At 31.9% G+C, this 127,625-nt stretch overlaps 13 protein-coding genes, 3 long non-coding RNA genes and 1 other non-coding gene across 27 annotated transcripts in view; 8 read left to right on the top strand and 9 right to left on the bottom strand.

The window, feature by feature from the left end:
- Window positions 1-5,326, bottom strand: part of LOC109343058 (mitogen-activated protein kinase 9-like) — an 8,452-nt gene extending 3,126 nt beyond the window's left edge. The window contains exons 1-11 of one of the 2 annotated variants that reach the window (XM_019581177.1): window positions 5,251-5,326; window positions 4,227-4,635; window positions 3,955-4,082; window positions 3,792-3,851; window positions 2,946-3,095; window positions 2,587-2,742; window positions 2,316-2,453; window positions 2,145-2,221; window positions 1,322-1,423; window positions 786-957; window positions 179-465 (exon numbers count right to left, since the gene is read on the bottom strand). In XM_019581177.1, coding sequence (XP_019436722.1) covers window positions 376-465; window positions 786-957; window positions 1,322-1,423; window positions 2,145-2,221; window positions 2,316-2,453; window positions 2,587-2,742; window positions 2,946-3,095; window positions 3,792-3,851; window positions 3,955-4,082; window positions 4,227-4,635; window positions 5,251-5,268 — 1,500 coding nt within the window. In that variant the 5' untranslated portion in view covers window positions 5,269-5,326 and the 3' untranslated portion in view covers window positions 179-375. Of the gene's footprint in view, window positions 1-178; window positions 466-785; window positions 958-1,321; window positions 1,424-2,144; window positions 2,222-2,315; window positions 2,454-2,586; window positions 2,743-2,945; window positions 3,096-3,791; window positions 3,852-3,954; window positions 4,083-4,226; window positions 4,636-5,250 lie in introns of those variants that run through there. The other variant, XM_019581176.1, reaches the window with a different exon arrangement.
- On the top strand, window positions 8,643-12,181 carry LOC109343059. 2 transcript variants are annotated; one of them, XM_019581181.1, is made up of 5 exons: window positions 8,643-8,818; window positions 8,915-9,754; window positions 11,517-11,591; window positions 11,687-11,830; window positions 11,882-12,181. In XM_019581181.1, exons 1-5 carry the CDS (start codon window positions 8,708-8,710, stop codon window positions 12,077-12,079), a joined length of 1,368 nt encoding a protein of 455 aa, XP_019436726.1. In that variant the 5' UTR covers window positions 8,643-8,707; the 3' UTR covers window positions 12,080-12,181. The 2 variants fall into 2 exon arrangements, with proteins under 2 accessions (XP_019436726.1, XP_019436723.1); XM_019581178.1 differs by having other exon boundaries at window positions 11,687-12,181.
- Window positions 15,378-24,005, top strand: LOC109343056 (serine/threonine-protein kinase EDR1-like). Of its 4 annotated transcripts, none has more exons than XM_019581173.1 (13): window positions 15,379-16,717; window positions 18,003-18,440; window positions 18,768-18,871; window positions 19,204-20,432; window positions 20,552-20,592; window positions 20,897-20,965; window positions 21,375-21,475; window positions 21,678-21,753; window positions 21,831-21,929; window positions 22,022-22,090; window positions 22,708-22,757; window positions 22,859-23,035; window positions 23,709-24,005. In XM_019581173.1, exons 1-13 carry the CDS (start codon window positions 16,286-16,288, stop codon window positions 23,872-23,874), a joined length of 3,051 nt encoding a protein of 1,016 aa, XP_019436718.1. In that variant the 5' UTR covers window positions 15,379-16,285; the 3' UTR covers window positions 23,875-24,005. The 4 variants fall into 4 exon arrangements, with proteins under 4 accessions (XP_019436720.1, XP_019436718.1, XP_019436717.1 ...); XM_019581172.1 differs by having other exon boundaries at window positions 15,380-16,717; window positions 21,678-21,756; XM_019581174.1 differs by having other exon boundaries at window positions 15,381-16,717; window positions 21,678-21,756; window positions 23,730-24,005.
- Window positions 24,128-24,200, bottom strand: TRNAK-CUU. Its single transcript has one exon. It is a non-coding gene; the product is annotated as a tRNA-Lys (tRNA).
- On the top strand, window positions 29,164-35,408 carry LOC109343055. 2 transcript variants are annotated; one of them, XM_019581171.1, is made up of 10 exons: window positions 29,164-29,834; window positions 30,193-30,683; window positions 31,180-31,379; window positions 31,478-31,645; window positions 32,760-33,074; window positions 33,553-33,702; window positions 33,791-33,940; window positions 34,032-34,241; window positions 34,433-34,723; window positions 34,802-35,408. In XM_019581171.1, the coding sequence occupies exons 1-10, from the start codon at window positions 29,330-29,332 to the stop codon at window positions 35,319-35,321; spliced, it is 3,000 nt and encodes a 999-aa protein (XP_019436716.1). In that variant the 5' UTR covers window positions 29,164-29,329; the 3' UTR covers window positions 35,322-35,408. The 2 variants fall into 2 exon arrangements, with proteins under 2 accessions (XP_019436716.1, XP_019436715.1); XM_019581170.1 differs by having other exon boundaries at window positions 34,433-35,408.
- Window positions 39,579-46,050, top strand: LOC109343054. Of its 2 annotated transcripts, XM_019581169.1 has the most exons (10): window positions 39,579-40,247; window positions 40,606-41,096; window positions 41,593-41,792; window positions 41,891-42,058; window positions 43,173-43,487; window positions 43,966-44,115; window positions 44,204-44,353; window positions 44,445-44,654; window positions 44,846-45,136; window positions 45,215-46,050. In XM_019581169.1, exons 1-10 carry the CDS (start codon window positions 39,743-39,745, stop codon window positions 45,732-45,734), a joined length of 3,000 nt encoding a protein of 999 aa, XP_019436714.1. In that variant the 5' UTR covers window positions 39,579-39,742; the 3' UTR covers window positions 45,735-46,050. The 2 variants fall into 2 exon arrangements, with proteins under 2 accessions (XP_019436714.1, XP_019436713.1); XM_019581168.1 differs by having other exon boundaries at window positions 44,846-46,050.
- Window positions 49,875-52,549, top strand: LOC109343053 (guanine nucleotide-binding protein subunit beta-like protein). The gene is made up of 3 exons (XM_019581167.1): window positions 49,875-50,439; window positions 51,421-51,772; window positions 52,260-52,549. The coding sequence occupies exons 1-3, from the start codon at window positions 49,919-49,921 to the stop codon at window positions 52,362-52,364; spliced, it is 978 nt and encodes a 325-aa protein (XP_019436712.1). The 5' UTR covers window positions 49,875-49,918; the 3' UTR covers window positions 52,365-52,549.
- Window positions 54,310-58,301, top strand: LOC109343052 (cyclin-dependent kinase D-3-like). 2 transcript variants are annotated; one of them, XM_019581165.1, is made up of 8 exons: window positions 54,310-54,712; window positions 55,167-55,465; window positions 55,550-55,658; window positions 56,102-56,227; window positions 56,664-56,899; window positions 56,984-57,135; window positions 57,166-57,298; window positions 57,807-58,301. In XM_019581165.1, the coding sequence occupies exons 1-8, from the start codon at window positions 54,608-54,610 to the stop codon at window positions 57,862-57,864; spliced, it is 1,218 nt and encodes a 405-aa protein (XP_019436710.1). In that variant the 5' UTR covers window positions 54,310-54,607; the 3' UTR covers window positions 57,865-58,301. The 2 variants fall into 2 exon arrangements, with proteins under 2 accessions (XP_019436710.1, XP_019436709.1); XM_019581164.1 differs by having other exon boundaries at window positions 54,311-54,712; window positions 56,984-57,298.
- LOC109342525 (WAT1-related protein At3g18200-like) lies at window positions 59,835-62,092 on the bottom strand. Its single transcript, XM_019580499.1, has 7 exons — window positions 61,872-62,092; window positions 61,682-61,744; window positions 61,470-61,586; window positions 61,138-61,384; window positions 60,560-60,718; window positions 60,284-60,435; window positions 59,835-60,177 (listed from the first exon to the last, which is right to left on the bottom strand). The coding sequence occupies exons 1-7, from the start codon at window positions 62,057-62,059 to the stop codon at window positions 60,021-60,023; spliced, it is 1,083 nt and encodes a 360-aa protein (XP_019436044.1). The 5' UTR covers window positions 62,060-62,092; the 3' UTR covers window positions 59,835-60,020.
- On the top strand, window positions 65,719-71,513 carry LOC109343051 (uncharacterized PKHD-type hydroxylase At1g22950-like). The gene is made up of 10 exons (XM_019581163.1): window positions 65,719-65,732; window positions 65,763-66,167; window positions 67,336-67,383; window positions 68,145-68,321; window positions 68,449-68,599; window positions 68,742-68,828; window positions 69,176-69,300; window positions 70,035-70,153; window positions 70,496-70,604; window positions 71,129-71,513. Exons 2-10 carry the CDS (start codon window positions 65,868-65,870, stop codon window positions 71,162-71,164), a joined length of 1,152 nt encoding a protein of 383 aa, XP_019436708.1. The 5' UTR covers window positions 65,719-65,732; window positions 65,763-65,867; the 3' UTR covers window positions 71,165-71,513.
- LOC109343050 lies at window positions 72,573-75,064 on the top strand. Its single transcript, XM_019581162.1, has 3 exons — window positions 72,573-73,150; window positions 73,695-73,880; window positions 74,478-75,064. Exons 1-3 carry the CDS (start codon window positions 72,746-72,748, stop codon window positions 74,760-74,762), a joined length of 876 nt encoding a protein of 291 aa, XP_019436707.1. The 5' UTR covers window positions 72,573-72,745; the 3' UTR covers window positions 74,763-75,064.
- LOC109342524 lies at window positions 79,806-80,118 on the bottom strand. Its single transcript, XR_002107064.1, has 2 exons — window positions 80,038-80,118; window positions 79,806-79,958 (listed from the first exon to the last, which is right to left on the bottom strand). It is a non-coding gene; the product is annotated as an uncharacterized LOC109342524 (long non-coding RNA).
- On the bottom strand, window positions 94,619-106,738 carry LOC109343045 (keratin-associated protein 5-4-like). 3 transcript variants are annotated; one of them, XM_019581160.1, is made up of 4 exons: window positions 97,098-97,220; window positions 96,922-97,000; window positions 94,884-95,401; window positions 94,620-94,850 (listed from the first exon to the last, which is right to left on the bottom strand). In XM_019581160.1, the coding sequence occupies exons 1-4, from the start codon at window positions 97,101-97,103 to the stop codon at window positions 94,719-94,721; spliced, it is 735 nt and encodes a 244-aa protein (XP_019436705.1). In that variant the 5' UTR covers window positions 97,104-97,220; the 3' UTR covers window positions 94,620-94,718. The 3 variants fall into 3 exon arrangements, with proteins under 3 accessions (XP_019436704.1, XP_019436705.1, XP_019436703.1); XM_019581159.1 differs by lacking the exon at window positions 97,098-97,220 and adding an exon at window positions 106,637-106,738 and having other exon boundaries at window positions 94,619-95,401; XM_019581158.1 differs by having other exon boundaries at window positions 94,621-95,401.
- On the bottom strand, window positions 104,507-104,696 carry LOC109343047. The gene is made up of 2 exons (XR_002107157.1): window positions 104,647-104,696; window positions 104,507-104,537 (listed from the first exon to the last, which is right to left on the bottom strand). It is a non-coding gene; the product is annotated as an uncharacterized LOC109343047 (long non-coding RNA).
- On the bottom strand, window positions 113,095-113,270 carry LOC109343048. The gene is made up of 2 exons (XR_002107158.1): window positions 113,235-113,270; window positions 113,095-113,125 (listed from the first exon to the last, which is right to left on the bottom strand). It is a non-coding gene; the product is annotated as an uncharacterized LOC109343048 (long non-coding RNA).
- Window positions 113,838-115,367, bottom strand: LOC109343046 (heavy metal-associated isoprenylated plant protein 4-like). The gene is made up of 3 exons (XM_019581161.1): window positions 115,225-115,367; window positions 115,052-115,130; window positions 113,838-114,235 (listed from the first exon to the last, which is right to left on the bottom strand). Exons 1-3 carry the CDS (start codon window positions 115,228-115,230, stop codon window positions 113,865-113,867), a joined length of 456 nt encoding a protein of 151 aa, XP_019436706.1. The 5' UTR covers window positions 115,231-115,367; the 3' UTR covers window positions 113,838-113,864.
- Window positions 121,098-127,625, bottom strand: part of LOC109343041 (uncharacterized protein At4g26485-like) — a 23,735-nt gene continuing 17,207 nt past the window's right edge. Inside the window, exon 4 of the mRNA XM_019581157.1 lies at window positions 121,098-121,277. Within this exon, the coding sequence (XP_019436702.1) occupies window positions 121,191-121,277 (87 nt within the window). The 3' untranslated portion in view covers window positions 121,098-121,190. The remainder of the gene's footprint in view (window positions 121,278-127,625) is intronic.

Genomic DNA, 127,625 nt, shown 5'->3' with positions numbered 1-127,625 from the left:
ATATATATATATATATATATATATATATATTGTATGTCCATGCATAATAGAAACTTAACTTAACTTAGAACAAAAATTGATTTATTGTAACATGACTTTATGCTTATAAACTTCTAAAGATATAATTTTGATGCTGATAGAAGGAATATTCCTCCCATCATTACATTACTTGCAGCAATAATACAACATGGTAGTTCATAACAATTGAGTCACCCTATATTTAGCTTCTACCTAAGAAGAAAAAAAGAATGTAGGATTTCTATGCAGTCTTTCCATGCCAGCAGCAAGCACAATTTCATGCTGTCTTTATAGAAAGGGGCATAGCATTGAATTAAAGCTTCAAAATCTTTATGATATTTTGATCAAAATTATGAATTAACCATGGTTGAAATAAGCATTGAGGGCAACAACTTTTTGTGTTAACTCATCCACTGTCTCATCACTGATCTCAGTAATTGGCTCTTCCTATAGAAAAAGGAATACCATCAACATGGTTAGTAGAGAAATGTAATCAAATTTTCAAAGAGTGTAAATATGAATATAAACACAACATGCTGTTAATTGTGTGTACTTATATACAAAGAAAATAAGGTAGACAAATGAAAATTTTGAATGAAAAAACTGCAGCATATGGAAAGGACTAATTTATAAGGTTTCTCACAAGTAGAACACAGAAATAATAATAAATATTGCATGTTCTAAAGATGCCAAAATCTCCATTTTATTCAACCCAAGGATAGCATACATATTCCAAGTACCATGCACTTGAAAGGAGAGTTAGCTACCTCTGATTCTTTACTTTGTTTCATGCCTATACATCTTGAAGTAATGCTGGCACTCTTCGCTAGATTACGTGGATCTGTGTTTCCAGAATTGTTCACATCAGATCCTGGAGGATTCTGAAGATTTGATCCATTGCTTTGATTATTTCCATCCTTGGGAGTAGCAACTCGCTCTCTGAAAAATGTGAAATTGAAATAGTACATGCATTAGTCTTCGAAGGTGCCAGAGACAAGGTTCGCAGGCATAACTGTCATACTCATTACAACAACAACCAAACCTTAATAATGATGTAGATTAAAATTTAAAACCTATGTCATAGAGGCTTCGTTGTTGTTAAGTTGTTGTAAGATTTAAAACCTATGATTGTAGTAAAAGTAGACAAAATAAGCCGCCAAAAGAACACGGTGGAAACGTTGTAGTTCAGTGTGCAAGTCAGGTAATCTGGTATTTGAACAGGTTCACAAGTTTGGATCTATAAAATACCACTAATTGGAGCCTAGACATTGCCAAGAAACCCAGATTCTTCAACAAAACTTACCTAGGTAAGGAGACATGTTGTCTCAGTAATGGAGTATTTCGTTCACCTTTGGCATTATGCTCCTCAAGATGTGCAAATTGTCGCTTGAACCGATCAACCCCACTGCGCAACAAGATAACATAGTTACTTAGTGATAACCCAAGGATGCAACACTATTAAAGAACACATATTCCATTGTTTTTAGAAGACATCCATAACACAAACATTTAGGAGTTAAAACTTTAACTTGCACAAGAATCACAAACAATAACTTATATTTAGCAGGAATTGAAATTTTAGTAGTACGGCAAAAGAAACACGCACGCCAGTGTTTTGCTAATTGAATCTCTAGATCTGTATGGGAAATTGCATGAAAAGATTCAACAGAACCTTGGTACAACAATAATAAGTATATAGAAGGAATGCTGACAAGTATTATAAAATTGGCATCTAAAAAGCATATAAAAAAGCTAACTGAAGATCTTGTTTTATTTATGACCTAACATGCCTAGAGGCAAGGCAAACATTTCACCCATGAACATCTGCATTCATATATGCATCAAGCCATCAACTTTCAAATGCATAGGCTATTTAGGGAGCAAAAACTACAGCCGAAAACAAATTTATGATTCTAGGTTTGTAGGCTCATGGTACCATGTTAAGAGAGAAAGGACCATAAAGTCTGTTAATGAATCAGTGGATTACACTATATATCTTCTAGTATTGTATCTTTAGTGGTGAGAAATATGATAAGACAGAGACTGGACCTACAACAACGAATATACATAAAAAGGGAATAAAGAAAGAAAGAAATAAACTGGATTTCTCCGAGCTACAGCTTTACCTCGGATACATGAAGCTTGTTGTTAGATCTCCCCCGCGAAGATATTCCTCGAGCATTTGGGGATGATACTCTAAAATCTGTTTAGATCGAAACAAATGTAGAACTGAATATTAACAAGGCACAGAGAAGGCAGAATAACAAAGCAAGAATCATTGAAACATAAGGCCATACCTCTCGATAAATCAACTCTCTAACATCATCTTTGGTCAATTTCCTTTTCTCAAACTCAAACTCCAGTTTGGAAATGGGTTGAGTGGATGGTTCACGTTCCACATTCGACAAACCATGGAAGTAAGGATCAGCTAATGCCTGCAATCTCAAGCATAACAAACAAATAAGGAACATAGGAAATTGTAACTTCACAAATATCTTAAAACATGTTTCATTCAGTACATTAAACGAAATTGCCCTTTGGAAATTATCTAGGTAACTGAAGATCAACCTCTTCAGCTGTTGGACGGTCTTTAGGATCAAATGCAATTAAACGCTGCAGCAAAATAAGAGCCGACGGATCTGCATTAGGAAATTTTTTGGAGAATGGAACTGGTTGCTTTTTTCGCATGCTACTAAGATACCTTCTAGCTTTCTCATTCCGAATCTGTGAAATCAAGGTTAAAAATTATTTACAACAAGACAGGGGACAGTGAGTGAATTAATACTGAAAGATTACAACAAAACATAAGACATGAAGAAGTTTAAAATAGGAAAACTACAAGTTTAGGATTAAGATCATGTTATTGTGGCATGTCACAAGCTTGCCTAGGATGTTAAAATCTGCAAGCTAGATTTGGATAAACTAACCCTCGAAATGGACTCGGCAGGAGGAGTACCGAGCAAATCAGTCATGAGATCCAGTTGATGCACCACATTTTTTCCAGGAAACAATGGCTTCCCGGTTAGCATTTCTGCAAATATGCATCCAATGCTCCAAATATCAATTCCGGGGGTATACTGCAAAAGACAAGTATTTAAATTACACAGATAATTCAATACTTCAAGTATATTTAACTTCTTACATCCTACACAGCCCAGGTAGGGGATCTTGAACTTGAAGAGGTAACTGTGGTAGTACATAGAAGGTGTTAAAAACATAATGAAAGTCGTTGCCTTCACCCCAAAACTCGAGCTTTTGGGATAGTTGATTTATGACATGGTATCGAAGCATCTATGACCATGTGATCTAGAGCTCAATGACTTCTATCCTCGCTGCTCCCAGTCCTCTAAATAAAAGTTGGATTTCGACACTCGGTAAAGGTGGGTCTGTAAACTATACACATTTCGAGCCCAGAGGGTCTTTGCATGAGGGTACATGTTAAAACATAATAAAAGCCATTGCCTTTTCCCAATAGATTACAGATTTTGACAAATCTGGTTCATGACAAAAAGGATTTTTCAGAAACGGATAGTGAAGAAGCAACTAAATCTCAGAAGCATTTCCATGTAGAAAGCATTATATCAAGATTTTGTTCAGAACATTTATCAACAAAAAAAGAAGAAAAAACTTCACAATTCAAAAGAATAACGAGAAAATTTAATTTATCACACTATAATTGGATTTGGTGCAAAACAAGTATAGGCATAAATCATGTACATGGCACAAACTATACAAAAAGGAGATGTGTACTGCAGAGAAGAAAAGAAGCTTACTTTTGAGAAAAAAGATCCACATAGTTCAGGTGCACGATACCACCGAGTTGCAACATAGTCCTAAAATAGAATAGGAAGAGAATATGTGTGACTACCATGTTGGGGATTTCAAATGTAACATTTTGCACACATAGCAGGTAGCATATGGAAATAGAATACTTACTGTCCAGAATATAGCTGATGGAGCATCATTAAATGAAACTCGAGCAAGCCCGAAATCACATATCTTCAATTTGCAATCAGCATTAGCAAGAATATTTTTTGGCTTCAAATCACGATGAAACACATTCGCTGCGAAAAACAAATATCATTTAGTTTAATATCAAACTATCTGCAAAGTGGGTTCAAATCCTAGGAAACAGCCTCGTGCATTGGATTGCCCTTTTTTTTTTATCAAACTATCTGCAAAAGCCGAGGACTTAGCTATAAGGATACCTGTATGTATAAATTTCAAGCCCCTTAGAAGTTGGTACAAGAAAAATTGGTAGTGCTCAGGAGTAAGATCATCATTTGCCTTAATTACTTGATGAAGATCAGATTCCATCAACTCGAACACGACATAGACATCCTTGAATTCTCTCCTTGAAGGAGGAAGCATTATATGCTTAATTTCTACTATATCAGGATGTTTGAGCAACCGAAGGAGTTTAATTTCTCTTAAGATCCTAGTGGCATCTGATACATGCTCGAAAACATCATTAATCTTCTTAATCGCGACCTTTTCTCCGGTTTGGGAGTCAATGGCAGAACCTACAACACCATAACTTCCTTTTCCAACAATTTCCTGGACTTGGTACAAGTTTGCCTCTCCATACTCAGTGAAAAACTCTGCCTCTGGCCCACCCTGCTTGATGAAAAAGTAACAAACAACATGTAAATATTATTTTGAACATTGTGACTTAATTTGATCCTACTGCATCAGAAAACACTTGAGGATAAATCATAATCATGCTAATTGCTAACTATGCATATGAAAGGTTATATATACCGTCCTCATACACCACTAGGTGGGAGCTTGGACAGGGAAACTTTAAAAAACAAAAGGTAACAGTTTTATATTAATTGTTAAAAACTTAAAATTTTATTGGTCGGGGTCAGGAAATAAGACACCGTTGAGAACAGTTGATCTCTATCCGTGGGAGCCTCTGGGCTGCCCTTTGCTAACTATGCATATTCCTCTTTATTTCCCATTTGCTAGCTATGCCTTTAACTTGGTAATTTCTCAATGCTAATTCTTAACATTGCCAACAAGAAGCACCAAATGAAATCAAATACAGTTTCTGCCATGATTGCTTAATCTGATTTGACCTCTCTATATTTCCTACCCTTTATGCATATATTGGTAATTTGGGCAATATAGAAAGAAAAAATTGAAACTTGAGCAGCACCCATTGTTCAATTCAATAAGTTAGACACTACAGATAATATGAAAGATGAAAATGTTAAATAAAAAAGGAACCTTTTTTTGACGATCCATGGAAGAAGAAGAAGAGAAGTGAGAGTATTGATGATAAGTTTGGTGTAAATGATTAAAAAAGAGAATGTTATTGTTGTATTGTTAAGAGAAAGAGAAGGAGGTGAATCACTGAATCCCATCCATATAATATTGATTAAGAATAATAATGTCCTATTTCTTCGCTTTTCAATCTAAGCTAAGCCACTCCCATATTTTGCATGCATTGCATTTCCCACTCTTTTCTCTCTTCTTAAACTTCTCCTATCAATGCGGAGAACAAAAACTTCATGGCTTGTGAAGGATGTAACAAGTTGAATATATATACTTCAAGTATTCAAATATCTGTGTAAAAGGACAAAGGTTGAATTTGATATGTAAAAGCATGCATAAGGGAAGAAATAACAAGAGGTCACACTTTGTCACATATTTAAGGATTAACTTTAAAAAATTCATAAATGCATATATGTTAACAAATTTGGAATAGTCAACATCCTTATGATATTAAGGTATCAAATTATTTAAAAAGGATAATATTATTCATAAATGTTATAGAAAGATATTTCTCTATGTAAATGTTTGTGAAAATTAAATGTATAGAAAATATTTCTCTATGTATTAAGGAGGTCTTTTAACTAATAGTTGTTCCTTTTAAGGCATGCAATTCACTAAAGTGGGTTTTATTTCTATTAACAAAGCCTTCATAATATACTTAGAAAACACAATCATCTATCCATTGAGTTGAACTTTTTAGATTTAGACCTAAAACTTTAACCCGATAAATTAAAAAGGTAAGAGTAATCATAACCGAAAACTAAATTGGTGAAGGATTGGAAATCCCCATATTTGATAAAATGTTATGCTTGCCTAAATATTTAAAAGTTAAAAGTGATAAACTAAAACTAAATTAACTTTTTTCCTATATAATTTGAAACAAAATACACATAAAAAAAATATCATGCTACATAGATATAAGCCAATCAATATCATCTTATTAAAGTTCTGAAAATAAATAAAACTCCTACATATTGGGTCATTATTCACATCATACTTTGGGACAATCAACCATTTTTATCATAAATCTTTAAAAAATTGTATTATATCAGTTGAAAATTGTTTTAGCCTTTTGTGGTCCATTTAGAATTTTTTGGTTTTTCACATGTATCATTGCATTAAAGACAATCATGTCCGAGTCGCGAACATCCACAGGTACGTGGGGCTATCTCTCCCAGCAGATATTTTTTCCATTCACAAGACTCAAACTCGAAACCTTGCTTAAGAAGAATCAAACATATACCATTTGAAATTGGTTTGTGGTCCATTGAGAATGCTACACACTAGGGGTAACATTTTTTACTGAAAATTCCAAATTAATGTACACTGAAAAGGGCGGGAAAGGTATGGGTTTATTTAGATTTTGAATATTTTTTTGTGAACCAAAAGTTAGAATTTTTCAAATTTTGAGTGGATAGAGATGGCTAGGTTATGTCACTTTAATACAGCTTCATTGAATTCCTTCCATCAATCACTTGTTTTCGTTATTTTTTTAATACAAGTCCACGTCTTTTTAAAGTTAAATATACAGATAAATTTCCTAGTGCAAGACAGCATCTTGCTAATAAAGCAAGCTGAAAAAACAGATAAAAAAAATTATATAAAATTAAATAAAATTATATTAGCAAGTTGAAAAGACAGCATCTTTCTAATATTATTTGGAATGAAACCTATCAAAAAAAATTATATAAAATTAAAAAACAAACTTATCTAATATGTTAAATTATGTATAACTACAAATTTATAAAACTTTTGAAAGAATTTAAAATTTCATTTTTAAGAAAATATGAGTAAAAAAAGATTTCAATAAATTAATTACACCGAATGCAAACAGGTTGAGAGGTGTGAGATCATATTGTAGATGTTAACGATATATATATATATATATATATATGAATGAGAATAATGTATCTCCTTATATAAGGAGATAACTTATCTCTTATAACCAATAAAAATGTGACATGTGTGCTATTTTGTTTATTTTTAAAAATATTTTTATAGAAAATGGTGAAACATGACACATGTCATGATTTCACTGACAGGAGAAGATAACTTATCTCCTTATGTAATGAGATACTCCATGCACTATATATATATATATATAAATGTAATGTGAATATCAGATTCAATTTGAGAGGGTAAGTGTTTCTAATTTAAAATGCTAAATTAGTGTCATACACAAGTTACAGACTTTACTATTTTAAAGATATTAAATATCTTTTATTTATTACATGCTTATTAATGTTAGAATATTAGTTACTATGGTTGGGTTGATTTGATAATTCATACATGTTTCCTTTTATATAAAGATGCGAGTTTGAGTCTTGAATGTGGAGAAAACCTCCATGAAAAGATCTAATTTCACTATGTGGTGAATATTCATAACTTGAACATGATTGTTTCAAATGATGATATATAGATCAACAAATATTAGGTTATTAAAACTACAAGGGAGACAAAGTACTAAAAACTAGACAAGGAAAGACAAATACATATAGTATCAAATGTCCAAACAATGTTATATTGTGATGAAAAATGACAATTAAAGTATTGGATGTGTATGATAAGGGTATCATTGTGTTTTTTTGTTGAAGAATATGAAGTATAGTAGTCCCGTGATAGATCATTGTCCCGACATTATTAGTTACGATGTATAATTATACTACACTAACTCCCTAGCATTATATACAAATAAATAATAATAATTTTATTCCTAGTTCTCAAAATAAATAGGTAAACATTTTTTAAATTAGAAAAATATGACTCTTTATTAATTATTTAAATGGAAGTCAATATTTCAATTTAACTGTTTTGAAGTAAGAGATAAAAATAGTGAGTGAATCACTCATTCAAAATCTTATCATAAAATTTGAAATGACTATTTGAGTTTGAAAGTTAGGATTGTTTTTCTTTTATTATATACTTTATATGAACAACTACTTCTTTATGTAAACAATCTATTATTTATATATTACCCGTTTACAAGTTACTCAACATAAGGAAACATCTCATAACATGGAAAAAAAACAATAGCTTAGGTGCAAACTTAAAATATATTAAATAACTTAAAATTAAATTATTTTAAATGGAAAAAATGGTACATAAAATTACTCTTGCAAAAAAATCCAATTTATAAATAAAATAACATGAAATTTTTACTTAATTAACATATAATTAATTTAGTACTAAGAAAAGTTGAAGTAGAAGAGATAGATTACACATACACAAGGGTTGAAAGTATAATGGGAAAGTGCAGTGATAAACGGTGTAGATCAATGTCTAACCTCATCATCACCCTTCATTCTCTTCAACCCTTTTATATTCCAATATATCCACACACACACTTTCTCTCTCTACTCTTCTCTCTCTCACTACCCAAAACCCATTTCCAACTTTCGAATCCACCGTCATGGATCCTTCTTCGATCCCTCCACCACCACCACCCACCGTCGTCCCCTTCACCGACGAACCCAACCCTCCACCACCACCACCACCCACCTCCCTCCCATCCTATGCTGACGTCAGCTTCCCCTTCTCTCTCATCCTTTCTCTCTCTTATTCTTATCTCTTTCTTCAAAGCTTCTAACTTTTTCTTCTTCTTGTTCTTTTGGTGCAGATGATATACAAAGCAATAGAAGCATTGAAGGAGAAGAATGGTTCAACCAAAAGGGCAATATCAAAGTACATAAGCGAAGTCTATAACCCTTATCTTCCACCTTCTTCAACTCACTCTACCTTGTTGACCCAGAATCTGAAACGGTTGAAAGATAACGGCTTTATTCAAATGGTGAACAACTCTTATATGTTACCTAGATCTGTTCCTGTTTTACCTTCTTCTGAAGATTCTGCTAAGGTTTCAAGGCCAAGGGGTCGTCCACGTAAGGTTCAGGTTCAACCCCAGGAACTGGTTCAAGTGGTGCAGCAAAATGCTGAGCCTGTTTGGGCTGCGCTTGGGCTTTCTGATGAGCCACAGGTGTTGAATATGGTGCCGGAGATTGAAAGGAAGCGTCTTGGCCGACCAAGGAAGAGTGCGGTTGCGGTTGAGTCTGTTGGGGAGTTGGTGGTGTCGGGGACGGTGGGTTCAAGGGGTAGAGGGCGTCCACCGGGTTCGAAGAATAAGAAGAAGCTTGGTCGTCCTGCTAAAAATGAATTGGTTGCGGTGGTGGCGGTGGAGGTGGATGGGGGTGGTTCTGGAGGGGTTAAGAGACGTCCGGGACGGCCGCGTAAAAACCAGCAGGGGGTTCTGGTTCCATTGGCTCCGGCGGCTGAAGGTGGAGTGCCGGTAGACCTGGCTGGTGGTGATGTGCCGGTTGCAGTGGCTGCTAGTATCAGAGGGCGGCCGAAGAGGAATGCTGGTGTTGGCTCGGGCCGTGGGCGCGGCCGTGGACGAGGAGGTGGTACATTGCCAGCTCAGCGCCGGAGTTCTTTCGGAAGGCCCGTGGGCCGCCCAAGGAAGGTGATATAACAATTTTGAACATTCACTGATATTGTTAGTGTTTCTATGATTGTATCTACATGTTAGATTCATGAGCTTATTCATTGTTTTTGCAGTAAAGTTTGGTTTTGTGGATACATTGATTGTGAAAAATCTACTTTTTGACTTTCAATTATGATTTTCATAATTTTTTATAGTGCCTACTATTTTGTTGGTGAATGTGTTTTTTATTTTTCTGTTTCCTTGTTTATTGCATTGTTTGAGCATGTTGGATTTATGAGCTTATTTATTATTGCAGTAAAGTTATGTTTTTTAAATGCATTGATTGTGAAAATAGTTTTATGAATTTCTTCTCCTCTTTGATTTTAATATTACATGTTTTATCCTTCTTTTAAGTGTTCTTTTGACTTCTTTCATAGGGATTAAATATTCTTTGAAATATACTACTAATTTTTATATCGAAGAATATGGTTTTACATACAACATGACTAATTAAATTGTGATGCTTATTAAAATGCTGTGAAGTCTATGTTTAAATTGCAAGTTGACTGTGTAAAACTATTATACATTCAGAATGTAACAATATATGAGTGAATTCTGCATTATGGAAAAAGAACATTGTGGATTATAGAAAAGTTTGTGCAAGCCAAAAATTTATGTATGATTTCAAATTCTTCATTGCTCCCAACATACTCATGACTTGATAATTTTGTTGTTTTGAACTTTTTTGTCTGCTTTTTTCGTTCTGCATTTTATGGACCACATGGCTACATAATTGTACCTTTATGTACAAAAGGTTAAAATTAAAAACATTGATGTTTTAGTTTAAATTTATTTTATTTTCTATTTGGGATGAACTTTGGTTTGGAAGTGATTATTAAGTTTAATAATGGAAAGTATTTTATAGTAATTTCAGTTGAAAAAGCCTTACAAAAAATTTAAAAGTATTTTGTGAATTTTATGTTTAAATTGCAAGTTGGCATGAATAATTTGAGGAGTGAATTATGTAGTGTGAGAAAGCAACTTTATGGATTATGGGAAGTCTCTGATTTAGTAAAAATTGTTTTTGTTCCCATGGCGTGTTTTGATTGGTTAATTTTTGTGTTCAAATAACTTGTAATGGAAATCTCTTTAAAAAGCAATTATACTTGAGTTGAAATGTTTTATTTAGTACTTTTTTCTTGTTGTCAAAATTTATTGAAACTGTTCTTATTTGTGTATTCTATTGCATCATTTCTTGTAAACTTTGGTTTGGTGTTTTAGCAACTTAGTAATAACTGAAGTAGTTTATAGTAATGTCTGTTACAAATCTGCTAATTTCATGTTAAAACTACAAGTGGTCTGTGGACTTTGTAGGAACTAATGTGAGTCCATAATTTAAGACGAGCGAATTATGTAGTCGGAAAAGGGAACTTTATCGATTATAGAAAATTGTGTTCAAGTTCTATATCACAATCTTTGTACAATTTAAAATTGTTGTCGTTCGCGAGGTATTTAATTTAGCATTTTTGTGTTCTTATTTGACAACTTTGAATTACTTCCTTTTTTCTTCTAATGCCCGTTTTTTAGCTTTCTATTTTCATTCAAAATTCTTATATGTGCATATTAAAATAGTGCAATAGAATTTTAATCTCTCACTTTCAAAATGTTGCCATGGATTTTCATTTTTCACCAGCACTATTACTTAGTTATAGTTTGTGATATACATAGCCAATAAATGTACTATAATCCTTCATATATGCTCCTCTTCAACACTGGTAATAATGTATTTATGTTGTGATAGGGAACAACTTCTGCTAATACTTCACAAAATGTTGCTGCTGATGATGGAGATTTCAAGAGGAAACTCGAACATTTCGTAAGTTGAAAATAGTCTTTCGTAGTTTCATTTTTCAACTGCTTATTACATATTTAAACTTTTTCATATTTCATCATCCATTAATTAATTTGCAGCAATCAAAAGTGAAGGAATCTCTTGAAGTGTTGAAACCTTATTTCACACATGAGAGTCCACTCTCTGCAATCGCCGCAATTCAAGATTTGGAAGTATTGGGAGCTATGGATCTCAATGCACCATTGGAGCAGGATGAACCACTTCCACAGCAACCCCACCAGCCGCAACAACATCAACTACTTCAAAACCAGCAGCCACATCAACCACTACAACCGCCACCACAGCACCATATACTACAACAACCCCTGGCACTGGCTCCGCAACAGTTTTTTCAACATCAATATCCCCAGTTTCAGCAGCTGTACCAGCCCCAGCAGTACCAGAACCAACATCAGCAGCCACCACAGCAGTTCCAGCCGCAGTCGACATTCCACCGACTGTTTAATCCGTAGGAAATCGACAGAAGCTAGGAAGGAAGTAGTTGGTATTTAATTTGGTTATGAAGGTAGGAGGAATAACATTGTTCTCAATTTGATTATAAACTTGTATAAGGTGTTATAACAAAGAACTTGGGGTGTTAGATTTGTAAAGGGTGTAGAAGGTAGGAGACCAAATTTTCATTTGTTTGTTGTGGTGCCCCGTTTTAGATTATTTTGCAGTATGGATGATTCTGTTTTTCAAGTAATATTTGTTTGATTTCACATTGTTGTCTTTGTTGGCCTTGTTTATGCTTAATTAACTCATATTGTTGTGTGTGGAACATGCATCATTGTTGTCTCAATTTCTTGCTTCTATATAATTGATATGGTTGGTGCATGAGATAAAATTTCAGAATATGATTAGTCCTCAAATAGACTCATTCCAAGAGTATTTCTTCCAGTATCAATAGTTTTTGGTGGAATTTCTAAGAGAAAAACATGCTTTGTTGAAGACTAAAACAAACACTAATAAATACAGGTTTATCACTTTTCATAAAATATTCACTCTCCATTCCTTAATCATTAGGCACCCCTTATTATGATAAGGATCGGCTGTTCCAAACTATGTTTTTTTTTTGTTTCACACAAGTATCTTGTACTGGAGGTAATCCTGTCCGAGTTGGGAATATCTATAAGTACGTGGGGCTAACTGTCCCGGTGGATATTTTATCCATCCACAAGACTCGAACCCGAGACCTTGCTTAAGGGGATCAAACATATATCACTTGAACCAACATACGTTCGTTGTTCCAAACGGGAGCACATTTGCTTACCACAAAGTATGTCACTCTATGTGACACTGCTTGTGATTGGTTGTAAAAAATGCATTGAAGTTAAAAAAGTAACGGTTAAGTATTTTTCTGACCAATCATAAATAATGGCACATGGAGTAGTACAATTTCATATGGCAACAAATGTTCACCCATTCCAAACTATGTTTTAGACTAATAAAAACATGTCAAATCAATTATAAAAATTAAATAATTACTTGTTTTACTGTATGAGATATGATTTGTGATAATCAAAATAGTTACAATTCTTTTTGAACATAGCCTATTATATATACGTGGTAAGAATTTAATTGTTTTATCTCTCTTTCATTGCATCAGATGCAATACTTATATTAAGAACTTTATAGTAGTCACATATGATACAAATTTGAAGATAAACATGCTCATTTATTTGGATATATGGATCAATGTTCACGTAATGTCTTATTCTAGTGGGCAAAAATCATCAAAAGTGGAACATTATATATATTTGGTTTTGACGCCAATATTCTTTACCACCAAACTTTTGTATTTGCATATTCTTTCAACTTGTTAGGCTGAATAAGATAAACGAAAATCATCAAAAGAGATAGACTCAAATGATCATACCATATACCAATTAGCAACCTAATATGTACTCTTTTTAGTTGCTAGACTCATATTTATACATTAAATATTGCTCAAACTTGTCACAAGAAAAATATTGTTATAAGATTTGACTTTAGGACTCTATAATGTTTGATTGGATGTGGATCCTAAAGATAAACCAAAGAATAAAAATCTCGTTGATTTTCTTTTTCCACAAAATAAATACTAACGATAATGAAGCAAAAATAAAAAATAATAAAATTTTTATTTTTAATTAACATGACATGTTTTTATTTATGTGAAACATGATTTGAGATATGATTTAGGATAACATATATTTGTTCTTTTTTTTTTCTTTCCCTTTTCCATGTTGTCAATATTGATTTAGGTCTTTAAATAATCTTAGTTATTAAAATAAATAAATTAAGTGGATGAAGCAATTATGGAACTTTAATTAAGAAAGACAAAATAGGAAAGGCACACACAACCCTACGTATTGGACTTATCTTAATCACCTACTTTTCCATCTCAACCTGATTTTGGATAAAAAATAAGGCATCACCCCAAACCTAAATTTGGTTGTCAAGATTCAAGGATTTGAGGACAAGATACTATAGTAATCAATTTTTGTGAACTAGAACAAATAAACCTTTCAAAATTTGTTTACTCGACCCTTTTCATTTTTATGATAATAATATGAGGTGATAGAAGTTATTATCAACTTGTCGTTGATCTAGTAGTATAAAATTCTACTAGATCTCTTAGAAAAGTCAAAAAGTTAAAAATGTAATTCTTATGAAAAATAATTGTTAGGAGAAATAATTACATCCTAAAAGAGATTAAATCATTGCTAAGTGAAAATATATTTGGTAGTACAATTCATTATCCTTATGGAGGAGACTTTAGCTTTAGATGTAGACATGCTATGTCATGTCATGGCTAATGGAACTAATGGTCAACAATAAATCAGCAATAATACATATTAAATATGAAAAATAAGAGGTTACATCTACCTCCATGACTTTTTCTTGATCAATTTTCTATTCAATTTTTTTTTTTTCTCTACAAGTTGGTGCACCTTTTGTTACCCTTTTATGTGGGTTTGATTTGAATATTCTTTTTGCCTTCCCTTCTCTCCCTGATTCCATATATAAGGGTAGTCTAGAATAGTTCACGTCAAATATTAAAATAATTAGGCTCACTTATTTCTATAATTAGTTTTTACTAATTCCGTTTGATCAAATTCTGTGTACCATAATTAGTACAATGATTATATATATTCAATCCATAGTTTTGGATTCTAGTTCCACTTAAGGATATATATTATTATTATTATTATCAGAGAGTACTCTGATAATATTTAATACCTATAATTAGATTTCCTTGATCTATAGTTTTTGCATAATATTGCATGCTTTTCTTAGCATATTACCCCTTTCATCCTGAAAAAAAAACATTATAAACAAAGAAGCACAAATATTAAAAAGATAAAGCCAAAATTAGTTTAAGTCTCTGTCTTTTTTCTAGCTTGCATCTCTTTACCATTTTCAAAAGACAGCCAAAAAATAGTAAACAATTAAGTAATGTAGTCATGCATATCCTTTTCATAAATATCTTAGATATAAATACATAAATTTGAAAGATTATATTTCCTATTATCTTATACTGCTATAACAAAATACCATATCATTTATAAACCATTGATTAATAAATAAAATATCATTTTGTGTTCGTAATCTTGTGACACATTATATCAGAAGCTGATTAAAATACATATTACTATCACCTACTACATGTAGGGATGAGTCCTTTAGTTAAGGGTGCATGAAAGTGAGTTTTTGCTACTTTTCACATTAAAACCAATACTGTCCTCTAATTAGAAAGTTGAGATTTATTTATCACAAACGACATAGATCAAGTTTGCTTCAAATTCATACCCAAAATTGTTGCAGCTGATCAAAGCAAAGGTTTTCTTCTCCTCTTTTCTTTCCCAAAGTGTTTATTCAATATATTCCATTTATGATCCTGCAAAAGTACACTTCAAGTATGAAAATAATCATCCATTTTCCACCACCTTTTTGATTGAAGTACTCATCCAAAAAAGTGAACAAAAAAACAAAGAGAAGAAACAAAAAGAGTTGAAAGACAAAGGAACCTTGTTTGGTTCATTCATTTGTTGTTGTTGTTGTTGTTGTGTTTCACTGGTTCCCACCAAGTTCACTTTTTTTGATCTCCTTCTGCTGCTACACTCAAGTGGGTCATCAACCTTTGTGGTCCCCTACTACTACTTCTCTCTCTCTCTCTCTCTCTCAGTTACCCTTTAATGTTCTCTTCAACACTCTACATGTTCCTTCTATTTTTGTGCTTTGTTTAGGAAAAAAATCCTTTCTTTCTCAATCTGGAGGTGCTTGCTCAGTGCATTTTTCTGAGTGCTAAAGGTAGTGAATAATGCTATCTAGTACACCTACATCATAGTATTTGAGGTTATTGTAGCTGTGGCTGCTTATTCTATGTTTGTTTCTTTGTCTTGAACACAAATAATTGGTGTCTGTTATTGTTGTCTATTAAGGAAACTGCTCCATTTCAATCCAATCATGCGGATCCCCTTGATTGAGAAATAGGTGCAAAAGGGTATTGCTCAACCTGCATGCTCTTCTTTGGATTTCATTCTATTGGTATCTGGGATTTAAGAGTGACAAAAAATGGAAGCTTTGAATTTTTTTTTAGCTACTTTCTTTATTCTTATGAGAAAGAGATTTGTATTTCATACTAGTCAAATATCATTATGGAGATGTTTTGACTTATTTAATAGCACTAAGATATGAAGAATATCCTTAAGAAACTTCATATCATGTATAACCAATCAGAAAATGAACAAGGATCTTCTTCTTCATCAAACCGAAACAAGTTCAACAGTGATGGTTCATCTTCATCCTCTAAGAAGCTTAGTTCTGAGCATAAACCCTTTTCTGGACTCTCTAGTTTGTTGTATTCAGTTACCAATAAGCAAAGTCCTATTGATGCTACGAGTAGTTGTGGTTCCAATGTTGTTTTAGACTCAGCTAGGCATGATTCAGGGTTTAGCACATCAAGGGATCCTGAAGTTGAGGAAGAGTATCAGATACAATTGGCTTTAGAGCTGAGTGCAAAGGAGGATCCTGAGGCTGTGCAGATTGAAGCTGTTAAGCAGATTAGTTTGGGGTCTTGCGGCCCGGATTATACACCAGCTGAAGTCATGGCCTATAGATATTGGGTAAGTCACTTTAGTCACTTTGTAAGTTAAATTGACTTTATGTTGAAGTCACTTTCTAGTTATTATGATGGTGCTGCCAAAAGAAAAAGATTTTGAAAAACATTGTTTTATAATTGTTGGAAGGACAGATCCCAAATCTATGGGATTTAAAGTTTTAAACCGTTCTCATTTGTGGTGAAAATGTGTTTCTAGTCCCAATAAAGTAGGGTAATTTTGATTTTGCTCCTCATGAAAAGAATAATGGTTTTGCATTTTTAAAAGTTTGAAATACTTTTGTTCTTCTATGTTCTAGGATTGCTTTGATAAGATGACACATGCGAATTTCTCAGAAAAAAAGAGATTCATTGTTCTGCTTTGGTTTAGATGGATGGCGGACTTTTCCTTGTTGGCTTTATCTTGCACTTGGGGACTTCCTTCATTTTGTAAAATTTTCTGCCCTTGTTGGTTTTAGTAGAAGATAGAAATGATAGTTGGTGTATACGAATGATAGTTGGATATAGGAGGGGATAGTTTATACACGAGACAAGGAGGAAAGCTCGATTGTATAGTTGAAATACTCAGTTTTATTAGATGGATGGTTAGGAGGATAGTACATAGTAGTGTCCATTGCTGGACACTTTGCTAGAGTATCTTACAATGATTTTGCCCGTGCCTATTTATAGGATTCTATCACCACATAAGAGAGGGTTATTGTCTTCTAGATGCATCTCCATGGTTCTCATTACAATCTAAATTACACTTCTTCCAACTAGAATACAAGAAATGAAAATGATTGTGTTTCACCGACTCTATCTGCTGCATGTTTGTAGATTGTTCTAGAAAACTGTGGCACATTTCAACACCCCTTGATATATTTCTTCTATCTAGTTTTTGTCCTGTTCAAAAAGCCTAATAAACTTCTCATGTTTAATGTCTAAATGGTCATATATAACGTTACTGTATGATGTGGCTAGCTTGGTATACTTTGGTGGCCGGTTTCCTCAAATCCTACGCTTTTCGGATTAATATTTAAAATGTTATTGTAACCTTGTTATGATCCCTTTAGAGAAATAGTTCTGGATATCTTCTGCTTCTGCCTTTCTATGTTTGGCTTCAAATGCAGTTTTTGATTCTAGACAGGGATTAGGATTCACTTAATTTCTGTGTTAGATGATCCATTTATTGAAACGGATTGATATAAAATTAACCTATTTCCTATATTTCACTTGGTTACATGTCTTTAGTTTGTCCTACATATGTTCCTATCTAACTTATCTCATATCGTAGATTTATCCATGCTTCACAGAATTACGATGCTCTTGGTTATGATGACAAGATCTTGGATGGTTTTTATGATCTATATGGGATCTTAACCGAGTCAACCTCCACTGGAATGCCTTCCCTTGTAGATCTGCAAGGAACACCAACCTCGGATAGTGTCACGTGGGAAGCTGTCTTGGTCAATAGGGCCGCTGACTCTAATTTGTTGATACTTGAGCAAAATGCCTTAGAGCTAACAGCCAAGTCTAGACCTGGTTTTGAAGAAGCTATGGATAGCAATTTGGTGCACAAGCTTGCAATATTTGTGGCTGACTATATGGGTGGACCGGTTGGAGATCCTGAAAGCATGAAAAGAGCATGGAAGAGTCTTAGTTACAGTCTGAAAGCAACCCTCGGTAGCATGGTTTTGCCACTTGGTTCTCTGACCATTGGATTGGCTCGGCATCGTGCATTGTTATTTAAGGTTCTTATCCCACAGAATCATTTGTGGTTTGAATTTCAATTAAGAATTATCCCATGCATTAGTCGATGGAAGCCTCTAGTGACTTAAAGTAATTATTGTTTGAAATACTCCAAAAGTTGTAAAATCATATGAAAAGATTGAGCAATCATGACCATAACATACTGATGTTGTTATTCTATTCTCTTTAAACATCAATACTTTACTATGTAATTAAGTAATACCACAACAACTAAAGCCTTTTCCCACTAGGCGGGGTTGCCTAACTAGGATCAAGTGGTGCCGTTGTATTTAAGATAATATTGAAATTTTATATTTGTTTGAATGCAGGTTCTAGCTGATAGTTTGGGCATTCCATGTCGGCTGGTTAAAGGACAGCAATATACAGGTTCCGAAGATGTGGCAATAAACTTTGTCAAGATTGATGATGGAAGGTAGCTGCCATTAAATTGTTCTCCTTGCATTGCCATCAGGATATAAATTGATTTGCTTAATTTTTTGTCATCAATACTCAATTGAGTAGAAAACACATGAAATGGTGTCACTCAATGCTTCTCTTGTCTCAAATTGTTCCAGTGTAGAAGCGTATTTTTATTAGTGGTGCCTTTGTACTTGCTTTTCCTTTGCTTGCAGCTTCTTGTTAATTTTTTAAATCTTCTTTTAAAAGTGCTAGTTGTTGAATGTTGTCTCATTTTTTGTATCTTTCTTAAGTGGAATCACAAAGTCTTGTTCATTATCTATAACATGTGTTTGATATGAATTTCAGGGAGTACATTATTGACCTAATGGCAGATCCTGGAGCACTTATTCCATCGGATGCAGTTGGGTCACATATAGAGTATGATGACTCTTTTTTTGTGACCAGTCCTTCATCAAGAGATCTTGATTTCTCTCGTGTAGCATCATCCAGCAGTGGCGCTGGAAGTTCATCTCAAGAAACCTCATATTTCCCGATGTTGGATAAAGGAAACAGATCGAAACATATTTCCTATGCAGGAAAAGAATCTGATGTAGGAAGGCCCTCTACAGGCAAAGAAGAATCATTGAGAACCTTGAATGAATTCAGAAATCCTCACAATGTTAAGAAGATAATAGGGAAGGAATCTTCTCGCAGACGTAATCATCCACATGTGCTGGCGAGATCTCTTTCTTGGACTGAAGGGATCAGTTCCCCGGATGTACATAGCATGAAAGTCAAAGATGTTTCTCTGTATATGATTGATGCTGCCAAGGAGAATCCTCACTTAGCTCAAAAACTTCATGATGTTTTACTTGAAAGTGGCGTTGTCGCTCCTCCACATTTATTTTCTGAAATTTATCGCGAGGAGTTAATTTCTCCAACCGAGGCCAACTTCCCGACTGAAGTAAAAGATGAACATAAATATGGAAGTGGACAGCAAGAATCACAGGTTGATAATAATCTCGGTACTACTCAATTTTTGTCTCCTTTGCCTCACTACTTACTTCATCCGAAAGCAACTCCTAGCTGTCAGTCGGAGCATTCCAAGCCTGTAGATACCTTAGGAATCAAGCCTCCTCTTGATACAAGGGTAGCAGATGGACAGCAGATACCATCTTGGGCAAAATATGGGGAAAATGTCCCGGTTGCTGCTGTTGCAGCAGCAGCTGCTGCTGTTGTTGCATCTTCTATGGTAGTTGCTGCAGCAAAGTCAGGCAATGACTCAAACATTGAGCTTCCCGTAGTAGCAGCTGCTACTGCTACTGCTGTAGCTGTAGTCGCAAGCACTGCAGCTGCCACTAGACTTTATGAGCAGGGCATTCGAAGCGATGGAGATACGGATGGTTCAGGTTATGACCTGAAGGGTAGTGGTGATGGAGAGCACTTTGCTTTAGGCATGAATTCAGAAGGCGAGAGAATATCTGATAGATCAGTAGCAAGTAATGCTAGCATAAAATCTGATTATGCGTTTGATGATGTTGCTGAGTATGACATTCCATTGGAGGAAATCACAGTGGGTGAGCGTATCGGACTTGGTATTGACTGTACTTATTCTATAAGATTTGATTACATTTTTTTTGTTCAATGGTTTTATTTATTTGGTTTTACATATGATGACTGAATTGAATTCCGGTGGCATATGATTGGCATGCAGGATCGTATGGGGAGGTTTACCACGGCGAATGGCATGGAACTGTGAGTTTCTTTATTGACCTAATCCAGACATATATTGTGCTTCTTTGTTATTGTATTGTTTTTTGTTGTAGTGAAATGTAATTCCCAATACTCTACTGCTGCAACCTGCTATTGCATCTGTATATATGCAACAAATCATAAAATGTGTGTATTTAAATAATTGAGTTGTGCCCACAATTTTCATTTTAGCTTACTAAACTACCACACATTTATTCTTCACAGTATTTTCATGAGTGGTTTTCTACTACGTTGTAGACGTTAAAATTCTTACACTTTCAAAACGTTTACATTCGTTGGTTTGCAGGAAGTTGCTGTTAAGAGGTTTTTAGATCAAGATATATATGGTGAATCACTTGAAGAGTTCAAAAGTGAGGTACATGTCACTTATACTTCCCCACATTATTTCTTGAATTCATTGACAACTAACATCATAATTGGATTTTAGATATATGTTCAATGGTTTATATTTGAGATATATTTCAGTTGCCATCACACTTCACAATTTCATGTCAGATAGCTGCAATCTTTAATTTAGATTATTATTGCATTAATTCTTGTTCTTGGACTTGATTGACCATTTAAAAATATTCATGGATATAGTTCTGCGAACATTTTGCAGCTTTGATTTCTTTTTCGTCTCAGCATTTCATTTACAAGTCCATATGGTTCACTGTTGAAATTTTTAATTGGTAGATCTTGCCGTAAATGCCAAATCTACTTGTACATATTAATAAATTTAGATGATGGGTGTATTTATTTAACTTATGATATAATTGCCATAGGTCCAAATAATGAAAAGGTTGAGACATCCAAATGTTGTTCTCTTCATGGGAGCTGTAACCCGGCCTCCAAATCTTTCAATTGTTACCGAATTTCTTCCCAGGTAACTCGTAATTCTTCATTTCCCGAGCTTCATATGAGATGAAACTCTTGATTGCGAATTTGCAAGTTTTTGGAAGTTGATATTTCCTACCACCAAGAGTGTGTAATGCATGAAATGGTTCTTACTTCTCTATAATGAAATAGTTTTTAGAGGAATTTTTTAACTCTTCATACACTGAGCTGTATATCATCATCCTATGCAGAGGAAGTTTGTATAGATTACTTCATCGACCAAACAGTCAGTTAGACGTGAGAAGGCGGCTGAGGATGGCCCTTGATGTAGTACGATTCTATTTCTTTTAGTTCAATGCAATTTCTTTCAAAAGTCGATATAATTTGCTTTTTTTAATATGCAGGCTCGAGGAATGAATTATTTGCACAACTGTACTCCAGTGATCGTGCATCGCGATTTAAAGTCACCAAATCTTCTTGTTGACAAAAACTGGGTTGTAAAGGTGCCCACCTGAATCTCATTACTGAAGTTCCTTGATAGCATGATGAATTCTATGTGCTGATGTAGTACATTATTTTTATGTCTGATGAATAGGTATGTGATTTTGGCTTATCACGAATAAAGCATAGTACATTCCTTTCTTCCAGATCCACTGCAGGAACAGTAAGATATCACAATCCTTATTTCCTTAACCCAAAGCCCGAAATACAATGTCATAAACCCTTTTCATTTTGACTTATTTATTCCTTCATTCACTTATTTGGTTGTTTTTTATGTTACAATTTTAATTGAAATCATGCGACAAACAGAGACACTTGCTTTATCTTTTAGAGTAGTTTAGGATGCCTTGGAACTTTCGCCTTGTTAGTTAAGTATGCTTGGCGTAATATATTCAGACTTCTAGGATGATGATTGCTTATCTTGTGGGCAAAAATTATTTTATGCACATATTATGATACTGATTTCAAATGTTCCACTCCAAGGAACTGTATGTGAATACTTTTTTATGTTAAGTGTCCATTTTTTTACAACATTTGAGAACAAAACACGAAAGAAACAAGCGGGAGTAAACCCTTAATTGATTGATGGAAAGAGATATTTAAATGATGGTTTTATGCTGCATAGTATTACAATTTACTCGGCCTGAGTTTTCCTCCTAATTCGGGCATTGCATGAGTTTCCCTTCATTGCAATGTCATTTCATTTGTCTGCATTGGTGGGTAAAAGCTTCCAACTTACTGCAACTGAATATATAGCCTCTGCGGTTTTGTATGTTTCAGGCCGAGTGGATGGCTCCAGAAGTGTTGAGAAATGAACCTTCAAATGAAAAGTAAGCTCCATTGATTCACATCTATCTTTTCATCAGTTTTGGCACTTTTTAAAACCCTTCATGATTTTTATGACAATAAGTTCTTCTGATCCAATATTCAGGTGTGATGTTTATAGCTTTGGGATCATATTATGGGAGCTCTCTACTTTGCAGCAACCATGGGGAGGTATGAATCCAATGCAAGTTGTTGGTGCTGTGGGTTTCCAACATCGTCGTCTCGACATTCCAGATGATATGGACCCTGCGATCGCAGATATTATAACGAAATGCTGGCAAACGTGAGTGTTCTTTTCAATCATTTTATCCCTCGATCCTAAGACTTCTATAAATTTGCTTATTCTTCATGCATTTTATTTGCAACATTTGAAAAATATTTCGGGATGGCCCTCCTAATAGTAACACCTGTTTGTAGGTGTGACTTTCAATAATTTTATTGAGAACTTACTTAGTAGATTTGTCTCACTCTATAATCACTATGAATCCTTCATATTACTTTTGATTTACTTTAGCATATAGACCTTTAGCGAAAACGAAAAAAAGAGAGTAATGCTATATATAGCCAGAACTTTGGAAGAATACAAGTTTGGTTGTTGGATGAAATAAGATGGTAGAGACTTCTAATCCTCATCGACAACTATTCACTGTCATTTTTCTTAAGCAAATTTTTTGCTTCTATTGTCACAAGCCATCGATATAGCTTTGGTTGCCTCAAACTTTGTGAAATTATTCTTCTTACTATCGTTAGGCCGATGATGCACTAACAGTGCGACATATAGAGATGCATAAGTTTACATGGTAATACAATTGAAGACATAATAGTATAATTCAAGTGTTTCTTGCATTCATAATTGCGGATATATGAATTCGTAAATATGTATTTTTTTAGTGCATGTTGTAAATATATTACCGCGAAAGATCGAAAGATTTTATCTTAGTATTATTGTGTGACAGGGTGTTACTCTTGTATTATAGAGATCCAAAGTTGAGGCCAACATTTGCTGAAATAATGGCGGCTTTGAAGCCATTGCAGAAGCCAATTGTTGGTTCTCAAGTACCTAGACCAAGTGCACCGGGCAAGCATGAGAAGGCTCGGCCGTCACAAATTGCAGAAGACTGAGATTTATTGAAACAATTACACAACTAACCAAATCTTTGTTCATATTAGTGCTAAAAAGTGGAGAACAAGTTGTATAGTATTGTTCTGATAAAAAAAGTGAGTAGCTGAAAAGTAAGCTTATCTTTCATTCTTTCTTGAGTATGTAGTAAAGTACTTTACATTATAATTAAAATCACTAGCTAGATGAAATAAAGGTTTCATAATGACAGAGTTAAGCCTTCATAAGTATTATTAATAATTATAAAAACAAAATCGCCCACCGTGGGGCTCGAACCCACGACCACAAGGTTAAGAGCCTTGCGCTCTACCAACTGAGCTAGACGGGCTTGTTGCTATGTTTCACCAAGTCGTCACCTAAGGTTTTAGTCTCTATTTTGTAACCGGATACAATTTTTATCACTTCATCAATTCTGATTGGTTGAAAAAATTATTTGAGTTAAAATGATTAGATACTTTTCTGGCTAATCACATCTCCTGATACATGAAGGTGACACAAAATAGTGAAACTGAAGATATGTTTCCCTTTGCATCACTTTTCTTCACATCCACATGATTATTAATGAAAAGAGAGGACTATTATTGTTGAATGTAGGAAACTAAGGCATATGATATGAGTTTGAGCAAATACCAATTCCAAGAACATATGGAAAAAATAATCACATCCATTAAACTTAACATGTTTTGGTCATTATATTAAAATTGATGCAAGGCTTCTGATTTTTAAAACCATTAACAACATTGCAAGAGGCTTCTGATTTTTCTGGAATCAATGATCTTATAAGTATTAATAAAATCGCAAGAGGCCTTATGTATGAACGTAACAATACAACATGTAATACTAATAGGATTAATTGAAAATAGCTACAACAACATGTAATACTCAAAATAGCATGGTCAAAACAGAAAATAGGTAAGAAAGAATTATAACTTTATAAGTGGTTGGGAGAAAATGGGAAAATGTGGATCCATTGTGCTATCTCTTTTATTCCGAAATGGTTACCAAAATGAATAATATTTGTATATAGCTTGAGCGGGAAAAAAGCGAGATTCTGTTAATAGAATCAACTCGTAACAGCAAATGGGACCCACTTAACAAGATTCCCTTCTATGTTATTCCTTAATATTTAGGGGTGAGCATGGTTTGGTTTTACTCTCTTATCTGGTATGAGCTAGTCATGGTCGAGCTCAAATAAGATTGGGTTTAGGCCGAATTTGAGTTCAAAGATTAAACTCGATCAATATTTAAGATTAAGTAGGGGCCAAGCATAACTCGTCACATGATCATTTACTCATCATGTTTGTGTGTGTCTCAATTCAAATGTGTACAATTAATGTCACCTTTTTGGTCGAAGGTATCGTTGATTCTCTAATTTTTCATCATATATACATGATTAACAATATATATATATATATATATAACATTTTATATATCAAATTACATATTCATAATAATAAATAATATTGAGAAGACTTTATCTAAAATGAGTATGCATTATATTTAATCGAGTCTAGGGTGAGGTTCGAATCTAAAGGCTGACCTATACAATATTTAGTGTCTACTTAACTTCGAGACTAGGACGAGGTTCGTGTTAAAAAAATGACACAAGCAACATTTAAAATCGGGTAAGAACAAGTCGTTCCTAGCTCATGCTCACCCTAATCTCCATCTATGTTTTCTACTTAGTAGTTAGTACCATGTAATTGGTTATTTTTTGTTTTACTCCTTGCAAAAAAAATGTTGTTTAGGTTGTTATAAACTTCTTTATTTGATTCTAGTTTTTGTTTTTATTGGTTTTGTGCTTAGCATGTCTTTTTTATTTTAGATTTAATCTCTAAAATATGTTGATGTTTTTCGGATTTGGTCTTTTTTCCATGTTAAAATTTTGAGCTTTACCTTTATAATGTATTTAAGTTTTAGTGTAAAGTCTATACACCGTGTATAAAGATTTATATAGAGTTAATATATTATTAAATATTTATTTATATTACTTATATTTTAAAGTTAATAATAATTAAATATGAATGATCTATGTATAATAACATTATTATAAACTCTTAGACTATTCACATATACATTTTTTTTATCTTTTAAGTATTGAATTTGATTTGTGTATTTGGTTTTGGTCCTTATACTATTAAAATTTTGCATGTGTTTTTTATTAGTATCCTTAAGAGTGGTGGAGACTATTTTTAACAACGAAAAGACTCATAATTTACATATATTAGATATATATTCAAGTAAAAACATCAATGCATTAATTTTTTTTATAGGAGACAAAAGCTAATATCAGTTATGACTAATATTGTAATACAGTTCATTATGCTAATTGTAAATTTTTCTACACTATAAAAACTAGTTTGTACAGAGATAAAAGTGTCTCCTTGTTAATATTGTATGGTACTATGTATTTAATTTTTATATATTTCATTTTTTAGAATTTGTATATATTTGTTGTATTCGATGTACATTATATTATATTTTTGTTGTTTATGATAATATTTAGTTTAAAGTGAGAGACGTGGTTAATTAATAGGTTGATGGTGGTTAATTAGATTATATTGTTTTTTTATAAATATTAAATAATATGAATGACAAAATAGGAAATGAAAATTACACCATGGTGGAAGTTACACCATGTTTTACCTTTTTATAGAGTATATAATATATATATATGATTACACTTTTAACACATCATTCACCGTTATATATATATGATTAAACTTTCAACACATCATTCACCGTTATATATATAAATGTATTAGAATGTAATTGTTGTGTTCGATATACTTTATATTATATTTTTTATAGATTTCATTTTTTTAGAATTAGAATGTATTTGTTGTTTTCAATATACTTTATATTATATTTTTTGTATTCATGATAATGTTCAATTTAAAAATAGATAAATGGTTAATTAATGTGTTGGTGTTGGTTACTTAGGATTATATGGTTTTTTGTAAAAATTAAATAATGTTAAGGACAAAACATGAATTGAAAATTACACTATGATGAAAGTTACACCATGTTTTATCTTAATATATACTAGCGTATCGAGAGACACTTTTGTACCTGCCAACCTGCATTCTTATTTCATAGTATTAAATATTTAATTTTTATGTATTTTATTTTAGAAAATCATATCATATTGATAATATAATATTTTTAGGTATGTAACTTTCTCCGACTCCTATTAATATTTTTTATTATGTACAAAATGATTGTAATAATAGCTAATTAGAATGGTAAAATAGACAATAAAAAATTACACTATATTAGATAGTTATAAGATGTTTTGGCTTTATAGACAACTAGCGTGTCGACCGCACTCTGTGCCGATCGACCCGCATTCTTATTTTTTGATATAAGTTATAAGTATAAAAAATGAAACATATGAATTCAATAGAAAATGTAAATTTAGTAATATAAGATGTAATAATTGATATGATATACACAAAACTTTTATAAATTCCTCGTGCATCTAATAATCATTATTGAGTTGTTGGATATATTTTTTCATATGCTATTGTTTTATATTTGGATTGAGAAAGAGATAAAATAAAAAAGAATGTGTAGATGAGTAATAATATATTGATAAAAAATGAAAGCAAAATGAGAAAGTTTTCATTTATTAAGGAGAGAAGTTAAAAAAGATAAAAATAGAATTTAAAAATAATACCATACATTGTGGTTATTATTTGTTTTGACTTTATTAACAGTATAGATAGAGACATATTTTACTTTTCTATTTTTTTAATTATTTTGTTGTGTGAATAGGTTGGTAATGTATATGTTCAGTTTAAAGAGGAAGATCATCCTGCAAATGCTGTAATGAATCTCACCGGAAGGTTTTAGGTAGGTAACTTTCTCCAATTCCCAGTCATATTTTTATTATGTACAAAAATATTGTAATAATAGCTAATTAGAAGGATAAAATAGATAATATAAAATTATACCATATTAGATAGTTATGAAATGTTTTGACTTTATATATAAATTAACGTGTTGACATACACTCTGTCAACTCGCTTTTCTATTGTTTGGAATGTAATTGTCTATTTAAATAATTGAATCGATTATAATTAGTTTTGTATATAAAGTGTAAAATTGATGCGAAATTATTCAAATAAACTTATCATGAAAAGAAATATTTGTCAACTACATTCTTATTTTTAGTAATGATTGCACAAAGTAATAAATATTATAAACTTATTAATGAGATGAAATAGAGAAATAAAATCTTATTTATAAAACGTTGTTATTGAATATTGAAGTCGTGAGATCACACTTAAGAGATAAATGTTATTACAAAATATTTTTTGTTTCGTAAGTAAAGAAAAAAAATGTCGTGGTTACAAAATTAAGAAGAATACACAATTAAAAAAATAATATGGGACATGTAATGATGATATGAACATTAGATTATATGGTCTTTTTTATTTATAAAAAATAGAAAATAGGCAAGAGTAAAATAGAGAATTTTAAATTACACCATGGTAGGTGGTTACACCATGTTTTGGCTTTATAATAAGTAAGTATAGATATTTTTTATTCAAAAATATTGTAATAATAGCTAACTAGAAGGGTAAAATAGACAATAAAAAATTACACAATATTAAGTAGTTATATATAGTATAGATATAGATATATAGATATAGATATTATCCAATATTTATGTATTAGGATTTATTAAAGAGGCAATAACAATTAACATATGAGTTGTGAATGATATATTCCCTATGTAAAATTATTACATATTAACATTCAGCTTAAAAACTTAAATATTTAAATATAGGGGAAAGATTCAGTTACTCTCCATCATAGTCATCAATTCTAAAGAAATCTAATGGTTTGAATTAATAAATATATTTAAATTATTAGATGTCCATAAAATTAATAGCTAGGATGATTTCTTGGAGTGAGATCCCCGCTCTTAAATATAAATCCATTTAAAAAAACAACTTGATAAAATGTATATAGGGAGAAGATAAATTTGAGCATTTTAAGCATAAATGTATTTGGAAAATAAATAATAACTACCATAAAAATGAATTTCTAATAATGATAATTAATATTGTTGATAGAATTATTGTAATCACGGACCATATATCCTAATTATAATAATTATTACTATTATTATTGAGTGAATTAATGTTTACACCATTAGGCCCATCGATTTGGAAGGTTTTCAATTGAATCCAAAATAATTTGATGGGCCTTTGATAGAAAAAAAGAAAGTAACCGAACTACAAAACGACGTCGTTTCAACCTGTCTCCTTTCCTCCCTCCAATTTTTCCTTATTATTACCTAACAAAATGTATCAAACACGCTGCAACTTATTCAATTCTCCAGCTCCAAAACACAAACACACACTTTCTCACTCTCACTTTCAAATTTGAAAACCCTAATTCCTTTCTTCTTCATTTCACTCTCTTATTTCTCATACTTCAAATTCGATGACGCCACGCGCTGATGAATACGAAGAAGATAATCTCTCCTCAACCGACGACGACGAAGACGATGTAGCATTGAAGGAAGACATGGCCGCGTTATCACGTGCTTGTATGCTTGTTTCCGGCTCCGCCACCGCCGGTGATGGTGTTACTGCTCGGAGCAAAAACGACCACCATGAACTTGTCCTTCATGACGATGATGATGATGATGATGATAGTGGAGGGATTCTATTAGAGGATCCTCTGTTGGAATCCGGTGATGCTATTGTACCTTTGAAGAATGTTGATTCTGATTCTGATGATGATGATGATGAAGATGATTTGGAATGTCTTAGACGAGTTGAGAGCCTGTACCAGCCTCTTGCCTCTCTTCCGCCGCTGTCGCCGTTGAGGATAACGATGACGAATGCCTCTGGCAATAATGTTGATGATGAGGATGAGGATGATGATGAGGATGATTTGGAGACGCTTCGTGCCATTCGGTCACGGTTCTCTAGCTACAATGAAGGTAGGCCACTGGATTCTTTATTTGGTTTTGTAATTTCAATTATCACTTTGAGTTTGCTCTGTGTTTTCCATTTTTTTGTATATTTGTTAATTTTGGCATGCTAGCTATGAGAATGGATGTGTTTAAGGGAAAAGAATTCAACTTGTATGTTTAATAACGGATCTTTAATCTATGTTAAAAAAATGATTGTTTGATCAGAGGAGAAAAATGTATCTTTGAAGTCATTTTCAGTGAAACCGGAGGAATTCAACATTCTTTGAAGTCATTTTTGCTTCTTGTTGTTGTTAGTTATCTTTGTTTCCTATCCATTTCCCCCCACCAAATATGACATTCTGATAAGTATCATGTCTCCATGAAGGCGACATGGAAACACTGGTTGATGGAGATCAAACCTCATGTTTAGGCCACGAGGGTGAGACTGCCAATGGGTCTGTATCTGACAGATGGGATGTTGGTGAATTATGTGCTGTTTCTCCAATTCAGGATAATGCCACTGACTCTTTTCCCAGTAACGTTGAAGTGGAGCATTGTGGTTTGATTGACAGTTGTGAGCAGGATGCTTGCAGGTTGTCCAAGCTACCACAGAAAAGATCAAGCTTTCCTTCATCGGCTCAGGCCTTTATTGATGCCATCAATAAGAACAGATCTATGCAGCGGTTTCTTAGAAGTAAGCTGATTGAGATTGAAGCAAAAATTGAGGAGAACAAACAGCTAAGGAACAAAGTCAAAGTCATGAAGGACTTCCAGGCTGCATGCATTAGAAAAACAGGGAGTGCTTTATCACTAAAAAAGGATCCCCGTGTTCAGTTAATATCAGCAAAGAAACCTTCTGCTCCAAAAAACTCAAAGGTTGGTTGTGTACTTTTATAGTTCTGTGAACTTGGAAGCCTGAAATATAATCCATGTTGGTTTTGTTGTGAATTTATGGTTAGATATTATTATATGCTAGATATTATTTAAGACATTCCTTCATTTTTAACAATTTTTTGAAATTGCTAGAACTTGTTGTTTAGATGCTTTTATCATGCACATATAGTTTATATTTGAATGGGCAATATCAAATAGGAAGATAGAAGAAGGCCCTCTTTTGTACGGTCTTTGTTATCTGATTCTGGTACTGTGACTGACTGTCTCTGTCTTTGATAGATTGAGAGGTTTGAATCTATTTCTTAACAATTTCAGTCAGTGCCATAGCTTACTGTAAAAATTTAATAAATGAAAACAGAGAATTAGTTAGTTTAGTCATCATCTCTTTACTGAGTTATGACATAGCATAGCATCTGTGATATTCTTAGTATTGTTTCTTATAAATATTGGCAATCCTTGGTTTCCCTCTTTTTGGCAGAGCCGTAATAAAAAAATATCTGCAATGTGTTATGGCCCAGCTGAGAATTCTCATGTCTCTAATTATAAGATGGTTTTAGAAAGATTTCCACTTTCCCTAGATCGTAAAAAATGGACAAATTCAGAAAGGGAGAATCTTAAGAAGGGAATTAAGCAACAATTCCAAGAAACGGTGCTTCAAAATTCAGCAGATAGAATAAGGTGATCTAGTTCGGCTTTGTATATAACTGTGTCTTTGATATTTGTGCGCCTTCCCATGTTTTGTTTTGACTTCTTTTCTTGATGTTCACTCTTTGCAGTTCAGAGTTCTCAGATGGATATGGAAATGACATGGATAGCATAATTGCATCTGTTAATGATCTTGAAATCACACCTGAGGATATTAAAAAATTTATACCTCAAGTTAATTGGGATAAATTAGCTTCAACATATGATGTTGGTCATACTGGTGCTGAATGTGAATCTAGGTATGTATTTTCTAATTGAAGAACCTATAATTTCATAAATTTATTTTGTTTTAATTTTTATGTCTTGGTGGTATGTATGAAAAAGATGGTTCTTGTTGGATGTTTTATAATAAAAGTGTGTTTTATGTTTCTGTGATTCTATGTGCATATCATATGTCCTAGGAGAACCACATTAAAAAAGGTGGGCATGACGTTACCACCCAGTAGGGTCTGAAGAGAGTAAATGTATGCAGTCTTACTCTCACAAGCGAAGAGACTATTTCCAAGATTTGAATTCATGACCTCTAGGTCACAAGGCAACCAACCCTACCGTTGTACTGAGGCTCAGCCTCTTCCAAGGAGAACCACATTGCCTCTGCTTTTTATTAGGATACTATCGATTGAACCTTTTACAACGTTATGTTATGTGTAATGAGATAAGAGATACTAATATTGAAGTTGAAGTTGGTGGAAGAAAATCAATAGTATGAATATTTAGCAGCCACATATGCTTTTTTTAGTGGGAGGGATGGGGAAGGGGAGGCTACTAAATAGGTAGCATGTACCAATTATCTTCTATCAATCACATCACTATAGGACTAGCAAAGTCAATGTGTCTCTTCCTATGTGGGGTAGACATGTTTTAGATGCTTCATGGACAGTGTGTCATATTGCTGGTCTCTTCATTGGGAAGTCTAACTTGTCTGTTGACTCTGTTCTATGCATGGTAAATGTGTTTTTTTTTGCTTCTTATCACTGTGTGTCGTCATACTCTGTCGGTTACACACAGTTTTTGACTATTGTTTCATGCTTACTGCCTTCCTATGAAGAATATCTTCCCCCGATTGTTGCAGACGTCTATGACGATCACCATCACAGACAGTTTTTCCTTTTTGAATTTCAATAAGAGTTCAACATCAACATAGATCATGCAGGTGGGACAGTACATGACATAATTTTTAACATGGTGGTGGTTAATATGTTTGTGATGATTGTCAATCTGTCATCACAAATGTCTGTGACTTTGATTTCCCGAATCTTGTGTAGAGTGTAAAATAATGTCTATATGTATGAGTGGATGTATTTTTCATACTTGTTTCTCTAAAAAAAATTAGTTGTTTGTGCATGCTCACAGGTGGTTGAATTATGAAGATCCCCTGATAAACCATGACCCGTGGACTGGCGAAGAGGATAAATCTCTTTTGCTTACTGTCCAAATTATGGGCATTAGGAACTGGTCTGGTATTGCTGTATCATTGGCCACAAATAGGACTCCATTTCAATGCTTAGCACGGTACCAAAGGAGCTTAAATGCTTCTATGCTAAATAGTGAATGGACTGAGGAAGAAGATGCTCAACTTTGTTCTGCTGTAGCATTATATGGTGAGCATGATTGGCAGTCTGTGGCTTCTGTTTTAGAACGGCGCACGGGAACCCAATGCTCAAATAGGTGAGTCAGTTTTTTTATCTATTCTTTTAATCACATGGTTGTTACTTATTAGTTCATTGTCTGACCTTACTTTTTTATTGTTGTAGTTCACTCAAATTACTAAAGTGCATATTATGAGTTAGTTTGAAGACTTCTCACAAGTATTTCATCTACTATTGCATATTCTTTAAAATGGAATGGCACTATTATAGCAAAACATTGTTAGGTCGGGCGGCCTATTGAGGTTCTCTCTAAGTGCCTAGTGTGGTCTGGGAGGGTAGATATACGCAACCATACCCCTATTACTGAAGAGGTTGTTTCCAGGGTTTGATTTAAACATGCCAACTGATATAGAAAACTTAAACATGATTAATTGTTTTTGATAACTTTGATTTAATAAGCTGGTGTGGATTTTAAGTATATTGGTGAAAGGGAGAAGTTGTTTATCAGCTGCTGCATTTTGCTTACTCACACAATATGAATTATATAACTCATGCAGATGGAAGAAATCGCTTTATCCTGATAAGAAAGGGTGCTTTACGCGAGAGGAGGATGAACGCTTAACAGTAGCTGTCATGCTTTTTGGACGGAAATGGAGTCAAGTAGCTAAATTTGTTCCAGGCCGAATCCAGTCTCAGTGTAGGGACAGGTAATGCATTTTATTTTAATTCTTGAGATAATATATTATATATTTTTTTAGGGTTATTGTTAAAGTTCTTGAGCATTATTATTGGCAGATACCTCAATAGTTTGGATCCTTCGTTGAAATGGGGTGGGTGGACAAAGGAAGAGGATTCAAGATTAAAAGATGCAATTGCCAAGCATGGATTCTGCTGGTCTAAGGTTGCTGAAGATTTGCTTCCTCGTACTGATTCTCAATGCCGGAAGTATGAGTTTAGAATTAAGTTGATGTGAAATTGCTTTTTCTAAAATTTTAATTTTGTTGTCTTTCTCATCTGTAATCTTTTCATTGACCAGGAGGTGGAGGGTGCTATGTCCTGATCAAGTTCCTTTGCTTCGAGATGCTAGAAAGATGCAAAAGTTAACTGTTAATAGCAACTTTGTTGATCGAGAATCTGAACGCCCAGCACTCACATTGAAGGACTTTCTTCCTTTACCTATGTTGCCTCTTCTATCTGATGAGGCTGATGATGTGAAAGTCCCTAGAAAGCGAAAGTGGAAGTGGAGGTAGTCCCTCTTTATTCTCCCTTTTATTTTTACCTTGACAACTTGTGTGTGTGTGTGTGTGTGTGTATATATATCCCAGCCCTGTTAGAATTATAGTTTCAGTATATTAAGTTGACCATATAATGTTTGAAATTGGATATTGCTTTAGGTATACAATACCTTCGTTTTCTGATTCACGTTCTTGCATGCAGCAATGTTTCAAACAAAATGCGATCAAAAAGACAAGCAAGAAAAGCTCAAGTTTGTCTCAAAGATATAGCATTTAGTGATGGGGTCAAAATTTGTGATGAAGATGCTGTCAACATGGCATGTTTACGAAAGAGTAATTTTTTTCCAACCAATGACCAAGGGGATTTAAGTCGGCAAGATACAAGTGAGAAGTTTCTGTATTTTAATCCAATATGGAAATGGCAGGGTTGTACTGGACAAAACAAAGAGAACTGGAGCTGTACATTACCTTGTGAAAGCCCAGCATCTATGACCAGCAGAGGAAAGACTCATCGGCAGCGTCGTGGTAGGAATCATTCTGCTAAGGACTCGTTGGAACACAAAAGCAAACATATCAGAGGGGCTGAACCATCAGAACACAAACAAAAGACTAAAATGCGAAAACCTGGAAGCTTATCTGCTTGTGTGGAGAGTTTGGATCAGGACAGGGACATTACTCTCGCTTCCTTGTTAAACCACAAATCAAAGAAGAACATAGCTTCTCACCCAAAAGTGAAAAAACAGAATGTAATGATTGATGATGATGGTGGTGGTGATGATGTGACACTTGCTTGCCTTCTGGCAAACAAATCGAAGAAACCAAATGAAGCTGCTAAAGGACGTCGTGCCTGCTGCTCTCCTTCGAAATTGAAAAAAGGATCTGTGTTACTTCCTGAGGTGCTTTGTACAAACAAGCCAGTCATCACAGCTGATGACAATGAGCTGTCACTGCCAGAGCTTGTTGAGGAGCAGCCTGTTTCCAGTGGTGCTGTAGCTGAACCCACAAACATCAACGTGGAGGGAGATGACTTGCTTGTTAACTTCCTGCAAAATAAGAGAAGGAAACAGCGAAAGAGAGCCCGAATCGGATAAAGGTAATTTTAAATGATCCAAATTCACTGGGCAGGTACATCATTTGTTTTCTGATATCTATGTATGAATAGAAGACAATTGACAAAATCTGGGGGGGTGAGCATGGTTTGGTTTTACTCTCTTATCTGGTATGAGCTAGTCATGGTCGAGCTCAAATAAGATTGGGTTTAGGCCGAATTTGAGTTCAAAGATTAAACTCGATCAATATTTAAGATTAAGTAGGGGCCAAGCATAACTCGTCACATGATCATTTACTCATCATGTTTGTGTGTGTCTCAATTCAAATGTGTACAATTAATGTCACCTTTTTGGTCGAAGGTATCGTTGATTCTCTAATTTTTCATCATATATACATGATTAACAATATATATATATATATATATAACATTTTATATATCAAATTACATATTCATAATAATAAATAATATTGAGAAGACTTTATCTAAAATGAGTATGCATTATATTTAATCGAGTCTAGGGTGAGGTTCGAATCTAAAGGCTGACCTATACAATATTTAGTGTCTACTTAACTTCGAGACTAGGACGAGGTTCGTGTTAAAAAAATGACACAAGCAACATTTAAAATCGGGTAAGAACAAGTCGTTCCTAGCTCATGCTCACCCTAATCTCCATCTATGTTTTCTACTTAGTAGTTAGTACCATGTAATTGGTTATTTTTTGTTTTACTCCTTGCAAAAAAAATGTTGTTTAGGTTGTTATAAACTTCTTTATTTGATTCTAGTTTTTGTTTTTATTGGTTTTGTGCTTAGCATGTCTTTTTTATTTTAGATTTAATCTCTAAAATATGTTGATGTTTTTCGGATTTGGTCTTTTTTCCATGTTAAAATTTTGAGCTTTACCTTTATAATGTATTTAAGTTTTAGTGTAAAGTCTATACACCGTGTATAAAGATTTATATAGAGTTAATATATTATTAAATATTTATTTATATTACTTATATTTTAAAGTTAATAATAATTAAATATGAATGATCTATGTATAATAACATTATTATAAACTCTTAGACTATTCACATATACATTTTTTTTATCTTTTAAGTATTGAATTTGATTTGTGTATTTGGTTTTGGTCCTTATACTATTAAAATTTTGCATGTGTTTTTTATTAGTATCCTTAAGAGTGGTGGAGACTATTTTTAACAACGAAAAGACTCATAATTTACATATATTAGATATATATTCAAGTAAAAACATCAATGCATTAATTTTTTTTATAGGAGACAAAAGCTAATATCAGTTATGACTAATATTGTAATACAGTTCATTATGCTAATTGTAAATTTTTCTACACTATAAAAACTAGTTTGTACAGAGATAAAAGTGTCTCCTTGTTAATATTGTATGGTACTATGTATTTAATTTTTATATATTTCATTTTTTAGAATTTGTATATATTTGTTGTATTCGATGTACATTATATTATATTTTTGTTGTTTATGATAATATTTAGTTTAAAGTGAGAGACGTGGTTAATTAATAGGTTGATGGTGGTTAATTAGATTATATTGTTTTTTTATAAATATTAAATAATATGAATGACAAAATAGGAAATGAAAATTACACCATGGTGGAAGTTACACCATGTTTTACCTTTTTATAGAGTATATAATATATATATATGATTACACTTTTAACACATCATTCACCGTTATATATATATGATTAAACTTTCAACACATCATTCACCGTTATATATATAAATGTATTAGAATGTAATTGTTGTGTTCGATATACTTTATATTATATTTTTTATAGATTTCATTTTTTTAGAATTAGAATGTATTTGTTGTTTTCAATATACTTTATATTATATTTTTTGTATTCATGATAATGTTCAATTTAAAAATAGATAAATGGTTAATTAATGTGTTGGTGTTGGTTACTTAGGATTATATGGTTTTTTGTAAAAATTAAATAATGTTAAGGACAAAACATGAATTGAAAATTACACTATGATGAAAGTTACACCATGTTTTATCTTAATATATACTAGCGTATCGAGAGACACTTTTGTACCTGCCAACCTGCATTCTTATTTCATAGTATTAAATATTTAATTTTTATGTATTTTATTTTAGAAAATCATATCATATTGATAATATAATATTTTTAGGTATGTAACTTTCTCCGACTCCTATTAATATTTTTTATTATGTACAAAATGATTGTAATAATAGCTAATTAGAATGGTAAAATAGACAATAAAAAATTACACTATATTAGATAGTTATAAGATGTTTTGGCTTTATAGACAACTAGCGTGTCGACCGCACTCTGTGCCGATCGACCCGCATTCTTATTTTTTGATATAAGTTATAAGTATAAAAAATGAAACATATGAATTCAATAGAAAATGTAAATTTAGTAATATAAGATGTAATAATTGATATGATATACACAAAACTTTTATAAATTCCTCGTGCATCTAATAATCATTATTGAGTTGTTGGATATATTTTTTCATATGCTATTGTTTTATATTTGGATTGAGAAAGAGATAAAATAAAAAAGAATGTGTAGATGAGTAATAATATATTGATAAAAAATGAAAGCAAAATGAGAAAGTTTTCATTTATTAAGGAGAGAAGTTAAAAAAGATAAAAATAGAATTTAAAAATAATACCATACATTGTGGTTATTATTTGTTTTGACTTTATTAACAGTATAGATAGAGACATATTTTACTTTTCTATTTTTTTAATTATTTTGTTGTGTGAATAGGTTGGTAATGTATATGTTCAGTTTAAAGAGGAAGATCATCCTGCAAATGCTGTAATGAATCTCACCGGAAGGTTTTAGGTAGGTAACTTTCTCCAATTCCCAGTCATATTTTTATTATGTACAAAAATATTGTAATAATAGCTAATTAGAAGGATAAAATAGATAATATAAAATTATACCATATTAGATAGTTATGAAATGTTTTGACTTTATATATAAATTAACGTGTTGACATACACTCTGTCAACTCGCTTTTCTATTGTTTGGAATGTAATTGTCTATTTAAATAATTGAATCGATTATAATTAGTTTTGTATATAAAGTGTAAAATTGATGCGAAATTATTCAAATAAACTTATCATGAAAAGAAATATTTGTCAACTACATTCTTATTTTTAGTAATGATTGCACAAAGTAATAAATATTATAAACTTATTAATGAGATGAAATAGAGAAATAAAATCTTATTTATAAAACGTTGTTATTGAATATTGAAGTCGTGAGATCACACTTAAGAGATAAATGTTATTACAAAATATTTTTTGTTTCGTAAGTAAAGAAAAAAAATGTCGTGGTTACAAAATTAAGAAGAATACACAATTAAAAAAATAATATGGGACATGTAATGATGATATGAACATTAGATTATATGGTCTTTTTTATTTATAAAAAATAGAAAATAGGCAAGAGTAAAATAGAGAATTTTAAATTACACCATGGTAGGTGGTTACACCATGTTTTGGCTTTATAATAAGTAAGTATAGATATTTTTTATTCAAAAATATTGTAATAATAGCTAACTAGAAGGGTAAAATAGACAATAAAAAATTACACAATATTAAGTAGTTATATATAGTATAGATATAGATATATAGATATAGATATTATCCAATATTTATGTATTAGGATTTATTAAAGAGGCAATAACAATTAACATATGAGTTGTGAATGATATATTCCCTATGTAAAATTATTACATATTAACATTCAGCTTAAAAACTTAAATATTTAAATATAGGGGAAAGATTCAGTTACTCTCCATCATAGTCATCAATTCTAAAGAAATCTAATGGTTTGAATTAATAAATATATTTAAATTATTAGATGTCCATAAAATTAATAGCTAGGATGATTTCTTGGAGTGAGATCCCCGCTCTTAAATATAAATCCATTTAAAAAAACAACTTGATAAAATGTATATAGGGAGAAGATAAATTTGAGCATTTTAAGCATAAATGTATTTGGAAAATAAATAATAACTACCATAAAAATGAATTTCTAATAATGATAATTAATATTGTTGATAGAATTATTGTAATCACGGACCATATATCCTAATTATAATAATTATTACTATTATTATTGAGTGAATTAATGTTTACACCATTAGGCCCATCGATTTGGAAGGTTTTCAATTGAATCCAAAATAATTTGATGGGCCTTTGATAGAAAAAAAGAAAGTAACCGAACTACAAAACGACGTCGTTTCAACCTGTCTCCTTTCCTCCCTCCAATTTTTCCTTATTATTACCTAACAAAATGTATCAAACACGCTGCAACTTATTCAATTCTCCAGCTCCAAAACACAAACACACACTTTCTCACTCTCACTTTCAAATTTGAAAACCCTAATTCCTTTCTTCTTCATTTCACTCTCTTATTTCTCATACTTCAAATTCGATGACGCCACGCGCTGATGAATACGAAGAAGATAATCTCTCCTCAACCGACGACGACGAAGACGATGTAGCATTGAAGGAAGACATGGCCGCGTTATCACGTGCTTGTATGCTTGTTTCCGGCTCCGCCACCGCCGGTGATGGTGTTACTGCTCGGAGCAAAAACGACCACCATGAACTTGTCCTTCATGACGATGATGATGATGATGATGATAGTGGAGGGATTCTATTAGAGGATCCTCTGTTGGAATCCGGTGATGCTATTGTACCTTTGAAGAATGTTGATTCTGATTCTGATGATGATGATGATGAAGATGATTTGGAATGTCTTAGACGAGTTGAGAGCCTGTACCAGCCTCTTGCCTCTCTTCCGCCGCTGTCGCCGTTGAGGATAACGATGACGAATGCCTCTGGCAATAATGTTGATGATGAGGATGAGGATGATGATGAGGATGATTTGGAGACGCTTCGTGCCATTCGGTCACGGTTCTCTAGCTACAATGAAGGTAGGCCACTGGATTCTTTATTTGGTTTTGTAATTTCAATTATCACTTTGAGTTTGCTCTGTGTTTTCCATTTTTTTGTATATTTGTTAATTTTGGCATGCTAGCTATGAGAATGGATGTGTTTAAGGGAAAAGAATTCAACTTGTATGTTTAATAACGGATCTTTAATCTATGTTAAAAAAATGATTGTTTGATCAGAGGAGAAAAATGTATCTTTGAAGTCATTTTCAGTGAAACCGGAGGAATTCAACATTCTTTGAAGTCATTTTTGCTTCTTGTTGTTGTTAGTTATCTTTGTTTCCTATCCATTTCCCCCCACCAAATATGACATTCTGATAAGTATCATGTCTCCATGAAGGCGACATGGAAACACTGGTTGATGGAGATCAAACCTCATGTTTAGGCCACGAGGGTGAGACTGCCAATGGGTCTGTATCTGACAGATGGGATGTTGGTGAATTATGTGCTGTTTCTCCAATTCAGGATAATGCCACTGACTCTTTTCCCAGTAACGTTGAAGTGGAGCATTGTGGTTTGATTGACAGTTGTGAGCAGGATGCTTGCAGGTTGTCCAAGCTACCACAGAAAAGATCAAGCTTTCCTTCATCGGCTCAGGCCTTTATTGATGCCATCAATAAGAACAGATCTATGCAGCGGTTTCTTAGAAGTAAGCTGATTGAGATTGAAGCAAAAATTGAGGAGAACAAACAGCTAAGGAACAAAGTCAAAGTCATGAAGGACTTCCAGGCTGCATGCATTAGAAAAACAGGGAGTGCTTTATCACTAAAAAAGGATCCCCGTGTTCAGTTAATATCAGCAAAGAAACCTTCTGCTCCAAAAAACTCAAAGGTTGGTTGTGTACTTTTATAGTTCTGTGAACTTGGAAGCCTGAAATATAATCCATGTTGGTTTTGTTGTGAATTTATGGTTAGATATTATTATATGCTAGATATTATTTAAGACATTCCTTCATTTTTAACAATTTTTTGAAATTGCTAGAACTTGTTGTTTAGATGCTTTTATCATGCACATATAGTTTATATTTGAATGGGCAATATCAAATAGGAAGATAGAAGAAGGCCCTCTTTTGTACGGTCTTTGTTATCTGATTCTGGTACTGTGACTGACTGTCTCTGTCTTTGATAGATTGAGAGGTTTGAATCTATTTCTTAACAATTTCAGTCAGTGCCATAGCTTACTGTAAAAATTTAATAAATGAAAACAGAGAATTAGTTAGTTTAGTCATCATCTCTTTACTGAGTTATGACATAGCATAGCATCTGTGATATTCTTAGTATTGTTTCTTATAAATATTGGCAATCCTTGGTTTCCCTCTTTTTGGCAGAGCCGTAATAAAAAAATATCTGCAATGTGTTATGGCCCAGCTGAGAATTCTCATGTCTCTAATTATAAGATGGTTTTAGAAAGATTTCCACTTTCCCTAGATCGTAAAAAATGGACAAATTCAGAAAGGGAGAATCTTAAGAAGGGAATTAAGCAACAATTCCAAGAAACGGTGCTTCAAAATTCAGCAGATAGAATAAGGTGATCTAGTTCGGCTTTGTATATAACTGTGTCTTTGATATTTGTGCGCCTTCCCATGTTTTGTTTTGACTTCTTTTCTTGATGTTCACTCTTTGCAGTTCAGAGTTCTCAGATGGATATGGAAATGACATGGATAGCATAATTGCATCTGTTAATGATCTTGAAATCACACCTGAGGATATTAAAAAATTTATACCTCAAGTTAATTGGGATAAATTAGCTTCAACATATGATGTTGGTCATACTGGTGCTGAATGTGAATCTAGGTATGTATTTTCTAATTGAAGAACCTATAATTTCATAAATTTATTTTGTTTTAATTTTTATGTCTTGGTGGTATGTATGAAAAAGATGGTTCTTGTTGGATGTTTTATAATAAAAGTGTGTTTTATGTTTCTGTGATTCTATGTGCATATCATATGTCCTAGGAGAACCACATTAAAAAAGGTGGGCATGACGTTACCACCCAGTAGGGTCTGAAGAGAGTAAATGTATGCAGTCTTACTCTCACAAGCGAAGAGACTATTTCCAAGATTTGAATTCATGACCTCTAGGTCACAAGGCAACCAACCCTACCGTTGTACTGAGGCTCAGCCTCTTCCAAGGAGAACCACATTGCCTCTGCTTTTTATTAGGATACTATCGATTGAACCTTTTACAACGTTATGTTATGTGTAATGAGATAAGAGATACTAATATTGAAGTTGAAGTTGGTGGAAGAAAATCAATAGTATGAATATTTAGCAGCCACATATGCTTTTTTTAGTGGGAGGGATGGGGAAGGGGAGGCTACTAAATAGGTAGCATGTACCAATTATCTTCTATCAATCACATCACTATAGGACTAGCAAAGTCAATGTGTCTCTTCCTATGTGGGGTAGACATGTTTTAGATGCTTCATGGACAGTGTGTCATATTGCTGGTCTCTTCATTGGGAAGTCTAACTTGTCTGTTGACTCTGTTCTATGCATGGTAAATGTGTTTTTTTTTGCTTCTTATCACTGTGTGTCGTCATACTCTGTCGGTTACACACAGTTTTTGACTATTGTTTCATGCTTACTGCCTTCCTATGAAGAATATCTTCCCCCGATTGTTGCAGACGTCTATGACGATCACCATCACAGACAGTTTTTCCTTTTTGAATTTCAATAAGAGTTCAACATCAACATAGATCATGCAGGTGGGACAGTACATGACATAATTTTTAACATGGTGGTGGTTAATATGTTTGTGATGATTGTCAATCTGTCATCACAAATGTCTGTGACTTTGATTTCCCGAATCTTGTGTAGAGTGTAAAATAATGTCTATATGTATGAGTGGATGTATTTTTCATACTTGTTTCTCTAAAAAAAATTAGTTGTTTGTGCATGCTCACAGGTGGTTGAATTATGAAGATCCCCTGATAAACCATGACCCGTGGACTGGCGAAGAGGATAAATCTCTTTTGCTTACTGTCCAAATTATGGGCATTAGGAACTGGTCTGGTATTGCTGTATCATTGGCCACAAATAGGACTCCATTTCAATGCTTAGCACGGTACCAAAGGAGCTTAAATGCTTCTATGCTAAATAGTGAATGGACTGAGGAAGAAGATGCTCAACTTTGTTCTGCTGTAGCATTATATGGTGAGCATGATTGGCAGTCTGTGGCTTCTGTTTTAGAACGGCGCACGGGAACCCAATGCTCAAATAGGTGAGTCAGTTTTTTTATCTATTCTTTTAATCACATGGTTGTTACTTATTAGTTCATTGTCTGACCTTACTTTTTTATTGTTGTAGTTCACTCAAATTACTAAAGTGCATATTATGAGTTAGTTTGAAGACTTCTCACAAGTATTTCATCTACTATTGCATATTCTTTAAAATGGAATGGCACTATTATAGCAAAACATTGTTAGGTCGGGCGGCCTATTGAGGTTCTCTCTAAGTGCCTAGTGTGGTCTGGGAGGGTAGATATACGCAACCATACCCCTATTACTGAAGAGGTTGTTTCCAGGGTTTGATTTAAACATGCCAACTGATATAGAAAACTTAAACATGATTAATTGTTTTTGATAACTTTGATTTAATAAGCTGGTGTGGATTTTAAGTATATTGGTGAAAGGGAGAAGTTGTTTATCAGCTGCTGCATTTTGCTTACTCACACAATATGAATTATATAACTCATGCAGATGGAAGAAATCGCTTTATCCTGATAAGAAAGGGTGCTTTACGCGAGAGGAGGATGAACGCTTAACAGTAGCTGTCATGCTTTTTGGACGGAAATGGAGTCAAGTAGCTAAATTTGTTCCAGGCCGAATCCAGTCTCAGTGTAGGGACAGGTAATGCATTTTATTTTAATTCTTGAGATAATATATTATATATTTTTTTAGGGTTATTGTTAAAGTTCTTGAGCATTATTATTGGCAGATACCTCAATAGTTTGGATCCTTCGTTGAAATGGGGTGGGTGGACAAAGGAAGAGGATTCAAGATTAAAAGATGCAATTGCCAAGCATGGATTCTGCTGGTCTAAGGTTGCTGAAGATTTGCTTCCTCGTACTGATTCTCAATGCCGGAAGTATGAGTTTAGAATTAAGTTGATGTGAAATTGCTTTTTCTAAAATTTTAATTTTGTTGTCTTTCTCATCTGTAATCTTTTCATTGACCAGGAGGTGGAGGGTGCTATGTCCTGATCAAGTTCCTTTGCTTCGAGATGCTAGAAAGATGCAAAAGTTAACTGTTAATAGCAACTTTGTTGATCGAGAATCTGAACGCCCAGCACTCACATTGAAGGACTTTCTTCCTTTACCTATGTTGCCTCTTCTATCTGATGAGGCTGATGATGTGAAAGTCCCTAGAAAGCGAAAGTGGAAGTGGAGGTAGTCCCTCTTTATTCTCCCTTTTATTTTTACCTTGACAACTTGTGTGTGTGTGTGTGTGTGTGTATATATATCCCAGCCCTGTTAGAATTATAGTTTCAGTATATTAAGTTGACCATATAATGTTTGAAATTGGATATTGCTTTAGGTATACAATACCTTCGTTTTCTGATTCACGTTCTTGCATGCAGCAATGTTTCAAACAAAATGCGATCAAAAAGACAAGCAAGAAAAGCTCAAGTTTGTCTCAAAGATATAGCATTTAGTGATGGGGTCAAAATTTGTGATGAAGATGCTGTCAACATGGCATGTTTACGAAAGAGTAATTTTTTTCCAACCAATGACCAAGGGGATTTAAGTCGGCAAGATACAAGTGAGAAGTTTCTGTATTTTAATCCAATATGGAAATGGCAGGGTTGTACTGGACAAAACAAAGAGAACTGGAGCTGTACATTACCTTGTGAAAGCCCAGCATCTATGACCAGCAGAGGAAAGACTCATCGGCAGCGTCGTGGTAGGAATCATTCTGCTAAGGACTCGTTGGAACACAAAAGCAAACATATCAGAGGGGCTGAACCATCAGAACACAAACAAAAGACTAAAATGCGAAAACCTGGAAGCTTATCTGCTTGTGTGGAGAGTTTGGATCAGGACAGGGACATTACTCTCGCTTCCTTGTTAAACCACAAATCAAAGAAGAACATAGCTTCTCACCCAAAAGTGAAAAAACAGAATGTAATGATTGATGATGATGGTGGTGGTGATGATGTGACACTTGCTTGCCTTCTGGCAAACAAATCGAAGAAACCAAATGAAGCTGCTAAAGGACGTCGTGCCTGCTGCTCTCCTTCGAAATTGAAAAAAGGATCTGTGTTACTTCCTGAGGTGCTTTGTACAAACAAGCCAGTCATCACAGCTGATGACAATGAGCTGTCACTGCCAGAGCTTGTTGAGGAGCAGCCTGTTTCCAGTGGTGCTGTAGCTGAACCCACAAACATCAACGTGGAGGGAGATGACTTGCTTGTTAACTTCCTGCAAAATAAGAGAAGGAAACAGCGAAAGAGAGCCCGAATCGGATAAAGGTAATTTTAAATGATCCAAATTCACTGGGCAGGTACATCATTTGTTTTCTGATATCTATGTATGAATAGAAGACAATTGACAAAATCTGGGGGGGGGGGGCCTTTGGTTAATTTGTGATAGTTGTAGGTTAGAGTTAGTTCTTAGATACTAAGTATGAAAATGCAATTTTGCCAAGCTTGGGCCTGTATAGACAGATTTTCGGCCTGGCTCACTGTATATTTGAATTTTGAACCGATGGATTGTCAGAATTCCCTTCCTATTTTACTTTTGATCCCATTGTAAATCATTATAAGAGTTCAGATTTTCCAATTAACTCTTTATGATGTGTTGAGATATAGTATCAAGTGGTGCTGTATTTTTTACTTTTTACATTGTATTAAAATTAAAATATTCACTGTTTTTTGGGTGAACAGTGAACACCTAGTTGTGCAGGATCTCTATGACATTACTTTATCTATTATAAAATATAATATATATAGTGTGTTATTACAATCCCTCCTATAGCTTCATCCATATATGATGAATTCTGTGCTAACTTGTTAATTCATATTCTGGAAGGTAGAACACCAACCATCTCAATGTTCTTATACAACTTGAATTTTTTTTGATTGTTTGAAGCATTTTCTTGGTCATATACGAATCACCAAAGAAATCCCCATTCAACACAATGAAGAAAACAACCATTTCCTGTCAGTGATACAGCAATGCATCAGTCACAGCGCAACCCACAACATAACTGGAACACTTGCATGGGCATGTTTCCATCACTCCAATTCATACATTCCAGAAACATCTGAAACACGCAAAGGGGTGACTGTGCGACCGTTGAACACTGCGAAACATGAACAAGATGGAGGCACCAACATGACCTTGGATATGATGAAGTTAAATGTGGTTGTATGCTAGTGGAAAAAAAAAAGATAATTGGAATCATTGAAGTCATGAAGTGAGATCATTGTGAGGGGAAGGGTGAAATTTCAGATGCACAAATGATGTTCACTTGAGTTTATAAATTGAATAAAGAAATACAGAAGATAGTCCTTGCCGGTTGTTGATGGATATTGAATAAATGAACAAACAGAACTTTATTAAAGGATTGGCGTAGAAGCTTATAAGAGGAATACTAGATCCAAGGGTAACAATAAACTTCTCTATAAAGTTTGGTGTCTGAAATATGCCTTGCAATGGGCTATGTTTTCCTGTTTGGGAGACTTGTGAGATGACCCAATGTTCTTAGTTTGTTTCTAGGTAGATGACTCATATTTAGGTGTGGTAATTGGATGAATATGGATTTGAATTATAATGGATGGATGAAAAGTCATTCATCAATCCATATAAATTCATAAAATCACATTTCTAACTATTCAATTCATTTATATCCAATGGATTCCAATCCACATATTCTATCTATATATCCATTTTAATGGATTGAATGGATGTATATCCAATCCATTTTTTAATTTGAACTAAATCATTTTTTTTGAAAGAAAAAATCTTTTTAAAAATTTATTATTTAATAAAACATTTTTAAAAATCAATTTAAAAAACATTTTTAAAATCTGTTTTTTTTAAAACATTTTGTAGAAAAGCTCAGTATTTAAATTTACCTGTGAAAGCTTTGAAATACAAAAATATAGGTGAGGTCATAGATATTGTATTGTACAATTATACATTTTTTCTTGTGCTCAATCATGACATAATATGTTATATCAATCCTTATTGAATCTTTTTGAAAAAATACTTTGATAAAAAAATGTTGAGGGAATCCTTTTGTTAGGAAGAGATTAGTTTATATCACTGGTATTAAAACCGGTTCGTGTCGACTGGTGAACAGTTGAATCGGTCTTAATACCGCTACGATACAATATTTATATTGCTCATGTAATTATACTGGTAAAAATGATTTATTTTTATCAAAATATTTGTAAGGATGATCAAACACACAACTACTACATTTTTTATACATCTAAAACACAATCTACAATATACATTTTTAATAAGTAGTATAGATGAAAATAGTTATTGTCTTCTTTATTGATTTTTTAAAATTAATATTAGTATAAAATATATGAATATCTAATTTCACCTGTATGCGGGTTTAATAGCAAATGACTAGTTGAATCACTATACCACTATATCAGTATTCTGACTGGTACGATATCAATAACATTAGTTTATATTTTGCACGTTAGGTTTGCATAACAAAGTTGGGTCTGCATGTTACTTTATGGAAAATAATATTTTAGTTTTTATTTTTTTGGATGGATTGAGTATCTATCTAAATGGATATACACATGAATATCTATGGATATAATGGATGGATTTGAATACATCCATTATCAACATTATCTATTAGATTATATTCATTTAAATCCATTAAGTTCTAACGGATTGATTTAGATGAATTTAATTTGAATGGATTTAGATGGATTGTGAATTGTGGATAATTTTGTCACCTCTACTCATATTTGTTTTGGTGATGTGATCAATTGGTTCTTTCATGTCTTTCTTCCTTTTTAATGTACTATTTTAAAGTGTGATTGTAAACCCTTGTTAGAAACAGTTGTTTCAACAATTTTGAAGATTTCGGGTTCATAAGATTAAGGCATGGTAGATTCTTTATCATATATTAAATGTGTTTCCAACATTCGAATGAGCATATGTTAAAGAAGCTGCTCATGAGAGGTTTACCCTAGTCATGGAGTGTCATTTCTATTGATATCAAGGAAGAACATCACCAAATGCTTTACTTCTCATAAGAAGATTAGTAATTTCTGGCTCACAATATTTGAGGAATTTGTCATTGTTTGGACAACTTGAATATGATCATTTCATACATATCAAACATTGTTGGATAGGATAAGTAGTTATGTGGTTAATGATAAGGATGGCAAAAAAACCCGACCCGTGGAAATACCTGCAACGAGTACCCGCAATAATAGCTTATGGGCGGAAGCGGGTTTTGTGATATCCGCCCCGCGGGTACCCGCAAATTTGTATATTTAGTTTTTAGTTAAATTTATATATATTTATTATTATTTCAAGATTATATATCATATACTTTATTATTATTTCATAATAAATTACACATATTTAATTATGATAATAAACTTATCATATAAATATCATATTATTCATGTTACAATTATTTTTACATATTGATTATTACAAATTATATAAATATATAATTAAAATTAAAAACCTGTTGGGTATCGTAAATACCTGCTACCCGTACGGGTACCCACAAATATTACGGGTTTAGGTACGGAGAAGCACTACCCATACCTTCTTAGTCTTATCTAGCTCTCTCATCTATCCTTCTAACTCAATTGGTTGTAAGTGGAGCAAGTAGGAGTTGGAATTTTAGATTAATTTAAATGTAAAATGTTTTTAAAAGTAATGGATGACCTAGGTGATAAATTTAAATTAATTTACAAAGTTTACAAGTCATTAACATATAGAAAACTCTTGTTGATACAATTAGCATATAAACTAGTCAAGAGCTTATAAAACTAACAAACTACCTAATTAATACATGTCCCTAACTTACATTAGTTAGTATAGCTTATGAAATACAATTTTATAACTAGATTAATTAAGCTAGTTGTTTGACTTATCAAAACACATTCTTTAAGTCAACAAGATCATTTATCAAGTAAGATCTAACTAGATCCCAAATATCATATAGATCAAAAATTTGATTTTTTAGCAATTCTGGTTAAGAATTAGTTCCTTACCCATATTAATCGTAGGTCAAAGGATATAGTTGATTATAAAAAAAAAATACTCTTCAATTTTGTTAAGAGTATAATATCTATGCACTGTAATATAAATGTTTATATACAATAAATATATAATCCACAATTCATTGATATTACTTTTTTGAAAAGTCAAGAATCATTAAAAATAAATAACAAATAATACACTACTAATATATAAAAATATTATAATGATAGTGTATAAAAGTTTCACACTAACGGTGATAATGTATACATTTTTTCTCTCTTTCTTTCTAGTAGCAAATATCTCAACCATAAACCGGTTTGTTCATTATCTCAACCATTTAAAAAAAAACCCTAAACCGGTTTATGTTGATTAACTCAAATTAACAACCCTACCTATATAAACCCTCATTTTCTCACTTGAGCTGCTACATCACCGAAACCCTAGAGAGAGAGAAAATGGCAGAGGGACTCGTTCTTCGCGGCACATTGCGGGCCCACACCGACGAAGTAACCGCAATCGCCACCCCCGTCGACAACTCCGACATGATCGTCTCCTCCTCCCGCGACAAATCCATCATCGTCTGGCACCTAACCAAGGAGGACGGCACCTACGGCGTCCCCCGCCGCCGTCTCACCGGACACTCTCACTTCGTTCAGGATGTTGTTCTCTCCTCCGACGGCCAGTTCGCGTTGTCTGGATCCTGGGACGGCGAGCTCCGCCTCTGGGACCTCGCTGCCGGCGTTTCATCACGCCGATTCGTTGGTCACACGAAGGATGTGTTGTCTGTTGCGTTCTCGGTTGATAACCGTCAGATCGTGTCGGCTTCTCGTGACCGTACGATTAAGCTGTGGAATACTCTTGGGGAGTGTAAGTATACTATATCTGATGGTGCTGAAGGACACAATGATTGGGTCTCAGCTGTTAGATTTAGCCCTAATAATCTTCAGCCAACCATTGTTTCTGCATCTTGGGATAGGTACTTTTTTTATCATGTATAATTTGTATAATATTTTTATTTATTTATTTATTTAATTTTGTATGTTAATGATACCCATTGTGAAAATTGGCTCAATATAACTTTTGTTTACTGTGAATATCTCATTTTTGTTTGATTTAGTTCTGTTTTAACATTGCTATGCGACTAAATTTACACTTTTTTGTGTGAATGGAGTGAACAAAGATTGTCCTATTTACATATAGAGCAAAAAAAAAAGCTTTGAATTGAATTAGTTATATCATAGTTTTGAATTGTGTAGTATCTTTATTTATGGTTCTAAAGGCATTGTTTTGATTGATGGTAATGGAGTGGAATCCAATGGTAACTGGTTTTGTTATGTTTTGATTGGTGTAATTTGTCTGGATTGTTGAAATGGGATGAGATGGGGCAAACTGTTATGGAATTGAATCTATTTTATTCTATCCATACCAATTTTTCAACCCATTCTATGTCACATAATTGGATATTCAAACAGTGTGGAGTGTCATGTGTTGGTATAATAATCATTCTATATTAATTTTGTGTGGTTGTCTCCACTGTGAACCATTTTTTGACCAGTGTCTGAGATTTACAATGACTAAATGCTGGAGTTTTCATATTTCATGAAGTAAAGTTGGGGTGCATTATTTTTGAAGAAGGAATTTGAGTGTTTAAATGATATTTATTATACAATTAGAATTTGTATGCAGTTTCCTCGGATTATGGTTAGTTTGATGAGATGGTTTGTTCTACAGTAGCCACACCATTGGTGCTTCATACACTTTTAATTTCCATCAGCTATCAGTAAATGTTAATTCCATTTTTTATTTTTTCTCCTTAATGTGCATTTGTGACAATAGGACTGTGAAAGTGTGGAACTTGACATATTGATGCTTCATACACTTTTAATTTCCAGCAGCTATCAGTAAATGTTAATTCCATTTTTTCTCTTTTCTCCTTAATGTGCATTTGTGACAATAGGACTGTGAAAGTGTGGAACTTGACAAATTGCAAGTTGAAGAACACCCTTGCTGGGCACAATGGGTATGTGAACACAGTGGCTGTTTCACCTGATGGATCACTTTGTGCAAGTGGCGGGAAAGATGGGGTGATTTTGCTGTGGGATTTGGCAGAAGGGAAGAAGCTCTATTCACTTGAGGCAGGTTCTATTATTCATTCTTTGTGCTTCAGTCCTAATAGGTACTGGCTATGTGCTGCCACAGAGCAGAGTATTAAGATATGGGATTTGGAGAGCAAGAGCATTGTGGAGGATCTGAAGGTTGATGTAAAGGCTGATGCCAACACTGGTGGTGGAATAGCCAACAAGAAGAAGGTAAAATGTTTTTCATAATATTTTCTTCAGTTGGTTATTGATATTGAATGGTTAGTGTGGTTAGCAGTTTTACTAATTTGGTGATTGACAATTTTGTATATTCTTACTAATTTGAGCGTTCTTGTAATTTGTGGATAATGGCATGGTTCGATTGAAGTGACATGAATCACATGTTCCTTTTCCATTGAATGGGAAATTGGGAATTTAGTTGTCCTCATTGAAGGACTGATGCTCCTAGCTGCAAATTTTACTCAGTTTTAGTTTATGTAATCTATTGGAACAAACTGTTTGTTTTGGTTCTACAGTAGTCGTTTAGATGATGTCCTATTTATTCTCTGTCGTCTCATCTTATGAATTGTGTAATGTCCTATTTGTTCTACAGTAAATGTTCTGAACCTAGTCATAGCATGTTGAGTTTTTTGTACACAAAAATCTTTTGTTTCCAATTCACTTGTTCATTGATTGTTTCTTGGTCACTGTTTTGCAGGTTATCTACAGTACAAGTTTGAACTGGAGCGCTGATGGAAGCACATTGTTCAGTGGTTACACCGATGGTGTGATTAGAGTTTGGGGGATCGGGCGAGGCTTCTAAGTAATTTTGAGATGCGATTATCTGTTTTGATTTGAGACAAAGCTATTTACTTTTTACAAGATATTCTCTAGTTTGTTGAATATTTTTTGGGTTCAATTTTGTCATGTTGGAGTGATAATGGCTTTCGGGGCCTTGTTTCAAGCACTGTTGGTTTTAATTATTAATGATGAAATGGTTGTTTTCAATTCTCCTTTCTTGTTATTGCCACTTATTCTGCCTAAGGTGAAAGCTGTATGGGCGTTGCATATAAGAATGGTATGCATTTTGCTTATTCATTGCCTTTGGAGGCAAGAATGGCAATTGAGATGTTGATGGGTTTGTAATATGGGAATGAATGGAGCTTGTGATTAGTTGGAAAAATATTTAATAATTAAATTTTAATTTATATATATTTTTTCTAGTCAATCAAAAACTCATGGTATATATATATATATATGAGATTCATTAAAATCATATGTATCCACTAATCCATATGAGATTCATGAATGAAAAATCACCCACTAATCCATATGAGATTCATTAAATCATATGAGCTCATTTTGTAACCAATAGTCATCCTTGTGGTCTTATCCATGGCATATACATGATAATGACATTACGTAATAATTCTGTTAAAACAAACAATAAACAGTATTACAGTATTACTTGACACCATTTCAAGTTATATCACATATTAAGTCTGGGACCTTATTCAGGGTTGAAGGTGCAACATCCTCAGATATTGTCTTAGGGTTAGTTTAAGAGTTAGATTTTGAAGGGGAAAAAAGGAAAATAGAAGGTTTGAGAGTCATCTCACAAGTGTATTTCATGGCTCTCAAGCCTTCCCTTTCCCTTCATTCCCTTCCGAAATCCAACTCCCAAACTAACTCTTAGTCATCTTGACATCAATAGTTGAAATCTCAATATCCAAACAGACGACAGAGAAGAAACAAGAGTGTGGTTACCTTCTTATTACTGATATGGGTAATGTATTTGTTTGCTGTGAAATCTTATCCTAATATATCATAATGTTGGTGAAGTAGTAAGAGGAGTAAGTGAAGAGAACAAGATGAGAAGAAGAATGAGGATGGAGGGAACACGGGTGGGTAATGGAAATCAAATGATAAATAGAATAAGTTGTATCCATTAGGATTAGTTTGAATAATTTAGTGCTTATATTTAATGAGTGTATCTATTCACTAATGTCATAAAGTATCTATTCACTAATGTCATAAAGATTTATACTCACTCAATACATCATTTCACTATTCATTTGTATTATTTTTATTTAAGAGTCAACGATGATTTAAAATGAATAACAAAATAATATAATGACAATATAACAAACTTTCATAGTGTATATATCTTTTTCTCTTATTCTATTACATATGTTAGAATTATGAGTGTGTATAAAGTAAAGATCGTTTAACATTGTTCTAATAGTACAAGTCCCTACTAGATATCTAGGATGACCAAAAAGTCAAATATTTAATTCCTGATAGCTATATTTATTAGGAGAGGTAGTCACATTTGTTAAAAATGTAATTACACAACTAAAAAAATTAGTTACTTAATCAAAAAAATATGAAAGCATATAAAAAAGTGTTTAACATTCTAAAGTAGATATATGGTGTATCATTCAAACATTCATATATTAATTATCATTAACATCTAACTTTTAATCAAAAGTAATAGAAAGAATGATGTATGTACTCAAAGTGTAAGAATTTTATCTTCTACCATTCATTTCTAATTATTATTTACTTTTAAATAAAAGTAACACAAATGAATTGCACATAAAAATTTATAGTAGTTAGATATTATTCAATTTTATGCACGAACAATGTAATGTAAATATTTATAGAAATAATCATATTAAAAATGTAGAATGAATAATACATTATATGTTTTATGTCTTTAATCAATTCTTTTGGGTAGATAATACACTTTAAGCACATAAATAGCTTGTAGCCGTTGCAGCCTCCTCTTTCCGTCTCTGTTTCACGCTCCCATCTTCCATTAACACGACCAAACCCTCTTTCAATGAATGATTATCCTCAAACCCTTTCTAAACACTAACCACTTCCACACTCACCCACTTTTCAATTTTCAATTTTGAACCTCAATTTTAACTTCAATTCAATATTTACCAATTTTCCCCTTTCAAACCCTAACCACTCCCGGATGATACTAATTGTAAAGTCTCAATTTTGGAGCTGAATTTGAGTTATAATTCATTTTTTTATACCAATATTGGGGATAAAATGGTGGAACTCGATCTATCGAAGAAAGTAGCTGATAGGTATCTGAAGCGTGAGGTCCTTGGTGAAGGTACCTATGGAGTTGTTTACAAAGCCATTGATACTGAGGTAATGTTCTTTTAAGAAAATATATGAATAATTTTTTGTGGGTTTTTAGTGAAAAAAGGATTTATTTTGTGTTGTGAGAATTGGGTCTATGAATAAAATTTGGAACTTGGAAGAGAAGGTTCATTCTTTATTGGTAAGATTGAGTTAAGAAAATCGGTGAATAAATATCTTCATATAGAATGGTCACGTAATGTGGAAAGTGAATATACATTTATATGCCTTTAAAAGTTGTTTAATCATGGATTTGGTGAAGTTATGCCTTGTTCTTATTATAACATGCAATGGGGAGTGTCAGATTTTCTTTTTTTTTTGGTGATTATTTGATTGGATAATGGAGATAAGCATGCGTGCTTGTCTCGGTGAACTGGCCTTTTATTTAGTGATTAAGTTGATTGTGTGTTAGTACTGTTATTGTATGGTGGTCATTATAAATATGTTTTCGTTGCATGGGCAGACAGGACAGACGGTTGCAATTAAGAAAATTCGGCTTGGCAAGCAGAAAGAAGGGGTGAATTTTACAGCTCTTAGAGAAATTAAACTCCTTAAAGAGCTTAAATATTCGCATATAATTGAGTTGATTGATGCCTTCCCACATAAAGAGAATTTGCATCTCGTGTTTGAATTCATGGAGACGGATCTCGAAGCTGTCATAAGAGACCGGAATATTTTTCTTTCACCAGGCGATATAAAATCTTATCTTCAAATGACACTTAGAGGTCTTGCCTTTTGCCACAAGAAATGGGTTTTGCATAGGTAGATCATGTTGCTGAGTTGGTAATTTCAAAACTGTTACTTGCTTTTAGTGGCGAGTTCAAAAGTTTGGTTGTGTATTTTCAGGGATATGAAGCCAAATAACTTGTTGATAGGATCTAATGGACAGCTGAAACTTGCAGATTTTGGTTTAGCCCGGATATTTGGAAGCCCAGACCGCAGGTTCACTCATCAGGTTTGCTTCTTTATGTAGAATAGCACGTGAATCCCATTGAGTATCTGGGAGTAAGCGCTTAGAGGACTCCAAAAATGACCTCATTTCTTTTAATCAAGCTCAGCATTCTTAGTGAACTGTGTATTTAAACTCAAATCATTCTGTTAATCATCCTACTTTCTTCAGATTCTTGTGCAATAACATATCCATGTATTTAAGTAGAAGTAGACTAAGTTTTGATGCATGTGTCCTCTAAAGAGTATACATTTAACTGCTTGCTCACCAATTTCTATGGAATAAAAATGTTACATCCAGAGCCTTTTCTTCCTTTCAATTTAAATGTATTTTTTTCTTCTAGAGTCTGCTTATGCATATTATTGAACATAATATTTTTCGTCCGTATGTTTTCCTTTGGGACTTTATGTTGGTGGATCTACACACATTTGTCACTTGTACTTGAATAGGTATTTGCTCGATGGTACAGAGCACCTGAGCTATTATTTGGTACCAAGCAGTATGGTTCAGGGGTTGATGTTTGGGCTGCAGCTTGTATATTTGCTGAACTGCTTCTTCGTCGACCCTTTCTGCAGGTAAACCAAGATTGTCATAGTGACTAGGTTATTTATGGTTTTTTTATGGTAAAGCATAATTGGTTGATAATCTGGAATCCTGAGTAGATAAATTTTATCTTAACAATTGACCATCCATAGCCATTTTAAGCATTCAACTTTGTTTAAAAAAAAAATATAAGATAAACCATTTAACTTTATCATCTAGTTCATTTGGCAGTCTTAATGAACCATTCAAAGCTGTTTTACTGAACAAGGATTAGCTTGGAAGCTGTTGGCTATGTGTTTATAGACATTATTGACTCACTTCCATATTATTTCTTTATGTAGTTGTTCTTTTCTAATTTCGAAGTGTTGATGTCATCTATTCCATAGGCAGATTTTACTCATCTGTTTATGTGTGCTTGTGCATCCTTCTTTTGGGTATTTTCCTCACTTTGTTGTAAACTTTTGTTAGGGTTCAAGTGATATTGATCAATTAGGAAAGATTTTTGCAGCACTTGGAACTCCATCACCTTCTCAGTGGCCTGATATGGTATACCTTCCTGATTATGTTGAATACCAATATGTTCCCACCCCTCCTTTGCGCTCCTTATTTCCAGTAGCAAGTGATGATGCTTTAGATTTGTTGTCGAAGATGTTTACATATGATCCAAAAGTTAGAATTTCAGCTCAGCAGGCATTAGAGCACAGGTATGTGTCTTAAACATTCTGTCAAGAAAATAATTACTTTCTCCTTTCTTTTCCCCTAAACTAGTCTCCCCTCTTCCACTTTAGGTACTTTACATCTGTACCTCTGCCCACAGATCCAAATAAGCTTCCGAGACCTGCCCCTAAGAGAGAACCTAAGGCTTCAGATTTTGATTCACACGAGGGTCCTACTGTCCTATCGCCTCCGAGAAAGTCTAGGAGAGTGATACCAGGGCGTGATGGGTTTGAAGGCAATTCTTTGCAAAGAGATAAGGTTGAAGACAATGTTGGTAATTCCAGACAGACAGCTGGTGATACTACAGGCAAGAATGATCCAGCACCAATGTCACTGGATTTTTCGGTCTTTGGATTAAAAGCTCCAAGTAGACCTACAATTAACAGGTAAAGCAATATTTGATCATCCAATCATTTCAAAGTGGCCTAGAGCCTAATATATATATAAGCACCCCTTTACATATATAGGGGCCATATTGGGTGAGAGGAAAGATTTTGTTGTGAGCCTAATATTTGATCATTGAATCTTGGCTGTGTAGTTTGTATGCTATGTATATATATATATGAAGTGACTCAGGTGAGAACAATTCTTATTGTGAGAAATTAGAACAATTAATATGGACTATTAGATCTTATTTGAACGACCAAGATTAAAAGAAGTGATCATGTGAGTATGTGACCAATAACTAACTTTTAATCCGAGCCATCTATGTATGGTTGTATAGCCCAGATTTATTATTCTTATATTTTTTATATGAGAATTGTTCTCACTTAATATATATATTAAAATTTCGTCTTGTTGATAAAGTTGAGGAGAATGCGCTAGTTGTTTGTCATATTCTTCCTTTCAAAATGTAAATAATGTTATCTAACTTAGTTCCTTTTTGTTCTGCAGTGCTGACAGATCACATTTAAAAAGAAAATTAGATCTAGATTTCCAGCAGCCAGAATGAATAATCTATGACACTACATCAGTTCAAGGGTTCTTATGCCTTTGAAGAAATGGTGAATCTTCTTTGATTGCATGTCATTTGTAATCCATGTCTCTCTATGGAGTTACTATGGATGTGTAAAGGAAGAAGTGGGTGTGACAGAAGATTAGTTCAGATATCCAAAATAACTTCTATAAAAAATAGTAACCATACTATTTGGACCCTTCCTTTGTTCTTAATTTTTGTTCTTTGCATTCAAGGAACTTGTATAGGTCCAGTAAAGGGGTTGAGTGAGGGTATTTTCCTGAGCCCTTGCATTATCTCACACCTTGAACAAGTATTTGTGCAAACTGAAGTTAATCACTAATTTGTTATTAAACATCAAAGCTTTTTTGTACACAAAAAGTGTATAATATGTATTTTCTCAGTTTTCTACTGAAAAAACATTTTTTTCTAGACATGGTTGGTTTTTTGGCAGATAGCATGCATTTATAGGTTCCTCTTGTTTTTATGTGCAGAACATTTATTTATTTTCATTTTTTTGTCAAAAGTATACTTTATGCAAAGTTATTGAAAACCTATTAAAATTTTCATAGCTGCTACTCTTATTAGAATTGTTAATGGAATCTACTAACATGACATTCTCTGAACACAAAAGTGCTAGTTTAATTTTTACCAACAGGCAAACATGATTAACTTTTTTAGTTAATGATAGGGATGAATATGATGAATTTAAAAAGCAGAATGGTCACTTTTGTCATACTATAGGGATGAATATGATGAATCTCCTAGCATGTCATACTTTGGATTTTTATGGTAGATCATCTTCTGAGACCCATTGCTATTCTTGTATTTATGGGTAGTGATTAGTTGTTAAAATAATACATCTATAACCTATGGGAATTATGTTGATTATATTTATGTTGTGACTCATATGCAGGCTAGGAATCAATATTTATACCCTTAGGCCTTGTTTCTAAGGGAAAAGCTTTCCCCTTGTTTCAGAGTTGAATTAAGGAGAAGATAAAGTTTTGTAGGGTTTCTCAAACCTTCCAAAATCTTATGTGTCTATTTTTAAAGTTCCCAAATTTGAGGTTTTTTGAGATAAAATATTAAAATAGTCAAATATTTTTAGTAATAATATATGATTATATATTATTATTCATTTATCATTGTTAATTACATTTTTAAAGGAAAATAAAAAATATTATTATATTATCATTAGTTTATCCCATTCATCGAGATTTCATACTACCCCAAACAAGGGAGAGGATTTCCTTCCTTTTCCCTTCCCTTCCTCCCCTTTTCTAATCCTTTAATCTCTCTCCTTCCCTTTCCCTCCTAACTCCCAAATAAAGTCTTATGGTCCGTTTGCAAGTTAGATTTTGGAGGGGAATGAAAGAAAAATGAAGGCTTCAGAGTTAGTGCAAAAGTGTATTTCATGGCTCTGAAGTCATTTCCCTTCCTTCTCCTTTAAAACTCAACTCACAAACAAACTCTTATGCTATTAAATGATACAATTTGTTAGTGTTGATAGAATTTTGGGTATCATTGATTAAGATATATTCAGTATTATGATGGTGCATTACTTCCCTTATTTATAGTCATGTAGTTAACCAAGAAAGAATAGATATACATTCTAAGTGCGTTCTAACCTCAGAAAATGTTAATTATTCCTGCTGCAAATATATTGTTTATTATTTATAAATTGATATATACAACAAAACATGGTGTCTTGCCTCAATCACTCTCGATGTATTGTTTGATAGAACTCAAGCTTGGCCAACAGACCAAAATTTACCTTATAATCATGTGTCACTATATTGAACATAGATCTGTTGTCCCAGATATTGTCTCGTATATTATCTTGCACGAACGAAAATGAAGCAAAAACAACACTAATGATAAAGGTTTAAATTCTAATTGTATGACATGTTTTCATTGGTACAAGACAACATACGAAACATGATTTGGGACATCAGATCATGCACCAACCAGAGTTATTCCTTAAGCCAGCTTAGCCTTTAGATCCCTTGACTCTAATATCTATATTTAAATACATGTTACACAACTTGAGATTCTGCTTACAGCAAGGATTACATATAGTTGGTTGACTTGTTCTGATACACTACAAGAACTTGAGAATATTAGTCTATATCTGTTGACAGAGAGACATGTCATGGTATGTCTTTTGAAGTTGCATCTGCTTCTTTAGTCTCCTCTTCAGCATTAAGCAATGGCCTTGTCAATGATGGTTCATTCACCTTTTTTTGGTTGGTTTTGCCCCAAAGGACTAAGTAGAGACCAAACACAATAAGAATTGCACCAATAATCCTGTAACAAAAATTGAAGCTTTTGAGTTTTGAGTGTTTTTTCTCTTTATAAATATGAAATGAATAGATAAAACATTCCATTGATGGTAAATAAATTTTATGCATACCCTCCAGAGTATAACTGATCACCAAGAATTAAGGCTGCCATGACAGCAACAAGAATAGTTTGCATGGGTTGAAAAACAGCTACAAACACAGGGCCACCCTTTTGAATACACCATGTTTGGAGAGAAATGACAATGCCGGATGCTACGATTCCCTGAAACGATCGCGCAATAGTGAATTGAATAAACTCGACAATTGCAAGAACTTTGGACTAAAGGTATCATACATATTAATCAAAATTTATATGATAATTGAGAACTGAAGTGTTGAGTACTAACTGCATATAGGATGGTAAAAAGCTCCTCCATTGATTGTATCTTCCAATGCTCCAAGTCTGTTTCTACAAAGGCTGCTATGATCAAGAATTGGATCAATCCAAAGAAGCAAGTAAATGAAGTGAGTGTTAATTTTGCTGGATACTTCTTCACCACAGGAGCCTGCATAACAACACAAAACTGTTTACTACTCAGGTTGTAGAAATGAATGATAGTAGAATAAGTGTTTTAAATCGCAGTTGAAGTTAATGCGATTGCGATGCGGATTGTGGTCGTTGCGGTGTGAATTATTTTGAGTGAAAAAATATTTTTGATATCGATACGGTCAGAAGTGGCCAGATGCAGTTGTGTCGCGACCTGATGCAGCCCAAATGCGATTGCATTGCAGTTGTCACACCACAATTGTGGTGTGATGCAGTTGCGGCGGAAACTACAAGCGCAATATTGAGGCCGCACCACGTGATGCGATCCGCAATTTGAAACACTGAGTGCAACTACAAAACCACATGTCTAGCCATATGAAGCAACAAATTGTAACATGAAGTTTCAGTTTACATAAGTCATGAGCATTATGATTTGACCTGAAAAACCATCCATCCAGCCCATGATAAACAATGTCCAAGCAAGTATAAGCAACCCAATGTCCAATTTTGATTTTTAGTTGAAGACTGATCTACTTCAAAGTTATCTCCTTGTATTTGGTGAGTCTGATCTTGAAGTAAAGGAAGGCCTTTGTAGAGGGTGATTATAGTGGCACCCCCTACACATGCAATGGTTCCAATAATTTTTGCCAATCCATCTTTCCTAGTAATGTTTACCTCCTCAAGTCTGGTAGAGAATAATAACAAAAGATTATGAAGTTGTATAAAGAGAGATCACAGCTGAAAATGAAAGAACAAGGATATGTGATTACCCTAAAACTGAGGCCAGGACAAAAGTGATGGCAGGAACTGAGTTTTGCATAGCAGAAGCAAAAGTTGGAGAAGCATAATATAATCCCAACAAGTAAAACCCTTGGTTTGCAGTGATCCTACATTAACCAATGTGAAATAAAAAAGGGTTTTTTTAGTAATAAATATTAAGAAAATGAGAGTTTTGAGATTTGTAGCTTATGTATTTGCTTACCCTATTAATGCTAATAGGAAGAACTGAACTAGTAAAGGTATAGTAAGAGGTGGTCTTTGATTCCTGTTACAAAAATATAGACATTTCTCTATGTTATGTACATATATAGCACTGATATAAATGAAACCAAAGGGTACAACAGATAGAATATGACATGAAAGGTGAGAAAAAGCTTCATTTGGAAACTCACTTCTCTAGTAAATAAGCAAGTGGACTCAACAAAAGCAATGCAATTATATTTCTGTAAACAGGATAAACAACTTGGCTAACACCAATGTTTAGTGCTAGTCTAGACACAATGTGAAATCCTGCAAAGCAGAACTGAAGTGTAAGTAGTGCCACAAGAAGTTTCATTTTTTCTGTCATAATACTTCCCATTATTGATAACTTAGGCTTGTTTATGAAGGGTGATAACAAACTACATGCATATATATAGAGAACAATGTTGAAAGAATATTGAAATTGTGCTGTTTTTGGTATTGTTTATATTGGTAGTTGGCTATATCATTTGATGCCACAGAATAGAACTACATGTAAACTTCTTAATATATATGCTAAGTTATGTATAGACTACAAAATCTTATATATATTTCATATGTTTGTTGACTTTAAATTGAATAATTTAGGGAGACAGGGTTTTGGTGAATCATGTTAGCAAGTAGTTAGAGTAACCAACCTCAATCATATGTCTATGACCATGTTCTAACCATTCTGTTATCTTAATATCCCTAGTGGAAGTGTGAAACTACTTTATCAACTCTACTCATTTGTAGAGTAGTAATAATTGAATGCTCCAAAGTTTCAACCATTCAATTATAGCAATGTAATTTTTACATTTAGAGTAGCAAACCTAAACGTGTTGGGATTCGGGGGAGAGATTTAAGATCAAAAATTCTTATTTTAATAAAGGAGATACGAGATATAAACCCAAATTACTTGTGGAATAAACTCAGTTTATTTAAGAGTAGAGGGCAAGTCAATGCCTCTAATTCAAAACCTATTAATAGATCTCTTCGGGCGAGGGCGAAACATGACAAGCCTAAGAGAACCAAAACCTCATATAAATCCTAACGAAATACTTGAGAGTTTCTAGCAAAATTCTAGAGAAAAAAGTCGTGTTGAGTAACGACAATAAGTATACCAAAAGTGTCTAAAAGGATCGTCTACTAGATACTTGAATCAACATTCTTTGAGCATAGAGAAGTTATGAACGATCATTCATCAACCCTAATGATATACTAGAGATAATATATTTCATTCTAGTGGGTGAAATTAAAACTTATCTACCAAAAGATCTATTGTAATTCTTCTTTTCATATTTGAGATATTGATTTCCACGTTAAAATCCTTAGTATTCTTCTTCCACTCTATTTTTTTCTCTATTTTATTATTCTCCATATTCCACCATTATTAATTATTATTGTTATCACCTAATTTACATGCACATGTAAGAGGAAAATTTGATGAACGATATAATCCAAGAGGGAGTTAATTATTATATTGACATAAAATTTGAAGCCACATTTAGGTGATAACAATAATAATTAATAATGGTGATGATTGGGTGCTTCAGACAATTGACTTGAAGGCATTTTTAATAACAAAAAAAGGGGGGAAGAACAGGAATATGAATCAAAGATGCATGTGCTATGGCTTTGACGTATTTCATAAAGAAATAGTGACCCTACAAAGCACATGAAGCATAATGGCGTGGTAATGCCTCTACCTTGTGAATGGTTCTTCCATCCTAGTATTCGGCCTGGTAACGAGCCGACCAACTTATAGGACTATGGCACATAATCGAGTGAAGAAGATCTAGCTCACGTAGCTGGCGATCATGCCTGAGCGGCCAACCTAATTGAGGAAATGGTAACACTAACATGACATAGCCTAGTCAACATATATATGATCATGAGCCTCTACCACAAAACTGTCATGCCGTCTGAAAAGCGCAAACACTACTATAAAACCTGAACATGTCACTTGAGCACTCTGAGCTATCATGTGCCATACAACAAGGATAGACTTAGTATATAGCTACAATAGGGTGGACAAACAACAAAATGACCCACCCTTGATAAGCATTGTGTCAATCATAGCACAAACATGATAGGACTATCTGACACAAATAAAATATCACACACCAATCTGGGACAAACCTAACATGACGTCTTGTCATGATTAAGGCATCTTATTGCGGAATATATCACACTTAACATCTTTATAAATAGAGAGACCAATAGTAAGGAAGTTTACGCTTATACTTTTACACCCTCATATTCTTTACATATTTACACTCATATTGACTTGAGTGTCACAATGTCTTTTCAGGTACCCATCTACACAGTCCAAGACCAACTCTTGTCTATATTCAATAGGCAAATCAACACTTCAACCTCTCAACCTCCCCATAAAAAGAACAATGGCCATATTGCTCACCACCTTATAAATGTTAAATTCTATAATTGATGTTGCACTATTTTTTTTCGTTGAAATGATATTGGATATTATGTTGTTCTTACAAATAATCCACTTTCTTTAAGAAAGAAGTTGTATTCACATAAGTATATTAGTGAATACATCATGATGAGGAAATTATTCACTGAATGTGCTTATTCATGAACCTTTCATAGATCTCAGTCATGGAAAAAAATTATACAAATTCATACAAGTCTGGAATTTCATTAACAAATATGCAACAAAAGTGTAAGTTTGAGAAGTGTGAGAATATTCTCTATTTAAGAGGCTGCTTGTGCATGACACATTATCTGTCTGCTGCACCACAGAAGAGAGGAGACAAGATTTGTTTACTAAAATTATAAAAACACTAATTAATATGTCATTTTGGGTTTGCCTATAAAAAAATGTTATGCACGTTGTTAGTAGCAAACTTCATCATTTGTTTTGATTGCATTACTATTTTATTTATTTGGTACATTGATAGCATATTTTAATGAGGAGTGATCCATTTAATTTAATAGTAAATTTTTAAACTTATTCTTCATTCTCACCATCAATTTTAGAGAATGATTTGAATTAGTTTATAGATTTAAACCATTAAATTTCCCTAAAATTAATAACTACAAACATTAACTGAATTTACAATTTAATAGCATTGTATTATCAAGTTGGTTACATTGGAAGTGAATTATCAAGTTGGTTAGACCACCCCATGCATGATGGGCTTTAGAAGATAGATTGAAAAAAATAATTATTATGATTATAGAATTTTTATCATTTATTATTATTAGCATTAGTGTGTACGCGAATATTGTGTGATACTACATATTCAATTTTTATATATTTCATTTTTTGAATTAAAATGTATTTTTATGTTCGGTGTATTTTATATTATATTTTTTGTGTTTAAGATAATGTTTAATTTAAGGTGAGATATGTGGTTAATTAATGTATTGGTGGTAGTTCTTAGGATTATATAGTTTTTTTGTAAAAATTAAATAATGTTAAGGGCAATATAGGAAATGAAAATTACACCATGAGAGAAGTTATTTCAAGTTTTGGCTTTATATATAGTATAGAAGTATAGATAGATATGCACAAAACTTTGTTCATCCACTCATATTTTTGTTTTATGATATTAAATATTCAATTTTTATATATTTTAATGAGAAAATGGAACATATGAAATGTGTGTTACATCTCAAACTTCTATACTAAATGTATGTATTATTAACATATAAATTTTTTCCATAAGTAAATTAAAAATGAGATTTTATTTGAAAACTGTAATATTAGTAGTTTGTTTTTCTTGTAAGTCCACTTGCTCGTAACTTTGAAAATGCCATTATAAATTAAAAATTAGGTTTTTAAGAATGTAATATTTAAACATTTGGTAAGATTTATAAATAGTCAATACATCATTTATAATTCATTTATAGGATTAGATGATTCATCAAAAAAAACTATTTAATTATTATATTTTAATTTACATATATTTTTTTCATTCGATTAAAAAAGTAACACATGTAATAATACTCATGTTTCAGACACGTGGGCAGTAATAAGTAAACGGAAGTTAAGATTCCCAAACTTTAATAAAACCAAAATATATTGTGTCCAAACAAAAACCCTAACTTCCCAAATCCATTTTCATTTCACCTCAAAAACCCTAAATTCCCATCAATTCCATGATCTAGACTTTAATTCCAAATCATCAATTCACGTAATGTCGCTCCAAAGTAGCTCCAGTGACAACCCGGAAACTCAATCGCCGGCAACCGGAGGAAATGGTGTTCGAAGCAACAGAAACGGCACCGTTTTATCGAACATGAGGCTGAGACTGAACCCTAGCAAGGAGCATGAACCAGATGATTACGAAGATATGGAATTGGAATATAGCGCTGCTCTCTTGAGCTCCCTTGAGATGTACCTTCCACCTAACATGCTCAATGATCCTCGCCATGAAAAGGCGAAGTTCATGCAAGACATTTTGATCAAGTATCTCCCTCCTGGAGAGCGTAGACGAGTATGATTTTGAATTTTTTTATTAGTGTTTTTGTTTGATCGGAAATTTTGAAGAAAATGGAGTTAGGTGAAGAGTAAAAACTGGTTTTTTGGGTTAAAGTTTGTAACTTGTGTGTCAAGGTTGCATAAATGGATTGTTGGGTTGTGTAGCAGTTAGGAGGCTTTTGTGTGGAAAGTTCTTTTTTCTGAAATTTTGTTTTGTTTGATCGGAAAATTTGAAGAAATGAAACTAGATAAAGAGGGGAAAATGGATCTTTATAATTTTTTTGGGGTGAGGTGTGTAGCTTGTGTCTCAAGGTTGCTAAGTTACACAAGCGTACTATTGTTATTTTGATACATTTTTTTAAGTTTTTATTGGTGTTTTGTTTGTGTGAAAGGAAAATTGAAGAAAATGAAGTTAGATATGAATATAAAAAATTATTTTTATTATTTTTTGGGGTGAAGTGTGTAACTTGTGTTTCAAGGTTTCTAAGTTGCATAAATGGATGATAGTTGTTAGATTGTGTAGCAGGTAGGAGGGATTTGGTGGTCAAGTTTTTTAATTATATATCTAAGATTTTTATTGGTATTTTGTTTGTTTGATCGGAAAATAGGAGAAACTGAAGCTAGAAATGAAGATAAAAATCGGATTTTAATTTTTTGGGGTGAAGTATGTAACTCATGAACCAAGGTTGCAAAGTTCCATAAATGGACGATTGTTGTTAATTCGTTTGCAGGTGATAAGTATTATTGGGAAAGTAATTTAGTTTAACTGTAAAATGACATATTTATCCCTGTAACAAGTGTTATACTTGTACACAAGCATGTTAAAATCTAATGTTTTACATCTTGATCCCGATTTTGGTAAATTTGAAATTTTGAATTATTGTGGAACTTGTGAGGTTGGAATGGTGGGGAGTGGGGATGAAGAGCGACTCATGCTAAGAATGAGAATATTATAACACATTTTGGATTAGTGCTATAGCAACTCTTGTTCTCGCTATGCTTATGAATGGAGAGGTTGAAGTTCCTTGGAGAAATTCAATTTTTCCAATGAGGTTAACAAGTTGTAAAACAATTTGTTTAACTGTTACCATCATCATCACTATCGTTATCATTACTGCAAACTTCTTGGTTAGCATTTTTGTTAATTCTCATAATTTTGTGATGCTTCAAATGTTATTTGGCAGGCTATAAAGCATAGAGAATACAGACAGAAGATAATATCAAATTATCAGGTACAGAGTAACCAAAGTTTGATTTGTTTTACTAATTCTTTTTGGCTGCTTTTGTAGGCCCAAAAATGTTGTTGACCCTGAAAGAATAATTACAGGGAGACAACAAGGGGAAGAGAGAAAGAATGCCACACAGTTACATAAAGCAAATACTCAAATAAGATTTACAATCTTAACCCCAAAAAAGGGTATAGCAAACCATAATGGCTCAACCTAATATTGAATCCTACTTTCTAATTTACACAACCTTTAATTTGGCCAAATCTCGATTATTGGATACACAATATAAAACCCTTAATCAAACTGAATACTTTCATCCTCAACTATTTGTCCAACCATAAGATCAGGTTAAAATTTGTTTTTCTCTCACTGTATGCGCCTGTCATTGATATAAGGCACTTATCCATCTAGGGAGGTCAGGATTTATATTAAAAATAAATAAAAAATGCTGCCTGTGAATGTTCTAAGGAATACTTTATCACAATCACACGGGTTAGAGTCCCCCCGCACCTTGCAGGAGATGTCATACCACTCTTTCAATGAGACAAAGGTAAAGGAGCTTGCAGTTTCAAAGGAGTTCAACATCAATCCATTTTATCCAAAATAATAACACCAATCCACTGCAAAAGAATCACATATATACACATGTGTGTATTTAGATTTCATATATACTTTAGTGTAATGAGAATCTTCCCCATGTCTCATTCTCCCCTTCTGTTCTCTATTTTAGCAAGACTTACAGGTTTTCTATCACAATTTTGCAGCCTCAAAATCGGGAGTTGTACACTATGAATCCTACTAAGTTCTTTGTGCCAGCATTTCTGAAAGCAATTAATGATAATACAGAACAAAGCTTTAGAAATATAGTGTCCGAGCCCTCTCCAGGCATTTTCGTGTTTGAAATGCTTCAGAAAGACTTTTGTGAGGCTCTGCTAGAGGAGGTACTTTATCACTTCAACTATTTTTACCTGTGGTATAAGCAGTATCCCATCTTTTATGTTTGAATCTGTAAGTGGATACCTGTGCATATACTTTGTATATTTTTAAATGGGTCTCTGTTCTCCCTAGATTGAGAATTTTGAGAAGTGGGTGACCGAAGCAAAATTTCGAATCATGCGCCCCAACACAATGAATAAATATGGTGCTGTACTTGATGACTTTGGCTTTGAAACAATGCTTGACAAGCTTATGGAAGGTTTTATTCGCCCTTTATCTAGAGGTGAATGAAAGTATGCATAATTAACATTAGCTCTTGGTGATTTGACTAAATGTATTTATTATTTAATCCAGCTTCTTTTATTTTCTTTTTTTACTTTCATTCTTTTAAGATGCGTTCAGTCAATTAATTGTTCATTATACAGTGTTCTTTGCCGAAGTTGGTGGATCAACCTTGGATTCACATCATGGATTTGTTGTTGAATATGGTCAAGATAGAGATGTTGACTTGGGTATGACTTATGCTTGATGAATGTTTCTTTTATCATTCCATGTGCATAATATCAGTCATGTATAGTGAAGAAGGCTAACTAATTTCAAAATCTGTGAACCTTAAGTTATAACGTTATATTATTGTTGCTATGAAGCTTTTTGGTTCATAAAATTTTTGACAGCTTAATTTAATGCTTCTGTTGGAGTTTCAAATTAAAACTAAGCTCAGATAAGGCCATAAATGCTGTATTATTGGTAAAGATATTTTGATCGTGATGGATTCGTGTACCATAAGCCTGTTAATGCATCTGCATTCTTGATGTTATACATGCCTGGTATTTTACTAGAAAAAGTCTTACATTTTTAGGTTTCCATGTGGATGACTCGGAAGTAACCTTGAACGTTTGCTTGGGTAAGCAATTTTCTGGAGGGGAGTTGTTTTTTCGGGGAACACGATGTGAGAAACATGTAAATACAGGAACTCAATCAGAGGTAAGTCATGGAAATGTAATACCATAAATGTTTGGTATTTTTTATTTTCACTGTAAGTTTATGATGGTCTGCTCTCACAGAAGGGCAGCGCCTCAACCAGTAAGAGGCACTGACCCCTTCTGGATTCCTTGTGCCCTCACATCCGTGCCTTTTAGCATCTTTCACTACACTGGCTATATATCTATGTTATATATATATATATGCTAAATACAAACGTATTTATTTGCATACATACAGTCATATATGGATGAGGAAAAAATTGTCTTTTAAATTTTTTGGGAACTCTGTATTGAGCCTGATGAAGTATGGACCTGATTTTAGTTGATGAACTATGCCTTTGCAGTAAATTGCAAAGAAAAAGTAATAATCTTCATGTATGTTTTTCAAGCTGAACTGGGAATATATCCATGTGTTGTTTTTTCATTGTTGTTATAACTACATATGTTGGGATTAGTTCCTTACTCAAAAGGTGAGGGGATACCCTTGGTAGTATCAAAAACTACATATGTTGGGTGTTGGCTGTGATAGTGAACAACAACAACCAAGACTTAGTCCCAAAGGTGAAAGTGAATTGAAATGATGCAGCTATTCATTTTGGGTTCATATTCTGTTCCAATGAAGTTACTTAGTGTTGTCTATTTACTATTTTAAGCAAGTTTTATGGACTAGTGCTTCTTGCTATTTCACATAGGTGGTTGTACACTTTTTTTATGGAGTCCCTTATTTGAAAGCAGGAGATCTTTGACTATTCCCATGCCCCTGGACAAGCTGTTCTTCACCGTGGTCGTCATCGCCATGGTTCTAGAGCTACAACGTCTGGTCATCGGATCAACCTACTTCTGTGGTGCAGAAGGTGCTTTCACTTGTTGCTTGCCTTCGTTGCTACTTCTGTTTGTCTAATGATTTTATCAGTTTTGCTCCCTTCATAGTTAATATTAAAGCATTCCTGGATCTATTTTTTCTTTATTTATTAAATAATTGTCGTAAATGCTATTTTTTTGTGGGGATGGCGCGATGGAAAGCTCATAAAGTGATTAACCAATTGCAAAAATGAAGCTGGAATGTAATTTGCCATGTTTGTTTTTTACTTTTTTAACCCGGACATTTGGCTGGATGTATTAGTTAATTTAAAGGTATATTATCTATTCATTTTGTTTGTCCTCGGCACTCTAAAAGGTTGCATATTTCTGTGCAGTTCTGTCTTCAGAGAGATGAAAAGGTATCAAAAGGATTTCCCTAGCTGGTGTGGTGAGTGTAATCGTGAGAAAAAGGAAAGGCAGCGCTCCTCAATTGCTACCAGATTGGTAAATCTTTAACTAATTTGAATTCTTCATGTACATGCATTACAATTCTAGTAAGTTGGTATTTGTTTTATGCATGACACATGCACACATATCGTTCACTTGGATTCCAACCTTGTGGTAAGTATAGTCTTGGTTAATTCATGAATGGAAATTAAAATTGAGTTTTCAAGGAATCAAGAAATTCGGGCATTGCAAATTTTCATGGCGAGGGCAATATATCTATATATCATATATTATGTGGACTTCTAAATTTGTAAAGCTAGTGTCTGTTGTGCCATTTGCATCATGATTTTTCGTATTATGTAGCTGTTACAAAGTATATAGTCAGAATAGATAATTTTTTAATAAATATCAATTCATGGTTTGGGCTTTTCTAATTTAAAGAAGTAGCTTGCTACTCACAGAATAAATGTTTCCAACGGTTACTTACATGTTTGCTGACTTATTTTTGCTCTCATACTGTATGTTTAGAAATGCATGAATGAGACTGTTGAATATAATTATCTGTTTTTATGGTATTACAGGATATTTTCAGGAGGGAAAGTGAATCTACTGCATAATATTTTGCTTACTGGATGGTTGTAAAATGTTATAGATGTGATCATTAGTCAGGACAATGAGCCTATGATTACTGATCCAGGTGCCTGTACAAGTTATCTGCTGCATTAGATGGTTTTCTTCAAATAAGCTTTGGATTTTACCCCTGGCAATTGTTGTTTAGATAATGCCTATATACAGTGTATGTAAGCTGGTTTAATGCTTCATTGACCACGTTGATTTTTAATGCATGAAACCACAAATATCAATGGTATTTCTGCTGTGAAGTCTGAGGTTTATTATCTGTAACTATTATTTTATTTTTGTGGGAGTAGTTGTTGAGCTTTGGTACAATGGAAGTTTGTTTAGTGATCATCATGGATTTTTTTAGTTGAGGAAACTTCAAACAGTTACCGAGTGAAGTTACATATATTTGATGCTACAATGTTTTCTCATATATCATGTTTATTGACAAAACATTGAGCTCTAAATCTTTCTTTATCATTTTTATTAGATTTTTCTTGGTGTCTCTCTTCCTCTAAAAATTGAACTAACTTCTATTTAATATACTCTTCTTACTATACTTCTATAGGAAATGCATTGGACTAGCTTTAAGATATGCTAAAAATAAACTTTTAGTTAAAGTTCATTCTAACTGGCTTAGAAACAAACTACTTGATCACAGAAGGAAGAAAAAAAGAAAAACATATTTCTGAGAATTTTCTACTGTTTCTAAACCTTTTCTTTCCTTTTTCTTCATGAGACTCACAGTAGAGCAGAGCAGGAAGATTGTATCATATTTCCAGCAAAAAAGTTACTAGTGCTAACTGATTATCAAAATCAAAATCAAATCCCATAAATAATCTATGGAATCTTGCTAATTGTTATTGGTGATTAATCAAACACAAGTGTAACATGTGCAGATTTATTTATTAATTATTTTTCATTTTTTTTAATTGACAATTTGGTCAGACAACATCACAAATTACTGGCTAGATTCCTGTCTGCTGACAACTGTAATGTATGTAGCTGTCGGCTTATACTCATTCCTCCCTCCTCCTCACACTTTTTCAGTACTATATACACAAATTCAGTAAGAAATATTCACATATTTATCTAAGAAAGTGAACACATGTCTTATTCTATTTGATTTTGTTAACTCTAACTTAATTTGAAACTAAAAATCTGGAGAAGATTTCTATGTAAAATAGAAGACCATTTTTCTTACATCCAAACACACCATAAAGCAAATAAAAGACAAAAAGTTAAAAATAGATAAATTAGTGAGGTAAAAATCACTTAACTGTGATTACTGTCATAAAAAACAAAAAGTGGAGATTCCAACTTCCAGCTTTGCACATTCTTCACAAGTGGAAATTATTAAAAGTAGATAAATAAACAAACTTAATAAAAAGGACCTTAACCAAAGATTCTTTCTTCTACTGAAAACCTCAAGTACTATCTTCACATCAACAACAACAACATCATCAATACAAGTCAATTCATAATCTTGTTCATTAATTAACACTTATCAACCAGACACAAGTCACAACACTATCATTTTCAGAAGGAAAAAATAAATAGAAAAGGAAAAAAAGAAAACAATGCATGCAAAGACAGATTCAGAGGTAACTAGTTTAGCAGCTTCATCACCCACAAGATCCCCACCTCGCCGCCCTCTCTACTACGTTCAGAGTCCTTCAAGAGACTCTCACGACGGCGAGAAAACCGTCACCACCGTCTCATTACACTCAACACCACTCGCTTCACCTCACCACTCTTCCTCCGCCGCCCCTCATCATCACCACCGCAAGGACCTTAACAAGCCCTGGAAGCAGATTGATGCCATTGATGAAGGTGTTTATGAAGCTGAAGATCGCCATAGGAATGGTCTTCCTCGTCGCTGCTACTTTCTCGCATTTGTTGTTGGGTTTTTTCTTCTCTTCACTCTGTTTTCGCTTATTCTATGGGGTGCTAGCAGACCCATGAAACCCAAGATTTCCGTAAAGGTAATTTGGTCAAAAGTTTCTATTTTGGTCTTTGTTTTGTGGTTTTTAGGATTAAATATGAACTGGGTCTAGAACAATTTTGCTTTTTTTATTTACTTTAATTTTTCCGCATTATTCAATGTATTAGGTTTGATTTCCATAAAGGCTTTATGATCCCAAGTTTCATTTTTTATCCTTGTTTTGAGGTTTTTAGTCTGAAATCTAAACTGGTTCGGATCATTTTTCCTTTTTTCCTGGGATTAGAGATTTGTTTGGGCTCATGAGAATAGAGTTATGAAAAATAAGCTTCTTGAAGTATCTTATGAAAGTACCCTATGATCTTCTCTTCCTGTAAGTTTTTTAGCTTAAGGGGAGATTTTGAAAATATTTTTCTTAAAAAAACTTACTTCAAAATAGCTTATTGAATAAGTGCTGATTCGAGCTGTTGTTTAACCAAAACACACATAAAATCTGATTTGTTTAGTCCCATGTTTTTGTTTTAAGGTTTTTAGGATAAAATCTGAACTTGATATTCATCATTTTTTCCTTACACTCCATTTTGCAGAGCATAAAGTTTGATGAAGTTAGAGTGCAAGCTGGTGCAGATGCCAGTGGTGTGGCAACTGATATGATCTCCCTAAATTCTACTTTGAAGTTCAGATACCACAACACTGGCACATTCTTTGGTGTACATGTTTCAGCAACACCCTTAGATCTGTCCTACTCAGACATCGTTATTGCTTCAGGGGATGTAAGATCTATGGAACATCCTAATAGTTTTTGTTTAACTACTTAACTATAAGGTTCATCTAGACTTAAGTTTGGTGTTAAAGTCATCAAGTGATCCTTTAAATTATGGGAAATTGGATTGATCTCCATTGAGATTTGACTCAATTACATTCATCATTCCTCTTGTTACAAAAGTCGAACTTTCTTAGATTCGGTTATCATGACATTTACTTCTGGAGGTGATTGGAAATACATTGATTGTTACTTTTAAGTCAAGAGAAGTGTCTACTGTAATTAAACTAGTTAGTGTAACTTCCCTTTATGTCACGAGTTCAAACAGTCTATCTGCTTATGGAGGTAAGACTGCGTACATCTACTCTCCTCGGATCCTAATTAGTAGGATTCTCGTGTACCGAGCCGCCCTTTTTTAGTGTAACTTCCACGTAAACTATTTCTTGAGTTGAAATCATGGTGTACTTTAATAAAATCGAAGTCGATAAATTTTACTTGCTCACTTTGCTTATTTTACAAGTTTACTTCAGTGAAGTTTTTTTTAAACCACAAACATGTTTATGTTTTCTAACATTGTGCTTTGGAATTGGTCCTTTTTGCATTGCAGATGAAGGAGTTTCATCAATCTAGAAAGAGTAAAAGGTTGGTGAGCGTGGCGGTAATTAGTAACAAGGTCCCTCTGTATGGAAGTGGTGCTAGCCTGAGCAGTACGACCGGTATGCCCACAGTGCCAGTGCATTTGAAGCTGAATTTTGTGGTGCAATCTAGAGCTTATGTCCTTGGTAAATTAGTGAAGCCTAAGTATTACAAGAATATTGAATGTTCAATCACTTTGGATCCTAAGAAGATAGGTACCATGGTTCCCCTCAATAATTCGTGCACATATGATTGATACTTGTGAGTGAAGAAAAGAAAAACAGCACATGGAATAGAATTATTAGAAGAAAAAACAATAAGATTATTTTATGATTCATTGGTTCTTTTGAGTTGTGGAAAGATATGGATATACAGATCAGAGGGAAGGATGCATTGGTTGGTCCAAGTTGTGGCATGTGAGTGATCATTTCATGAAGACATTTTCTATATTTTGTTGGGTATTATTCTTTTGTCTGATTTTAATCTGATTAAATGTAAAAGTGATAATTATTTTAAAATTGTTCAATCTCAATGTTGTAAATGTATTATTTTATTGGTCAATGGTTATTAGTTATTTTGAAATATTTATTACAAAATTAGCATTTAATGAATGTTTGATTTTTAGTAACTGGGTCGAATTTGACTAAAGTGACTCAAGATCTATTTTTAAGGATTTTTGTGTCTAAAGCCCACCCATGTATTGATGGAGCACATTTTGACTAGCTTAAACCAATTCTTTTTCACAACTCTAGTTTGTCATCATTTTAATCAAGAGAATTATCTCTTCATATAATGAAATAAATTATTTTCTTAGATCACTAAAATTATGACATGTGTCATATTTAATCATTTTCTATAAACATATTTTTAAAATTAAATAAAACAGTACACATGTCATAGTTTTATTAGCTGAGAGAAATATGTTATATACTCCAAGTATAAGGAGATACTTTATTTTCTTTAATCAAAACCTCTTTACTTATATATGCAAAAAAAAATGAAGTTGCAATACTGTATTGATAGGAATAATGATAATAATTTGCATATTCAGTTATAATTATGATGGTGAGAATCTTGACACAATGAGAAAATTATTGCTTTGTGACTTAGATCAGATCTGAAACTCAAATTTTGAAAACATTCCACAAAGATAAAGTTGAATACACTTTTCTGAACTTACAAAGTGGAAGTATGATGATACATTTAATTTGAATTACCTAATTTTATAAAAATGATCTTTATGTATCTGATGCGTTTATTATTTTTAATTCAATTTAAATAACCTTAAGAAATTCGATTTAATTTTCAAAGATCAAATTTCATTGATATGTGTACGCGGACACATTTATCGCAGAAACCATAAGTCCACTAGTTAAATGATCTAATAATTTTTTAGAATGTTGCAACCCATTTTTTAATTAGCTTCTCAAATGGTAAATTTTCATCTGATGACATATTCACAATTTCACATAGTTATCCGTTCACATTTAATTATCAAACAAAATATTTTATTAACATAATTACTATAAACATAATTAGTGGTCAAGAAAAAATGGTAGATAAAATGATTACAAATAATTTAACGGTAAATGTTGCTTTGTTAATTAATATAAAATATTATGATATTGTTTGATCTATATGTACTGTATTTCAGCTTATAAAATCTAATGAAAATACTTGATTGTTATTATAATTACTATAATCATAATTATAATGAACCAAATCAGAAAACATGTTCGGTTTAGTTTCGTGGTTTAGTTTAATTTCGCAATTAAGGAACTAATTAAGTTTGGTTTGATTTGTTCGAATTGAACCACATGTTAAAGAAATAGATACTAATGAATAATATTATATTATATTTGAATTCTTCAAATAATTTTATGGTTTAAATTATAAATTTTTGGTATTATTATATATTACTAAATTGTTATATATGTTGTTACTTTGTTAAATTGTTATATATGTAGGCTATTTTCCTGGTGTCTTTGATGATTTAGAACTTATCTTGTCACTTTTGTGGTAATGTGTTTGAAACTAGCATATACCATAAATTATTATATCTTACTATTATAAATATATATATATATATATATATATATATATATATATTACTAATTGTATTATGAGTAAATTACACTGACACCCCCTGAGTTTTAGTGAAATTACACAAACCACTCCTCACTTTTCTACACCTACAAAACCCCTCTCATTTTTATACTTTCGTTACACTAACTACCCCTACATGAGAAATAAGTGTAATTTTGTGGGGAAAAAATGTGATAAATGCAATTAAGTTAAACAAAACATGATATATTGTGGAGACAATTCCAAATAATATATGAGTCGATACCTCTTTATTATTTTTGGTTCGTTACGATATAGTATAAGAGCGATTTAAACAATATCTTTTTAGAATTGCTGATGCATTTTGTAACAAAAATAATAATAAATATACATTAATTTGTATATTATTTGGATTTTTCCTCACAATATACCATGTTTTTTTAAACTTAATTGTATTTATCACATTTTTATTCAAAAAATTACACTTATTTCTCATGCAGGGTTGATCAGTATAGTGAAAGTATAAAAACTAGGGGAGGTTTGTGTAGGTGTAGAAAAGTGAGGGGTGGTTTGTGTAATTTCACTAAAACTCAGGGAGTATCAGTGTAATTAACTCTTGTATTATTATATGTTACTAATTACTATATATGGTATCTGTGACAAATTGAGATTATATTGCTAATTATGTTAGTAATTGTTATATATGTTATTATTTCTAACTATGAATTTTATTGTTATATATGTGACTATTCTTTCTTCATACATTACATAATTGTTAATTTGTTATATAGGTTACTAGCAAGCAGTAATGAATTTTAATTTGCTTGCTCATCTTTTTACGGTTTATATTTTCTGATAATAATAATAACAAGGTTCTTTTTTCTTTTATGGACAAATAATGTTTTAAATACATTTTGAACTTTTAATTAATGTGTGATTTTGAAAAAGGAAAATCACTGAACCTAATCAAATTATTCATCATCAATTCAATTTCTACAATTCAATTTACAGTTAATTGAGGTGAACCAATATTTTTATATTGTATTCAGTGACTAAATTACACAAAAAAAAAAAATCAATTGAAACTAATCTTACACCTCTATTACTGTATATGGTAACAAATGTTATCAAGCACTTTCTCCTTTGCTTTAAATGTCACCACTTGTGACATTGCAATCACAATCATCCATTGTCATATCTCTCATTTAATTAGTTTTAATCTTAGTTTAAATGATATATTACAAAAAGAATAAAAACGGCCCAATATGATTGGTAAATACTTATATTCTTTAAACGTGATATATTAAGGATAAGATCCATATTATGTGTATGAAAAACTTTATAAAGACATAACTCATTCTCATAAACTCTATGTCTTAAGAAAATTGTTTTTATTGTGGAGTGGACGACACCTTTATCATAAAAATATTGATATATAGCAAAGAACATAACTTTTTTCCCAAAACAATTTATCATTTTCACTTCTATAAATAAAGAGATCCATATTTCACCTCTTTTCTTTTAATTCTCACTCGTACTAGTTAAAAACAACCTGAATATGAAAGGCCATTAATCCTTCTTGTAAAGGGTCCCTTTCATTCACAGGTATGGTGTGACATTGCACACAAATAAAAATTTAATACCTGAGACACTGGCTTAAGACAGGCTTACACATGATGTCCAAACTTGTGACCTAGTAGGGTTCATCAAAACACAACACATGAGCTAGCTATAGAGCTAGTAACTAGGCTTAGAAAATCAAATGTTTCCATTAATTTCATGTTTTTTCTTTGTAGGCATGTCAAATTCGCAAGTGATATTTATTGTAGGAAGGTTGGTTGTGTATATCGAAAACGAAGTTGTTTGTGCGAAAAGATTGGCAGAATTTGCACAAGTTTGATATCTGATGTCAGAATAATTATTATTATATCTTTCCGGATAGGAATCGGGCCAACAAGCACAAATCACCGTTTTGTTATGAAGTATAGGCTTTTTAGACCATCCGAGTCCGTTTCGGCCTGAAAACGACATTTTAATAATTTTAGAAATTTATGTTTTATTTTTTGTGTGTGGATAATTTCGCATTAGGTTTTGCTTTAAGTATTTAAGCATTTTTGGGATATGGCTGTTCAATATTACCTTATCCTTAAATAAAAGATCCAGAGTTTTCTCTTTCTGATGAATTTCAGAGTTTATCTATTAGGTTTGTGACTTGCAAACTTGTGTTTTCATTCCAATTTTAGCTCTTGCCAACTTTTTATATTTTCTCGACTGCATCAATATTTCTCTCTATGTGATCTACCTTGTTTACCTCAGGCTAATATGGGATAATGCAATCCATAAAATCAACCTAGGATTTTAATAGTCTAGGATTTTTTTTACTTATGTACGATAATAGATATTTTCTGTTTTTCCTTTGGATTTTTCTTATTGGTAATAAATAAAAATTAACGAGAAGATAAAAATAACTTTATTATATGAAAAAGAATATCACATTTTGATATTCAAATAGTTAAATGTTGGAATACGTCTTACAATGGACTAGCTACACAATTTGAGTTAATGACACACAGAAATTCAATGACTTTCTAATTAGCAATGTCATGTAATATTAAATTATTAATATCATGTATAACTATCAGAGTTTGGTGTATTATTCACAATGAATTGAAACCAACTTTTCAATTCATGATGTTGACTGACAAAAGAAAAGGAAGAGCATATTTATCTATGGCATTTAACATATTAGAAATAAGATAGCTTATTATAAGGATCATCTCTATTAATAGAGAGATAAATATTATAAAAATAAAGGAAATATAACATTGTAAACTATTTTTGTCTTTTTACATGTAACAAAATTATAATTTTGTCAAGTAGGTGGAAAAAATATTTATTTCTTTATTAATGAAAATGATCTTTATTCTAAACTTTGGCATAAATTATATGTTAGAAGTTAATTTATTTGAATTCTTGAAACCTCCTAAAAAGTAAGACACTAATTTGTCTATAAAAAAAGTAAGACACTAATTTTATTTTCTAATAAGTTTTAAACCCATCGACTTATCTTAATTTTTATTAGTACTCTGGAAAATGTAATCGGAGTGAATAATGACTTGTTCTCCTAATCTTTTTTTCTTCATCTTAACAACTTTTCAATGATAAAAAAAATCACACATGAGAAGGTTGTGCATAATTGGTTGATATAATTTGTTCTTTAACAGACTCATAATCATAATAAAACATTAGTATAAAACATTAACTGATGTTAAAAAGACAGGTTGATTTTATTCGTGAATAGTAAATACTATGTAGATTGGGACTTATAACAGTGGTCTCTAGAAAGTATATAATAGCATGAAATGTCCATTACTGAGGAACCTGACCCCTTTCTACAACCATCCATTGACTGATACAAATCAGTGTACAATTAATCAATTATGGGACTGGGTTCTGACTTGGACCACTACACTTTCTTTCTTATTCTTCTTCTTCTTCCACAGAGCAAGTGGTAGATTACTGGTAGTTTTCTAATGGAAGAAACAATCAAATAAAAGTAATTGAAAATATATACTATTGTCTCTTAACTAATTAGTGAAGGTCAAATTAATATATATAGATCAAAACAAATGCTTATTGATTTATTGGTAAAATGGTAAGTTGTACACACATTAGGTTAACACTAAGGTAGCTTTTATAAAAATTGTAGCTTTTGCTAAACAAAATAAGCTTCTAATTAAGATAAGAGGTATGCAGAAGAACCTACACTTGCAAACAATTTTTAACTTGTAAATTCAGTTTCTCATTCTAGTAACTTCTTCATACAATCAAAGAACATATCTCATGATCTCTAACAGCCATAACTGGATTTTTGTCCCTGTCTAACTGCAAAATAGAAAAGGTTAATGACCATTAATTTCCCAAACATTTTATCTGATCAGAAACTGATATGAACATTATAACAACAAATATTTCATTTGAGTGGAACAAAAGTTAAATGTGTATAAATGAACATATTAAGCTAGCTAATATATGAAATCAAGTATAAAGAGTTAATGTGACATATACATATATAAACAATATTAACATGTTGGGGAATGGAAGAGTAAGAAATGGAGGGTGAATTGGTGGATGACAGAAGCTTAGAGAGCACAAAGGAGTGAGATGCAATTGTCTTCTGCTATCCATGTATGTATATATATATATATATATGTGCATATCATCATCTGTGCTCTCTATCTTCTGTCAACAACCAGTGCCTCCTTCTCTCTTCTCCCATATATTCATCCCCTTTTTACTGTTCTTTATTTATACAAAACCAGAATCATATGCAGAAGAAGAGTTAGGTATGGAAGGAAGAACTGTAGTCTAGAGAGAAAAGAGAGATTGGTTTGGAAGTTTTGGAGTGTTGGGTTTCTCAAGGGGTTAATAGCACCTATTTATAGGGGGAATGAAAGGGGAATTGAAGCAAGCAAGCCTAATAGAAATAATTGGTAAACCAAGTGGGAACACTTTAGTGTCTCCTTTGAATATCAACCTAATTAAAAAGAAAAATAATAAAAAATAAATTATTTTTTTATATTATTTGGTGAAAAATAATTAGTTTGGAATATGGTAACATAATTTTTTGAAACATGTGATTCTGGTTGGTGTATAACATCCATTCTTTAACAATAATGAGATAATAATTGTATTTTTATTTGTTAATTTGAAATAGGTGTATATTGAGAGTTTAAATAGAAAGTAAGTGAGAAACAATGATAAAAATATATCATATTTAAAACATGATATAAAAATAGTAAAACTCCTTGTGTATGGGGATCATCTCATAAAAACAATTAATAAAAATGATGATTCCAAAACACCACTTTTTTGCACTTATTTTATAATCAGTGATTATTTAATATCCATTATTTTTTTCCAAAATAATGCTTTGATCAATTATTATAAAATAAATGTGAAAAAGGAGAGAATATGGGAGCATTTACATCATAGATTTTTCTAAGAAATAAAACTGATTCATTCAATACATAAAATAAACATGTTGGGAACATCCCTCCAAAACAGGATAACAATAAAACCCAGCCATAAGATATTTTCATCATAATATAAAATTAGTGCACTAGAAATAGCATGTGTATAAAGAGATTTATGCTTAATTTTTAGTGGAAATATTCCTCACCCTATAAACCAATTATATATTATTCTATTACTTGATTGAAAACTTAAAAAGTTTTAAATTAAACTTATATAAAAATAGGTAGAGCTGCCATAAAATGTTCCATCACTAAAGAGTAAGAATCTCTTATCCCAAACTCTGTCCATCACCAATGAAAATATAACATGTTAATTAAAAAAGTTAAATATTTATTATTATTATATTTTTGTTTTAATATTATTGGTCCAATACATGATTTTGAGATATAGTTTACAACAAAAGATCTCGTTCAGCGAGTACCAATGCAATGACACTTTCATGATACTATCAAATTTGTAACCACTTTTCACGAGCATATATATCAACAAAAGGACACCCTAGGTAACTTCCTACCCCATTCACGTACTCCATGTAAAATCATGCATGCCAATTTACATTGGTTTCCCAATATATACGAAGGTTTTTAATCTCTACCCTCTACTTCTTATGAAGGATACTGTAGCACGAATGCTATGATTTTTTGTACACTGAAATCATGATCTATTCAATATTCACAATTGTATCATGACTATAATTGCATTTGTGTTCGTTACGTTTTCTTGCAAGAATATGCAATTGAGATAAATATAACGTAACCATATTTATAAATTAAAGTCATGAATATTATCGTTAAATAATCTGATTAACTAAAGAACTTGTTGAAGCATGTTGACTCATTTGTGTAAGGGTATTGATATGATATTATGATATGCACCCATGTGCAATGGGATTTCCATAAATCTTGTGAGATCATCATAATATATATTTTCCAATTTGCTATCCTAACTTTGCAATCGAAATGCTATACAGAGTTGTTGTGATTTACTTACATCTTTCTTCTTCAGTTACCATATGAGTGGTCTGTGGGGCCCACAATTCAAATGCACCATTATTAGTAATAGGGACCTTGCATGGGTCAAGGCAAGTGAAGTTCTGGATGGTGATACCTGTCCCACACGGTGTCTCACTCCATGTCCCAAGTTAATCAGAGTGCTCTATTTTATTACTTTTTGTTTTTAAATTTTTTATTTTATCCATATGTTAATATATGATTGATTTGAGACAGTGAATAAGACACTGTTGGAGACAAATGATCCCCATCCAAAGTTGTGTATATGTATGAGGATCATGTCCACATTCATTCATGTCTCACTTTGCATCCTAAACCAATTAGAATATCTCATTTCATTAAATGGAAAATAATAAAAATAAAAATTAATATTTTAATATTATTTTATGAAATTTGATTGATTAAGAATATGGAAACATTGATTTTGATGGGATTTAAGATTCTTGAAGCTGTCAAGTGGGTCAGAAAAAATGTGGAATATGTAAAATGTTAATAATATATTGAGACAAAGAAGTCTTTATCTCACACATATATTTTTTCTAGAGTTGGAACTTAAGGACTGTTGTGACTTGTGTGAATTAATTTACCCTATTTAGATTTTAGAGGCCATGACACTTAAAAGAAACCTAACCATACATCTTAGATATGATTTTTTTTGTACTACTAAATATATCCTTTGTTGTTGGATAAAGAATTAATCATTTTTAGAATGTATGACTGACACTCTTAATAAATATTGCTTTCGATAATCGAATACTGGACCATTTCATTATTCTAGAGATCTAACGGGGTATTACACTACTAGATCACATATTAGTTAGTGTATGCTGAATAATAATAGTATGCATGGTTGGGAAGTCACAATCAAAAAGCAGGTTCATCAATTCAGGGGTATCAGTTGTGGGAGAGTGTTTTTCAATGTATGTCTCTTTTAGTTCATCTTCTTTCATGTGATATTAATTACTTGCCTCAACACCATTAAAATGGAGTTAAATAATCTTACAATAGAGTTTTTATCAACAACAACAAAATCTGACAATGGAGTTGTATTCAGATTGTGTTGTCATCATTCGGAGTAAACAGGTTCGAGATGTGTCGGTTTAATTTGATCAATACCTTGTCATAATTCAAATAATATTTTGGTGTATAATGATGATCATGAAAAAAAAGGGTGTTATATGTTATCCACTATTGAGTATATTACTCAAATTTGTACATCAAAGATTCTGTATCACTTTTACAATTTAACTTTTGGTACTTGTAATATAATAATATATAGATAATAATTGATAACATCGCTCTTATATTTAATTATTTATTATAATTAATAATATATATTATATATTTATTTTAGTTTTAAATTTTGTGAGTAATATTATATTGTACTAACAAATCTCACTAAAAATCCTCATCAACAGAATTTAACGCATCATTTGAAGGATTATACACTCACATATAAAGTTAAAGTAGTTGTGTACAAACTATAAAGTGACATGTGTTATTTTTAAGGATTAAAATGATTTTTAAACTAACTTGTTATAGATGACATTTTACATCTTTTTTATAAATTTCAATTTTTTACATAATACAAAATTGTTCTCTTTATTATAAGAATTATATAGGAATATCTACTTTTCTAATTAATACTTTATGGCTTATTTGGTAGGCAAAATAAGATACCATATTTTATCTTATCATCTTGCAATATAAATTTTAGTAAGCTAGTATGATAAGATAGAACTCATTGTTGACCTATTTTATCATACCCCATTCATTTATGTATTTTCTATTATATAGGGAGAGTTGAGTTAGAAATGAAGTGAATATTATAATACAGTTTTTTACTCATTCCTTCTAGTCACCATTACACTGTCATCATTAGTGTCATCACATACATAAATGACATCATTATTTATCTTATCTGAAGTATAAGGGATTATGTTGATCATATCATTACAATGTCTTTATTTTATCCCAACCACCAAATGAACCCTTAATTAGGTAATGGATACAGATTAAGACAACCATGGAAAGTATTAATTATTATTGGAGAGAGTCCAGTAATGAATTAATGAGGAAATGAGACTTTAATTATCAAATTTAAAAATCATTTAAAATAAGTTAAAATCACAATCATTAGATATTTATTTTTGCTACATGTTATAATCTCAACATAATAATGAACTCTCTTGTACTGAGATGATCCAAATTTTAATTATCAATATAAATAATGTATTTTGCCCCAAAAATATCAAAAAACTCATAATGATAATTAGCACTCCCAAATTAATTCAATAAGAGCAAATATAAAATTAATAGTTATCACTTTTTAATTTCCTATAAGGACAAATAATATCAAAAATATGCAAAAATTACAGAGACAATATTACAAGTATATATGTATTTACTTACCAGTTACCAGCAACTAAAGTACAATGGCAAGCATATTAATGAATCAAAAAGTTGTTTGTGTATTATACTTGAAGTGTACAACAAAGATTTAACATATTATATTACTTTTAAAAATTATGTAAGGACTAAATAAAAAATTTATAACCAAGAAGATTCAACATAGTCTGCATATAACTGAGTTTCTGAAACATGATATCAGAAATTCAATTCTTATAAATATGAAGAAAAAAACATTATTAGTAGAGGTAAAACTGACTTTGTTAATCTCTTTACAATATGATTAATTTCCAATCGTCAAACGTAGAATTCTTATTGCAAACCAAAAAATAAAACCTTTTTAGTTCTCTAATTGTAAGTCATTTTACAGCGAGCTTAATTGTAATTAAATTTGTAAACACCCTTGATTAATTAAGGCATACTAAGATCTCAACCCACTTTGATTAACCAATGACAATGAATATATATTTTTTATCTCCAAAAAAAGTTGTAATACACATTGTATATGTTCTTAAATCCACTTTATACAGTCTTATCTTTTTGGAATAACATACAAACCGTATGTCACGGAAAGATATATATGAACTGAGTCCCACACTGAGAGTGCCCGAGTGAGATCCAAAAATGTAGGGCCATTTGTTTCATATTGCAGGGATTTGTTAGTCAGGCTCTAGTTTTTTCCAATATCATTAGTCTTATACTACTTAGTATAATATTTATATATTATCAATAAAGATTTATATACAGTTAATAAATTATTTATCATTGATCCACATAATTCAAGAGTGTATAATATGCAAAAATGGTAAAGAAATATGGGTTAAGAGTGTTGGTAGATTTTCATCCATGAGTTACAACATTCCTCCATGAGCTAAGTGAAAGAAACATATAAGTGAGTTTGACACCACGACCCAAAACCTTTAGGCATTAGGTCTATGGGTTAAGAGTGTTGTGAGATCTTCATCTATGAGTTACAACATTCCTCTATGGGCTAAGTGAAAGAAACGTATAAGTGAGATTGACACCACATCTTGATCCAAAACCTTAAGGTGTTAGGTCTATGGGTCTATCCACTTATATGCTTTTTAACTCATCCATTCTTACTCAATATGAGACTTCTTCATTCACACTTGGATACCCAACAAAGAAAAGTCATAAAAAAGAGCAAGAACTATATAATTAAGGGTCAAATGATTACATTCAGCAGATAATAAATCAAAACAGATTAGTACGTAACTGATCAGTTTCATGATTTTTTTTTTGTAAAGCAAAATGTATTAAAATCAGCACAAGGGGTGCTAACCCAATACAAGGAAAAGATCAAAAGTTGATCTTTTTAGAAGAAAGCAAAATACAAGATTTTGGGTCATTATACCAATTAGCAAAAACTAATGATGTAGGAGCTACTTTTACCAAAAATCAAGTCCAAGATCTAGCTTGAATCAAATCCATGATATGAACATAGCTCACATGCTTATCTAAAAAAATAAAATCATTCCGCATAATCCAAATAGACCAAACAACCGTAAACCAAATCATCCTCCAGAGATGTGATCCTTTGGTAGTAGACATGACAGCATCATGCAAATTAAAGTAATCAATTAAAGATGTTGGAATTGAAGTTGACACTTGAAGCCAACAATAAACTCATTTCCAAACCGCAGAAGCAAACTCACAAGTGAGAAAAAGATGCTCAATAGATTCTTCGTGGTTCAAGCAAATGGCACACTTAGCTTCATCAACATTAAGAAGAACATGTCTCTTGAAAAGTTCCAACTTAGTGGGAAGGCCAAGTCTAAGTAATTTCCACACAAAACAAGAGATTTTTGATGGCACACAATCAATCCAACATTTATTTAAAATAGTACCTAAAGGAGAATGACTTTGATCCCCTTGGATGAGATAAGCGGATTTGACAACATACTTCCCAAATGTATGTAGACTCCAATTCCAATTGTCCTCGGTGTTCTTTTTACAGGCATGCGGTAAAATAAGGTCATACAAATTCTGGACCAAGGTTTCCTCTCTGTCAAACAAATCTCTACGCCATTTGACCTCCCAAGACCACTTATCGTCAATCCAAATACCACAATCCCCCACGGTTGCCCTTCTATTCAAAGCTAAAGCAAAAAGTCTTGGAAAGATCTCTTTCAAACTCTGGTTCCCCACCCAAATATCCATCCAAAAAAGAATTTGCGAACCATTCCCTAGATTCCTCCAAACGTTCTCATCAAACCAACCCCTACCATTACGATGAATAGAACCTACTTTACATAAATCCTTCCACCACGTAGAAGCAGATCTATTAGCAGATAAAGCTAAATTAGTTCCATATTTCGACTCAATTAGCTTTACCCAAAAAGCATCATTCTCCTACAATAGGCGCCATCTCCATTTCCCTAAAAGTGAATCATTAAAACGGGAAATATCCCTAACCTCAAAACCACCAAGGGACTTTGGTTTACACAATAATGAGATATAACTTTTACAAGCTTTCCCTATATCATTTTCCAGTTACAGCTATCATTGGTGAGTAAAACTCTAAGTACATCGGTAAATGCTCTTATAATCCTTCATAAAGCCATCCATGAGTTCCAAAATCGAACTCCCATAAACTGTTGAATATAAAATGTCTGAAACCTAAACATATTAAAGCCATTTAGTTTTCAAGCACTTTTTTCTCTTTTTATTTATTTAGAAGTTAATTTGATGTATTTAAATTATATACTATAAAATTAAAAAAATTATATTATATCATCATTTGTTCCCATGAACATATTTATTTGCTATTTTCATTTCCAAATTATGCATTTATAGTCTGATCTGTAAGTGGTGGCATTTGTCGGCCATCTATCTCTAAAGGGACTTTCCTATCAAATAATTGCAAAGTAATGGATTAAAATTTTCGAAAAATATAATATTAAAGTGAAAGAGCTACTAGTTAAGCAATTTTTTTTTAAATTTTTGACGGAATATTAATATTTTTTTAACCTATGACAATTCTTTATTCCACGGCTTGTGATAGCTGATAACTCTACTAGGAGCATATAAGTCACAAAGTCGATATCCAACTAATTTTTTATGATTATTGTTAATATATCATTACTTATGTATTATTTTTTATGTTTATTATTACTATTATTATTATTATATATAATCATTGTTATATATATATATAAAACATTTTGTAGTATTTTTAAAAATAAATTAATTATTTGAGTTGTTTAAATGAACCAATTCGAATTGAGCCGAACTCGAGCTAAAAAACAATTCGTATTGAACTAGAGTCGAGTTTCGAGTTGAATCGAACTGAGCTCTCTGGTTCGACTCGTTTCTAACCATATTGAAAAGGACTAATTTGAACCATGTTTAATGTTTTTAGAATGATTTTAAGTTTTCTAATTTTTTAAGAACTAAATTGATAGTCGTAAATTTTTTAAAAAACAAAAATATATACTTGCTCTAATATAAAAAAAAAGTGCATAATATGTGGGCCTTGTGAGTAATGGATAAAACTATTCAGAGAATGATAATGAAAGAGTTGGTTTAACTAAAAGGTTTAATCTGATTAACTGTATAGATATCATTATAAGACTTTTGTGCTTTATGTTAACTTAAAAGTGCATGCATGGCACATTTACTTCAATGGTATGTTTTCACTTACCAAGAAAACATTTCAATAGAGATCCCATCATGGCATGCATGTTTCCCTTTTGTATAATTTTAAAGTTTCAATTGTGTGTGACATTGAAAATGGGTGTTGGGTAAGTGGTGAATGATAATGAATTATCACAGCAACATGTCAAAAGCATAGAGAAGATAGTAACTAATTATGAGCATCCCTCAACACACATTTCTTATCCATTTCTAAGTCACCTTTTCCTGTGCAATTCCATAAGCAAAATGGAAATTAGAAGTGCAAGAAAAAGTGCATTGCATAAAAGAACTAGGTGCTCATTAAAGTAAGAAAGATACCTCACATATCTTCAACACTTGTCACTACCCCATACCTCTTTCCTAATTTGGCCTTCATAAATTAGGAAAATGTCCCACTTACAACATTTGTTGACAACAACATGAAACCAACTAGGGGTGAGCATGACCTAACCTTACTCGTTCACTCGACTTGATCTGATCATGATCGGATCCGAATAGGATCGGGTCTCATCGGGTCTACGATCGACTTCGAATTTAAAAATTAGTTCCAAACAATATTTAGGAATGAGTTGGGGATAAACATGACTTGGCTCGTACCCGTCCCATGATTAGTCACCCATCGTATTTATATGTGTCACTATTCAATGATGTATATAGTAATAACATCTCTTCAGTCGAAAGTGTCATTGATTCTCTATATTTTTTATCATATATACATAGTTAACAATATATATACATATTTCATTCATATCTCATACATATTCATAATAATAAATAATATTAAAAGAATTTATCTAAAAGAGGTATATATTAAATTTATTCGGGTCTAAGATCGAATTCAGATTCAAAGGCTTACCAATCAATATTTTGGGTCAGCTTAGATTCAAGTCTAAGACATAATATCAGTTCAAAAAATGTCTCAATCAACATTTAGGGTCGGATAATTGACAAACTTTATCCAACCCTTGCTCACCCCTAACACCAACAATAACTTCCTTTGATAATTTTGAAAGGCACATATATATAAAATAAAAATAATGATAAATACATACTATTGTTAAATATAATATTCAATCTTTGATATCTAAATCAGAATAAACTTTGATATACCAATTAGATCATATACAATAAAAAATTCAAACTAATTCTAAAAAAATCAGAGACTCAAATGGTCTTCACTCTTAAGCACAAAAGTGGCAGGGAATCAGAGACTTTATATGCTGCCATAGAATATGGACAATGATGGTCTGCCATTGGAGACTATACATCTTTGGAACCTTCTGAATTTTCCTTTTTGGGTATAAGGTGATTCTTTCATCTATGGTCATATATGTATATTAATTCGGGTACCACATACCCACCTTGATTGGCCATTATAAGGTTCTCTATGGAAAAGTTGAGAAGAAGTATGAAATTGAATGAAATTTAGCCAAGCAACATCACCATAATTGATGCAAATATCTTCATATCTATTGATGGGTTCTAGAATTATATATGGTTGGTATCTTTGAAAAGAATCATCATAGATAGCGTTTAGACCACTAAGGCTTACCTTCAAGGCTTATGAATTATATATATTATCATGTACTTTTTTGAAAGAGCATACAGAATATAAAGTTTCAATGATATCAAGAAGATAATAGAACATATGCATGTGCAATATGTGTAGGGAAAGAAATATATAGAATGAGAATGACGGAAAGAGAGATGAATATGAATATTATGGGTTGAAAAAGAGAGAGATTTGAGACACTTGGCTAGGATTAGATACTACTAGTAAGGGAATAAATTCTACTTTGGTCTGTAAACTTTTTTAAGTACAAACTGAAGGGATAATGATTAATTAAAAGACGATTATTAGACACATCTAGTAAGGGAATTAAAACTATTTTGGTGTATAAACTTTTCAACTACAACTAGAAATTGAAAGTGAGAGGATGAAAATGGTAAAGGGTGTATGTGATCCCTATTTTTACAGAACTTTTTTATAGGGAAAATTTATTACTAGTACAAGTTACACTAAACTCATTACACTAAATTGCACAAATAAACTCTAGATACAGACTTATAAGGTTAGGATAAAGAGTTTAAGAAATAAAGTAATAATGAGTTTTAGGGTTCGAGATGAAAGAGTAGTTTTTGCAAGTATTCTTAATCTGGTGCACTCCTGCATCAATAAATCTTGTTTTTTTTGCTGATCAAAGGGACAAAAAACATTCTCAAATCTTCACAAATTTTAACTGTATTCTATTTCAAAAACTGACTTTGTAGTATTACTATTTTTTTTTTATAAGCAAGATAATTGGATTACAAGCACAAGAGGTGCTAACCCAAGAAGAACAAAGTAACAAGAGCAACAATCACAAAGAATCTAAAATACACGACCAAGGATCTACACACCAATTGTAGTATTACTATTGTTTCGCTTTAGAAGCCATTGCAGTAAGATCAGTAAACTGATTAGGAACTTGCATGCATTAATTAGTTAACTATTATTACTAAGCCAAACACTGCAATAGTTATAATCCAAGATCAACTCTACTCCAAAAAATATATAATAAAACTCAAATATGGGCTTGAATATTATGGTGGAACAAGTAGTGTTTTCAATATGAAAGGACGATGCATGTTGTGGGTCTAGTATGTTTAAACTGAAATGTTTTGCTATTATGGGGTATGTGGACCTCATATTGAATTTAGGAAGAACGTGTACTTGATAGCTAGGAAGAAATTGTGAAGAGTTGTAATTTGTAATCTTTGATTAAAGTTGGTGTTCCTTCTAGCGAATCTGTGTCATGCGGTAGGGTTCATTGTTCTGCAACCTGTCATAATGCAAGCAAAATATTTAACTTAGCAAATATTTGTTACGACAAAGATTTGTTATCTCAAACTATAGTCTATTTGGACAAATGAAAACATATCACGTCAATTAAATAATTAAAAAGTCACTATTTTTTATATTTTTGTTTTAATATCATTAATTTTTTATATGGTTTGAGACACAGTTTGGGACAACAGATTCTTATCCGTTGTCACCCGACACTATGTAAAATTGTTGACCCAATTCAGTACTTGCCAGTTACAGCATCCACAACAATAATAGGTGTCATAGTTCCATAAAATTGAGTTACTATCGTAGGAGTTTAATTTCAAGAGAAATGTTAACAACTATATTTAGGGAATTTATTTGAAAACAAAAATAGTGAGCTTGTATTAGAAAATATTGTGTTTTACATATGGAAAAATGCTGAAGTTGGATTTTCAATGTTATTTTTTTTTGTATTTCTTAAAAATGCAAGTAAAATTAAATATTTGTCTATTTATTAATGGAGATTATATCAACAATATGAACTTGGCAGTTACCACTACTCCATATGATAAAAAAGTTGAGCTTTAACTACGAAACATGGAAGTTGATTGGGCTCTAGCTTTATCGGCCCAAATAAGCTTTGATTAGTGGCAAGAATAACGTTGCCCTTTAATAGTGTTATAAATCATTTTCTGTCGGTCAAGGAAATCATGTTGCTGACTAATTGCTAGGAAGTCCCTTTCACTTCCTATAATTTGCATGTTTATTTTTAATTTTTATGTACTGCATTAACTATATGTGTCCAACATTATTTAAAGAATACAAAAGAATGAAAACAATATTGAAAAACTAATTCAACTCTTCTCCATATATAAAAAAAAAAACTATTATTGTTTAAGATAAGATTTTTGTTGTTTCTTCCTTAAACAGTGCTCTTAAAGTACTTATTATAGCATTTCCTATTTTTTATTTTGCTCCTAATAAGTGTGGCCAGCTTCTCCACCTTGTAAGTGTCTCTTCTATTTGTACAATTTTGGTTCAATGGCTTTGCCCCATAATAGGAAAAAGCAAAGAAATGCTTGCAAGTTATTGTATTATAATTGCTTTATTTGAGTTAGAAATTGTTTCATGTTCCCCATCCATATAATTACTACTAACAATATATTAGTCTAGTAGTGTAAGATCCTATTAAATTCTTAGGATGACCAAAAAATCAAATGTTCAATGGCTAAGAACAACACTTGTTGCGATGAACAATCACGTACCCCGAAAGAGATTAGTTCCTTATCAAAAAGAGTGATAAAATATTCTTTGTAGTACAATTTTTTTTATATGATTACATGATAGACAAAATGATATGAGAAAGTAGTTAAGTTGGTGCTGTTCTTAAGTTGGAGACTCTTTCAAGTGTCAACACTGGCTCTTGGATGGGGAATCAGGTCACTTAGGGGCATAGCTAAACTTTGATTTGGTAGCTACTATTCAATGTTCTTCTTTTTCTAAATCAAAATCGGTTGAGCATTATATACTATATATTAAATTGTTTAGGAGAGATTAATAACTTTGGAAAATAACATGTGCCTTGAATACCAGGTTCCACAACTTAAATATTATTGCAATTTCAATCATTGCATTCATGCAAGTACCTACTTGTATTAAGATAAGTAAGCATCTGTATTTACTACATATATAAGATATATTTTTGAAATAGATCTCATCTAAAATGTAATTAAAATTAATTTACAAAGGTCCTTTTCCCTCTTTCCTATAGGGACATATACTAGCAAAAATTTTGACACGTGACACTAAACTTATTTGATAGGTCCAGATTTTCAACTACTTTTTAAATTAAATTTTTTTAAAATTTTTAAAATTTTTCTCAACCTCATATATATTGGATTGGAGGGTCCAGTACTGGATATGATCTCATTTCAATATGCACTCCTTCCATTTAACTTTTTCTTTCATCTTAATTGTGTATTTGTGCAGTACTGTTACTGCTATATAGTTAAGCTAACTAGTTAAATTTAACTTGTATCACTTAAAATTTGAACGATAAATAGTGGATGTAGATGTGGAACCTTTTTTATTTTAAATTAGAAAAACTTGAAATAAAAAATGGGTATAAGGGTGCTATTGATGTGGAATCTTAATAAAACTAAGAAAGTATTGGCAGCACATATGATATACCATTGACTGATACATTTTGTGGACTGAGACATACATATCACCAAACATATTGTTAATTAGAATTTAATATTTCAAGTTATCTATAATTGTAATAGAAACTATGTGCCAAACCAAATTCTAGTTCATAGATGTAAACCGTGTATTGCCATACAATTGTTGTATGTAAAATAATGTATGATTAAAAATTTGTTTTTAAATTTGATGTAGTTGAGATATGGCCCATTATGATAACGTCAATGTGAATATTAGACACATCAAATTTGTGGGATAATGTGATTTCAATGGTCAATGCAACTATAATATAACAAACTTTAGTTTATTTAGATTAATATTAGTCTAATTTATATGCGAATATGTTTATGTCATATAGGAAACTTTAGTTTATTTAGATTGGTCCACACACAAAAAAAAAGTAAACAAAGTTGGCTGAAAAAACTGGCAGCCCTTAATTGGGTTGGAAAGGTTGCCTTAAAAAAGATGAGTAAATCCATTATCAACATAGGAAGGCAATGCATATATAAATGAATTAAGTGGAGCTCATTTACTAGATTCCTTGACATGATACAAAGTGATAATCTCTTTCAACAAGAGGGGAAAATGGAAAGTCAACTCTTGAAAATTTAAATGAAATCAAAGCCAACATGAAGAAACCAAATACATGGTATTACAAACATCTTATTAAATCAATGTACAAACCAAATGGCAAATGGCAAATGTAGGCATAAAGCCTTACTCCACTTACAAGTGGAGTGTTTATATAATTTGAACTTATAATCACTCCATCACAAATTTTATTATTGAGTTGAGGCTCATAACTATTTTATATTTTGCAAAGTTTTTTATGGATCAGGGAGGAAATCGTAAAACTATTAGAGCTTAAACTCAGATGGTCATACTTTATGTTTTACAACTTTACCAACTAAGCTGACTCTTGTAGTTCTCACCCTTAAAGTATAATTTAAATTTTTTTATCAATCATATCAATAGAAAGAGCTACACAAATTATAACAAAGTGATGTTATCCCTAGGGGGAGTATCACATGATGGAGCAAGAATCATTAGGGCATGAATCATAAACAACCCTATAGTAATAAGGTGGACAAGGTGGACAAGGTGCATAATAGGGTATATAGCACCTAGGACATGAACACCATGGAGGACACTGATTAAAGCTTGGTGGTGAAGATCCAGCCTTACCAGACAAAGTACACTGACCATGACACTTAGGGCTATTGCACTTAAAGCATGCAATAGTGACACAATTTCCACCACACTTAGCACTTTGGCACTTAGAGCAAGGGTCATGATGGTCACACTTACCCTTACATTCTGGTTTTTGACACTTACATATTAGGACACAGTGTCCATTACACTTGGAACTTTGGCACTTGGAACAAGGGTTACACTTACCTTGGCAAGTAGTAATATGGCACTTGGTACATGATGGTGGTAAATGACACAAAGCAGCACAACATTGCAACCTTTTCTTTTCTTCTTCCTTTTTCTTTTCATCTTCCTTTTTCTTTTCTTCTTCTTTTTTCTTTTCTTCTTCTTTTTTCTTCTCTTCAGGTGTAGGAATCTTCACTTCTTCTACACTAAAAACCATGATTGAGCGAAACTTCTTCTTCAGCCGGTTAGCCAAACAAACTGTGTCTACATTGTCACCGGTCACAACCACACGATCTTTTTCAGGCCCATCTAGTGACACCGCTGTTACACCTGTGTGTGTGTTAATATTGGTCATTACTCATTATGATGAATTATGAATCACACTACAGTAGAGAGAATGTTACTTGCAAAAAGTTATTGCTCTCAACTACTCATTGCATGTTTTTTTAAGGGAACTATTCATAATCCATTACATGAGTCTATCACTTATCTACAGTTACAATAGTTGTTTTGGAAAATTCCAAGGCTAACAAAGTTTACTTTACTGCTTCAAATTAGGTTCATGTCTGCCCTGAACAGGATGGCGCGTAAGAAATAGAATGTAAAATGTTATGAGTTCGAGTCCCACCATCAATAAAAAAATGAATTATAAAATGGTTTGGCGAGAGTGAAAAATGTTGAGGATGAAATCTCACTTACAACAAAAATATTAACATACTGACAACTAACAATTGCCGATAAAAGAAATTAGATTCATGTCAAGCGTGACTACTAAAATAGTCATTTTATTATTATTTTATGAGTTAGAAAACCATTTTTAAAATATGATTGGTTAATTTGTAATGTAAAGCATTAAAAATATGTTTCTTTATTTATTTTGAATTTTAATAAAGATGAGGAATTATGAGATAACTTAAGTTCAAATTTAAAAATTATAGTTATTTCAAAATTTTATTCTCAATTTCTCTTAAAATGTAATCAAAGTAAAGATAATAAAAGTTACTAGCATGCTAGCATTAAATGACACAAAATGGTAATTAATTAACTTTCTGTTATTCTAGAAAAATATTAGATGTTGGACTAATTGTGTTTCATTCTAATCTTTTTTGGCACTATCAAGTTTTGGGACTATAGTATTTTTGCCATCCTACAAAGGTTTTGTTTTAATCTACCATCAAGAAAGTTAATTCTACCCTAAAATCTAATTTATTGTAAGGATTTCTTAAATTGATGATTATAAACTCCAACTGAAAAGATTGTCCAAATTATTTTAAATTGCTTCTTATTGTTGTTGGTACCAATACCAAGGTTTGAACCTTAGCATTGGTCATACCGGGTTGATTCTAACTATATCAAAGATCACCAAATTAGCAGGTTGAAATGGTTAAATAATTTATTATTTTATTATTTTATTATTTTATTTTTAGAGTATTTTCATACTCTACAACAGTTGAAAGACTACTTACTCTCTTGGAGTATGATCAATTAAGTAAAACCTTCGATAATGATTTTTTCCATATACATAAATACAACATAATATCTATAAATTCATACTTAAGAAAAATAAGTTCCATTTACTTAAACCAACAAATTAAATGGCTATGATTCTCTACTTATATAGGATGAAACTTTAATACTTAATAATACTTATGAACTTTATCTTTCTTATATGCATCACATCACCTAAACAATTTTTCCCTAAGCAAAAACATATATTAAAGAGTGTTTGTCCAAATATGACCATGAACAATTCGGAGAACCGATACTTGAAAAATCAATTGTAATTACATAAATCAAATCTGTGAGTATATATATACGTGTGTGCCTGTATTTATACGTTATATATATACCTTTTATCTCAGCAGCAGTTTTGAGGGCCTTGTTTCTGCATTTTTCACAGTCCATTTGCAACTTTATAACAATCTTTTGCTGCATCATTTGGCATTTTGTGTATAAGATGTTAAGTAATTTATCTAGCAAACAAAACAAAACATAACAAAACTCATCAAGTGGGATTATATTTCACCTTCATATTTGCTAAATTGAAATACAAGGCTTCTTTATGCTCCTGCGTTCAGAAAGAAACTCAAAGCAATTCTAAGTAATTGTCCTATACTTTGGACATGAGTTATATTTATAGTGAAGTTTATATATAATTTGTTGACTTGAATGAGTATGTGCTGGACTGGCTGATAAAGACATAAGCAAAAAACTTATCTGTTAGTATCAATCTTGGGCAGTTGTTAGCTACTTAGTCACTATTGGATGAAGGTACAATAATTGACAAAGGGGAAAGAAAATAGTACAAGATGATGATATTACAATTAGAGTTTAATGACTATGAAACTATTGTTTCATTCATCTTCATAACTTTTAGGGAAAGATCAATGATGTTTTAAGGTATGAGTTTAATATAGATGTAATGTTTTTTTTAGGCAAGGGTGTCAAAGCACCCACTGATATATTTCAAACAAGAAGAACAAAACAGAGGAATCCATTACAGATTTTTGAACCTATAATTAGGTAATAAACACCTATTACTATTAAATTCATTGGAAAGAAATGGAGGAACTAAATTCCATCAAGAGTTGGTTCTTGATCTAACTCCAAAGAATGCTAGCTTATCAGCACAAGTATTCCTCTCTCTGAAAATATGAGACACTTTAAGCCTTAAGGATGGAATTATCCTCCTGTAGTGCTCTCAGTAGTTCCTAAGCTTCCAAGGAGGATCTATATTACCCTTGACAATTTCAACCACCAAACTGAAATCACATTCCAACCAAATGGCCCTCTAGTCCTTTGAGTTAGCTATCTGAATGGCCATGATGGTAGTGAATAGTTCAACATATAGAGAGTCTTGGATGTTAAGATAAGTAGCAAAATACCCTAGCATGTCCTCCTTGTTGTTTATAAAAATACCACCACCACCTGCATGACCAGAAAAGCCATGAGCAACACCATATGAGTTAACTTTGATCCACCCCTGAGGGGGGGAAGCCACCTAACTTCAGCTATAACAGGAGCAGGGTTGGAGTGAGGTGTGACCTGGAATCTTCTAATTATGCCAAACTCAAAAAGAGAAGGTTTTATAGCCAATCTAGAATGGTTTCCAGTGAGAGCAGTTTCCTTCTTTATCTTGTCACAAGCTTGCATGAACCTGATGGTGGTATCTTCAAACCTTCTCTGGTTTCTACAGTGGCAGATAGTTGAGATTATATTGATTATGCTTGCGTTAACTACCACTTTCAATTGTGGATTACAACTGGTATGGCACACCATCAAAAGGCTCTAAATAGAAGAACTGTCCAGAGGAGAACCAATGAAATTACCAAGCCAATTCTATAGAAATATAGCAAAATTGCACTCAAAGAATAGGTGATTGGATGACTCCTCTGCAACATGACAGAGAGAGTAAGCATATGCCATATGAATACCCTTTTTTTGAAGATTGACATCAGTAGGCATTTTGTTACTATATAACCTCCAGATTATGAAAGATTTAGAGGGAGGAATAGAGATGGACCAAATAGACTTACACCAGTTAATATGATTAGCACTAGGCTTGAAGAAGTTGTAGGGATCCTTCATACTAAGGCCACCATCATTTCAATGTATCCAAACTATCTGATCATTCTGATTATTATTGGAAACATGAATTTTGATAATTGACTTGAGGATAGTAGGATACAAAGTAGCCATCCAGGAAGGGATTGTCCACTGTTGATCATTGATGAAATCTGCTACCTTGGTAATCAAGGAGGAGTGAAGATGATGAGGAATGTTTAGAGTCTGAGCTATAGGACTTCCTAGCAAATTATCTAACCAGTAGTTGATTTTAGATCCATTACCAACAATCCAAATTAAGTAATCAGTGATCACATTCCAAACTCTTTTGATACCAGGCCATATAGAAGACTTAATATAGCTTGTCTGCATATTTCCAGCTTTATAGAATCTAGTTCTATAAAAAGATGCCCACTCCTGAGAAGAAGATTTCATTTCCCAAGCTAGCTTGAGCAAAGCAGCTTGATTCATTTCAGCAATGGACCTCAGACTCATACCTCCTTCCTTAGTAGGGGTGCAAACTTTGTGCCAAACCACTATTACCAACTTTTTGGTGTTTATATCACCTGACCAGATGAAGTTTCTTATGCTCTTGTCAACAGATTTCAACAGAGAGATGGGCCAAGAATAGACATGAAAGCTAAAGGTCAACATGCTATGAATAATAGACCTAACAAGTTCTACCATGCCCATGGTAGAAAGAGAGACTCATTTCCACTTTGTCAGCTTGTTCACAATTCTATTAGCTATTGGTTGAAGATGAATGGCCCTAGGCTTGCCTCTAAATATAGGAACTCCCGAATAGGAAAAGGGGAGACTGCCCACAGAGAAACCCAACCAAGTAGATATGGTAGAAATTTTTGCTGGAGTAGCTTTAGTAGTGTAGAATTGCACTTACTTGGGTTGATGTGTTGACCAAAGGCTTGAGCATAGCTTAAAATAAGCTTATTTAATGCCAAAATTTCTCTCTTGATCCTCTTGCAAAAGATGAGAATATCATCAGCATATAAAACATGAGTAGGAGTAGAGATCTGACTAGGACCAAAAATGGAATGAATTTTACCCTCAGCGTGCAACTTAGATATGCTCCTGCTCAAAACATCTTCAGTTAGACAGAAAAGAAGGGGGGAAGGGGGTCTCCTTGCCTAACACCCATCTTAGAACTAAAGTAGCCAGTATTTTGACCATTAACAACAATTGAGATCTTAGCAGAGTGCGAGATTGTATTAATCCAACCAATGAATTTGACATCAAAACTAAAGGCCTGAAGAGTATTACTCAAGAATCCCCAATCAATAGTATCAAAGGCTTTCCTAATGTCCAGCTTAACAACAATATTCCCCCCAAAAGCCTTATGATCTAACAGATTGATAGCCTTAGAGGCAATGCGGATGTAATCTTGAATATGCCTTCCTTTGATGAAGCCTCTTTGCTGTTTTGAGATAATATTAGGAGCAATAGAAGCCAACTTATCAGTCAAGACCTTTGTAATCACTTTCAATTGGAAATTGACAAGGGCAATGGGTCTAAAGTCTTCAATCCTATCTGCTCCAGGGAACTTAAGAATCAGAACCATAGAGTTGGAGTTCATATTAGGCAAAATCCAGCCCTGATTAAAGAATTGAGAAACTGAGTTGCACACATCAAGACCAACTATATCCCAAAATTCTTGAAAGAAACAGCCACCAAATCCATCAGGACCACGAGCCCCATCACCATTCATATCACAAACAACATTTCTAATTTCTTCATGCAAAGGGAGCTTAGTAAGCATGTAGTTTTGATCCTCAGAAACCAACTTGAGCACCACAGAACTTATCAAGTCATTTTGTTGGGGGTTATTATTTGAAGCATACAACTCTGAGAAGTAAGATTGAGCATGATTAGCTATATCAGATTGCTCTAACATGATTGTGTCCCCCTCCCTCAGCATGGTCATGGTCTTAGTAGAATGTCTTATTTTGGCTAACTTTTGAAAATAGGAAGTATTCCTATCACAATTAGAATGCCAATTAATCCTAACTTTTTCTTTTCATAATTCCTCTTCAATTGTTAGAGCACACAGGAGCTCCTTATGAGCAAGATTTTCCTGCTCCCTGAGATCAAGATCATCACCCCTGAGATTTAAGCATTGCTGAATTTTATTCACCTGATCCAAAGAAGTCTTCACCCTAAGATGAATATTGCCAAACACCTCATTATTCCAACTTTAAGTTCTTTAACTTCCTTGAGAGAACAAACATAGGGCAGCCAACCACCCTAGTATACCAATTGTCCTTAATCAATTTTCTTAGGCCATGATGGAGTAGCCACATCTTACGAAACTTAAAAGAGGCATGCTTGATATTTGTAGCACCAGAGGCACTGAGGAGCAGAGGGTGGTGATCAGAGTTAGCTCTAGGCAAAGTACAAAAAATGATGCTAGACCACTCACTCAGCTAAGAATCATTACAGATTGCTCTATCTAGCCTATTCTTTTATTAGTATTTTAGATGTATATATATTATATATTATTCATGTTTAATACTTTTGTTTATTTTTGTTTATTATTTAACATATCAGTGATGTAATGTTAACATATAAATTTTTTACTATATTAGTTTATAAATATTTAATCCTCAAACTAATATGTACTAATAGTCTTCTCTTATTAAAGTCAACTTAAGCATATCAAGTAGTTAGAAGTTAGGTATATGAGAATATGATAAAATAAATTTTTTTATATAACTACATTTTATTTCTCTCCCACTTTATTCCCTTTTTCAAAATAAACTTTTTATTGACTTTTAAAATATAAAACATGTTTAATATCTATGTTTATATTATGATTATAAAGTTTTTTACATTATCAATTTATTATGCACTATTTATGTATATTACTTTTATTTAATAATTTGATTACTAAAATATGAGTGATTTATGATGTAATTACAATTTAGATAATACTAACTCTTTCTGTGCACAAATAATTTTGTCATACAAGGGACTTCAATATCTCTACAGATATTTATATGAACTTATTGTCTAAGCTTCCATATTCAACTTATGAAAACCGTACGTTGATTCAATTGGAAAACAGTGAATCGATCATCATGTGATACAATAATCAAATCAATTAAAATTGGCCAAAATTAGTATGACAGCGATTTCCATTTAAACTGAATCAACCATACATTTCAGTTTTCATTTTAAATGATAAAATGTTAAATAGAAATATTTATTATATTTTCTCTTAGTTTTTAAATATTAATGTTAGTATTATATATATATAAATAAAGTATCTCTTTATATTATACAATAAAAGTATGACATATGTATTATTTTGTTTAGCTTTAAAAATATTTTTGTAGAAAATAATTAAATAAGATACATGTCGTGATTTAAATAGCTGGAGAAAATACATTATCTCCTTATACCACAAGATATTTTATTGTATATATATATATTTAACTGTTGTATTTAATTATTGAAACAATATGTTACTGTATCAGTATTATGACTGATTTAATAACATTGTGTTATTTAATATACAATATTTTGTTGGTACTACAAAGAGTATATCGTCATCTTTTTGGGTAAGAAACTAATTTCTTTCGTAGTACAAGATTGCTCCTCCCAACAAGTATATGTTCTCGGAAATTAAATTTTTGACTTTTTTATCATACTAGAGATCTAAGGATGTCTTATACTATTACATTCATGACTTATTGATATATACAATATTAATAATACTACTATTTAAGTATTTAACTTAATTAATTATATAAAAAATATTTTAGTTCAGAAAAAATATTTTGCTTGTGCTAGTAAAATGAAACACGCATGTATTTATGGTTGTGAATAATTATAACCATAAATATTGTTTTGGAGTATTACTTTAATCGTCCTATGCAATTGGCTATAGACTATAATCGAATAATAGTCGGTTTGTAGTCAATTCAAGACTTTTGAGTTTCGTACTAGTGGTCCACCATACTTGTTGATACCAAAATTATTGTCTCAAAATTTGGAAGTATCCAAATGTGTCCTTGTATAGAGAAGAATAATCTTAAAATATATTTTCAAAAGACCATAAATAAAAATTGTGAAGTTTTAACTGTATTTACACATACAATAAAATGCCATCGAACGCCATCAATTGATTATAACGCTTATTTTACTCCACCAAACTAGTGTTATTTAATATTCAATACAAAATACATATTGCACATTAATGTCATTAAATAAAGACCTTGACTAATGATAATAAAAATACCCTCCCAATTCAAACATATCCTCTCTGATGGCGAAACTATGTTCAAGTGGAGGTTATACATTGTTAATTAGTGTATAAAAATGTAAAGACACCAAATAATGTATGACATCATGTGTGACAAATACAATCCATGATTGGGTATAATGTATCACAATTAAATAAGTTAAATTTGTCAAAAATATAATAAAATAGAAAGCAAATTGCATTTTTTTAAAAGAGTGTACACACTTTGAAAAGGTCAGAATAATTAAAGTGCATATATTTAGGTTATGAGAAAAAGTTCTTAGGCATTCCTTAAAGTAGTGTCATTCAATAAGTCACACGTTGCATAAATTTTTATTCAAAATTTGTTCATCAATTACAAACATATGAAATAGGTTTAAAATATTTCGTGAATATGAAAGTACTACACTTTCCAATAGGGAAAGTTCGATCACAATGAAGTCCATCTCCTCTTTTATTAGTGTAACCTTGGTAACAATGTAGATAGACTCCTCTTCTCTAATAAAAATCAATCTCTCAAATTTTGCCAACTTCATGATTTCCATTCAATGAAAGGATAGGTTGTTTTGTGGGTTACATGAATTTGTCCTCTTGGACTAAGCATGTATGTAGCGGGTCAAAATCATATAATACTAGAGATGATTCTTTTCCCCGGTATTCAGAATTACTGAAAAACTCACTCAGTAATTCCTTGAGTATGTTTCGTTGTGAGAACTACTACAATACAATATATTTTTTTCTAGCTTCCATTGTGTCGCAACTAAAGTGTGCCTCAAGTGCATCTTGAATATGAAAAAAAAAATAATGAATTTATAGACATATTTGGTGTCTAAAGAAACTCCTCACAAAGTGTCTTAGAGGAAAAATTAAATAGTTTTCCACTTTTCCCACTTTTTAATTAGTAGCATTTAATATATACCCAATCACCCCTGCGCATTTGTTTGAAGCTTAAACCCAAAGCTTAATAGATTCTGAAAATTATCAAAATTTTATTATCTACTTTGAGTAGGTTTAGTTTGCAATGAGGTGTGATGAGAAAAGCAATGTCTAAAACAAATTTTACAATAAAAAATTATTATAAACTAAAATACTTCTTTTAAACAATAAAAAAAATATTTGTTTTTAATGGTGATGGACTGGATGTGTGAATATAATATATATAATCTAGTGATTCAAAAGTTAATATAGGTATAGAGAGGATTGGATGGATGATCCAATTAGTTGTTTTTTTATTTTAGTTGAGTGAGAGAGTAATGGTAACATAACTAATTTGGTGTGCTTTTACTCCTTAAATGAACCCTATGGAGAGTAATGATCCAACTATGTTTTAATCCTTTGTTTTTCCTTTTTATTAATGAAAGTTAATATGGTTTTGTACTCAAATTCTTATAAAAAAAATTATTTTAACTTTTTTATTAATTCATTGATTAACTCATACGGTAAATTCCCTATATATTCTTTAGTGGAGCTTATATTTGCAACATCATTTGTTTTTATTATATTGATATGGAAAGTGGAAGTAACATATACAAAGTGATAATCTCTCTCAAGAAGAGGGGAAATGTATGAAAAGTCAACTCTTGAAAATTTAAATAAAAATCGAAGCCAATATATGAACAAACTAATACATGGTATTACAAACATCTTATTAAATCATGAACAAGCCAAATGACGACAAATTTTGATTGTCAACTCTTGAAAATGAATAATATGGATGCCAACATGAACAAACGAGATACATGATATTACAAACATCTTATTAAATCATGAACAAGCTAAATGGCTAATGACCACGTATATATAGCCTTACTTCACAAATAAGCAAAGTGTTTATATAAATTAAACAAATGCTAGCTCACCGGTTCATTGAGTTGAAGCTCATCACTTTTTCTTACATTATAGTTTAAATTTATTTTTTATCAATCATGTTGATTGAGGAAATCACATTATTATTAGAGTTTAAATCAGATATTTACATTTTATCTCACAACTTTACCAACTAAACTGACTCTTGCATACTCTTAAATTATAACTTAATTTTTTTATCAACCTTATGAATTGAAAGAGTGACACAAATCATAACAAAATGATACTATCTCCCCATTGGAGTATCCCATGATGGATCAAGAATCATTAAGGCATGTATCATAAACAACCCAATAATAATAAGGGGGCAAGGTGAATTATAACACCTAGGACATGAGCACCATGGAGGACACTATTAAACCACGGTGGTGGTGAAGGAGGGTTACCGGACAAAGTACACCAACCATGGCACTTAGGGCTATATCACTTAAAGCATGCAGTGACCTAATTTCCATCACACTTAGCACTCGGAACAAGCATGATGATGATCACACTAACACTTGCACTCTGTGCTGTATCATTTGTAACATATTAGGGCACAGTGTCCATCACACTTATGACAATGGCACTTGTTGCAAGGGTCATACCTACATTGGCAACTAGTAATATGACACTGAGTACATGATGGTGGTGAATGACACAAAGCACAACATTGTAATTTTTTCTTTTCTTCTTCTTTTTTCTTCTCTTCTTCTTTTTTCTTTTCTTCTTCCTTTTTCTTTTCTTCTTGTTTTTTCTTTTCTTCAGGTGTAGGACTCTTCACTTCTTCCACACTAAAAACCATGATTGATCGGAACTTCTTCCTCAGCCGGTTAGCCAAACAAACCGTGTCTACATTGTCACCGGTCACCACCACACCATCACCATCTATTGACACCGCAGTCACACCTGTGTGTGTTATTTTCGGTCATCGCTTCACTCAAAATGATTGTCCAAATAATTATATATAAATTGCTTTTAATTGTTATTGGAACCAAGGTTAGAACCTTAGAATTGGTGACATGATGGTAAAATTGACTGAATTAAACTCTAGACAGGAGAGCGTTATAAAATAACAAAGAAAAAATCATATGTAATGATATTTATATCCCTCTATTTATAGTTAAAAAATATTTTTACCCTTAAAATTGAAAGAAAAAAATAATATCTTCTTTTATACTAGGGATAAATCTGACTCAATATTTACTATGTGAAGTATTATGTTTAGTATGTTGAACAAGTTAAATAGCTTTTCTTTTATTTGATTTTTTAGAATATTCTTAGACTATAATTGAGAGACTAATCTCTTATAGTATAATCAATCGGGGAAGTAAAACCTTAGAAAATGATTTTTGCCATATACACAAATAAAATCCATACACTCATGCTTAAGAAATTCAAGCTTAATTTACTTAAACCAACAAACAACTTGCATAGTTATATGTGGGATGAAACTTTAGGACTAAATACATATGAACTTTAGCTTCCTTATATGCATTATATCACTTAAAGATTTAGGATTCGTTTGTGTGTTAGATTTTAGAGGAGAAGGAAAGAAAATAAAAGACTTCTTAAGAGTTATATTACAAATATATTTCATGGCTTCAACCTTTTCTTTTCTTTTTCTACCAAAATTCAACTTGCAAACGGGAGAACAATTATAATTACATATACCAAATTTGTGACTATATAATACGTGTGTGCCTGTATTTATATGTTATTTACCTTTTATCTCAGCAGCAATTGTGAGAGCCTTATTTCTGCACCTATCAGAGCCCATTTGCAACTTTATAACTATCTTTTGCTGCATCATTTGGAATTTTGTGCACAGCATGTTAAGAAACTTATCTATAGAACAAAACAGAACAGAACAAAAATCAAGTGAAATCATATCTCACCTTCATATTTGCTTAATTGAAACACAAGGCTTCTTTATGCTCCACGTTCAGGAAAAACTCAAAATGGTTCTTCGTACTTGTCCTATACTTTGGATTAGTGTTGATATACTTGTTTTTATATATAGTGGAGTTTATATATAGTTTGTTGACTTGAACAAGTATGGAGCAAGAAAACTTATGAGAATAAAATATCTCTTTACATCATGATAATTTAAAATGTGGCAGATAGTTGAGATTATATTGATTATGCTTGCGTTAACTACCACTTTCAATTGTGGATTACAACTGGTATGGCACACCATCAAAAGGCTCTAAATAGAAGAACTGTCCAGAGGAGAACCAATGAAATTACCAAGCCAATTCTATAGAAATATAGCAAAATTGCACTCAAAGAATAGGTGATTGGATGACTCCTCTGCAACATGACAGAGAGAGTAAGCATATGCCATATGAATACCCTTTTTTTGAAGATTGACATCAGTAGGCATTTTGTTACTATATAACCTCCAGATTATGAAAGATTTAGAGGGAGGAATAGAGATGGACCAAATAGACTTACACCAGTTAATATGATTAGCACTAGGCTTGAAGAAGTTGTAGGGATCCTTCATACTAAGGCCACCATCATTTCAATGTATCCAAACTATCTGATCATTCTGATTATTATTGGAAACATGAATTTTGATAATTGACTTGAGGATAGTAGGATACAAAGTAGCCATCCAGGAAGGGATTGTCCACTGTTGATCATTGATGAAATCTGCTACCTTGGTAATCAAGGAGGAGTGAAGATGATGAGGAATGTTTAGAGTCTGAGCTATAGGACTTCCTAGCAAATTATCTAACCAGTAGTTGATTTTAGATCCATTACCAACAATCCAAATTAAGTAATCAGTGATCACATTCCAAACTCTTTTGATACCAGGCCATATAGAAGACTTAATATAGCTTGTCTGCATATTTCCAGCTTTATAGAATCTAGTTCTATAAAAAGATGCCCACTCCTGAGAAGAAGATTTCATTTCCCAAGCTAGCTTGAGCAAAGCAGCTTGATTCATTTCAGCAATGGACCTCAGACTCATACCTCCTTCCTTAGTAGGGGTGCAAACTTTGTGCCAAACCACTATTACCAACTTTTTGGTGTTTATATCACCTGACCAGATGAAGTTTCTTATGCTCTTGTCAACAGATTTCAACAGAGAGATGGGCCAAGAATAGACATGAAAGCTAAAGGTCAACATGCTATGAATAATAGACCTAACAAGTTCTACCATGCCCATGGTAGAAAGAGAGACTCATTTCCACTTTGTCAGCTTGTTCACAATTCTATTAGCTATTGGTTGAAGATGAATGGCCCTAGGCTTGCCTCTAAATATAGGAACTCCCGAATAGGAAAAGGGGAGACTGCCCACAGAGAAACCCAACCAAGTAGATATGGTAGAAATTTTTGCTGGAGTAGCTTTAGTAGTGTAGAATTGCACTTACTTGGGTTGATGTGTTGACCAAAGGCTTGAGCATAGCTTAAAATAAGCTTATTTAATGCCAAAATTTCTCTCTTGATCCTCTTGCAAAAGATGAGAATATCATCAGCATATAAAACATGAGTAGGAGTAGAGATCTGACTAGGACCAAAAATGGAATGAATTTTACCCTCAGCGTGCAACTTAGATATGCTCCTGCTCAAAACATCTTCAGTTAGACAGAAAAGAAGGGGGGAAGGGGGTCTCCTTGCCTAACACCCATCTTAGAACTAAAGTAGCCAGTATTTTGACCATTAACAACAATTGAGATCTTAGCAGAGTGCGAGATTGTATTAATCCAACCAATGAATTTGACATCAAAACTAAAGGCCTGAAGAGTATTACTCAAGAATCCCCAATCAATAGTATCAAAGGCTTTCCTAATGTCCAGCTTAACAACAATATTCCCCCCAAAAGCCTTATGATCTAACAGATTGATAGCCTTAGAGGCAATGCGGATGTAATCTTGAATATGCCTTCCTTTGATGAAGCCTCTTTGCTGTTTTGAGATAATATTAGGAGCAATAGAAGCCAACTTATCAGTCAAGACCTTTGTAATCACTTTCAATTGGAAATTGACAAGGGCAATGGGTCTAAAGTCTTCAATCCTATCTGCTCCAGGGAACTTAAGAATCAGAACCATAGAGTTGGAGTTCATATTAGGCAAAATCCAGCCCTGATTAAAGAATTGAGAAACTGAGTTGCACACATCAAGACCAACTATATCCCAAAATTCTTGAAAGAAACAGCCACCAAATCCATCAGGACCACGAGCCCCATCACCATTCATATCACAAACAACATTTCTAATTTCTTCATGCAAAGGGAGCTTAGTAAGCATGTAGTTTTGATCCTCAGAAACCAACTTGAGCACCACAGAACTTATCAAGTCATTTTGTTGGGGGTTATTATTTGAAGCATACAACTCTGAGAAGTAAGATTGAGCATGATTAGCTATATCAGATTGCTCTAACATGATTGTGTCCCCCTCCCTCAGCATGGTCATGGTCTTAGTAGAATGTCTTATTTTGGCTAACTTTTGAAAATAGGAAGTATTCCTATCACAATTAGAATGCCAATTAATCCTAACTTTTTCTTTTCATAATTCCTCTTCAATTGTTAGAGCACACAGGAGCTCCTTATGAGCAAGATTTTCCTGCTCCCTGAGATCAAGATCATCACCCCTGAGATTTAAGCATTGCTGAATTTTATTCACCTGATCCAAAGAAGTCTTCACCCTAAGATGAATATTGCCAAACACCTCATTATTCCAACTTTAAGTTCTTTAACTTCCTTGAGAGAACAAACATAGGGCAGCCAACCACCCTAGTATACCAATTGTCCTTAATCAATTTTCTTAGGCCATGATGGAGTAGCCACATCTTACGAAACTTAAAAGAGGCATGCTTGATATTTGTAGCACCAGAGGCACTGAGGAGCAGAGGGTGGTGATCAGAGTTAGCTCTAGGCAAAGTACAAAAAATGATGCTAGACCACTCACTCAGCTAAGAATCATTACAGATTGCTCTATCTAGCCTATTCTTTTATTAGTATTTTAGATGTATATATATTATATATTATTCATGTTTAATACTTTTGTTTATTTTTGTTTATTATTTAACATATCAGTGATGTAATGTTAACATATAAATTTTTTACTATATTAGTTTATAAATATTTAATCCTCAAACTAATATGTACTAATAGTCTTCTCTTATTAAAGTCAACTTAAGCATATCAAGTAGTTAGAAGTTAGGTATATGAGAATATGATAAAATAAATTTTTTTATATAACTACATTTTATTTCTCTCCCACTTTATTCCCTTTTTCAAAATAAACTTTTTATTGACTTTTAAAATATAAAACATGTTTAATATCTATGTTTATATTATGATTATAAAGTTTTTTACATTATCAATTTATTATGCACTATTTATGTATATTACTTTTATTTAATAATTTGATTACTAAAATATGAGTGATTTATGATGTAATTACAATTTAGATAATACTAACTCTTTCTGTGCACAAATAATTTTGTCATACAAGGGACTTCAATATCTCTACAGATATTTATATGAACTTATTGTCTAAGCTTCCATATTCAACTTATGAAAACCGTACGTTGATTCAATTGGAAAACAGTGAATCGATCATCATGTGATACAATAATCAAATCAATTAAAATTGGCCAAAATTAGTATGACAGCGATTTCCATTTAAACTGAATCAACCATACATTTCAGTTTTCATTTTAAATGATAAAATGTTAAATAGAAATATTTATTATATTTTCTCTTAGTTTTTAAATATTAATGTTAGTATTATATATATATAAATAAAGTATCTCTTTATATTATACAATAAAAGTATGACATATGTATTATTTTGTTTAGCTTTAAAAATATTTTTGTAGAAAATAATTAAATAAGATACATGTCGTGATTTAAATAGCTGGAGAAAATACATTATCTCCTTATACCACAAGATATTTTATTGTATATATATATATTTAACTGTTGTATTTAATTATTGAAACAATATGTTACTGTATCAGTATTATGACTGATTTAATAACATTGTGTTATTTAATATACAATATTTTGTTGGTACTACAAAGAGTATATCGTCATCTTTTTGGGTAAGAAACTAATTTCTTTCGTAGTACAAGATTGCTCCTCCCAACAAGTATATGTTCTCGGAAATTAAATTTTTGACTTTTTTATCATACTAGAGATCTAAGGATGTCTTATACTATTACATTCATGACTTATTGATATATACAATATTAATAATACTACTATTTAAGTATTTAACTTAATTAATTATATAAAAAATATTTTAGTTCAGAAAAAATATTTTGCTTGTGCTAGTAAAATGAAACACGCATGTATTTATGGTTGTGAATAATTATAACCATAAATATTGTTTTGGAGTATTACTTTAATCGTCCTATGCAATTGGCTATAGACTATAATCGAATAATAGTCGGTTTGTAGTCAATTCAAGACTTTTGAGTTTCGTACTAGTGGTCCACCATACTTGTTGATACCAAAATTATTGTCTCAAAATTTGGAAGTATCCAAATGTGTCCTTGTATAGAGAAGAATAATCTTAAAATATATTTTCAAAAGACCATAAATAAAAATTGTGAAGTTTTAACTGTATTTACACATACAATAAAATGCCATCGAACGCCATCAATTGATTATAACGCTTATTTTACTCCACCAAACTAGTGTTATTTAATATTCAATACAAAATACATATTGCACATTAATGTCATTAAATAAAGACCTTGACTAATGATAATAAAAATACCCTCCCAATTCAAACATATCCTCTCTGATGGCGAAACTATGTTCAAGTGGAGGTTATACATTGTTAATTAGTGTATAAAAATGTAAAGACACCAAATAATGTATGACATCATGTGTGACAAATACAATCCATGATTGGGTATAATGTATCACAATTAAATAAGTTAAATTTGTCAAAAATATAATAAAATAGAAAGCAAATTGCATTTTTTTAAAAGAGTGTACACACTTTGAAAAGGTCAGAATAATTAAAGTGCATATATTTAGGTTATGAGAAAAAGTTCTTAGGCATTCCTTAAAGTAGTGTCATTCAATAAGTCACACGTTGCATAAATTTTTATTCAAAATTTGTTCATCAATTACAAACATATGAAATAGGTTTAAAATATTTCGTGAATATGAAAGTACTACACTTTCCAATAGGGAAAGTTCGATCACAATGAAGTCCATCTCCTCTTTTATTAGTGTAACCTTGGTAACAATGTAGATAGACTCCTCTTCTCTAATAAAAATCAATCTCTCAAATTTTGCCAACTTCATGATTTCCATTCAATGAAAGGATAGGTTGTTTTGTGGGTTACATGAATTTGTCCTCTTGGACTAAGCATGTATGTAGCGGGTCAAAATCATATAATACTAGAGATGATTCTTTTCCCCGGTATTCAGAATTACTGAAAAACTCACTCAGTAATTCCTTGAGTATGTTTCGTTGTGAGAACTACTACAATACAATATATTTTTTTCTAGCTTCCATTGTGTCGCAACTAAAGTGTGCCTCAAGTGCATCTTGAATATGAAAAAAAAAATAATGAATTTATAGACATATTTGGTGTCTAAAGAAACTCCTCACAAAGTGTCTTAGAGGAAAAATTAAATAGTTTTCCACTTTTCCCACTTTTTAATTAGTAGCATTTAATATATACCCAATCACCCCTGCGCATTTGTTTGAAGCTTAAACCCAAAGCTTAATAGATTCTGAAAATTATCAAAATTTTATTATCTACTTTGAGTAGGTTTAGTTTGCAATGAGGTGTGATGAGAAAAGCAATGTCTAAAACAAATTTTACAATAAAAAATTATTATAAACTAAAATACTTCTTTTAAACAATAAAAAAAATATTTGTTTTTAATGGTGATGGACTGGATGTGTGAATATAATATATATAATCTAGTGATTCAAAAGTTAATATAGGTATAGAGAGGATTGGATGGATGATCCAATTAGTTGTTTTTTTATTTTAGTTGAGTGAGAGAGTAATGGTAACATAACTAATTTGGTGTGCTTTTACTCCTTAAATGAACCCTATGGAGAGTAATGATCCAACTATGTTTTAATCCTTTGTTTTTCCTTTTTATTAATGAAAGTTAATATGGTTTTGTACTCAAATTCTTATAAAAAAAATTATTTTAACTTTTTTATTAATTCATTGATTAACTCATACGGTAAATTCCCTATATATTCTTTAGTGGAGCTTATATTTGCAACATCATTTGTTTTTATTATATTGATATGGAAAGTGGAAGTAACATATACAAAGTGATAATCTCTCTCAAGAAGAGGGGAAATGTATGAAAAGTCAACTCTTGAAAATTTAAATAAAAATCGAAGCCAATATATGAACAAACTAATACATGGTATTACAAACATCTTATTAAATCATGAACAAGCCAAATGACGACAAATTTTGATTGTCAACTCTTGAAAATGAATAATATGGATGCCAACATGAACAAACGAGATACATGATATTACAAACATCTTATTAAATCATGAACAAGCTAAATGGCTAATGACCACGTATATATAGCCTTACTTCACAAATAAGCAAAGTGTTTATATAAATTAAACAAATGCTAGCTCACCGGTTCATTGAGTTGAAGCTCATCACTTTTTCTTACATTATAGTTTAAATTTATTTTTTATCAATCATGTTGATTGAGGAAATCACATTATTATTAGAGTTTAAATCAGATATTTACATTTTATCTCACAACTTTACCAACTAAACTGACTCTTGCATACTCTTAAATTATAACTTAATTTTTTTATCAACCTTATGAATTGAAAGAGTGACACAAATCATAACAAAATGATACTATCTCCCCATTGGAGTATCCCATGATGGATCAAGAATCATTAAGGCATGTATCATAAACAACCCAATAATAATAAGGGGGCAAGGTGAATTATAACACCTAGGACATGAGCACCATGGAGGACACTATTAAACCACGGTGGTGGTGAAGGAGGGTTACCGGACAAAGTACACCAACCATGGCACTTAGGGCTATATCACTTAAAGCATGCAGTGACCTAATTTCCATCACACTTAGCACTCGGAACAAGCATGATGATGATCACACTAACACTTGCACTCTGTGCTGTATCATTTGTAACATATTAGGGCACAGTGTCCATCACACTTATGACAATGGCACTTGTTGCAAGGGTCATACCTACATTGGCAACTAGTAATATGACACTGAGTACATGATGGTGGTGAATGACACAAAGCACAACATTGTAATTTTTTCTTTTCTTCTTCTTTTTTCTTCTCTTCTTCTTTTTTCTTTTCTTCTTCCTTTTTCTTTTCTTCTTGTTTTTTCTTTTCTTCAGGTGTAGGACTCTTCACTTCTTCCACACTAAAAACCATGATTGATCGGAACTTCTTCCTCAGCCGGTTAGCCAAACAAACCGTGTCTACATTGTCACCGGTCACCACCACACCATCACCATCTATTGACACCGCAGTCACACCTGTGTGTGTTATTTTCGGTCATCGCTTCACTCAAAATGATTGTCCAAATAATTATATATAAATTGCTTTTAATTGTTATTGGAACCAAGGTTAGAACCTTAGAATTGGTGACATGATGGTAAAATTGACTGAATTAAACTCTAGACAGGAGAGCGTTATAAAATAACAAAGAAAAAATCATATGTAATGATATTTATATCCCTCTATTTATAGTTAAAAAATATTTTTACCCTTAAAATTGAAAGAAAAAAATAATATCTTCTTTTATACTAGGGATAAATCTGACTCAATATTTACTATGTGAAGTATTATGTTTAGTATGTTGAACAAGTTAAATAGCTTTTCTTTTATTTGATTTTTTAGAATATTCTTAGACTATAATTGAGAGACTAATCTCTTATAGTATAATCAATCGGGGAAGTAAAACCTTAGAAAATGATTTTTGCCATATACACAAATAAAATCCATACACTCATGCTTAAGAAATTCAAGCTTAATTTACTTAAACCAACAAACAACTTGCATAGTTATATGTGGGATGAAACTTTAGGACTAAATACATATGAACTTTAGCTTCCTTATATGCATTATATCACTTAAAGATTTAGGATTCGTTTGTGTGTTAGATTTTAGAGGAGAAGGAAAGAAAATAAAAGACTTCTTAAGAGTTATATTACAAATATATTTCATGGCTTCAACCTTTTCTTTTCTTTTTCTACCAAAATTCAACTTGCAAACGGGAGAACAATTATAATTACATATACCAAATTTGTGACTATATAATACGTGTGTGCCTGTATTTATATGTTATTTACCTTTTATCTCAGCAGCAATTGTGAGAGCCTTATTTCTGCACCTATCAGAGCCCATTTGCAACTTTATAACTATCTTTTGCTGCATCATTTGGAATTTTGTGCACAGCATGTTAAGAAACTTATCTATAGAACAAAACAGAACAGAACAAAAATCAAGTGAAATCATATCTCACCTTCATATTTGCTTAATTGAAACACAAGGCTTCTTTATGCTCCACGTTCAGGAAAAACTCAAAATGGTTCTTCGTACTTGTCCTATACTTTGGATTAGTGTTGATATACTTGTTTTTATATATAGTGGAGTTTATATATAGTTTGTTGACTTGAACAAGTATGGAGCAAGAAAACTTATGAGAATAAAATATCTCTTTACATCATGATAATTTAAAATATATTATAAAAGAAAATATATAATACGTGTTAAACAATCAATAAATTTAAAGAAATAAGTTATCTTATTAGTACGAGGAGATATTTTATTTTCAAAACTTATTTATTAGTATCAATATGGGATAGTTGTTGAGTTTAATATTAGGGTAAACTTTTTAAATTGACATTAAATCACTGTTTATGAATATCATATTTATATAAGAGACAATTATGATTAACATATGAATAATAGATGATACGATGAATAATCATTTTCATTCTTAGTACGTAAATGTTAAATCTTAGAGCTATTATCTACAACTAGTCTTCTTGTTAAAGTCAACTCAGGCAGATCAAGTACTTAGAACTTAGGTAGGTATGTACATGAGAAAATAACTTAATTACTATATAACTTTAAAAAAAATTCACACATTCGACTATATTGTATATGTTCCAATTAAAAATACATGATTTTTTTTTATAAATTTCGACATATAAAATGTTTTTAATGTCAGCAGATTTTCGGTGTAAGAAATTTTTCACTATGAAATTATCATCAATAACTTATATATATATCACTTCTATTTAACAATTGATAATTATTAAAACATGAAAGATGTATGATAAGGTGACAAATAAAATATTACAAACATGAGCATAAATGATTTTCCCATACAATATACTTCAATATCTACACAAATATTTGAATTAAATTTCTGTTGGGTGTCAAACTATTTCTGCTACATAATTAACTAAATTAATAGTATACAAAATATTTTACTTGAGAAAATGTTTCGGATAGAACGAAACAGGCGTGTATGTTGGATGTGAATAATGATAACAATAACTGTGTCAAAGTATTAATTTAAACGTCCTATACAAATGGTAAAGGATATAATCGAATAATAGTGTGCTTGTAGTCAACTCTAGACTTTATTTTAGTACTATTGTATGAAAAGTTGGAAGTATGCAAATGTGTTCTTCTATAGAGGAGAATAATCCCTTAAATTTATTTTAGTACATCATAATTAATAATTGTGAAGTTTGAACTGGTATTTAAAGACAATAAAATGCCATCGAGTGACGTCAATTGATTATGAACCACTTATTTTCCTCCACCAAACTAGCGTTATTAATAACGAATCAAAAATAGTGAAATACACATGGCATTAAATCATAATTAAAGACCTTGACTTGTGGAAATAAAAATCCCTTCGATTTCAATCGTATCCACTCTCGGCCAGAGAAGCTATGCTCTTGAGGAGGTGTTATACACTGTTAATAAGAGTAGAAAAAACAACACCAAATAATGAATGACATCACGTGTGACAATTATCACACATTTTTTTTAGTATTACTATTAGTATCACTTATTTGAGTCAGAAACTAATTTATTCGGAGTTCATGACTACATCTTCCAATAAATGTCGCTCATAAGAATCAAACTCTCAATTTTAAAGATCTATTGATGCCTTATATACCAATAGACCAACAGTTTTTTGGTAACAATCACAATACATGATTGAATGTCCAAAACAATTAAATAACGTAAATTGGTCAAAACTAAAAAAAACATAAAGCAAATTGCATTTTTCAAAGCGAAACTGAGCTAATAATTAAAGTGCAGGGATATAAGTTAAGAGATAAAATTCTAAAACATTTCTGCAACATTTGGTAATAAATTACAAAATGTAAGGATAGGTATTGAAAACGAAAGTACTAGACTCTCCAATAGGAAAACTTTGATCACATAGAAGCCCATCTCCTCTTTTGTTACAGTAACCTGGGTAACAATGTTGATAGAACTTTGCTTCTCCAACAAAGATCAAATCCTCAAGTAATGCCAACTCCTTGATTTTCCATTCACTGAAAGGATAGCTTGTCTTGTGGGTCACATGAATTACTCCACCACAATAAAGCAAGTCTTTAGCATTGTTGAAAAACCCACGCACTAAATTCTTATGGAGCCTGCATTTATTTTATATATATATATATCAGTGTATACATTTTTTCTCGTATATTACTAAGTCAAATTAGAGAAAATAGAAATGACTAGCTTACCCAATCTGGAGGAAGGAACGTTCACGGTAAATGAAACCAGCATGAGGAAAATTGAACACTATCAAAATGGTACAACCAAGATTCTTGAGTTCAGTCAAGTTGTCTAACACCTTTGTATATTTTAAACTTAGAGACTCTAAAATGTTGTCATGTTAAAAAAAATAACCAAGTTAGTATTTAATACAAATCATTATATATAGAGAACGATAAAGAAAGTGCATCTTTCATAATTTGAAACGAACTAATAAATGAATAATAATGTATCCAATTCCGTGCTATGTATATTATTGTTTCTGATGTCGCCTTTTTCTTTTTCATTAATAAAATTTTTACTTATAAAAAAATAATATATCCAACTCAATAGTTGAAAAAATACCTATAGAATCTAGAGAAGTGGCAACAATGTTCTTAGCAGTACCAAATTTTCTAGCCAAACATAGTGCAAATGAAAAATCTCCCTCCCCAACAAGGAGTATCCTGTCAGAGCTTCTGTATTTAATTATATTTTTTTCTTCCATTGTGTTGCAGCTATGGTGCCTAAATTGTAACTTGAAAGTGAAAAAAATCACTAGTGGTGAATGGATATATATAGACACATATGGTTTCTAAAGAAATTTAATTTTCCACTTCACTCCCACTTTTTAATTAATAGCCTTTAATGTATGTCTGATCATCATTGCGCATGTGTTTGGGAATTGAGAAGCATGTCCTTTAACTTCTCCAAAAATAGAATTGATTAGTGTAGTGGAAGATAATGATATTTCCAACCTAGGGAATGAAAGGATGCACAAGGGATTAGACAAGGTATTCCATTGTCAAGCTCAATGTATTAGTAACACTCTAACACACTAACCTCATTAAACTATTAGAGTTGTTATGTTATATAAACAAAAATCAAAAGAACTTTTTTTTTTTAAGGTTACCACATGTATCATCGTACATTAATTTTGTCTGAGTTGTAAACATGGTATGTGGGGCTAATTCCCACATTTTTTTCATCCACAAGACTCGAACCCGAGATATTACTTAAGGGAAATCAACCAAGTATCATTTGAACCAGCACCCATTGGTAGAGCTTATAGTATTTGAAAACTATATTTGGAAATGTACTCAAAGTATCGTTCAAAATGTGAAATAAAACTTTTAGTAATCCGTCTATTAATAGTACCTTCAAAATATTTAAAAATTAAAATTACATTAATTACATCTGAAACTTTATTACTTTTTAGTCATTTTCAAATTTTAATAATTTCAATTCAAAACTAATTTTAACAAATAACTTTAATTTAATAAGGTAGTTATACAACTATTAAGTTAGTTTTATCGAAAAAATTCATTATCAACCCAACCCTTTAACTTTTTTAGTGCATTTGAAAACTTAAATTAAATAATTTAGAGTAAATTACACTGACACCTTCTGAGTTTTAATGAAATTACACAAACCACCCATCACTTTCTAAACTTACACAAACCTCCACTACTTTTGTACTTTCATTACACTAAGCACCCCTGTATAATAAATAAGTGTAATTTTTTTAACAAAAAATGTGATAAATGCAATTAAGTTAAACAAAACATGATATATTGTGTAGACAAGTCTAAATAATATACAAATCAATGTATCTTTATTATTTGTCTACACAATATATCATGTTTTGTTTAACTTAATTGCATTTATCACATTTTTTGTTTAAAAGATTACACTTATTTCTTATACAGGGTGGTCAGTGTAATGAAAGTACAAAACTATGGGAAGTTTGTGTAGGTTTAGAAAAGTGAAAGGTGGTTTGTGTAATTTCACTAAAACTCAGGGAATGTCAATATAATTTACTCAATAATTTAATAACACTTGTTCTTTTGTCACACCATAACCACTTTATTTTCATTCCTCAAGTCCATAATATGTGATCCATCTAAGCCATAGTCTCATCTAAATTTCGGTACACCTCAATTCCAAGTCATCGTCCTGGGAATGCTACACAATCGATAGTTCGATACCCAAAACATGCAATAACAATACATTAATATTTGTATCATCGTATCAATTTCAAAACCAATTTTGAAACTAAATATATGAATACTATTTAAGCAACTTCATATATAAATCAAAGCCTTATTATCACAAATCTCAAGTTGGGTCTTGCACAAAATCTTAAAATCAAAAGTTCCCAAAGTTGGATTAAACGACACCCTAACTTTGAAGTATATTTTTAAAAGAGAATAAAATATATTCTGGTATAAGGAGATAAGTTATCTCCTACAACCACTAAAATCATGATATGTGTCAGATTTAAACATTTTCTGCAAAAATATTTCTAAAACAAAATAGTACACGTATCATATTTTTATTAACTAAAAGATATAATTATGAGGAGATACTTTATTCTGTTTTTAAAAATGGATAATACAAAAACCAAACATTTCACAAACTTTGAACAAAAGCTAAAACGAGATAAAGGAGTAGAAATTACCTAAGAGTAGTTGGGAACATCAAAAGAGGAGAAGAACGATAGAACAATGGTATTGATGTAATGCGAACAATAAAGGGGGTGAGGAGAACACGATCTAAAGAACGGGTGATATTAATACCAAAAAATAATATATCATAAAGTAATATTTTCTTTTATGATTAATTCACAAGTGACATTTCACTTTTCCTACGAAAATATATCATTACATTGTACCAACACTTAACATCAAGACATTAATATAATGGTAAAATTATTGAACTAGTATTTTTGTAGTTAAATTATATAGAAAAGGATATAGACATTGACTTTAAGAGATTTTTATATTGTCTATATTATCTATTATTCCTACGTTAGCATTACCTATTAAATAAATATAATACAAATAAACGGTGAATAGTATACTAACAGTAAATTTTTAGACCATCTATGTATAGATATGACACTCTAAATTAAATTATGTTAAATTAGATATACATATATGAGTGTAAAAAATTCATACACTATCATTTTCGGTGCATAAATCTTTTTATCTACATATATGTTATGAGAAAAAGATGTATATACTTGTGTAAAAGTATTTTACACAGTCAGCATATTATCCAACATTCATTTTTAATCATTATTGACTTTTAAATTAAAGTAATACATATGAATAGTGGATGATGCATTACCTTTGTATAAAACTTTATACTATCACGTCATAAATATTACACTTACATATTATACTAATATTAATATTTAACACTAATAAAGATGATAAATATGTTTATTTATATAATTTGTTAAAATAAAATGTGTCACTTGACAACAAACAATGTTTCAGAAGAATAAATTATAGTAGTAGTTATGTTGTAATTTTAATTGAAAATAGTTGATATTATAAGTGCTATTTAAATAAAAGTTGACCAGTTTAAACTATTTTTAACTAACATGATTATATGATTAGAATAATTGTTATCATGTACTCTAATTTATAAATTTTCTAATTGAACCAGACAGTACCATCCAATTTTCATGATTGTGCAAATTATCTCATTAAACTCACCTGTTGAGTAAAATATTTCATAATAACAACTACAATAGAAAAAGCATCAATGTGCAGACCAGTTTTACAAATTACATTAATTTGCTACTAGCTAGAGTAGTGCCATTTCTATTAAAAAAGTAATGCCTTTCTACACTAACAAATAACAATACAATGGAGTAAAAATTAGAAGCCCATTTTGAACATAAAAGTACTACACTCCAACAGTGAAAGTGCGATTACAATTAGGACCATCTCCTTTTTTGTTAATGTAACCTGGGTAACAGCTAAATTTGAAATCCTCTTTGTCGCGATCCGATTTTTGGTTGGAAGACCGGCTCTACGACTTGGGAGGAGGCGAACTCGATTTCTACCTCTCCCGATTGATTTGGAGTCGCCACTACGTTTTTTGTGGTTAAAACGTAGAAAACTCTATAGTAAGCCCAATTAGGATAATATGGTCTTTAAGCAGAGATTCTGAGCTCGGGAGTCGATTACGGATCGGGGAAGGTATTAGCACCCCGTCCGCCCGTATTAAAACGGTACCCTCGCTAATAACATGGACTTTTATACCCTTAACAATTATTTATTTAGAATTACTTATTTTTATTATTGAGCCTGACAATATTGATTTTGGTCCTACGTACCCCTATTAAGGGGATCAAGGCTTACGTAGTTCTAGTTCNAAACGGTACCCTCGAAAATTGTTTAGTTACTTTGGTTAATTGTTAGTGATTTAGAAAATATTGGTAAGTTTAGAAATATCCATTTATTGAGTTGGTTAATATATAATTGTTTTGGTTCAACGAGACTAACAGTTCAGGAACGGTGTTGGTCGTAGACCTTCTCCTCATTTCCGGGGAGTTAGAGACGACTCGAACCATAACCTCACTATAAAAATCTCAATTTATTCGGTAAAATAATATTGGGTTATTTTTAGAATTAGGTAGCAAAATAGGCTGGGGAATTATTTTCTATATACATGATTAATAGCTTAGAGACAGCATTGGTTGTAGACATTCTTCTCGTTTTCGGAGAAGTTACAGACAACTCGAACCGTAACCTTACTAAAAAATCCATAAATTTTATTTAGTATACTAGTTTCTAATCATTTATAAATATAGGATTTTAGTAATAAAATAGTTTATTAATTATATATATATATATATNTAATAGCTTAGAGACAGCATTGGTTGTAGACATTCTTCTCGTTTTCAGAGAAGTTAGAGACAACTCGAACCGTAACCTTACTAAAAAATCCATAAAATTTATTTAGTATAATAGTTTCTAATTATTTATAGATATAGGATTTTATTAATAAAATAGTTTATTAAGAGATAGCATTGGTTGTAGACCTTCTTCTTATTCTCAGAGAAGTTAGAGACAACTCGAACCATAACCTTACTATAAAAATTCCATGATTAATTTGATAACATAGTTTCTAACTATTCGCACACATAGAATCTAGGTGATAAAACAGTTTATTAATTATACATATAGAATTAATAGTTTAGAGACGGTGTTGGTTGTAGACCTTCTTCTCATTCTCGGAGAAGTTAGAGACAACTCGAACCATAACCTTACTATAAAAATTCCATGATTAAATTGATAATATCTTATTATTTATACATATAGAGTTTAGTAACAAAATAGTCTTATTAATTAAAATAGTTTATATGGAATTGATGGTTGAATTTAGTGATAAAAGAGCTAGTTAATTAAAGTTGGAATATACAGTCATTATAATGATTATGAGATACATTCCAAGAAAATTGCATAGATGGCATAATGAAACAAAGAAAAGTTGAACCCCTCCACCTTTAACCCACTAACCAGAGAAAGAAAATGGGAATAGAATCCCTGATCACGCATCTCCCTCTCCTTGTGCATCTCTTCACGAATCTAGCCCGGAAAGACCCTCCAACCCGTGTTGGAGTGGACCAATGAAGGGAATCCCTTCTTTCTCGAGATGCATCGAACGAAATCCTCATCTTCTCTTCTTCGGTGGTTCATACGGGTTATTGTGGTGTTTGGTGATGGTACTCATCGATGAAGACCTCAACCTTCACGGTAGCTCGGATTCGGATGATGTTGTCTTTTACCTGTGAAGAGATGGTAATTCTGATTCTCATCTATTTCATTGCCTCATCATGTATGACTCTTAGTTGACTGTTTAGAATGCTCCCTTGCACTGGTTATTCCTTTAAGGTGTCTCATCATTGCTGCCATTCATGCTTATTGTAACTAAAATGCCAATGATGTTGTCTTTTACCTGTTGAGTGCCTACTTTTATTTGGGAATTATGCTGATTCACATTTGATTGTTCTTTATAACTGTGCAACTGAAATAGAATAGGTGCTCTGGGTCGCGACCCTTTATCTCCTGACTTGATGTTAACCTATGTGGACTTTCAGTTATGTACTTGCAGAAGTTTTTCAGAGTGCTGGTCCTCTTGCTCTAAAGCTGATGGGAACAATGCCATTCCACTAATGACGCTTATCCCATTAAGATATGCATTATGGCCAGGCACATCTTCCAGAATTTCATTTGACGCAATGTGTTCTGCATAGTCTAAATAAAAGCTAAGTGAGACATCCTTGAAAAACTGCAATCTCAGCAGTGGCAAAAAGTACTCCGGAGATGGCTTTATCAAGAGTTTCCCTGTTTCATGCTGCCACTGATTGTAAGGTTTGGACTTGAACATGCTTGGCCAGTGTATGTTGGGGGAAGCCATGATGTTGATGTTGATGATTCGAGAAAGTAATATATGAAGGAGTTTTGGATAATCACGGAACTAGAAGCTCTGTATTTTCCAATTGATTATTTTGTTGATTAATTGTAATCATTCTTGAGTATGGAACTTGTAGAATTTGTTCATGGCTATAGAAAGATAATGTGTAGGTTAAGCACTGTTCATGATTCGTAATGGTTGCAAGGCTGAAGTAACTACCCCTTTGTTAGATTTGTTGTTAATAACTTTGAGCAAATTGTGTACCCCATAGTATTTGATTCTAGTGACATGTCCTTCAAGTAATCAGGTGTCTTCCTACTAAAATGGGAGTTTGAAACGTGTTCATTTGTTCCTTTTTGTACACTGTTTGTTTGGATATTTCTAAATAATGTTTAATCAATCAAATAGCTAAAGATAAGAGCATTGGATCTCCAACATAATAGAATCATTCTAAATAAAGCCTTTTTTGTTGCCTTGAACGTTTACATATATATATTTTTTATTTTTTATTTTTTATTTTGGAAATGGTCCGGACGAAATTGGGTGTTCACAAGTGGATTCAGTGTGAATTTTATATTAAAAAACTCTTTATGTAATTAAGGTGAAGAATTAATCCCTTTTGAGATTTGTGATTGTCTCTCTCAACAAATATCGCTTCTAAGAATCGAAATTTTGATATTGTTTGGTCATCCTGAAGAGCTAGCATAACTTTACACGACTAGACCAATACCTTGTTGTTGGCCATTGTAAATTGATTCTTAGAGATGTGCGTAGAAGTGAATGATAAAAACATTAATAATGAATTGTTAACTATATATGAAATGAATAATGATATAATACTCTATAATAAATAAATGATGCTTGTTAACAAAATCTTGATTTTTAAAATCATTGTAGTTGTTTTATCTGTAATTTTCTTTAGACTTCATAAAAAATAGTTCGATTTGATGATAGAGAATGATGGTGATATTTGTAGTGATGGCATAGAGTGGTATTTAAGAAATGGGACATTCTTGTACTAATTTTTCTAGTAATCATTTAGTTTATCAAGAATTCAAACTTGGAATATTGTACCTTTTTTGTTACTTTTTTATCCGTTTTAGCACGTAATTTGTCCTAACAAAAAGATGAACCATGTAGTAGAATCACTTAAGTCCTTGACAAAATTATTCCGTAACTCTAATTGGTCAATCTTTTGAAATAGGTGTCTTCCCACAGCATTATTTAGGAAGAAAAATGCTATTTTTATAAAGTGTTTTACTTGGATTTCAAATGTTATATAAACTATGTTTTAACACATTTGTTAACTTTACCCGTTTTTTTCCTAGTGAACTAAATTTACTGTTATTCCAGAAAGTTGTTTTCTAGTTTGGGCTTCCCTTTCAGTATACAACGAGATAATAGAATTCTTCTTCAATAAGATATTGATATAGTGATATATGATCCTATTAAATTCTGGTTGATTTTTTAGAATAATATTTGTTGGATGTGATAACCACAAATATAAAAAGATTAGTTCATTACCCTTATGATGAGGAGTCAGACTCTTCTCCATTACCGGAGAAAACAATTAAATTTTTAAATGTATATTTAAGAGCAAAAATGTAATCCAATATAAGTTAAAAGGATACAAATATTTTTATCTTTTAATTTTCATGTATATTTTTAATTCATTGTCCTCTCCGGGAGAAGAGTCTAAATTTAGGATGAGAGGATTGATAGTATAAAAAAAATGTTACTCCCACACTTTTAAGTTTTAACTAGATTATATATATATATATCATAAATAAATATATATATCATAAAAATAGTTATTTATCTTTATTTTTAAAATATTATAAGATTATAATATTATTCTTTAATAGATAGTCTTAATAATAAAAAAATAGAGATAATCAAACTTTTAATAGGAGCAAACGAAGACAAAAGTTGAAAAACAAAAAAACGCTACCGAAATTCTTATAAAAAATGAAAGTCAAAACATTATAATATTGTCTTATTACACCAGAAGTAGTTATCATGGTAAATCCATTTAATTAAAATTGAAGATTATATGTGATTGTCAAACTCATTTTCCATAAAATTTGAAAACTTGACACTTTTGTGAGAAGATGTCAAACTATGTTGATGATATTTAGTTGGGAATGGAAGCAATAAATCCATCCATGGTATGAACAGTGAAAGTACAATCTACCCATTAAAGTTGTTTAGTATTTTATTTTGTTTTTCCTTTGTAGTAGGGACTCCTTTTCTTTTGAGTAGGGGACCTTGAATGTAAAGCTATGAATAGCCCTAAAAAGAAAAGATAGTCCTTCTTTTTCTATTCAATAGTTTAATTTTCCTTTTTTAATTCAAAGGAGACCAAAACTGTAATGAAATGTGGACATGAATAAGTGAAGGAGGATAAGAAGTGGGACTTGTGATGATGAAAGATGAGAAAAGTTGGGAGGTAGTGATGAAAAGAGGGAAATCAATAAAGCATAGTGTTGAGATCACTTATGTATTTGTTGTATGTTTGTGTGAGTTTATATGATTATTGTGGACTTTGTAACTCATGGTTGGTGGTGTATTTATTGGGAATTTGAAACTTAACATGTGCAATGTTTAGGAATTCTTGTTACCTTTTGCTTACCCATTATCAAAGTCATCTTGTGTTATTGTATAGTTTCCCTTTCACTATCAATTTTGGGAAAAATATAAAACATTTCACATGTGGCATGTTTTGATTTGATGTATTATTGATGACCACCCTACAATGTCCATGGATCCAATTAAGTGACCAAGAAAAAATTCAAATACATGATATCTTTGAACTACTTTTACTAGTAAGTCTTTTATATTATTAAGGGTATTTTCATCCTATTAATAATGAATAAATATATTTTGGAGTATGTGACTATCATTTCTAAAAATGTAGTTGATATGAATTGAAACATTAACATTTTGATGATTTTGAGAATCTTATAGAACAATACACTACTAGACTAACATATTGTTGATATGCGTATATAACAAGTAACACAACTAATGAGGGTCCATAAATATTTTGTTTTTGTGCGAGATAAACATCTATATGTTTTAGTTATGCAATTTTGTTTGGTTGGTGGTAATATAAGGAGTAATTTTTTAATAAGACAAAATATCAATGATATGAAGTATTATTGTGCAAGGGTACTCCATATGGCATTAACAAATTGTGAAATAAGTTTATTCATGTGTGTGGATGGGTGATGATTCACAAACAAATTAATTATGCATAAAATATTTAGATTTGAAAGTCATAATATATATATATATATATATATATATAAAAGAGTTCTCAAACCTTAAATTTCCTCAATTTAATATCAATTTTGGGTTACTTGCTTGAACCTAATCAGTTTGGACTGGATAAAAAATGTTAGAGGTTATTTGAGTTAAAAAATACTACCTCATCCTAGTAGTATGCCAATTCTTTAACATGATTGGATGATTATTTTTTTTGGGGTTTGAGTTTTGTAATCAGATAACTCACTAATTTTCTAAATTTTTTAAAATATTCTTTTCACACTTCATATAATTTAAGTTTCAAAACTCAATCCATCTGGTTGACAGGCCATCTCCTCTCAATATCAAACACCTTCCAACTTTAACACTAAAATGTGAAGCACAAAAATAAACTCCAGTACCTGAATACTACTATAGTCTAATATTCATACATTGATAGTGTAAAAATTTATACATAATGCATTATTCACTTTTATTTGTAGTACTTTTTTGAAAGTCTATAATAAATGGTGGATGACACAATGACAGTATAACTCTTACATCATCGGTGTATACATCTTTTTCTCATTCTATTATCAAAGATGTCCATATTGTCTTAGACATGACCTTCATATGTAAAAGGACAGCCTAGTGGGGTATGGGGAGGGTGAA

Source organism: Lupinus angustifolius, chromosome LG03, assembly GCF_001865875.1.
Source record: "Lupinus angustifolius cultivar Tanjil chromosome LG03, LupAngTanjil_v1.0, whole genome shotgun sequence".
NCBI classification, from domain to species: domain Eukaryota; kingdom Viridiplantae; phylum Streptophyta; class Magnoliopsida; order Fabales; family Fabaceae; genus Lupinus; species Lupinus angustifolius.
The sequence above is the reverse complement of the archived record's forward strand: the minus strand, read 5'-3'. Positions and strand labels throughout refer to the sequence as shown.

What these genes read in the sequence shown, in the direction of transcription:
- LOC109342525 (XM_019580499.1), bottom strand. Translation starts at nt 62,059, where the DNA reads ATGGGAAGTATTATGACAGAAAAAATGAAACTTCTTGTGGCACTACTT. An exon ending in GTCCTGGCCTCAGTTTTAGG is followed by an intron (nt 61,385 to 61,469) that starts GTAATCACATAT and finishes ATTCTCTACCAG; the next exon opens with ACTTGAGGAGGTAAACATTA. An exon ending in GATCAGTTATACTCTGGAGG is followed by an intron (nt 60,178 to 60,283) that starts GTATGCATAAAA and finishes TTTTTGTTACAG; the next exon opens with GATTATTGGTGCAATTCTTA.
- LOC109343053 (XM_019581167.1), top strand. Translation starts at nt 49,919, where the DNA reads ATGGCAGAGGGACTCGTTCTTCGCGGCACATTGCGGGCCCACACCGAC. An exon ending in GTTTCTGCATCTTGGGATAG is followed by an intron (nt 50,440 to 51,420) that starts GTACTTTTTTTA and finishes TTGTGACAATAG; the next exon opens with GACTGTGAAAGTGTGGAACT. An exon ending in GAATAGCCAACAAGAAGAAG is followed by an intron (nt 51,773 to 52,259) that starts GTAAAATGTTTT and finishes ACTGTTTTGCAG; the next exon opens with GTTATCTACAGTACAAGTTT.
- LOC109343045 (XM_019581159.1), bottom strand. An exon ending in AACTGCTGCTGAGATAAAAG is followed by an intron (nt 95,402 to 96,921) that starts GTATATATATAA and finishes ACACACACACAG; the next exon opens with GTGTAACAGCGGTGTCACTA.
- LOC109343052 (XM_019581164.1), top strand. Translation starts at nt 54,608, where the DNA reads ATGGTGGAACTCGATCTATCGAAGAAAGTAGCTGATAGGTATCTGAAG. An exon ending in CAGCAGGCATTAGAGCACAG is followed by an intron (nt 56,900 to 56,983) that starts GTATGTGTCTTA and finishes CTTCCACTTTAG; the next exon opens with GTACTTTACATCTGTACCTC. An exon ending in AGTAGACCTACAATTAACAG is followed by an intron (nt 57,299 to 57,806) that starts GTAAAGCAATAT and finishes TTTGTTCTGCAG; the next exon opens with TGCTGACAGATCACATTTAA.
- LOC109343050 (XM_019581162.1), top strand. Translation starts at nt 72,746, where the DNA reads ATGCATGCAAAGACAGATTCAGAGGTAACTAGTTTAGCAGCTTCATCA. An exon ending in AACCCAAGATTTCCGTAAAG is followed by an intron (nt 73,151 to 73,694) that starts GTAATTTGGTCA and finishes TCCATTTTGCAG; the next exon opens with AGCATAAAGTTTGATGAAGT. An exon ending in TCGTTATTGCTTCAGGGGAT is followed by an intron (nt 73,881 to 74,477) that starts GTAAGATCTATG and finishes TTTGCATTGCAG; the next exon opens with ATGAAGGAGTTTCATCAATC.
- LOC109343046 (XM_019581161.1), bottom strand. An exon ending in AATTGCTGCTGAGATAAAAG is followed by an intron (nt 114,236 to 115,051) that starts GTAAATAACATA and finishes TAACACACACAG; the next exon opens with GTGTGACTGCGGTGTCAATA.
- LOC109343059 (XM_019581178.1), top strand. Translation starts at nt 8,708, where the DNA reads ATGGATCCTTCTTCGATCCCTCCACCACCACCACCCACCGTCGTCCCC. An exon ending in CCGTGGGCCGCCCAAGGAAG is followed by an intron (nt 9,755 to 11,516) that starts GTGATATAACAA and finishes ATGTTGTGATAG; the next exon opens with GGAACAACTTCTGCTAATAC. An exon ending in AGAGGAAACTCGAACATTTC is followed by an intron (nt 11,592 to 11,686) that starts GTAAGTTGAAAA and finishes ATTAATTTGCAG; the next exon opens with CAATCAAAAGTGAAGGAATC.
- LOC109343054 (XM_019581168.1), top strand. Translation starts at nt 39,743, where the DNA reads ATGACGCCACGCGCTGATGAATACGAAGAAGATAATCTCTCCTCAACC. An exon ending in CTGCTCCAAAAAACTCAAAG is followed by an intron (nt 41,097 to 41,592) that starts GTTGGTTGTGTA and finishes TCTTTTTGGCAG; the next exon opens with AGCCGTAATAAAAAAATATC. An exon ending in AATTCAGCAGATAGAATAAG is followed by an intron (nt 41,793 to 41,890) that starts GTGATCTAGTTC and finishes CACTCTTTGCAG; the next exon opens with TTCAGAGTTCTCAGATGGAT.
- LOC109343051 (XM_019581163.1), top strand. Translation starts at nt 65,868, where the DNA reads ATGTCGCTCCAAAGTAGCTCCAGTGACAACCCGGAAACTCAATCGCCG. An exon ending in TATTCGCCCTTTATCTAGAG is followed by an intron (nt 68,600 to 68,741) that starts GTGAATGAAAGT and finishes TTCATTATACAG; the next exon opens with TGTTCTTTGCCGAAGTTGGT. An exon ending in CTACTTCTGTGGTGCAGAAG is followed by an intron (nt 70,154 to 70,495) that starts GTGCTTTCACTT and finishes ATTTCTGTGCAG; the next exon opens with TTCTGTCTTCAGAGAGATGA.
- LOC109343056 (XM_019581172.1), top strand. Translation starts at nt 16,286, where the DNA reads ATGAAGAATATCCTTAAGAAACTTCATATCATGTATAACCAATCAGAA. An exon ending in TGAGGATGGCCCTTGATGTA is followed by an intron (nt 21,757 to 21,830) that starts GTACGATTCTAT and finishes TTTAATATGCAG; the next exon opens with GCTCGAGGAATGAATTATTT. An exon ending in ATAACGAAATGCTGGCAAAC is followed by an intron (nt 23,036 to 23,708) that starts GTGAGTGTTCTT and finishes ATTGTGTGACAG; the next exon opens with GGTGTTACTCTTGTATTATA.
- LOC109343055 (XM_019581170.1), top strand. Translation starts at nt 29,330, where the DNA reads ATGACGCCACGCGCTGATGAATACGAAGAAGATAATCTCTCCTCAACC. An exon ending in GGTGCTGAATGTGAATCTAG is followed by an intron (nt 31,646 to 32,759) that starts GTATGTATTTTC and finishes GCATGCTCACAG; the next exon opens with GTGGTTGAATTATGAAGATC. An exon ending in CAGTCTCAGTGTAGGGACAG is followed by an intron (nt 33,703 to 33,790) that starts GTAATGCATTTT and finishes TATTATTGGCAG; the next exon opens with ATACCTCAATAGTTTGGATC.